The sequence below is a fragment of the Homo sapiens genome, chromosome 12 (genome assembly GCF_000001405.40).
Source record: "Homo sapiens chromosome 12, GRCh38.p14 Primary Assembly".
NCBI classification, from domain to species: Eukaryota; Metazoa; Chordata; class Mammalia; order Primates; family Hominidae; genus Homo; species Homo sapiens.
Genome location: NC_000012.12, coordinates 39,046,959 through 39,191,137, shown reverse-complemented (window position 1 = coordinate 39,191,137; position 144,179 = coordinate 39,046,959). Strand labels below are relative to the sequence as shown.

Here is a 144,179-nt window from a genome sequence, read left to right as displayed (position 1 = left end):
GGATGTCACACATGTTCCCTCATATGGGAGACTAGCTTATGTACATGTATGGGTGGACACTTTTTCTCACTTTGTCTGGGCTACACGCCAATCAGGAGAGTCTTCTGCCTGTGTTAAACATCACCTTTTGCAGTGTTTTGTGGTGATGGGCATTCCAGCTTCTATTAAAACAGATAATGCCCCAGGTTATACTAGCCAAGCTCTAACTACATTTTTCCCTATGTGGAATATTAAACACATTACTGGTATCCCATACAATTCTCAAGGACAAGCCATAGTAGAAAGAATGAATCTCTCCCTAAAACAGCAGTTGCAAAAGCAGAAAGGGGTGACAGAGAATATGGAACACCACAGATACAACTGAATCTAGCATTATTAACTTTAAATTTTTTGAGCCTGCCCAAAGGCCAGATGTTATCAGCAGCTGAACAGCATCTGCAGAAACCAGCTGCAAAGACAGAAGCAGAACAATTGGTTTGGTGGAGAGATCCAATAACAAAAAGTTGGGAAACAGGTAAAATAATAACTTGGGGTAGAGGTTATGCTTGTATTTCTCCAGGCCAAAATCATCAGCTGATTTGGATGCCATCAAGACACCTGAAACCTTATCATGAACCAGATGCCAAGGAAGGGACTCTGGGAGGATCCCAAGGACCCCCTGGTTGCAGCCATGTCGAGACTGACACTGAGGAGGACCCCAACTGTCAAGAGCAACACCCGTCGAACACAGCCACCCATCTGGGGACAGATCAAGAAGCTGTCACAGATGGTGGAAGAAAACCTGAGGAAAGTGGGACAACCAGTCACAACGAGTAATTTAATGGTAGCTATGATAGTGGTTATCACCACTGCCGTGAGTATTCCTTCAATATGGGCTGACACAGAGAACAATTATACTTATTGGGTATATTTATGAAACTTGGCTGACAATAATGCCTGGATGCAATCACTCTATGACACAGTTACACATGCTTTCTGATCTCAGTATTTACCATAATAATTCTGCTCATATAATTGAGGCACACCGCCCTCAGAAACCTATTTGTAAACAGGATTGGACTCAGTTAGAAAAAAATGAACCAACTTGTTTAGGAAGATTGCATTGCAGAACAGGCAGTGGTGCTGCACAATGATTCCTATGGAATCATTATTAATTGGTCCTCTAAGTGGATTTTTAGCTTGAATTGCACCTCTCAGTCTGCGTGCCACAGCCACACTATGTTCAGATGATCTGAACAAAATGGTCAGATGGTAGAAATGATAAGAAGTACGGCAAAAGTTCCTATTATCTGGACCCATGGTGGTATAGTGGCACCTCACCTCAAATGATATGGCCCACTCTAGGAGCTTAACATAACGATTTAAAATTAAAAGAACAAATATTTAAAGTACCCCAGGCATACCTGACCTTAATGCCAGGAACTGGAGTGCTTGAAGGAGTTACAGACAAATTAACAGCTAGTAACCCATTAAAATGGATAAAAACACTTGGAAGCTATGTGATTTTAATGATGATTGTGCTTTTAATCTGTGTTGTTTGTCTTTGTATAGTCTGCAGATGTGGATCCTGACTCCTGCAAGAAGTAGCCCACCCTGACAAAGCTGCCTTTGCGTTTATCGATTTGCAAATCAAAGAAGTGGGACATGTTGGGAGCAGGCCCCCCAAAATCTGGCCATAAACTGGCCCCAAAACTGGCCATAAACAAAATCTCTGTAACATGTAACATGTAACAAAAGCACTGTAACATGTTCGTAATGGCCCTAACGCCCACGCTGGAAGGTTGTGGGTTTATGGGAATGAGGGCAAGGAACACCTGGCCTGCCCAGGGCGGAAAACCACTTAAAGGCGTTCTTAAGCCACAAACAATAGCATGAGTGATCTGTGCCTTAAGGACATGCTCTTGCTGCAGTTAACTAGCCCAACCTATTCCTTTAATTCAGCCCATCCCTTCATTTCCCATAAGGCACACTTTTAGTTAATTTAATATCTGTAGAAACAATGCTAATGACTGGTTTGCTGTTAATAAATACGTGGGTAAATCTCTGTTCAGGGCTTTCAGCTCTGAAGGCTGTGAGACCCCAGATTTCCCACTTCGCACCTCTATATTTCTGTGTGTGTCTTTATTTCCTCTAGCGCTGCTGGGTTAGGGTCTCCCCGACTGAGCTGGTCTCGGCAAAAATCCCACAAAACATTACTACAGATGTTATGGTGATGAGTTGACAATTTAGAAATTATTGCTGATGAATTAAATTTTGGTATTTTATTAAAGATATGGATAATGTATTAAAAGAAAAGACAAAACCAATTTTTGCTGACTATAAACTATAAATGTGACATGCTTACAGTATTAGAATTAAATGCGTATAAATATTATAAAAATAATTGTGATCCTAATATGAACTTATAGGAAATTTGTGGCAATTAGGTCATTCAGTTATAATAAAGTTTTCATTACATGCTAAATTATAGGAAGGCATACACATTTATTAAATGGTTACGTGATACAACTTGATGTTGACTTTAATAAATACATAATGTAGATCTGAGCTGATATTTAGTGGTTAAATGCAGGTCTTATGAATATTGCTTTGGATTCATCTCATGAAATTTTATCCCCTAAAAAAACCCTTTGAAGTTATAAAAGATAATCATATTTTCTCCATAAAAGAATAATTATACACAGTCACAAACATACATAAACAAAACTATGCCTATATAAAAATAAAAATATAAAGAGTTAAAACCCAATGTGTTCTTTAATTCAGCTGGATTAAGCAAGTATTTAAATTTTTAATTTACTTATGACTTATTATCAGAGGCTGCAGAAAAAGGTGATAATAATGAAAACATCAGAGAAACAAGCTTCCTGAATTTGTATGAGGAGTTAGCCTGTAAACCAATATTTCAAAGTATATGGCAGCAACAGACAAGCCATATTATATATAATCATTCTAAACAAGCATTTCCCTGATCTGTTAGATGCTGAATTTGTATACTGCTAAGAGGCAGTTTATAGTATGGCTCAATAAGAAGTTACCTTTCTTCTTGGCTGAAAGAGATTTAACTGTGATTCAATGACATTACTCAGACTTTATGGCCTATCCCTCTTTGGGAAGGAAAAAAAATTATGGAATGATCTGCCATTTTGAAATAATCTGAAATATTTCTGTGATTCCTATGCGTACAGACTGCTGACTATTTCAAACACTTTAGGGATCTTATTTAAATGCAAAAGTAATTTCTAGTCTTGCAGTTATAAAAAAGAACTGTTAGTAACATTATTGTTGCCATCAAATATATATTTGCAATCATCCATTATTGTGTCAACAATTAAAATGCATGGAGAAAAAAATATTAAACAATTGTTTGTTCCGGGAAAAAAGAAGAAAAGAATTGACACTTGATAACTTTGCACTTCAAGCAACAAAGCCTTCCTGCCCTCCTTAATTTAATAAGAAGAAGGGAGAGTGTTGTGATTTCTCGTTCGATGTTAAAGATCAGACACTCATTGATACTTTGTTCTACCATTTTTATGATGGTTGAAATACAAGAGTTTATTCATGTCTGAGTGTTTTCTGTTTACTTTATTCTAGCCTCATCTGATTTTCTATAGAATAGATCCAGATGGCCTTAATTAATCTGTACAGTCACTTGAGGATGGCTTTGAAATGGGAAAGGTTCCCTTGTTGCCCCGCAGGGCGTGTGACAGGGGGAGTGGCTCGCTTCTTCAGTGCCCTGCTGTTCAAACCTCTAGGGGAGCATAGTGGGACTCCAACCCCATGACAGCGGCTACGGGTGGCTGTTTACAGCTCCTGTAGTTCCAGTGGGCATGTGTTACAGGGTGCTCTATTTTAGTTTTGCCGTCTATAGGAGGCTTGTGTTAACCAGCTCAATTAGACCCTCTACCTTTTCAGAAACCCCTCTGTTGCAAGGACAGAGGGCTTTCTGAATCCCAGGGTTCTTGCCTTGGTGTACTGGAAGAATCGGACCACACCTGGGCTTGGAGAATGAGTGCAAGGTTTTATTGAGTGGAAGTAGCTCTCAGCCTAGGGACCTAGCAGACTTCTCTGGGGACCCAGAAGGGAGATGGTTTTCCCCAGGAGTTGGGCCACTCAGCGGCCCGAGTGCTCCTTCAACTGTCCCAGCCAGACTCCACCTTATTCTGTCGGTCAGTGGCCTGCCGGCCGGCCGGTGCCTTTCTGTGCATTCCTCCCCAATGTGCTCCTTTCGACATCCAGCCGCTTTTGTCTCTGCTGCCTTGCTAGGGTCTCAGGGTTTTGTTTGTTTGTTTGTTTGTTTTGAGACGGAGTCTCCCTCTGTCGCCCAGGCTGGAGTGCCATGGTGCCATCTCAGCTCACTGCAAGCTCAGCCTCCCAGGTTCACGCCATTCTCCTGCGTCAGCCTCCCGAGTAGCTGGGACTACAGGTGCCCGCCACCATGTCCGGCTAATTTTTGTATTTTTAGTAGAGAGGGGGTTTCACATGTTAGCCAGGATGGTTTCCATCTCCTGACCTCGTGATCTGCCCGCCTTGGCCTCCCAAAGTGCTGGGATTACAGGCAAAAGCCATCGCGCCGGACCGGTTCTTGAGTTTTCATAGTCACAGGACGGGGGGCAGTGTGGCAAGCCAGGGTGGTCTTGGGAAATACAACATTTCGGCACGAAATGCCTGTCCTCACCAAGGTCTGTTGGGGTGGAGCACTAGCCTGGGACCCTCCCCTCCTCTACGGACACTTCCTTTCCCCTCTTCCATACCGTTTAAAGGCACCACTCTCTTTTCTTCCGAGCACTGCCTATCAGTACAAAACTCAATCAGAAGATATTTGTTTGTGAAAGTTACTAAATATAGTTTACAACCAATGATCACTTGAGTAATTATGCTACGGTTAACAATCTGATAAGTGGGGTATAGAATAAAATAGAAGTATATGTACTCAAATCAATGAAGTAGAGGAGTTAACTAACATGAAAGAATTGGAGAATGATATAGAACAATACTATTAAATTATAAACCATAACATAGATCACAAATAGTGTAGACATTTTCAGAAGAAAGAGATCAGTATAGGCTGAAATAAGGAGTATTTATGAAGGAGCGCAGAACTAGAACTGAATTCCAAAGGCTATTTAGAATTCAGTTTGGTAGAGGGAAAAAAAAATAGTCAGTTTAGGTATTTAACACTGTTTTGACCAGATGTAAAAATACAAATTTATATATTTTCAGGGAACATATATTCATAATAATTTTTATTGTAAAGTAAATTACTTATATATATCCAAATATAAGTGTTTTTTGGCATCAACACTCAGAAAATGCTTGTATTATATTTAATTCTTTATAAAGTTTCTTATTATAGGCACTGTTTTAAATGTTTTGAGAAGTAAAGTACTATGGGAGGAAAATATGGTATCCTAAAAATAACCTCAATCAATGCTTGCTCTCAGAGATTACCAGATAAAATCTACAGAAATAGAAGCAAAAATATTGGCATACAGTCAGCAATTATTCCTGGATGTAAGGCATCATAATTCTTTTTATTTATTTATTTATTTATTTTTTATTATTATACTTTAAGTTTTAGGGTACATGTGCACATTGTGCAGGTTAGTTACATATGTATACATGTGCCATGCTGGTGAAGGCATCATAATTCTAAACATTCCATGTCATTACACATAGTAACATTGTGGAAATTATAAATAATAGCCCATTAGACTAATTTTCATAACAAAGTCTTAAAGTTATGTAAAAGACAAACGTGGCTTAAGATAGAATTTCCAGGGATGAAATCGTATACCACTTCCCAAATGACTTTATCTCTAACAGCTTAGATGGAAATGAAGATATACATTCCGGGAAAATGTGTTGGGTATCTCAAAGTTTATTTGGTAATGACAAGAGGATTGATATAGATGCATGTTTGGATAAAATTATTTTCAAGGTAGAAAAAGTGATACTCACCAACTAATAGAATGTTAAATATTCTGTTTAAATTAATAAATGTTGTAAGTATATATTTGTTTATTTTATTTAATTCATGTGGCACATGTTACTTTTTTTTAACTGGCTCTTCTAATTGGGAAAATTTGGACTATCTTACACTCCATATCATTTTTTTGTGAGGGCCTACGTGGGATTCTACAGGTGACTCCAATAAATGTCACTAGACCACTTTGAGGATGGAACCAAGGCCTATGGAATGAGTTCTCATTTTTAATGCCAGTTTCTTTCTTTAGTGAGGGGATCATTATTACCAAAGCTTTATTGATCTAATTTAATTCCACCTTTTTGTCTAGTCCAATAACAAGTCACCGAGGTGGTCAAGATCACTTGGTCTTCTAGACCAGTGGTCTCCAATCCTTTTGGCACTAAGGAGCAGTTTTGTGGAAGACAATTTTTTCACGGATGGGGGGTGGTAGGTGGGGGGTGTTGAGGGGGATGGAGGATGGTTTGAGAATGGAAGTGTTCCACCTCAGATCATCAGGCATTAGAGTCTCATAAGGATCACACAAGCTAGATCCACCTCTTGCATGAGCAGTTCACAATAGGGTTCACAATAGGGTTCATGCTCCTCTGCTGCCGCTGGGGGCTGAAAGGAGGCGGAGCTCAGGTGGTAATGCTCACTTGCCGGTGCTCACCTCCTGCTGTGTGGCCCAGTTCCTAACAGGCCATGGACTGGTACCAGTCCACAGCCCAGGAACTGGGGACCCCTGTTCTAAATAGCACTCATCTAAATATCTCTACTATCCAGCATATCCTTTACAACTAGCTTATTCACTTCAGCACTTCTTTTAGGAAGAAATAAACCGTGGACACATTTCTGTCAAATTTACTGAGAATTGATTCTGGCACAAAAAAAGAAAGCAACATTATCTGTGAAACAGAATGATTTTAATTGAACATGCTGGTTAATTGCCCAACTCACAAAGCCAGAATATGAACAAAGTATGTTACTTGCAATTAATGTTACTATTTCACCAGTAGCAACAATGAAATTTAGAGGTAATTGTTTGGAAAGGACAGTCAGATTATCTAGTATCCAGAATAACAACTTGACTGATTATATCAATAATTTTCAAAATATATTTTACAATGATGCTTAAGGATTTCTGCAAATGCTGTAATAAAATTTAGTTTTTAGACTTAAAGCTGTGGTTAAAACAATAATATAAAGGAATGTGTGATGCACAAGTATGTAGCAAATATTAACATGTTAGAAGATGCTAAAGTATTAACATGCATTCTCATTTACTGAATTTAAAAATCAGGAAATATGATATAAATGGGAATTTATAAAATGATGTATACTGTGCTGGTTAAAGGCTACTCTTATCTGTTTAATATATTTGTGTTCCATGTATTATGTGTACTGAAGGTGAAAACCTAGAAAAGTATGTAGAGTCAGAAAGCTGGTTTTCACCTTGAAGTGTTTTCTAAAGCTGTGTGAACTTGAGTTTAATTTTTCCTGACGTGCTGGGCATAAAAGAAATGAAGCAAAGATGTAAGCCTACCTAGTGTGAAATATCAGTGTTCAAAACTCTTTTGTATAAATATAGGACTTCAAGTGGCTACACACTCAGTATAAAAGTGAACAAGAAAAGGCCTCTTAATGTCAAACTCCAGGAAACTTACAGCAAAATTACCTATCTTCAAACTTGGCACTGAATAAAGTGGGAAAATGTATATCTCTGAGGACGCAGAATTGCAAGTTCTCCATTGGATTTGCAGCTCACAATTCATACTACTTGGGTGATTAAAAAAACAGCCCAAAGTTAATATCTTTTAAAACTAGAATTTGTGATTGGTAGAGCCTGCAGTTGGCAGAAGGAAATACATGCCTTCTCTGAAGAAACCAACTTTAAACCAGGTCTCAACAAATTCTTAGAGGTAAAGAGATCCAAGAAACATAAAGTAACAGAAAAAAAAAATCACAGATTATTCAAGGAAATAAAACCCTGTGAGTTACAAAAAAGCAGAAAAAAGACTAAAGAATAATTGACCCAAACTGTAGATATTGGAATTATATTTAATATATTTGAAAGCATAAAAGAAGGGAATAAAAAATCTAAGAAAATTCAAAAAAAAAAAAAGAAAACTTCTAGAAAAGAGGATGCACTTAGTAGCATAGGAAACCCATTTGAAGACAGAATTAGAGTAGTGTAGATCTGTAGGAAGTATCCAGACTACACCCCAGAGACAGTGGAATGGAAATGTGAAAGAGAGGTTGGCAATAAGGAGGAGAGAGTGGAATGGTCTAACGTACATTATTAATGGTGCTTCAGAAAGGGAGGAGAGGAATCATAGGGAAGACACATTGAAAAGATAGTGAATGAGAATTTTTCAGAATTTATGAAAGACACCAAACCATAGATTAAGAAATTTTAGTTACCCCAAGCAGGATAAATGTAAGAAAAATCTACAAAATCTATACTTAGACACTTTTCAGTTAATCTGGAAAATCACAAAAAGTAAGAGAAAAGTTTAAAAGCAACCAGAAAGGAATATACATAGATAGATTATCTATCTATCTATCTATCTATCTATCTATCTATCTATCATCTATCTATCTATAGATTACCTTCAAAGGACTGTATCTACTATTAGACTTAAAACTGCTTTGCATTGACAACAATGGGAAACAGAATACTGTGAAGTAATCATTATAATGACTTAAGAGAAAAATAACTGTCATCTAGATTTCTATTCCCAATAACATATACTTCAAAAGTAAGGTAATATTTTAAAAACAAAAACCAAAGAGGGCTTGCCACAATAAGATCTTCACACACAAAGAAGTTTCTCCTTTAATTCAGGTTTATTTTGGGCAGAAGGAAAATATCCCATATGGAAGCTGTCAGTAACAAGAAGGGATGATAATCAAAGAAAATGTGAGTAATTCTAAACAATCATTGACTGCATAATAGGAATCATATATTTTTTAAAAATGTAAAACATACACATTAAAACCAAAATACATGAAAAAAGGATATATTTTAGGAGGAGTCATCAGAATTAAAGGTTATGTTTCAGAAGTCAGTAAAAACACTTAATAAAAAATGTTAAGTTATATTTGCCTGTGTAAACTTTTAGAGTGAGCACTCAAGGAAAGAAATGAAGTTACAATGACTACATTCTAAGTTCACGGTTCACTGCACTTGCCTAGACTACTAGATACTGGATTCTGTTTTTAAGACTTATTAAGATTTACATTTCCTAGCACAGAGTCCAATATTATACAAGAAACAATTTCCATTGTCAGATTTTGACTACCATTGATCAGAGGAAATTGAAGCGAGTCTATTACTAACTCTCTGACTATTTTCACAGGACAGTTCCTGTTACACTTGGTGGGAGAGCATAGGAATGGCATAGAAATACACACTGGTTTTTGGTTATCTCTGAATGACAAAAAGTGCTTTTTAATATTCTAATGACTAAAGTCTACAAGTTCTGAACTTTCTGTAGTGGATTCCTTAAATGCCTGTTTTAATCAACACTAGTCCTTTAGATAATTATTTATTCATACTTTTATATTTCTCTCTTAAATGGTCTGTTCCTCATTTAATGGAAAAGTGTGTGTGTGTGTGTGTGTGTGTATGCTACATAAGCATTTAATTATCACCAAATTATCAGCAAATATCATATCATTTGTTCCTGAAAAGAATTTCAGGAGGTAGAAAGGACAGATATTGAACTTATTTCAAAAGTTGGAACTTCAGCTTAGAAGGGTTAAGTGATGAACACAAATCCACACAGCTAGTGATTGACAGGATTAAATAATCCATCTGATTTCCAGCCAGGTGCCTTTCCAACAAGTTAATGCTCACTTATAAATGAAAAATGTTTGGTCATGTTAAGGACACAGAAGCTCTTTGGGAAATTTGCACTGAAAGGTTTGTACTTGCGTATATCTACAGCAGACTCTGAATAAGAAAAAAAAAAAAAGACTACTTGATACACCAGTGCAGGAAACAAAAATCTTTTTGCTAAAATTTAAAAAAAGAAATACATTTAAAGGGAAATTTCCAGATTTTCCAAACCTTAGTATTGTACTTACAGTGTTAGATTGTATGCATCATGTGACACATATGGACATGAATTTCCCATTTAATATTTGATGGTAGCATTATGGGTTAAATACAAATTTAAGATCCACTTTTATTCCTACCTGTGGATTTACTTTCTCTCTTTCCTTCTTTACCTGTCATAGAAATACTTTGGACCTCACAGTCATAGACTAGAATTTGTGTATACTTAAGCATCCATCTCAGTTTTGTTTCTTTGATGTAGTACTTGAATTTTCTGACACTGTCACTTTTTAAAGTTTTATTGGTAGTAGATTGGCCAAAATCTCACCCTATGAAGGAACTGATTTCTACTAAAGCAGGGGTCCTCCAAACCCCGGGCTGCAGAGCAGTACCAGTCTATGGCCTGTTAGGAACCGGGTGGCACAGCAGGAGGTGAGCAGCGAACAAGCAAATGAAGCTTCATCTGTATTTACAGCCACTCTCCATCACTCACATTACTGCCTGAGCTCCACTTCCTGTCAGATCAATGGCAGCATTAGATTCTCATAGGAAGGAGTGGGAACCCTATTGTGAACTGCGCATGTGAGGGATCTAGGTTGTGAGAATCTAACTAATGCCTGATGATCTGAAGTGGAACAGTTTTATCCCAAAACAATCCCCCACCCCTCCCCATCCATGGAAAAATTGTCTTCCACAAAACTGGTCCCGGGGACAAAATTGTTGGGAACCACTGCTTTAAAGAGCTCTAATGAAAAAAAAATGGACTGTGATGATGACTATTATTATGCCCTCTTGCCCGGCACGGTGGCTCATGCCTCTAATCTCTGCGAGTGTTTTGGGAGCTCAAGCACTTAAGATCAAATTAAGTTCTACCTCATGAGAAGCCATTTGAAACTAATCAATATGGAGTTGATCTCTGATAAAAAATATACCTTAAAAATCTATGTGTACATCAGAAATTTTTTTAAGTTAAAAACACATTTATGATTTTAACTCTATAGCCTTGAATTAAAAAATAAAGATATAGCTGGGCACAGTGGCTCACGCCTGTAATCCCAGCACTTTGGGAGGCCGAGGCAGGTGGATCACCTGAAGTCAGGAGTTCAAGACCAGCCTGGCCAACATGGTGAAACCCCCATCTCTACTAAAAACATAAAAATTAGCATGGTGTTGTAGTGGGTGCCTATAATCCCAGCTGCTGGGGAGGCTGAGGCAGGAGAATCACTTTAACCTGGGAGGTGGAGGTTGCAATGACTGAGATCATGTCTCTGCACTCCAACCTGGGTGACAAAGTGAGACTCCATCTACAAAAATATATAAAAGGTATATACATTGTGAAAATTGAATAGTTCAGAGTCCTTTTGGGAAGAAATTATAGTTTCCTGACCACTCTTCCTCTATCTCCATTTCCATCCCCACAGCCAACATTTTAAAATGGCATTTATTGTAAGTTTCTAGTAATAACATCCATAATTATAAATACTTTTTTAAATTTGTGTCACTGTTAGACCACATGGAGGTAAATTTTTGTAGAGACAAGATCTTGCTATGTTGCCCAGGCTGTTCTCAAACTCCCAGTCTCAAGGGATTCTCCTACCTCTGTTTCCCAAAGTCACCTGGCTGCTTTGTTAAGTAACGCACTTCTACTTCCTGCTCTGTTTACTGCAGTCTATACTTGATTCTCTGTTCTATGAGAGGATATAAATATAGTACACTTGTCCTTGTTTTTTTTCACTCCCTCCTCTGTTTCCTTCCAACTGCTTCTTTCTTACAGCTATAATTTTGGTATTTTGTTTGAAAAATTATTGACATTTACATTATGTTCTGATCCCATAATAGAAACTTTCATCTTTTATCCATTGGTTGACTTGAAAAGCTGACAACTTGTAAACACCATTTTCATTACAGTATTATGACTATGTAAATATTATCCACCAGCTTAAGTAGTACTATATTCCCTTGTCTATACTACCTTTGCTACTGGCTTAGTTCCTAAGTAAGGTCAAGTAGATTCTCCTTTCCTATACCCAAGCTTGAGTCATATTTTTGTTTGCCTTGTGTGTGAACTACAACTTTATTGCAAAGGCTTAGTCTGCTCCTGATGGAGGAATTTCTGTTTGCTCAAATTGTATATGTCATCAAATATTTCTACGCTGTAAATTATATTTTTTATTGCACTTTATATTTTTTATTGGAGAATAACTTCCCTGAGTTATTTAACATCCCAAACCAATCTGAATCAGTGGTGCTGCTGAGACAGGAGAGTTCCCTGACCCCCACTTGCAGGACATGCAACTGGGGCATGGTTTATGTGTTTGGCCACCAAGCACTCAAAACCCTTACTAGAAGGGAAGCATGCAAACAGGCAGGTGCAGGAGCTGGGGCAAGCGTTCTGGGGCTCTGGCGCCATGATAGGGTCTAGGGGTAGGTGCCTGCAACTCCCAAAACCCAAGTAGGTATGGCATGTGTTACAGTATGCTCTTTTAGCTTTGCCATCTGCGGACGGCTTAAGTGTTAACCAGCTCAGTGGACCCTCTGCCTTTTTGCCAGGGCAGAGGGCCAGTGTGACAGCTTTCTGTATTCCAAGCTCTTGTCCAGCATCCCAGAAGAATTGAGTCACACACAACCTTGAAAGATAAATGTGGGGATTTTATTGAGTGATGGAGGTGGCTCTCTGTGGGATGGATGGGGAGCTGGTAGGGGGATGGAGTGGAAAGATGATCTTTCCCTGGAGTTGGCTGTCCAGTGGCCAAACTCCTCTCCCACCACCCTCAGCCAAACTCTGCTCGTTCAGACGCTCCTCCTCTTCTCTCTTTCTCTGCAGGGTTGTTCTGCCGTTCATCTGCTTGTCTCCTTGTCTGCTTGTCTTCTCATCTCCTGGAGCCTGGGTATGGGGTTTATATGGGTACAGTATAAGAGGGGTGTGGCAGGCCAAAAGGCAACTTTTTGGGTGTGAAAACAGGAATGCCTCTTCCCATTTAGGGGCACAGGTATGTAGTCTTGAGGGTGGGGCCTTTGCCAGGAAACTGCCCTCTTCTACCCAGTATTTCCCTGGTTCCTGTCTGTATCACAGCTATGCCTGCTACACAGCTGTCTTCTTGGGATTTAGGACTGTTTTCTTCGATTGGATTCCTGGCTTCCTTTACATAGCTTTCTGTTAAAGATAGCTCACTTTTTTCTTTTGTAAGAATTGGGTTTTAATTTTTTTAATTGACAATATATCCTCATTTGAGTTTTGGAATAAGATACTTTTTTAAAAAAAGGAAACATAGTACTAAACATTGGTAATGTGTGATTCCTTCTCTGTGGATTTTGGAGAAATATCTTTGGCAGCCTTTGCCACTAATGTTGCCTGGGGGTGAGACATATTCATTTACTTTTCCTTCATTAGAAAATCCATTAGTTATTTCTCTCAGTTAGATAATTACCAAATGGAACATCAATAAGTAGTTAATGAAACTTTTCAATAGTGATCATGAACTATGCTTCTTCTGTTTGCTAGCCTTCATTATTTTGCTCAAGATATCTTACATATATTTTCTCTCTTTCCATAGTCCTGCAACATAGGATTCATTTATATTTCATACTTGAGGAAACAGACTCAGAAGGTATATATAACTTACACAAGGACAAGTGTTTACTAAGTGGCAAGCTCTGATTAAACCCACGTCTGACATGTTCTTTCTTATAGGCAAAACTGCTTCTCTCAGAGTAGCCTTTGTTGGATTTTGGTAACAAAGATGAAAAGTTGTTCCTTGGCCTGTTATAATGTATATAAATATTGAAGCATTTGGGTAATTTCCAACTATTTTAATTACTCTCCCAAAGTAATCATTTTTTTTATCAGTATGGATCACTAGAAATATTCAGTTAGAGACAAATAGATGTTGGTTTAACTTTAAAGGAATATATCTCAGTTGGGAGATTTTATCCTTGTTAAGAATCACAACAGAAACTTTAGATATAATTTCCAAATGAAATTGTCATGTTTTAGTTTTCAAGCTTAGAGTGATATTCACATTCATGTCCCCACATTAAGAAATCAGAAAAAAAATTAAAGGATAGTCAATTTCTTAAGTCATCAAGATTCCTTGAAAAGAACTCTGTGCTCAGTGCTCTGTGCTCTGTGCTCTGTGCTACGTGTAAGATGATTGTTTCAGTGGAGATTTTTGTTACAAATGAAAACTGTGGGTTTTTTCTAGATCAGGGACTATAAAGAAGAAAAGTAAAGATATGTATTGGCTCCACATTTAGAAGAAAACTAAGAATATTATTTTTGAAAGTACAGGAATTCAGTTTATGTTATTCATACACCAGCCTCGGAAGTATCATTCTTTAAGACAAAGTTGTAGGTAATGGAGTGAAGGAAAGGAATCTGTGTTCAGATATATTCAGTTTTAGCTTGAAAATATTAAGCCCCAAGTAAGCCTTCTCTATGGAATTTCTGAAGAATTATCACAACTCCTTGATCTTTGACATTGTTTTCCCAGGAGGAATTACTGCAGTCATTATTAGACTATGTCTTTATGTCATCACCAACTCAGTTTCCCATATATCATGACCTTCTCCAAAGTTGCTATGACAACAGCATGATACTTACAACAAAGTAGCTAGTTAAAGCCAAGCCTATAAGCAGTAGGAAGCACTTGTAGAAATATTATTGTCTATTGAATTTTGAGAGCTTCCAGCTGTTTCCACAATTCCACAATTCTAATAAAATGTATTAAAATCTAGATTGCTTCCAGTATTGAATTATTTGGGCCAAGGATATACATATCGTATAACTATGATGCACAGAAAGCACAACATTCAAAATATTTACTGTAACTTAGAATCTAGTACTTTCATAGAACAAGTTACGGCATATTCTCATGGTGTTAAATAAGTGAGAAAAGAGAAAATCAAATGCTGATACTTTAAACTTCTCAAAGAAAGTGATCTAAAGTGATTTTCCAAAGAGAAATTAACCCTATGTAGAGCTTTTTGACCAGAACTCATTCTATGATGTAAATTAGGAGCCTCTTTCTTTTCATCTGTATGGATCCTTTTTGAGTAGCATGGAGGTTAACACTTGGGGTCACCATTAGTGAATCACTAACACATTTATTTACTCAAGTAATATTAAAAGTATTCCTAATATATGAATTTACAATGGTAATCAAGTTATTCTATCCTCTGGGAGCCTTGGTTTCATTCTTTATTTTCTCCAGTTTATAAAAAAAGAGATAAAGAAGAGAGATAAAAATAGGGAAGAGAAGGATTTGTAGCAAAGACCAAGAATCTTATCATAAATTCTTAGACTTGGATCCTAATTCTGAGTGAAATTTTCAAGTGTCACAACAGTTAAACCATTCATCATCTATAGCAGTGGTCCCCAACCTTTTTGGCACCAGGGACCAGTTTCGTGGAAGACAATTTTTCCATGGACTGGAGTTGGGGCAGGGGGATGGTTTCAGGATGATTCAAACACATTACATTTATCATGCACTTTATTTATATTATTATTACATTATAATATATAATGAAATAATTACACAACTCACCATAATGTAGAATCAGTGGGAGACCTGAGCTTACTTTCCTGCAACTTGACAGTCCCATCTGGGGCTGATGGGAAACAGTGACAGATCATCAGGCATTAGATTCTCAACAGGAGCACAAAACTTAGATCCCTCGTGTGTGCAGTTCACAATAGGGTTTGTGCTCCTGTGAGAATCTAATGCCGCCGCTGATCTGAGGTGGAGCTCAGGTGGTAATGTGAGCGATGGGGAACATCTGTAAATACAGATGAAGCTTCACTCATTCACTCGCCGCTCACCTCTTGCTATGCGGTTCAATTCCTAACAGGCCACGGACCAGTACCGGTCCATCGCCTGGACACTGGGAACCCTGACCTATAGGGTATGGCTATATAATTGTTCCTTGAAACTTTACAGACCACTTTGTGCTGGAGATGGTTTAGAACTCATGCCAAGGAAAGAGTACATGTGGGAATGTATTCTGAGTTCCATAGGAGATAGAAGAAAAAATAAAAAATCTTTATAATGCTGATCCTGTTTGCTTACAAATTGCATGAACTATTTCTACCAACAGTGTGTAATTAAACACATTTTACTTCGAAGACCATTTAAACTGGTATCTATAAGAAGTGCAGCATTTGACAGAGTCTCTAAGGTAAAATCCTCCATAGATTATTTCTCACTTAAGGATTGTAGATGGTACCTTCATTATGTTTTGTTTCAACTTCAAAGTACCTGAGGATTGTCACTTCGTTTCTCCTTTTCAAAAATAAACAACACAATGCAAACAGTTCCAAAATTTGGGGTTTAAGATGGACGTGCCAAATTTCTTATAAGACCCATTGCAATCAATAATGCATTATGAAAAACAATTGTTATTTATAATTGAAAACAAATGTCATGAGGTCCACATAGAAAACCTCTGAATTGTTTTTGGTTTTGCTTTTATGATCTTGGTAACATTAAATCAAGGAATAATACTCTGTCACAGCCTGCAAAGCAAATCCAATTCCAGAAAGCATTAGTTAGCACGAAGTATGGATTTTACTAGAGGATGTTGTGGGTAGACTGAAGAAAAAAGGTGCAATGTGGTACCTTAACAATACTTGCTCAAAATTCCCATTAAACATTTCCAACCTCCTCCAGGAATTCTTCTTTAGCCAAAATCCACTTCAACCACATCTTTCCTACTGCTTCCCAGCCTCCTCCTTTCCTGCTTATAGCCATTTCTTGATTACAGATATGCTCTTGTGTTAGCTTTCTTTAGCTACTCTTCTTTTGTATTCTCCCACTTATCATCCAGTTCAGCAAGCAACGCTTCCTAGCCAGGATCAACTCACTTCAGAAGAAAGCAGGGGATTACATATTAAAACAAAAATATATAAGCATTTTGTTGTAGTTTGAAAGAGTAAACTATTCTCTTTTCTTAACACACCCAGAGAAATGCGAACAGCAATGAAAAATACATGAAGATGACATCAATTTGAGTTATTTCTAGTTCTGTTTCCTGTAATGCATGATAAATTTCAACTAATCTGCTCTATGGGAAAAACATTTCAAACCAATTTTCTTCATTTGACTGGCAAAACAAAGGATGATCTATTTTTCTTCTGTGCACTAATACAGAAAGCAACCATGCTTTCATTTTCAAGCCAATAAATACAAAATGACTCATTAATTCGAGGGTAAGTGGTACTATGAACCAGTTTTAGAGCCTTTGGGATTTGCACAGCTGTAGAAGTTCTGTGTGTACACTTTTTAGTAAGCGCTGTTATAAAATCCAACTCAAACTAGTTTCAGCAAAAATGGAGAATTTATTGGAATGATACTGAATGATGCTGGAACAGCTCATACAGTTGAAGGGAAAACTTCCAGAACATAGCAACCAAGGAAACTCATGACTTGATCATAGAAACTGACTTCCAAGATTCTCTACATTTTTGTCTTTCATTTATGCGATTTTATAAGATGGGAACATGACAGCCAGAAGCTCTGGTGTCACATTTATGTCTGAAGAAGAAAAAGGGCTCTACCTGGCTCTACCTTGCTCTACCTTAGGAAAAGGGCATGGATGACCTGATTTGTCCAACTTGTTTAGCAACCAAACCTGAAGAAAGTCATTGCAGGAAAAGATAAAGATGCAGTGCATAACCCAGGCACACATTCACCTCTTCAGTGAGGGGAGGAGGCTCTTGTTATAACCTAAGTTGCAGAGGCAATTGTACCCAGTACAGTTACTGGGCAGTCAAAACCATAATTGTCACAAGGGTCATACTTGTATTTAGGATAGCTATTCTTATGGTACATTTACTAATGGCTCAAAGAGCATTTTTAAAAATTTTACAATATGGTGCAAAACAAATTTTTGGTGGAAAATGTGGAGGTTTAACATTTTAATGTGCTACACATGGCTGTTTTAGTTTCCATCTCAAACTGGGAAATATTTTCATAAGTTCTTTATAATGTGTGTTGAGATGATCATTGCCGAATCACACTATTCTTATTTACCTTCTTGGCTCCATCTGTTTTTTCTTGCAAAGAGAATCCTGTTCATGTTGAAAATAGATTATTTTTTGAGGCCCTAATTATGTACAAGAGGAAACACAGCTGTGAATTTATCATTGTTTAAGAGGTTTTCATGTATGGTATTTCATTATAAGTACACATTTACATGGTGGTAGTTGCCATACAGAAAAAATAATGGTCAGTAATCCTACATTCTGTTATGGTTGCCACTGACAATGATAACTTTGTAGGTCACATAGAGATACGTATATATAGATAATTTTAGATTCATTTGAGAAGCTAATGAGAACTCTAGAAGCCTGTGCTTACACTACTGGCTAGAGGAGGCCATGGGGTATCTTAAATTAGGTGTAGTAATGATTTACCCCGAAGAGGGATTTTAGAGCTAATTCAAAGGATTAAAAGAAAATGCTAAAGAATTAAGCAGAAAAGAATATGTATCTGGAAATACTATATTTGGTCTTTCCTTAAATAAGTAAATAAATAAATATATTAAAATTTCTCACATAAGTTCATTTAACTGAGACAGAATTGGGAGAATTGTTCACTGCTCTCAGCAAAATACCATAAAAAAGGGTGGTCGTTATATTTTTAAAGTATAATAATATTGCTTTAAATATTTACAGTAGTTAAAGTAATGAATTGAGGGAGAAAAAAACAAACAAATCAGTTTTTATGTAATGTCTCCTATGTACCAGGCACCCTGCTAGTACTTAGATTGGTAATTTAAACCTTATATGTATCTGAGGGGTAGATTATTCTCCTTTCAAGGATATCGGAATGAAGGCTTCAGAGATTAAGCAGTTAATCAAAGGAGCACATCTATTAAGCACAAGGACCAATATTCAAACCATATTTGCAAGTTATCTATTCATTTATTCGGCCAATATTTATTGAACACCAATAAGAGCCCAGGTTCTAATCTAAGAGCTAGGAATATAGTAGGGGAAAAACAACATCAAAAGACCAGAACTCCTGCCCTAGTGTAGCTTAAATGAAAATGTCATGAATAGGGCCCTGATTGTAAGGTTTATCTACGTATGGACACACATCAACCAGTATGCCTGGTCCTTCATTGACTCAACCCCTATATTCTCACAGAATTCATATCAAATTGAGAAAGCCCGGACTTGTGTCTGTTCTTGAGCCATTAATTAGTGAAGTTCTTCCATCTCACTTTATTCTCTGACTTGATCTCTGCTTTGAACCCCAATAAGAAATCAAGAGTCAGAATCCTTGGACAACTATTTGGTCAGTCTAAATTATGTTTCTGCTTAATGTCTGATTCTTGCTTCTGATTTTGGGTCTTGCTTACAATTTCAGTAGAGAGAATTCTGTGATTCTAGTTTTAGCTGTGACTTAAATACATAAATCGTGTTTGATTCCATGGAATAAACCCAAGAGGCATTTTGTCTGTTTTCAGAAAATGCTGACATTTCCTAAAGTGAATTGCAAGAAGAGGCCTTTTAAATTCTAGTTTATACTTTTCCCCCAAATTTACTAGAATCATACGAATGTGACCAAAAACATGCTAAGGAATTGTGGATGTGGATCAAATGTAAAGTTGTTGACTAATTCTACCTTGGGGAGAAGGGATGGTTAACCAGATTTAGAGAGATGGAATTACTTGACAAGAGTCACATAGTCAGATAGTGGCAAAAAGATTTCTAAAACTCAGTTTGTTTGCTTGTGTTTTGTTTGTTTGTTTGTTTTTGAGATGGAGTCTCTCTTTGTCTCCCAGGCTGGAGTGCAGTGGGATGATCTCAGCTCACTGCAACCTCTGCCTCCCAGGTTCAAGCAATTCTCTTGCCTTAGCTTCCTGAGTAGCTGGGACTGCAGGTGCAAGCCACCACGCTGGGCTGATTTTTGTAGTTTTAGTAGAGACGGGGTTTCACTATGTTGACCAGGCTGGTCTTGATCTCCTGACCTCGTGATCCACCTGCCTCAGCCCCACAACGTATTGGGATTACAGGCATGAGCCACTGCGCCCGGCAAAACTCAGTTTTTGATTCAAAGTTAAGTGTTTTTTTTAAATTGCCAAACAATTTCTTTTTATTTTTTAAGGTTTCAAATGTACTTTACTTGTTCAATAATGTCATATTTTAATAAGAACACAGTGTTTTTATTTGGCATCAACCATGAGTTGGTTTTGAGACAATTCAGTATTATTACATCAGCTAATTATTGATTTTTCCATTCCATTGGAGTGGCTTTGCTAACAGGGGACAGTTTCCACTGTATTCCAATTTGTGTTGAAGTGTTTGTGCATAGATATACAGGAGTGGCTCCACTCGCTAATACAGCACTCCTGTATTTGTCATGAAAATCAGGTATAGGTTTCTGATGGCTCTGCCTTGTGATTGTTTTGATGGATGCTTTAAACTCAGAGGCAAAATAATTCATTTTTGGCTAAGGGAAACGTTGTGAAGGTGAAGATGAAACTACAGCAACTTTGGCTATTGATTTGGTGCAACTTTGTGTCAGGTTACCTTATTTTTTGTTGTGGTTTTTTTAGTGGTTTGTGTGTGTGTGTGTGTGTGTGTGTGTGTGTGTGTGTGGTGGTGGTTGTGGTCAAAAAGACATAACCTGAGATCTACCCCTTTAACAGATTTTTAAGTGTATCATATTGTTAATCATAAGCACAAAGTTGTATAGCAGAACTCCAGAAATGTCTCATCTTGTATGAATGATATTCTATAGTCATTGAACAACAACTCCCAATTTTCCTTTCCCCGATTCCCTGGTAATCACCATTTTACTATCTAATTCTATGAGTTTGACTACTTTAGATATCTCATAGAAGTGAAGTTATGGCCGGACTTGGTGGTTCACGCCTGTTATCTCAGCACTTTGGGAGTTCGACGCAGGTGGATCACTTGAGGCCAGGAGTTTAAGACCAGCCTGGCCAACATGGGGAAACTCCATCTCTACTAAAAATACAAAAATTAGTGGGGTTTGGTGGCACATGACTGTAATCCCAGCTACTCGAGAGGCCGAGGCAGGACAATTGCTTGAACCCAGGAGGCAGAGGTTGCAGTGAGCCAAGATGGTGCCACTGCACTCCAGCCTGGGTGATAACAGCGAGATATTGTGCCAAAAAAAAAAAAAAAAAAAAAAAGATGTGACTCCTTCAATTTCGTTCTTTCATTCTTTTCCAGAGTTATTTGGCTATTGTGAGTCCCTTGCATTTTATATAAGCTTTAGGAGGAGATTATCAATTTGGCAAGAAAGGCAACTGAGATTTTGAAAGAGATTGTACTGAATCTATAGATTAATTGAAAGAATATAGGTTCTCAACAATAAGTCTTTTCTGATTTATAAACGTGTTATACTTCTTTTTATTTAAATCTTCAATTTCTTCTAACAATGTTTTGAGACTCTCTGTATCAATCTTGTACTTCTTTTTTTTAAGTTATACCTAAGTATTTTATTCTTTTTGATTCTATTATAAAGAAATTGTTTCTTTAAGTACATTTTCAGAATTTCATTGCAAGTATGCTGGTTTTATATTGATCTTGTATCCTACAATGTCAACTATTTTTATAAGCCAAATTCTACAATACATGTTCTCTATTCATGAGTATTTTAATTCTGTTCTGAATAGAATATAAATTCAGTAAAAAGTGTGCTCTATCAAAGATTCTCCATATATATTAAAATATTCCAAAATATTATTATAGGATTTAAAATTAAATCTTGCACAGCATTCAAGTGTCATTGTATAATTTATTCAGTTCATCTTTTGTTTTTAGAAATAAATTTCAAACTCTATCTTTCTGCAAGCATTGTTTTCAAGACCTACAAATCACTAAAAACTTCAAAAGCTAAACTTTTTTCATGCTCTATCAATGAATAATTTCATGAAAGATTTAAAATTGATTGAAATGGCAACCAAAATTTAGAAGTTTACAAAAATGTTCAATATCATTGTAGGACAGATGATTTTTTTTCAAAGATTCCTGAAATCTGATTGAGAACAACAGACAATGAGAAAGTGAGTATTTTTATGCTGAAGTGATTTTGGTATTCAGTATTAACTTTGTCTTAGAAATACTGTAGTTCAGTTACTATGTATAAATAAAGATATTCTTATGTTTTGACATTTACAGCTTCTACTTCAATTATTAGAATAGCACAACCTGTTTGCATGCTGCATTAATTACGCACTAATTACCTTAAGTGTTTGATTGCTGAAAGGACTTACAGACCCTAAACATTATATTTATAGAATAGTTTTATTACAGGCTAAGATAGAGTATAGTAACCGCAGGCAAACAGTATTCCTTGAAAGGGATCTGAAACAATCTCAAGTTCAGTCTTTGTCCTCACACTGCTGGATCACACAGGATGCTTTTTGTTTTCCATTATTGAATGATCACCAGCAGATATGTGAAACTTTGATTACCAGGAAGCCCAATGTCTGCTTGTGGTGAGGATCTTTTATAGTGAGCTGGCTACCTAGGCACATTTCTGCTATGCAATCAGCTGCAGCCATCAAAACCCCTAGGTCCCAACAACACCAAAGGCAATTGCAGTTAGATAGACTGCTAAATCAAATCACTATACCTAAACAATGCTGACAGGCTGGTATGCCCTACCTTTGAAACAGCTCATGAACCGACGGTTACAGAACATTATTTGTCTAGTTAAAATATTTTATAGTGTTGGCCAATGGTCAATACCTTGCTCCAGGCAACTCTGGAGTAAAGCATGCAGTCAACCAAGACCACCTGAGATTCAATTGTGCAATGTAGTCCAATGTAGTGACACTCAGTCAAGGTCTTTTTATAATAAATTGTTCTTTATCTACACTAGTAGAGTTACATCTTTCACACTAGTGATATAGCAAGCAAGTCAACAAAGTACCAATGATTATTTTTATAATAACTCAGGTGTGGATGGCTGGGCACAGTGGCTCATGCCTGTAATCCCAGCACTTTGGGAGGCCAAGGTGATCCTGGCTAACAAGGTGAAACCCCGTCTCTACAAAAAGTACAAAAAAATTAGCCAGGCATGGTGGTGGGCGCCTATAGTCCCAGCTACTCGGGAGGCTGAGGCAGGAGAATGGCATGAACCTGGGAGGCAGAGTTTGCAGTGAGGCGAGATCACGCCACTGCACTCCAGCCTGGGCAACAGAGCGAGACTCCATGTCAAAAAATAATAACAAAAAAAAATAAAAACAAAACTCAGGTGTGGATATCTACATTAAAAGGCAGATCAACCATCCTATAATTCCTTCATGTTGCCTCATGTTTTTGTATCAGTTTAACATCTCTCTTGCTACTTTTTCCTATTGTAATTTTGACTCTGTGATCAGTGTGTGCTGATTGATTTAAAACCATGATTAACTGATTTGTTAATTAAATCTAACTCCTCTTCAGAATAATCATCTTCCACTGGGATCAGTTATTGAGGAGGTTTGAATTCCTCAAACATTTGGTCATTTATATCTGTATTATTGTAGGTCTTACTGACAACTATCAAATCGGCCTCACCAATAATTTACAGGATGATTATAGATATCAGACATATAGTTATAAAACAACTCACAAATTAAGACTGTATTATTCATTCACTGTCCCTTCCAAACAAATAGGACCCTTTCCATATAAAATATTATTTTGTACTAGGGTATAACTAAAAGCAATGTGTGATTGAGTTTGGGATTCCGTGTATTCTGTGCACATAATCAGACACATATTCAGATACCTTCTGTCGTCTTACAAGACTGAATTGAAATGAATTCCCAGTGGAAGGGGTCTTTTAAGATGGACCATCAACTTCCCATTAGGAGTGTGTGAGTAAAATTTATCTACTATCTGTACAAATTATACAGTCAAGTATGTCTTATTCTGGTTTATTCGTGGTGCCAAAGCAGTTAATGGACACTGATGCAAATTATAGTCTCCATTTAGAAACTCTCATAAATTAGAGGACCTAACTGTTTTCCATAAATGGAATCACTGTGACTTGACATTCAGTGTGCCAGGTAAATGGACATGGGCCACTTCTGCTTCCATTTGAAATCATATATCAAAAAGCCGTGCTTGGGTTAGAGCACAAGTTATTTCCCACCATTGTGTTCCAGCATGTTGTCTTAAAGTTTATTCCATTTGATAACCCCATTTTCACACCATGGAGCTTGCTATCATTTGCCTACTCACTGGTATGGGATACCCTGGAGACATCCTATTCCTGCATGAAGGGCTGAGTAACTGATTTCATTAACAACATATTCTGTATGTTCTAATATTCCTAGGGCTGATCCTATTTCTCCCAAAGCTCCTTTTGTTCTGGAAGGCCAAAGTTTTTAAATTCATTATATATGCTGTTACCACTATGTGCTAATTGCTTGGGTATAATTGTAAAATATATTTTGTAGCCCAAATCATTGTGTTTCTGGGGAAAAATTTATACAGATAGTGGTTACTCCCAAACGTCCCTTTGTTTGTGTGTACCAGAGGGTCTCCTATAGGCAACATCTCCAGAATCCAGGTATTTTAGAATCCAACATATGAACCCACCATGTAATCCCCATGGATTGATTGATCTCAATAACCCACATGTTTTTTTTCATCTTTTCTTTAATGCTTTTAATCCAAAAAAACAGGGTAAAAAACTCTTCTGGCAATAACACTGACATACCAGGCAAATGACAGATAGCTTTTCACATTTGTAACCTGGTACTTTCCCTAACACTTCACTATGAAATTTACAGTTACAAAATGATTCCCAGCCCCATTACAGACCAGGGTATTTAACGGTTGATCAGGAGGAAGAAATTTCTGTAAATTACATTCCTATATGGAAACCCCAATAGTAAATGTATCTTTTAAATGTGAGCCAAAACAGAGAGCCATGTTAGAGCTATTCAGTATAACCATCATTCGGGTTTGCTTTGTTTCATATTGCATTGAAGCATTTGTCTTAGTCACCCCCATAACCTTAGTACTCAGGTTGGCTGCCTCCCAGTTAAGATAATTTTGTTTTAGTAATGGCAGAGGCTTTGGAAAACAAAGTGCTTCACCCATATAGGCATTTGAATGTAAGCTAAGAGAGAAAGCTATTTGCTCTAAGCTTGTCTTGAGGAACCAAAGTTATGCTTGATTTTCTGTTTTGAAGACACCATTGGTTAGTTCCTTCAGACTCAGCCATTATTTCACCTTCTTTCCATTTGTGGCTAGTTTGACCCAAATTTTCTCTCTCTACATTGGCATATCGTGTTTATCCATGAAGCTGGTCCATATTTCTGGAATATAAAATACCTCAGGCTGGGCATGGTGGCTAATGCCTGTAATCCCAGCACTGTGGGAGGCCAAGGCAGGAAGATTGCTTGAGTCCAGGAGTTTGAGGTCAGCCTGGGAAATACAGTGAGATCCCATCTCTAAAAAACAAATTTAACAAAAAACATACCTCAACAATTTTATTTTTCTGAATTTAGCATCTGATCTTGGGAAGGGAACATTTTTACACTGGTCATTTGATGAAGTCCAGAACATAGGTGACTGAGAACAATGTATGACTGCAGCTTGGTTACTTATTAACCAGAGTACCAATGCAAGGATTTAAAATACATATAGCAAAGTCATATCATTATAAACAACTTTAGCTCTTTTGAGTAAATTTTCCTTCCTTTTTTCTTTGGCCTTTCCTCCCTTCTTTCCCTCCCTTCCTCTCCCACTTACTCAGAATTTAAGAACCCCAAGCTATTGAATTGCTTAAAGACATATAGACTCCTTCAAGTTCTTTACTTTACCTTTCCAAGCTTCTACAGACCTTCAAAGATTTCACAGCAGTGCCATAAACAAGATATTATTATACACAAACTTCCGGTCTCTATACTAAAAATGGGTGTCCAACCAAGTCTACTTAGCTCTCACCTGGAGATAAGAAAAATATCACAACTTCTAGCAACAACCTAAAGAGAGTATTTAGACTCAGCTCTGGAGGATAATAACCAGAATAGTGAGGCCTTAACTTATAATTTCCAAATAGTAATCTGACAAGACTTATAGAACTCAAGTTTTCAGTTTTTTTTTTTTTTTTTTTTTTTTTTGAGACGGAGTCTCGCTCTGTCGCCCAGGCCAGACTGCGGACTGCAGTGGCGCAATCTCGGCTCACTGCAAGCTCCGCTTCCCGGGTTCACGCCATTCTCCTGCCTCAGCCTCCCGAGTAACTGGGACTACAGGCGCCCGCCACCGCGCCAGGCTAATTTTTTGTATTTTTAGTAGAGACGGGGTTTCACCTTGTTAGCCAGGATGGTCTCGATCTCCTGACCTCATGATCCACCCGCCTCGGCCTCCCAAAGTGCTGGGATTACAGGCGTGAGCCACCGCGCCCAGCCCTTCAGTTTTTAATTTTTGAAATACAAAGACATATTAGGTAAATAGTTACATGCAAGTCTGAAAGAGTACAATCTGCTCTGTTCCCAGACAAAAACAAAAACTTCCAAACCCTACAGATCAGTCGTAGCAGCTCAGGAATCCAGAAAGTCAGGGAGACACAAGGACAGTTTTCAAAGGCATGTTTATCAGGATGTTCCTTAATCCACAGGCTGCCCTTCCATCCAGTGGATTCTCCTGATAGAAGCAGATTTTAGAAGACTTTCCAGAACTGCCAAAAATATAATCTTCAAAATGTTATAAATCATAATTCCCAAACCTAATGAGGAAGTATTAAAGTTCTATTTAACTTATAATGAAGGAACCAGCCCGTTCAAAAGAGCATAAGAGAGATCTACATATGAATGGTCAGTGAAAGAAAAAAGAAATAGAAAGGGAGATACAAAATTGGTTAAAGGCCTGCAGGGCATCAAAAGTATTACCTTAATTCCAGCACTTTTGGACACTGAGTCAGAAGGATTGTGAGAGTTCAGGAGTTCAAGACCAGCCTGGGCAACATGCTGTCCCTACCAAAGAAAAAAAACAAATTTTCCAGTCATGGTGGTGTGCAGCTGTAGTCTTAGCTACTCAGGAGGCTGAGTCAGCAGAGAGGATCACTTAAACCGAGGAGTTTGAGGTTGCAGTGAGCTGTGACTGAGCCACTGCATTTCAGCTGGGTGACAGAGCAAGATCCTAAATCTAAAATCAATCTGCCTATCTATCTATCTATCTATCTATCTATCTATCTATCTATCTATCCATCTATCTATAAAATCTTTGGGTTTATTTTCTCTATCAGACAAAAATAACATGTTTATAGCAAATAAAAATAATTTTTATCTTATCAGTTTTCTACAAATTAATATCTGAGATTACAGAATTATAGTATGTTCGGGTCCTCAATAGTAGTAAGTAGGAAGTCAAACAAATATTTGTTCCCTTAGAGTCAGATGATACTCAGGGTTACTAGAAAACCTTTATATTAACAATAAGGATTATACAGTCATGCTTTTGTCTTATGAATTTTGGATAATTTTTCTTAACATCTCACAAGGCCAGAATAGGCTGACCATTTCCCTGTCCTGGAGTTGAGGGAGATGTATACTGATGGTAAAGGAACTGGCTCGCCCTTGGATGGAATTGAGGATCTCCGATTTTATGTAAAATTGTTATTTTGAATTATTATTATTCAAGAGGTGGCTTCAATATTTTGCAAGTAAATGCTCCTTGGTCAAAATTATAGGCTTATTTTTGTTCCCTGAAAACAGTATACACCTTTTTAATGGTGAGATCTTATTTTTATTGTTGGTTAACTCCTGCATAACAAAACAGAGTACAAATTTTGAGACAGGAATAATACAGGGTGGTTGCAGGAGATTAGAAAATTCTGGAAGCAGTTTCATATGACTAGCAAAAGGAAACTTCTGAAATAGTTGCAAAAGCTATGAAATGATAAGACCCTGAAAAACCAGAGTGTGAACTAAGCTGGCTAAGACTGACTGGACCCAACATGGCACTGGATTTGACCTAAGTTTCACCTAGGACCGCATTATATGCTCATTAACATACTAAATCACACACGAATCAGTGCCATGACAGTTCAGAGAACACCCATATTTGTTTTAAAAATGGGTGACACCACAGTTCCAAGAAATCGCTACCTTTTTCCAGAAATGTTCACGAATATTCCACTTCATGGTTAAAGAAACCCATAAAGCTAGCAGCCCCTTGTATGTGACTCTCTCTTGAGTACGCCCACACTCCTTTTTCTTGAGTGTGTACTTTTCCCTTTGCAATAAATCTCTGTACTTTCATTACTTTCAGACTCATACTTGAATTCATTCTCCTGACAGTGTTAAGAGCTTAGACACTGGCTGGGATCAAGGTCTCACCTGCATCTGGGGTCCTCCCCCAGCCCACTAGAATCAGTTTTACTTGCCATTTCTACCATAGGGTTTTCTTACCCTTTTTACGAAATAACAGATTTTAGCATTGTTGCTTGACTTTTAAGGTAAAATTCTCCAAAATGTTTTAATAATTTTAAATAGAAAAAAGAATAAGATGTAATTGGTAATTCTACATCCCATGGTAAGTTACATTTTTTTTTTTTTTGAGACAGAGTCTCGCTCTATCACCCAGGCTGGAGTGCAGTGGTGCGATCTCGGCTCACTGCAAGCTCCATCTCCCAGGTTCACGCCATTTTCCTGCCTCAGCCTCCCGAGTAGCTGGGACTATAGGCGCCCGCCACAACGCCCGGCTAATTTTTTTTTTGTATTTTTAGTAGAGACGGGGTTTCACCATGTTAGCCAGGATGGTCTCGATCTCCTGACCTCGTGATTCACCCGCCTTGGCCTTCCAAAGTGCTGGGATTACAGGCATGAACCACTGCGCCCGGCTGTTAAGTTACATTTTGAGGTTACATCATTCTATGTTAATAAAACCTAGAACAATGCGATTTATTAAGATTATCTCCTCATGTTTGTAAATGTTAATAAGCTGCAGGAAAACAAAAACAAAAACAAAAAGAATACAACCTTTTTATTTTAAGGAAATTAAGTCTCAGCATTTTAGCCTTGTTCATAGAGGTCTCCTAAGAATGATTTGCCAAGTCACTATCTCACACTAAAGACAATGGGATGCTATCTTTTAATTCACAGCTACTTAGCAGAGTGTTTTACTAACTCCCTTATGTTACCCTGGAAACACATGTTCCTGTAAAGGATGTTTTTTGTTATACATTAAGCTTAGTTCAATCTGGCTATCATTCTGAAATCTCAATGAGTCAAGAGCGTGAAGTACTCAGAGGCATGTCATGGAATGTAGTTGTAAAATGAATGTATTTGCAGTTCACATTCTCTGTAGAAGTCCTTCTAAGCCAAACTATTACGCTTTTCAAAGTAGAGAGAAACACTTCTTTTAGAAAGAAAATATGTTATTAATCATTACTTGACAGCAATTATTTTAGGCACAATGACATTCTGTGTCTTGGAACAATTCAGATTTTTTCCCACTAGTAACACAGTTACAGTGCAATGTTTCTCCCTAGTAAGTATGCAAGAAATGGGATCGTTTCTTTGCAAGGCAAAATACCCATGTGCTTTCTCCATGAAACCTAAATTTCAGTAAGAAGTTAGGTATTTAAACATTAACATCGTAGATCACTGTTTTAAGACACTGCCACTCTTTTTCTTCCTGTTCTTTGTTTGCCTGTTTTTATTAGATATTTTAACTATCTAATTTTTAAGCAGCAAGCAGCTTGAAAACTGGAAAGGAGTCTGGTTATTTAAAAGTGCAGATTTCCTCACACTAATCAACTTGACTTTTTTCAATGATGAGGGTTTCTGTTATTATGTTTAATCTCTCTTCCATTCACTCGTTTAACAAAAAACTAATAAACATTTATTCTATGCCAGATATAGTAATAGATACTAATGATGGGAAAGGAACATTTTTATGAAGAAAATATGTCCTTGGTTTCTAGAAACTCATAGTCCAGTGGGAGCTAATACAGGATTCCTTGAATGTAAATGGTGTTCTTCCCAAAATAACTCTTCTACTTGTTTACTTGTTGTGCTGATCTTGTGAACAGGATTAAAGAAAGTCTAATCTTCCCTCAGTGGTCAGGAAAGGAGTTGCAGTGATAATACATGTATTGCTCTAGGAGAATTCAAATGTCAGACCAAGAATGGCTGCCTCATACTTTCCCCAGCCACCGTATCACAGACTGCAGCTTGAAGTGATTGCCCCTCCTCATTTAAAAGGCTAATCAAGACTGACCAATAACAGACAGAGAGCCAAATCATGAGTGAATTCCCATTCACAGTTGCTTCAAAGAGAATAAAATACCTAGGAATCCAACTTACAAGGGATGTGAAGGACCTCTTCAAGGAGAACTACAAACCACTGCTCAATGAAATACAAGAGGATACAAAGAATGGAAGAACATTCCATGCTCATGGGTAGGAAGAATCAATATCGTGAAAATGGCCATACTGCCCAAGGTAATTTATAGATTCAATGCCATTCCCATCAAGCTACCAATGACTTTCTTCACAGAATTGCAAAAAACTACTTTAAAGTTCATATGGAACCAAAAAAGAGCCCGCATCGCCAAGTCAATCCTAAGCCAAAAGAACAAAGCTGGAGGCATCACTCTACCTGACTTCAAACTACGCTACAAGGCTACAGTCACCAAAACAGCATGGTACTGGTACCAAAACAGAGATATAGATCAATGGAACAGAACAGAGCCCTCAGAAATAATGCCACATATCTACAACTATCTGATCTTTGACAAACCTGAGAAAAACAAGCAATGGGGAAAGGATTCCCTATTTAATAAATGGTGCTGGGAAAACTGGCTAGCCATATGTAGAAAGCTGAAACTGGATCCCTTCCTTACACCTTATACAAAAATTAATTCAAGATGGATTAAAGACTTAAACATTAGACCTAAAACCATAAAAACCCTAGAAGAAAACCTAGACATTACCATTCAGGACATAGGCATGGGCAAGGATTTCATGTCTAAAACACCAAAAGCAATGGCAACAAAAGCCAAAGTTGACAAATGTGATTTAATTAAACTAAAGAGCTTCTGCACAGCAAAAGAAACTACCAGCAGAGTGAACAGGCAACCTACAAAATGGGAGAAAATTTTCGCAACCTACCCATCTGACAAAGGGCTAATATCCAGAATCTACAATGAACTCCAACAAATTTACAAGAAAAAAACAAACAACCCCATCAAAAAGTGGGCGAAGGACATGAACAGACCCTTCTCAAAAGAAGACATTTACGCAGCCAAAAAACACATGAAAAAATGCTCATCATCACTGGCCATCAGAGAAATGCAAATGAAAACCACAATGAGATACCATCTCACACCAGTTAGAATGGCAATCATTAAAAAGTCAGGAAACAACAGGTGCTGAAGAGGATGTGGAGAAATAGGAACACTTTTACACTGTTGGTGGGACTCTAAACTAGTTCAACCATTGTGGAAGTCAGTGTGGCGATTCCTCAGGGATCTAGAACTAGAAATACCATTTGACCCAGCCATCTCATTACTGGGTATATACCCAAAGGACTATAAATCATGCTGCTATAAAGTCACATGTACACGTATGTTTATTGCGGCACTATTCACAATAGCAAAGACTTGGGACCAACCGAAATGTCCAACAATGATAGACTGGATTAAGAAAATGTGGCACGTATACACCATGGAATACTATGCAGCCATAAAAAATGATGAGTTCATGTCCTTTGTAGGGACATAGATGAAATTGGAAATCATCATTCTCAGTAAACTATCGCAAGGACAAAAAACCAAACACCGCATGTTCTCACTCATAGGTGGGAATTGAACAACGAGAACACATGGACACAGGAAGGGGAACATCACACTCTGGGGACTGTTGTGGGGTGGGGGGAGGGGGGAGGGATAGCATTAGGAGATTTACCTAATGCTAAATGACGAGTTAATGGGTGCAGCACACCAGCATGGCACATGTATACATATGTTACTAACCTGCACATTGTGCACATGTACCCTAAAACTTAAAGTATAATAATAATAAAATAAAATAAGAAAAGACTGACCCCCTCATGCCTTACACTTCAGTCTATCTTGATTATCTAGAGAAGCCCAAGGCTCCCAGGCCATCCACTTTCCCTAGGTCTCTAATTCCCAATATTTCTATGTACCCTCTATTGTAACTACCAATCCCTGAAAAACCCTTTCACTTACTTCTATGCTTTTTTTTTTTTTCTGAGAGAGGGTCTCACTCTGTCATCCAGGCTGGAGAGCAATGGTGCAATCACGGCTTGCTGCAACCTCTACTCGCTGGGCTCAAGCGATCCTCCAACCTCAGCCTCCCAAGTAGCTGGGACAATAGGCACACACCACCACACCTGGCAAATTTTTTGTATTTTTGGTAGATACGAGGTTTTGCCATGTTGGCCAGGCTGGTCTCCAACTCTTGAGCTCAGGCAATCTGCCTGCCTTGGCCTCCCAGCGTACCAGGATTACAGGCATGAGCCACTGCCCCAGCCATCACTGTGCCTTCCTAAACTTCAGAGTTTGTGATCAGCAAAGTCTCTTATTAGATCTTCATTCCTTTTCTGAAATTCCTCTGACTCCTTGCCTTCTGCAAGCTTTCTCTAATGGCTTTCAAATGCAGGCAGTTTTCTCTCTCACAAACTTAGGGTAATTTAGGGCCAGGAGGTGGGATAGGTATTCTACTGGCTAACCATTGTCTCTTCCTGATTCTTATTTTAAACAAAATAACTCTTGAAATTCATGTCATGTCATAGAACCAGCTGTAAATCCTCACTGATGCCATCCCCAAACCACCACATCCTTTACATTCTTATGTTGAAAATTTTCTTCCTCTCCACGCAACCCTATCATTTTCTGAATGACTTTATTATTTCACGAATGACTGATCTTGGACCCTGAAGATACTGGTCAAATCAGAAAATCCCTGTATGTCACTTAAGCATGTGAAAGATTTATTCCAGGGTAACAAATGACTTGAAGAACCATTGTGAAATCTGGAGGAAATGACCTACTAAATTAACAATGACTCCAGGATGGACCTCCAAAGGATCTGTTGCCCTTCTCTAATTAGGAAGCTATCACCTCCAGATCCACCCAATCACCATCACGATAAAGACGCTACCACTACAAGGAGATCTTCAATAATTCAACAGCTATGATTTGCACCAGAAAAAATGAGTGTACTGTTCTCTGCCTCTTGACACTACAAAGCTAGTGATTGGATGCTGGACCTTGGCCAACACTGCCTCCACAAACCTGCTGGCCAAGAGAAATAGAAACATCAAAAGCATGTTATCTGCCTCGGTTCTGCCTTCCAAAAATCAGACTAACAAAAAAACATCACAGTGAAATGTCCTCATGTTTCATTTCCAACACCAGACCCATAGACTACATGCAATTTTACAGATCTTCTCAGCCTTTCTTCCTGTAAGAATGCAATAAGGACCTCTTTTTTAAATAAAATCAAATTCCTATGCTTGAGCTCTGAACCCTACCTTTTCTTTATTTCTCAGAGGCTTCTCTCTTTGAAGTCATGTGTCTCCTCTATAGTGATTAATTCCCATCCTTTACATGAATGTCCTATAGAATCACCATATTAAAAAACAAAAATCTCACTTGACCCTCACAATGATATCCTTTCTGTTCCTCAAATATGGCAAACCCCTTCTGCCCTCCTATCATTTGCTCACGTATATCTATCTTACCTTGGAATATTTTCCTTAGTTCTTTGCATGCCTGGCCTATTTTTTTTTTTATGCAGCTAATGTCCCAGTTCAAATTAATCAGAGAGGCCTTCCCTGATCTCCCTGTCTCCCACATCCACCTTCTCCAATTACTATCCCATCATACTGTTTATTCTCTTTATAATTCTTATCAGATTCTAAAATTGACCTATTTGTGCATTTACTTACTTCTTCATTTATTTGTTTACTGCACTAGAATATAAGCTTATAGGGCAGGTATGTTTTTAGTCTTGTTCACTTTTTGTATTCACAACTGATAGCACATAGTTTGGCACACTGGACAAGTTTATGTTGTCCATTATTGTCCATTATATGTTCAATAAATGAGTGAGTGTTTTATATCAGGCAAAAGAAAATGATGGGGAGGCGCGTAAAAAGGGATGGAAAAAAAAAAATCTGCCATTCCCTATTTCCTTCCCTGGTCAAGGTTTTAAATTTCACAAAAGAAGGCCACACATTTCCCTCCCCTTTCTTGTTCTGGCCTCACCATAGTAAGTAGAGAGGATTCTTGACATAATCGTGCCCCACATCTATCTTTGAGCCACTGTAGCATTTCGGTCATTTCTCATTTCATGGAAGTTCTACTTTTTAATGATTTATTTGATTTAGGAGAAATATTTGTAACGTTATCTGGTTTATGGCATGAATTTTTAGGCATTTATTTTTTAGCTACCCCCCCTCAACCCTTTTTAAAAATAAAGCTTGTTTCCTTCTTTTTTTCTTGCAATAGCTTTTGGTGCAACCTATCTTGTTTCCTTCTGTTTAACTTATTACTTATCTTTCAATTGGAGTTATTTTTCTTGGACCAATTATTTGCTTACTCCCTATTGCATAGTCTTTCTGTCTGAATTGCATATTCTTTTCTTACTGAAGAGTAAAAATTTAATATCCTTGATTGCTTTGTCTCATTAAGTTCAGTATTATTGCCTCATTTTGTGGTTACATGTTAAATAATTAAGTGTTCCTGAAGGAAAGAAAAATATTTTGGTTTTAAAATCATTTTGGTTCATAGACTCATGTCTGATTTTACAGAACCATAAAATCTCAAAATTAAGTAAGACCTCAGACATCATTTACTACAGAACATTCCCCAACATATAAATCTCCTCTATTATCTACAATAGTATAAGAACCATGAGGGCAGAGTTCATGCCTATGTTTGCTGCTCTATCCCCCATACTAAGCATGATGTCTGACATATAGTGTGTTCTTATTTAACATTTTTTGGAATGACAAAAGTAAAATTTCCATTTGGGTAACATGATTTTTCCAAGTTCAGAAAACATGAACATATTTTATGACCATTAATTAGTCTTCAGAAAATACTTTAAGGATGTTTGTAAATATGTTTAAGAAAAAAGCACAAAGAGGTTCAGAGCAGCTATTTGTTGAAAAGCAAGATACTGTGGAAACATCTATCAGTAAGAAAATGAGTAAGCGAAGTGTTATATAGTCGTTAGACAGAAGCCTAAATACAGTGGTCAAATGAACTTCAGACATTTATCAACAGGATGAGTCATAAAAATATAATTTTAAGGAAGAAAAATCAAGTCATAGAAGAGTAAAAAGAAATTATTCCATTCCATGAAGTTTAAATATATGCAAACATGCAAAATATATGCTTCAGGAGTCCTTTTGGCTGCTGTAACAAAATGTCATAGACTGAGTGCCTTATAAACAAAACAAACACACACACACACACACATATATGTGTGTATATATATATATATATATATGTGTATATATATATATATCTCTACACACACACACACACATATATCTTACAATTTTGGATTCTGGGAAGCCCAAGATCAATGTGCCAGCAGATTCTGTGTCTAATGAGAGGATATTTTCTGGTTCATGGATTGTTGTCTTTTTGCTGGGTCCTCGCCGGGCAGAGGGAGAAGGAGTCTATCTCTGGGAGTCATTATTTCAACTCATAAATTTTGACAGGGGGCTTAAACACTCAGACCATAGCAGGAGACATACGTATGCATAGCAAAAATATAAATAAATGCTTGAATATGGCAAACAAGAAATTCAAAGTAAGGTTATCCTGCTGTGGATGGAAGTGAATGATAAGAGGGCACCTACGAAGACTACATAGGGGCTTCATGGTAACACTTTGTTTTCTTTCTTAAACTGGGTATTGGATACAGATACTCTATTTTTCCTATTTTTATGTGCTTGAAATATTTCACAATAAATGTCAAATCCCAATGGTCTGAAATAAAATTGAGCAAGGAAAAAAGATATTCCTCCTTAAAGAATATAAATATAGTCAGAGGTGGAGCAAGATGGCTGAATAGAAGCCCCCATTGGTCATCCTCCCAGCAGGAGCACCACATTTAACATTATCTACACAAAAAAGCACCATATCATGAGAACCAACAATCAGGTGAGTGATCATAGTAACTGGTTTTAACTTCAAATTACTGAAAGAGGCACTGGAGAGGGTAAGAGAGACAATCTTGAATTGCCCATACCACCCCTCCCTCATCCCATGGCAGTGATCATGTAATGCAAAGAGAATCTGTGCACTTGGGGGAGGGAGAGCACAGCAATTGTGGGACTTTGCATTGGAATCGAGTGCTATCAACACCAAGCAGAACTCAGCCACTGCCTATGGAGGAAGCATTTAGATAAGCCCTAGCCAGAAGGGAATTGCCCATCCCAGCAGTTGGAACTTGAGTTTCAGCAAGCCTTGCCACCACAGGCTAAAGTGCTCCGGGGTTCTAAATAAATTCAAAAGGCAGTTTAGGCCACAAGGACTGCGACTGCTAGCTAAGTCCTGGTGCTATGCTGGGTTCAGAGCCACTGGACTTGGGGTGCATGTGACCTAGTGATACACCAGCTGGGTGGCTAAAGGAGTGTTTGCATCACCCCTTCCCCAACCCCAGGCAATGCAGCTCACAGCTCTGAAAAAGACTCTTTTCTTCCTCTTGAGGAAAAGCAAAGGGAAAAGTAAAGAGGACTTTGTCTTGTAACTTGGATACCAGCTCAGCTACTGTGGGATAGGGCACCAGGCAGAGTCAAAAGGCCCCCCATTCCAGGCTCTAGCTCCTGGATAACATTTCTAGACACACCCTGGGCCAGAAGGAAACCTGCTGTCTTGGAGGGAAGGACCAGCCCTGGCAGGATCCATCACCTGCTGACTAAAGTGTCCTTGGTCCCTGAACCAGGTAGTACATGCTGAGGGACTTACTCTGAGACATACTGGCTTCAGGTGTGACCCAGCACATTCCCAACTGTGGTGGCTATGAGGAAAGACTCCTTCTGTTTGAGAAAAGGAGAGGAAAGAGTAAAGGGGACTTTGTCTTGCAGCCTGGGTAGCAGCTCAGCCACAATGGGGAAGAGCACCAAGCAGGGTCTTGATTTCAAGCCTTGGCTCTTAAATGGCATTTCTAGAACTACTCCAGGCCAGAGGGGACCCCAACTACCAGGCCTGGCAGCATTCACCACAAGTTGACTGAAAAGCCTTTGGGCCTTAAGTGAATATCAACAGTACTCTGGCAGCATTCCTGTGAGCCTGTGGTGGCAGTAGACATGAGGAGGGAGACAACGCTGCCTCAGGAAAGCGGAGGGAAGAGTGGGAAGGACTTTGTCCTGTGGTTTTGGTGTCAGCTCAGCCACAGTAGAATAAAGTATCAGGTAGATTTCTAAGGTTTCTGACTCTAGGCCCTGGCTCCTGGACAGCATCTCTGGACCTGCCTGGGGCCCAGGGGAACTCACTGCTTTGAACAGAAGGAGACAAGCCTAGCTCACTTTGCCACCTGCTGATTGTACAGCCCTAGGGTCTTGAGAGAACATAAGTGGTAGCTAGGGAGTGGTTACCGCAGGCCTTGGGCAAGACTCAGTGCTGTGCTGGCTTCAGGTCTGACCTAGGACAGTCCCAGTGGCCGTGGCCATAGAGGTGCTTGTGTCACCCTTCCCCCAGCTCCAGGGAGCTCATCAGAGAGAGAGAGAGAGAGAGCCTCCATAGTACTGGGAGAAAGTAAGGGAAGAGGACAGGAATCTCTGCCTGGTAATCCAGAGAATTCTCCTGGATCTTATCCATGATCACCAAGGTGGTACCTCTGTGAGTGTGCAAGAACCACAGTATTACTGGGCTGAGAGTGTCTCCTAATATAGATATGGCTGCAGTGACCAAAAACTGAGATCACAACACCCAAGTCCCTTCAGATACCTGAAAAGTGTTCCCAAGAAGGATGGGTACAAACAAACACAGACTGCAAAGACTCCAGTAAATATCTAACTGCCCAGACATCAACAATCATCCGCAAGTATCAAGACCATCCAGGAAAACATGATCTCACCAAACACTAAATGAAGTACCACAGACCAATCCCAGAGAGACAGAGATATGTGACCTTTTAGACAGATAATTGGAAATAGCTGTTTTGAAGAAACTCAAATAAATTCAAAATAACACGGAGAAGAAATTAGGAATCTTATCAGAAATTAAGAATCCTAAATTTAAAAATAAATTGAAATAATTTTAAAAATCAGCAGAAATTCTGGAGCTCAAAAATGCAATTGACATACTGAAGAATACATCAGAGTCTCTTAAGAGCATAGTGAGAAACTTAAGAAAGAATTAGTGAGCTTAGAGACAGGCCATTAGAAAATACACAGAGGAGACTAGAGAAAATAGAGTGAGAAAGAAAGAAGCATGCCCACACTATCTAGAAAATAGCCTCAAAAGGGCAAACCTAAGAGTTATCATCCTTAAAGAGGAGGTAGAGAGAGAGGTAGGGGTAGAAAATGTGTTCAAAGGCATAATAACAGAGAACTTCCCAAACCTAAAGAAAGGTATCAATATTCAAATACAAGAAGGTTAGAACACCACATAGATTTTACTCAAAGAAGATTACCTCAAGGCATTTAATATCACACTCCCAAAGCTCAAGGATAAAGAAAGGATTCTAAAAACAGGAAGAGAAAAAGAATCAATAACATACAATGGAGCTCCAACACATCTTGCAGCAGCCTTTTCTGTAGAAACCTTACAGGTCAGAGGAGAGTGGCATGACATATTAAAGTGTTGAAGAAAATTCTAAATTAAAGTGCTGAATGAAATTCTATTTCACTAGATATATTATTCTAGGATAATTTAATCCTGGAATAATATATCTGGTGAAATATCTGGTGAATAATTTATCTGGTAAAATATCTCCTTTATGTTTTCTTCATTGAAACATGCAGGAGAAATAAAGTTTCCCAGACAAACAAAAGCTCAGGGATTTCATCAACAGCAGACCTATCCAATATGAAATGGTAAAGAAATTTGTTCAATCTGAAAAAAGAAGGATATTAGTGAGCATAAGAAATTATTGAAGGTACAAAACTCACTGGTAATAGTAAGTACATATAAAACAAAGATATAAATAGAAACAGCAAAAATTTAAAATTCAGGGAGACAAAGTCAAAGTGTAGAGTTTTTATTAGTTTTCTTTTTGCTTCTTTGTTACTTTGTTTATGCAATCAGTGTTAAGTTGTCATCAGTTTTAAATAATGGGTTGTAAAATATTATTTGTAAGCCTCATGGTAACTTTAAATCCAAAAACATACAATGGATGAACAAAAAATAAAAAGCAAGAAATTAAAACATGCCACAAGAAAAATAACCTACACTAAAAAGAAGAAAGGAAGCAAGGAAAGAAGGAAGACAAGACCACAAAACCACCAGAAAACAAATAACAAAATGGCAGGAGTAATTCCTTACATATCAATAATAACATTGAATGCAAATGGAAAGCAAAACAGAGCAGGATTAGCTATACTTATATCAGAGAAAAGAGATTTCCAGACAAAAACAATATAAAGACAAACAGAAGGTCATTATGTAATGATAAAGGGGTCAATCTGCAGTATAGACCAAAATGACCTAATAGATATTTACAGAACATTTTACTCAACATTCTTCTCCTCAGCACATAGATCATTCTCAAGGATAGACCATATGTCAGTACACAAAACAAGTCTTAAAAATTTTTTTAATTAAAATTATATCAAGTATCATCTCTCACCACAAAAAAAAGGAACTAAAAATCAATAACAAGAGGAACTTTGGAAACTATACAAACACATGGAAATTAAATAATGTGCTCCTGAATGATCAGGGGATCAATGAAGAGATTAAGAAGGAAATTTAAAAATTTCTTGAAACAAATGATAATGGGGATACAACATACCAAAACCTATGGGATACAGTGAAACAATTGTAAGAGGGGAGTTTTTAAGTGCCTACATAAAAAAAGAAGACAAACTTCAAATAAACAATGTAATGGTGCATCTTAAAGAACTAGAAAATCAAAAGCAAACCAAACCCAAAATTAATAGAAGTAAAGAAATAATAAAGATCAGAGCAGAGATAAATGAAATTGAAAAAAGAAAACAATAGAAAAAATAAAAGGTGTTTTCTTGAAAAGATAAACACAATTGACAAACCATTAGCCAGATTAACTATGAAAAAATGATAGAACACCCAAATAAATAAAATCAGAGATGAAAAAGGAGACATTACACCCAGTATCACCAAAATTCAAAGGATCATTAGCGGATGCTAAGAGCAACTATATGCCAATACACTGGAAAACCTGGAAGAAATGGATAAATTCCTAGACATGTACAACCTACCAAGATTGGACCATGATAAAATCCAAAGCCTAAACTGACCTATAACAAATAACAAGATTGAAGTTGTAATAAAATGTCCCCCAGCAGCAGGGCACAGTGGCTCACATCTGTAATCCCAGCACTTTGGGAGGCTGAGCAGGTAGAGCACCTGAGGTCAAGTGTTTGAGGCCAGCCTGGCCAACATGGTGAAACCCCGTCTCTACTAAAAGTACAAAAAATTAGCCAGGCATGGTGGCGGACGCCTACAATACCAGCTACTTGGGATGCTAAGACAGGAGAATTGCTTGAACCCAGAGGTAGAGGCTATAGTGAGCTGAGATCGTGCCATTGCACTCCAGCCTGGGCGACAGAGTGAGACTCTGTCTCAAAAACAACAACAACAACAACAACAACAACAAAAAGTGTGCTAGCAAACAAAAGCCTGGGACCTGATGGCCTCACTGTTGAATTCCACTGAACATTTAAAGAAGAACTAATACCAATCCTACTCAAACTATTCCCAAAAAATAGAGGAGAAGGGAATACTTCCAAACTCATTCTATAACACCAATATTCCCTTGATGCCAATGGCAGATAAAGACACATCAGAGAAAGAAAACTATAGGATAATATCCCTGGTGAACATTAATGCAAAAATCCTCAACAGAATACTAAGCAAACTAAATTAATCAATACATTAAATAGATTATTCATCATGACCAAGTGGGATCTATCCCAGGAATGCAAGGATGGTTCAACATATGGAAGGCAATCAGTGTGATACTTCTTATCAACAGAATGAAGGACAAATCCATATGGTCATCTCAAATGATGCTGAAAAGGCATCTGATAAAATTCAACATCCCTTCATGATAAAAACCCTCAAAATCTGGGGAAAGAAGAAATATACCTCAACATCATAAAAGCCATATATGACAGACCCACAGTTAGTACCATACTAAATGAGGAAAAACTGAAAGCCTTTCTTCTAAGACCTGAAACATGGCAAAGATGCTCACTTTCACAACATTCAACATAACATTGGAAGTCCTAGCTGGAACACTCAGACAAGAGAAAGAAATAAAGGGCATCTGGCTGGGTGCAGTGGCTCATGCCTATAACCCCAGCACTTTGGGAGGCTGCCACTATACTCCAGTCTGGTGACAGAGTGAGACTCTGTCAAAAAATAAATAAATAAATAAATAAAAATAAAGTCATTCAAATTGGAAAGGAAAAAGTCATATTATCCTTGTTTTCAGATGATGTAATTTTATATTTGGAAAAACCAGAAGACTCCACCTAAAAACTATTTGAACTGATAAAATCAGTAAAGTTGCAGAATTCAAAATCAACATGCAAAAATCAGTAGCATTTCTATATGCCAACAGCAAAAAAAAAAAAAAAATTGAAAAAGAAATCGGGAACATAATCCCACTTACAATAGCTACTCATAAAGTAAAATACCTAGCAATTAACCAAAATAGTGAAAGATCTCTGCAGTTAAAAAGTACAAAACACTCATGAAAGAAACTGAAGAGAACACAAAAAGATGGAAAGATATTCCATGTTCATAGATTGGAAGAATCAATATTGTTAAAACGTCCATAACATGGAAAGCAACCTAGAGATGTAGTACAATCCCTATCAAAATACCAATGACGGCTGGGCACAGTGGCTCATGCCTATAATCCCAGCACTTTTGGAGGCTGAGGCAGGTGGATCACTTGAGGCCAGAAGTTTAAGACCAGCTTGGCCAACATGGAAAAACACCATCTTCACTAAAAATACAAAAATTAGCTGGGTGTGGTGGCACGTGCCTGTAGTCCCAGGTACTTGAGAGGTTGAGGCATGAAAATTGCTTGAACCTGGAAGGCAGATGTTGCAGTGAGCTACAATCACATGACTGCACTCCAACCTGGGTGACAGAACGAAACTATGTCTCAAACAAAACAAGACAAAACAAACAAAAATCACTGACATTCTTTACAGAAATAGAAAAAAAAATCCCCAAATTTACATGGAACTGCAAAAGACACAGAATAGCTAAAGATATCCTGAGCAAAAAGAACAAAATGGGAGGAATTATTATTCATTACCTGACTTTGAATTATACCGCAGAGATATAGTAACCAAAACACCATGGTACTGGCATAAAAACAGACATGTAGACCGATGGAATAGAATAGAGAATCTGGAAACAAATCTATATAGCTACAGTGAACTCATTTTGACCAATGTGCCAGGAACATACATTGGGAAAATGACAGTTTCTTCAATAAATAATACTGGGAAAACTGGATATCCATATGCAGAAGAATGAAAATAGACTCCTATCTCTTGTCATATATAAAAATCAAATCAAAATGGATTAAAGACTTAAATCTAAGTCCTCAACATATGAAATTATTAAAAGAAAACATTGGAGAAATTCTTCAGGACATTGGACTAGGCAAAGATTTCTTGAGTAATAGCCCAAAAACCCAGACAACTAAAGTGAAAACGAACAAATCAAGCTTAAAGTTTCTGCACAGCAAAGAAAACAATCAACAAAGGAAAGAGACAACCCCCAGATTGGGAGAAAATATTTGCAAACTACCTATCTGATAAGGGATTAATATAGGAATATATAAGGAGTTCAAACAACTCTATAGGAAAGAAATCTAATAATCCAATTTAAAAATTAGCAAAATAGCTGAATAGACTTTACTCAAAAGAAGACATACCAATAGCAAACAGGCATGTGAAAAGGTGCTCAACATCATTGATCATTAGAGAAACGCAAATCAAAACTACTTCACCCCAGTTAAAATGGCTTTTATCCAAAAGAAATGCAATAACAAATGCTGGAGAGGATGTGGAGAAAAGGAATGCTCATACACTGTTGACGGGAATGTAAACTGGTACAACCACTAGGGAGAACAGTTTGGAGGTTCCTCAAAACCTAAAAATAGAGCTACCACATGACCCAGCAGTCCCACTGCTGTGTATATACCCAAAACAAAGGAAATCAGGATATCAAAGAGATATCTATACTCCCATATTTATTGCAGCTGTATTCATAATAGCCAAGATTTGGAAGTAACCTAAGTGTCCATCACCAGATGAATGGATAAAGAAAATGTGGTACATATACACAATGGAGTACTATTCAGCCATTAAAAAGAATGAGATCCTGTCATTTGCATCAACATGTATGGAACTGGAGGTCATGTTATGTGAAATAAGCCAGGCATAGAAAGACAAACTTTGCATGTTCTTGTTTATTTGTGGGAGCTTAAAATTAAAACAATCGAACTCATGGAGACAGAGAGAAGGCCCAGAGGCTGGGGCTGGCAGTCGGGGGATTGGCGGGGAGTGGGTATGGTTAATGGGTACAAAAAGTAGTTAAAAAGAAAGAATAAGAACTTGTATTTGATAGCACAACAGGGTTACCATAGTCAACAATAATTTAATTGTACATTTAAAAATAACTAAAAGAGTATAATTGAACTGTTTGTAACACAAAGGATAAATGCTTGAGGGGATGGATACACCATTTACCCTGATGTAAGTATTACACATTGTATGCTGGTATCAAAATATCCCATATACCTCGTAAATCTTAAATATATACTCCTAATATATGCCCACAAAAATTAAAAATTAAAATTAAAAAAAGAATGTGAATATGAGGCTTAGGGAGACATTCACTGAATATTGAATTGATTCCTCAAAAGTATAAAATGTATATTTTATAAGTAATATTGGAAACAATAATTAACATTGTCACTAACATCTTATACCTCAACTAGTATAATTCGGTATTCAGTATTTTTCCCAAAATTATTACTTACAGTCATTGAAAATGTTAACTATCATGTTTAACTTGTAATTGCTTGTTGAAAGGAAAGAATATGAAAATGGTTAGAGTACATTGCAAATGTAGCTAGCAGTGTTTGTAATAAGGCTGAGATTCTGATGGATTTGCATAGAATTTGAATTACAAGTTACCTCCTTATAAAAGGTAAATTCTACATTTTATAAAGGCATATACATTTGATAGTAAATATTCTAAATTAATTGCAAATGTTAGCTTATTGAGTCCTCACTAACAAGAGCTATTATCTCATTTGACAGAGGATGTAATTGAGGTGCAGAAAGGTGAAGTGACTTGCCCAAGGTCACACATTTTGTAAGAGGTGAAGGTAGAACTGCAACCCAGGTTGCCCAGCCTGAAAGTCCGATCACTAACAGAAGTTTCCCACCCATCCCTAATCGACAAATTCGCAGTACAATAGAAAATCGTGGGTTTAGTTTAGTTTTTTTTTTTTCTTTTTTTCTTTTTTGAGACGGAGTTTCGCTCTTGTTGCCCAGGCTGGAGTGCAATGGCGCGATCTCGGCTCACCGCAACCTCCGCTTCCCGGGTTCAAGTGATTCTCCTGCCTCAGCCTTCCGAGTAGCTGGGATTACAGGCATGTGCCACCACGCCCAGCTAATTTTGTATTTTTAGTAGAGACGAATTTCTCCATGTTGGTCAGGCTGGTATCGAACTCCCGACCTCAGGTGATCCGCCCGCCTCGGCCTCCCAAAGTGCTGGGATTACAGGCCTGAGCCATTGCGCTCAGCCTCAGAAAATCGTGTTTTTAAAGCTCTTTCAGTTGTAATACATTACAGTTCTGTGAGGAGGAGAGCTCTGAGTGCTTACTCGGCATCAGGCAATTTGTGCTATATGCCCATATCTTCCAAATAACCTTATGAGATCAGTACTGTTATTATCCATGTTGTACATGTGAGGAAAATGAGGAACAGAGAATGGAAATAATTTTCTAAGCATCTCATAACCAACCGACGGTGGATTCAAGCCTATAAAATCGGATTGCAGTCTATATAGCTTGTCTCTTAAGCCTTGTGCGTCAGAACTATTATTATAAATCTTTTAATATGCAAAAGCAAAACAAACATGAAACTAAATGGAGGTATTATAGAATTGGGGAAATGGAGAGAGGTGGAAGAGGGCTTTCCGTGTGCAGTAGCAAGAGAAGTGGCAGCAGCTGGCAGTGAGTGGATTAAAATGTTACCACGGAACGCGCCTTTTTAACTCTGGCCTTGAAATCCTGTCAGCGCGCTTCCCAGAGCCTTGCACCAGGTTGGGTGGACCGGATGGACACCCTCGGTGTCGCCTGCTCTCCATCGCCCCTGGTGCCGGCGTCCGCCACTGTCGGGACTTTGGCGCCGGGACCGGCGGGGTTAAGGCGCCGGCGCTGGAGGCGGCGAGTTCGCGACCTTCCGGGGCGGCGGACCACCCCGCACACGCGTCCTCAGCGCCGGACCCTGAGCCGGCCGCGAACACGGATCCGACGTCAAGAACTGGGCACTTCCCGCTCCGTTTTGTCCGTGCCCCTCGGTGCTGGGTGAGGTCCTCCAGCACCAGGAGGCGGGAACGGGAGTGACTCGGGTGCTGAAGCGGGACGAATTGGGGGCGGTCGAATCCACCTGCTTCGCCGGCGCTGGCTCGGGGCACTCCGAGTGGGCGCGCGCTTTCGCGCCGGGGTCGTCTGAAGGTCGCGGACTCTGTCCCGCTCTGGAGTTTGTGGCGGGTTTGGGCGTGGGTGTGGGTAGGAGGTCCCTTCATGAAGCCCCGAAGAGCAAGAGGGACATAAGTTGGCGCCTTTCTCTTCCACTCTTGTTTTAAAAAAGAGAGTCGCGGCGTGCAAATGGGGGCAGGCGGGGAAACCACGCTCAAAACCGGGTTCTCTCCTGGGCTGTAGTGATAAGGGCCGCGGAACCCCACCCCCCTCCCCAGAATGTGCCCCAGGGCTCGGGGCCGGCTTCTGTGGCGGCCTCTCCGGGACCGGCTGGGCCGCCCAGGCCCGCCCCTCCCCAGTCCCGGCGCCCTGGGCCCTCTGTTTGCAGGCGTCGCGACTTGCAGCCAGGGCACGTGGGGCAGGTGCGGATTCTGTCGCTAGAGACCTAGTCGCCTCCCTCCTACTGCCTTTCCCGCGAGCGGGGCAGGTGGCGCAAGGTCCGCTCCCACTTGGACCCCCAGTTCGCGGCCAGGGGGCTGAGCCGGGGTAGCTCGGCGTTGAGTGGGGACCCGGTCGGCTGCCGCCGGGGTGAGCGGTCGGTCCTGGAACCTGCGAACGTTCGGGAGCACAACCCAGTCCCGGGAAACCGCTGCTTAACCTCCGTCTCCTGCGTTTTAGATCCTCTTTTGACTGTCCCACATCTGATACTCCTTACTGTATTGCACACTTCAGCATTTGTTGAGAGGGTAATCTCATATTAAGTGTTCTTACCACCATACAAGAAAATAGAAAGTCATGTTCACTGTTTCATCTCCAATTTTAGGGATCTATACCTGACATAATTTAAATATCCAAACTAAAACAGTATCTTGGTGACTATTCAGAGGGATGCACTGACTCGCTGAACGCTAGAATTTTTCTATGTTCCACAGTCTGTGGAAGATGCAACGATCCCTTTTCAGAAAACTAAATCTAAGAGGTATTAAACAGCCTATGTTATGACTAATTACACTGACAGCTTGCAATGATGGGGCGTGGGGGAAAGAAGACATTATAATGGACTGAGGTCCTTTGAGAACATGACAAAGAAGGGAGGGAGTTGAACACCTGGAAGTCCAGTTCGGGAAGGATGTGCCTGATAGAAGTTGATCCAAACCAGGGGGAGCAGGCTCCAGGGAAGATGAGGAGGGGTAAGGTGGCCACTGAAAGCGACTTTTTGGAGGTGTGTTTTAGACTCAGGTTCCTCCATAGCCTTTTTATTTTTAAAACATATTTACTCTGTTCATTTCTTTCTCTTAATAACTGTTACCTCTGTCCAAACAACAATAACTTTGCATCAAATAATATTTACGTGCACTTTACAGATTTTCTAAAAGTCATAATGGCTTATTGCTACAATCTGCATTAATTCTTCACAAAGGAGATAAATGTAACAATAGTTTATCAAAGCAAGAGTGTTTTGTTGTTGTTGTTGTTGTTGTTGTTGTTGTTTTAATACAATTGGCCCTCTGTATCCGTGGTTCTGCATTGTGGATTCAACTAACCAGGGCTGGAAAATATTCGGAGGAAAAAAAAATAATACAATTAAAAACAAAAAATACAGTATAACAACTATTTCCACAGCATTTACATTGTGTTAGGTATTTTAAGGAATCTAGAGATGATTTAAAGTGTATGGAAGGATGTGCAGTGTGCATAGGTTATATGCAAATACAAGGCCATTCTATGTAAGAGACTTGAGCATCCTTAATACCTAGTTGGTAAGGGTGGAGGTTTGGGGGCGGGGGGTCCTGTAATGAATCCTAGGTGATACCCTGGAACAACTGTATTCCCCTAGGAGCCTGGCTTTGTTCAGACATTTCTTCCTCAATATTTTTCCTCAGTATTACTTATAAAAATAAAGTAATGCTGTAAGGAGATACAAGACAGAGGAGATTCCTGATTTGGAGGAGCTTTTGATTAACTTGTGGAAATGTACAAACAAGAGAGAAACAGTAAAGCAAAGTATTGTACAATGGCACAGTATAGATTGAAACAAATGACAAGGGAATGTAGAATAAAAGAGTGATTACAGAGAGATACACTTCTGGATGCCAAACTAAGTTCTAATACATAGCTTTCTTTTCTATAACGTACCGTATTAGTCTGTTCTCACACTGCTGATAAAGACATACCCAAGACTCGGTAATTTATAAAGAAAAAGAGCTTTAATGGACTCAACAGTTCCACGTGGTGGGGGAAGGCAAAAGGCACATCTTACATGGCGGCAGATAAGAGAGAAAATGAGAATGAAGGGGGTTTCCCCCTATAAAACTATCAGATCTCCTGAGACTTATTCACTACCATGAGAACAGTATGGGGAAAACTGCCGCCATAATTCAGTTATCTCCCATCGGGTCCCTCCCACCACACGTGGGAATTATGGGAGCTACAATTCAAGATGAGACTTCAGTGGGGAACACAGCCAAGCCATATCACATGCTATAAACTTGAGACAAGCTATAGTACTTGAGACAAGTCTCGGTCAATTTAGAAAGTTTATTTTGCCAAGGTTATGGATGCACCCATGACACAGTCTCAGGAGGTCCTGATGACATGTGCCCAGGGTGGTCAGGATACAGCTTACTTTACACGTTTTAGGGAGACACAATACATCAATCAATACATGTAAGAATTACATTGGTTCAATCTGGAAAGGCTGGACAACTTAAAGATGGGGGCTTCCAGGTGATAGGTAGATTTTAAAATTTTCTGACTGGCAATTGGTTGAAAGAGTTATTATCAATAGAAAGGAATGTCTGGATTTGTGGAGACCTAGGTTTTATCTTGTAGATGAAGGCTCCAAGTACCAGGCTTCAGAGAGAATAGACTATAAATGCTTCTTATCAAATCTAAGGTCTGTGTTGATGTAAATTCTGGGGAGCTGTAATGAGGCTTGTCCAACCCTCTCTTCTATCAGGTTCTGAACTAGAATGGCAGAAAGGAGGGGTCCATTCAGATGGTTGGCGGCCTTGGGATTTTATTTTTGGCTTACGATACATATTGGGTTTAATAATTTGGCAAATTATAGGTAGTTTGTATCAACAAAGGTTTTAGAGTGAAGTTACCTCCCTGCATCAGATCAATAAAATCAATAGTAGATGAATTGCTCAGCTGTTTTTAGGCATGTGTTCAAACAGACCCGTATGCTTTATTTTGTCTTGTTTTGTTTTGGCATGGTTCTTGAGGTAGAAAACAGACCAGCTGAAGCAGAGTTTCAAGGATACCAATCAATTACTCACCTAACAGGTGCTGTAACCAGAACTTCCTGCAGGTTTAACCACTTTTTTTACGTGACACCTATCCCCATTTTGCTCCAACCAACCATCAAGATCAGTAAATCCACAAGCTGTAATGATGACCATGCTATTATGAGATATTCTATTTCAAATTAGAAGGCGCATTGTGCATTTTTTCTTTATTTGCTATGGGACTTTTTTTGAGGAAATAGTGAGGAATTCCATAAAATTGTAGGTTATTGCCATGTTAGAGAGACTTTTCTGTTGAATAGACTAGAGATTCTCAAAATGTGGTCTCTGAACCAGCTGCATCGATACCTTCTCAGAACTTGTTAGAATGCAAATTCTCAGGTACCATCCCGGCCCTACTGAATCAAAAATTCTGGGGTGGGACCCAGAAATCTGTTTTAACAAGCCCTCCCGGTGATTCTAATTCATACTGGAGTTTGAGAATTACTGTGATAGACCATAGTAGGAGGTTTTCAAGATGTGGTCTGTTGACCATTGCAACAAAAGCATCTGTGGTGTTTGTTTCAGAAAAAAAAAATGCATAGTTAGTACTATATCCTCTCTTCCTCAACCATACCGCCTCTGAGTCTGTGATTTGCAGGCTTGCCAACTGCACGTCTAAGTGGTTCATCAGTTAATTCATGCACATATTGAAGTTTTACAATCTTTATTGTAGGAGTCACTATGTACAATGTATGTGTGTGTGTATGTTTTAAAGTCATATTTATCGATCATTTATTAAAGGAAATGTACACTCAATAAATAACAGGCAGAAGGATAGAATGGAAATATTGGTTTCTTATGTACTGGGAAGAACTAAAGATTAGGCTCCTCCCCACCTTGGGGAGAAATTAATTTTTCAGTTGCAAATAAGTAATACACTATCAGTAATACTCAAGAACCCTGGTTCTATTACATACTAGCTCTGTGACATTGTCAAGTTACTTAACTTCTTTAAGGCTTAAGCTTTCTCATCTGTAACATGGAAATCCTCCTTGATGAATTTTGGGATTTAGTTTAAATGTCATCTCAAAGAGACCTATCCTGACATTCCAATCTGGAATAGTCACTGTGACACGCACAGTCTCTGCATGGGACTTAGGATCGGTTGGTTGTTCTTTCTTATTTATTTATTTATTGGTTGATTGGTTTTATTTGCTTCCACTGGAACATATGATGCATGAGGTCATAGACTTTTATTATTTTGTTCACTCTTGTATGATCAATAACTAGAACATAGTAGGTATTTCACAAATACTTGTTGAATGAAGAATTGACTAATATAAAGACTTGTTCAGGGCCTGGTCACGGTGATAGCTCTATAAGTGGTTGGAGTATGATAGCACAAGTACATGGGAAGTACTAGGGAGCATGATGGAGTTACCTGGCTAAGGCAAGTCAACAAATTAGAGGCTTGCCTTTGTTTTGTTGTATGATTTATTTTTAAAATATATTTCATTTTTTTATTTCTGAAGCTTTCTGGTTTTTAGCTGTGCACATTCTGTTTTCTTCTCTTGTGTGATTAACCCGTTGGTAAAATTTGATGTTTGTGTATATTTGATATTGATTTATTTTGTAGAACTAAATTTTCTACCTATGTGCAAATAAATATTTATTGTACAAATAAATGACGAAGTACATGTCACAAGTGATGATAATTTTTAAATTGCATTGGAATTACTTCTAATGGGCTTGGAATTTTTCCTCCCCCAAATGTTTGTTTTTCTTCTTTATGTAAGAAAAACTCTGAAAAACATAAACTGTAATATGTGCAGACTCTCATAATTCTTGCTAATAAACCAGCATAAATAACTGTATAATTTAGGTGCTAAATGAAATAATCTCATAGGAAGGGGAAAAATAATGATGAAGGATATAAAAAGGGAAGAATTGCGGGATGTATGTCCTTGCATAAGAAAGAGAGGAATGAATTAGTACAAAAGTGGAGGGATAGGCATTAGCTTGGAGTCAAGATAATTTATCTATACTATTAGGAAGGAAAGCAGTTACAATTGCTTTTTAAATTAGTTAAAAGAAGAAAAGAGAAGAAATATTTTTACTGTTCTTTATAATTACAAAATCACGTTTATTATCCCTCTTTGTTTTTTTAGTGTGGATTCAAGTTGCTGCCTGGAGTTACTTGCTTTTAACCTAAAGAGCTTCCTTTAGTATGTCTAGTAAGATGGGTTTGTTAGTAACAAATTCTCTTCATTTTTATATATTTGAGAATGTCTTTATTTTGCCATCATTTTAGAAAGATAGTTTTGTTAGAAATAAGGTCTTCAGTTGACAATTACTTTTTGATCTTTCAGCATTTTGAGTATGTCATTCTCCTACCTTCTGTCTTCATTGTTTCTGATGGAAAGTCAATTGTTAATTTGAATGAGGTTCTCTTGTATGGGATGAGTTATTTCTCACTTGCTGCTTTCAAGATTTTCCCTTTGTCTTTAACATTCAACATTTTTGCTATGGTGTTTCCTGGTGTAGATCCCCTTGCACTTATCCTAATTAGATTTTGTTGGGTTTTGTAGATGTATAAATAAATGTTTTTCATCACATTTGGGAATTTTTCAGCCATTATTCTTTGAATATTTTTTATGCTCCATCATTTCCCCTCTCTTCTTCTGTTATTCCCATTTCATGTATGTTGGTGAGCTTAATGGTGTCCCTGCATTTCTATGAGTTTCTGCTCATTTTTATTCATTACCTTTTCTCTCTGTTTTTTAGATTGCATAATCTCTATTGCTCTGTCATCAAATTTTCAGATTTCTTTCTTCTGTCATCTGAAATCTACTATTGGGTCCCTCTAGTGAATATTTCATTTCAGTTAATGTACATTTTTGCTGCACAATTTTCATTTGGTTCTTTGAAAACATAATTTCTGTCTTTTTATTGATATTCTCTTAATTGATGACACATTGTCATCATACCTTTCTTCTTTAAGTATTGTTTCTTTTAGTTTTTGAAATATATTTACAGTAGCTGCTTTAAAATCTTTATCTGCAAGTCCACCATCTGGTCCTCTTCAAAGGCAGTTTCTATTGCCTGTGTGTGTGTGTGTGTGTGTGTGTGTGTGTGTGTGTGTGTCACACTTCTTCCTTTTTGCATATCTTGTAACTTTTTTGTTAAAAAGAAAGTTAGACATTTTAAATAACACATTGTAGTAACTCTGGCTACTGAACTCTACTCTTTCAGGCTTGTTTTTGATGTTGTTTGCTTGTTTATTTGTTTGGTGACTTATCTGGACTATTTTTGAGAGGTCTATTTTACCTGCAGTGTGCAGCCACTGACATTGCTTCATGTAGTGCAGCCTTGGACATGTGCACAATCTTTCTATGACAATGGTGGTTTTAGAAGGGTTCTCTTTTTCTATTTCTTTGATTTCTTTAGTAAATTATTTGCTTCGCTTGGTATCAGGCTCAGCTGTAAGCCAACACTAATTGCCAACTGATTACACTATTGTTTTTGACAATGCCCTGGGGCGTAGATTGCTCTCCAGTTGCATACAATTAAATCCAGTCCTGTTCACAGGGGTAGTCTAGGAAACTAGTCTTTGAGATTTGTTCCAGCCTCGTGAATGCTCTTCTTAACTGTCTCTTTCCCTGATTCTCTCTGGTAAAATTCAGCTTGGTCGTCTCAAAAAAAAAAAAAAAAAAAAAAAAATTCTGCTTGGTCTATGATTTCACTTATTGCTTTCATACCCCTTCTTAGTTGCTTGCTACAACATCTCTGTTGTTTTCAAAAGCGTCCTTAGGTTTGAACGTTTCCGCACGCTATTCTATATAAAGTAAATTTCCTTAGGGAGCTTTTTGAAGCTTTTTGTTCTTATTGCCAGCCTTTCCCCCTGGGCATGACACCCTGTTTACAAATAAGGCATTGGTGGGGGCAGTAGCCTCTGATCATCTTGGGTTGCCTATACTGGCATGGAACCTCTGCCCTACTAGCAAGCTGAGGGTGAGGATGATCAGGGTCCCAGGATTCTCAGTATATTTTGCCTGGGATAGGGCTTCCTCTTTACAAATGGGGATTGTGTGGAAAAAGAGGATCCTGTATCTCTTATTGGCTCTTCCCTGGAATAGAGCTTCTGCAGTACAGAAGTAGAGGGATGAGAAATGCTCCTGAAGTGTCCTTCCTGGGGAAAGACTGTAGCCCTACATTGGGAGCTAGAGAGAAAGGGAATCCTGTGTTAGTGGCTCCACCTGCGTAGGGTAGGTCTTCCATCATACTAGGCTGCCAGGGTTGGGATGGGGATGGAGTAGCTCATGGTTCAAATGACAGACTCTTTCAATTTTGATAGAGATTTAGTAGATTTTACTGAATAAATGTTTTCTTTTTTCATTGGTCATATGCACTTAGGACAATTTCCAGAGACTTTAAAGAAGTTTTAACCACCATTCCAGAGGTTTTCCCATGAATGATTGAGGCAGGAGAATAGGGCCTGGATGCAGGGAACCTAAGGACTTCTAGAACTAAATCAAACAGAAACATTTCCGCTATGACAGTAAATATTCTCTTCATTTACATAGGGCATACACCAAGTAACCAATGAAAAACCTCTAGAGGGTATTGAAACCCCAGAAAATTCTGTAAATGGGACCCTTGAGCCGTTTGCTCAGGCCTGCTCCCGCCCTGTGGAGTGTGCTTTCATTTTCAATAAATCTCTGCTTTTGTTGCTTCATTCTTTCCTTGCTTTGTTTGTGCATTTTGTCCAATTCTCTGTTCAAAACACCGAGAACCTGGACACCCTCCACTGGTAATGATAATTTTATAAGAAAAAGCTGAGATGACAGCATGAGATAAAAAACATAATCATTCAATTTTTACACTACTAACTATTCATTGGCAAATCACAAAAATAATAGCTATGACAAACTGTACATCAACTAATGGCATAAGACCATAAAGGAAAACTCTGCTGATTAAGGCTTTGGGTAATATGTCATTCTAGACAGCCAAGGTTTACAAATAGCTTAAATCATTTCCATTTTCAAGCTTTAATCCTTGTGGATATGAAACTTTCTCAGATGTATTATATACTTCTCCAACCTTATTAAACAGATCATACTAAATTTAATTTCCTTTTGCTTTATGATCGGGAATTGTCATTGCAAATATTAAGTATTGTGAAATGCTATAACATGGTGATATTCTTAGACTTATTGAACAGGAGGTAGCTGGCCCCATGTTGAAACAATTTTGAGTTCATTGTGTGTTTAAATATGGGAGATTTCCTGTAAAATTTAAATTTAATTTATTTTGAAAGATCTGTGTAGCTTTCATTTCCATTTGGCTACAATATAATTCTCCAGCCTTATTAAACAGATCATACTAAATATAATTTCCTTTTGCTTTATGATCAGGAATTGTTGTTGCAAATATTAAGTATTGTGGAATGCTTGATATTCTTAGACTTATTGAAGGGATTAAGGTGCTTTGTCCTTAAGTTGCTGGAAAAGAGGATCTCCATCCATACTCCAAGAGTGGGTACTTGGATCTCATGCATGAAAGAATTTGAGTCAAGTCACAGAAAACAGTGAAAGAAGCAAGTTTATTGGAAACTGCTCGGTTACAGAGCAGGGCATCCTTAGAAAGCAAGAGGAGGAATGTGCAATCCTTTGTTAGTGTCTTTACTTATAAAAAACTATAAAGAGCTATACTTAAAATTGAAATGTGCAGATGTGCTCACTAAAGGTAGTGGCATTTATTGTTATCGATGACCATTAATCCTTCAACCTAAACTTGTTCATTGGTGCTGTCTTTAAGTAAAGTGGGCTGTATTCTTAGGGCATCTGGACATTCTGTGGGCTGGGTGGGAGATGCTCTATATGGCCATAAATGTTCTGTAATTATAATTGGTGGTCAGCTTAAAATGTGGCTATTTTCAGACTAGAAGTATTAACCTTATAGGTGCCTCGTGAGTGCCTAACTACTCACTTCAAGATGTCGCCACTGTAGTCAATGTTGTATTAAACCAGAGGCCTGGTAAGCAGGGGTTTCTCTAACACTTACATTGGAGAGCACAGAAGAGCCTGGTACTTTGTGGACTGACACATAGAGCCCGCAGAAACGTTACACAGATGTTCTGCTTGGCTGACCTCATGTTGGAAACAATTTGAGTTTATCGTGTGCCTAAATTTGGAAGATTTCCTGTAAAATTTACATTTAATTTATTTTGAAAAATCAGATCTGTGTAACTTTCATTTCCATTTGGCTACAATTGGCTAATGCTGAGCAGTGGCTGTTCCTTGTATTACGTTGGTGCAAAAGCAAGCAACCTAATAAAAGTTTTTGCATAGTGGCAAAAACTGCAATTACTTTTGCACCAACCTGATAGATGGGCATGTGTTCTCTACTTTGTCTCAGTCTTCACCCCTCCTTATTGTCATATACAGGGTTCCTTTACTCATTTGCCTGCTTTGCTTACCCTCTCCTGAAAGTATCAGAGTTTGGGCTTCCAACTTTTTATTTCAATTGGACATGGAATCCAGATAGTTGCAATTCTAAAAAAAAAAAAAAAAAGATGGGAAGGGGTCTGTAAAAGAGTTAGCAGGCTCTAAGTGAGACCACTAAGTGAACCTTGTGACACTTAATTTGGCCACTCAGAAGCCTTCTGAAAAATTACTTGTGGCAGGGCGCGGTGGCTCACGCCTATAATCCCAGCACTTTGGGAGGCCGAGGTGGGCGGATCACGAGGTCAGGCCATTGAGACCACGGTGAAACCCCGTCTCTACTAAAAATACAAAAAATTAGCCAGGCGTGGTGGCGCGCGCCGGCAGTCCCAGCTACTCGGGAGGCTGAGGCAGAAGAATGGCTTGCACCCGGGAGGCGGAGCTTGCAGTGAGCCGAGATCGTGCCACTGCACTCTAGCCTGGGCAACACAGCAAGACTCTGTCTCAAAAAAAAAAACAAAAACCAAAAAAACAAAAACTTGTAACTTAAAAATTACGAACTAGTTTCAGATCAATGAAGTTTCTAGATAGCTAAATCCTTTAAAAAGGAAGTGTCAATAGAGGATTTTGATGATTATCTTTGAAACAATGCTATTGAGAAGTTAGATGTAGTTTATTCACTACATTCAAACTTTTAATAAGATAATTCACAGTAGTTATTTCATATAGCAAATATCTGGTCCTTTCCTGAACCTCCATTTCATTCCCCATGATTTAGGCCTCAAAACTTCTTTCTACACTCGTGTAATAGCTTCCAGATTGTTCTTTTTACCTGTAGCTTTTTGTCTTCGGTCTTTTTTTTTTTTTTCTTTTTGAGATGGAGTCTTGCTCTGTCACCCAGGCTGGAGTGCACTGGCGTGATCTCGGCTCACTGCAACCTCCACCTCCCAGGTTCAAGCGATTCTCCCGCCTCAGCCTCCCGAGTAGCTGGGATTACAGATGCCTGCCACCATGCCCTGCTAATTTTTTTAGTTTTGGTAGAGACGGGGTTTTGCCATGTTGGCTAGGCTGGTCTCGAACTCCCGACCTCAGGTGATTCACCTGCCTCAGCCTGCCAAAGTGCTGGGACTACGCGCGGCTTCAATCTATTTTTCCTTTCTTTCTTTTTTTTTTTTTTTTTTTTTGAGACGGAGTCTTGCTCTGTCACCCAGGCTGGAGTGCAGTGGCGCGATCTCGGCTCACTGCAAGCTCCGCCTCCCGGGTTCACGCCATTCTCCTGCCTCAGCCTCCTGAGTAGCTGGGACTACAGGCGCGCGCCACCACGCCTGGCTAATTTTTTGTATTTTTTTAAGTAGAGATGGGGTTTCACTGTGTTAGCCAGGATGGTTTCGATCTGACCTCGTGATCTGCCCACCTCGGCCTTCCAAAGTGCTGGGATTGCAGGCGTAAGCCACTGCGCCCGGCCCTTCAATCTATTTTTCATACAGTTGCTGGAGTGCTACTTTGAAACCAAAAATCTGATAGACTATTTTGGCTTGCTTTGAGAAATATGTTAGCATGTTGTTCAATCAGAATCAGTGTAGTAGAGTTCACTCTGTAATGAAAACCAAACTATAAGATACTCTATGTGCTAAATACAAAGCAAACCAAGAGATGCAGGCTACAGATTTTGTTTCTGTAACTGCTTATGAGATATTAGATGTAATTAATCACTCTCTTTCTCTACTACTCCTTCTAACATTGCCTTGGACTTCAGCTAGGAGTTCAACTGGGCAGGGTTCCTTGATTGCAGAATTGCTATAGTCTTCCATTAATCTGTATCATCAAGCAAAGTCATAGAAGGAGAGCCCTTGGCTTTCACAGTACAGTCCCTGACTGTATATTTCTCAGGAGTCACAATTAAACTCTCTTCCATGAAGCAAGTACGTAAACACAGCTGACAGAGTAGGCAATATGGTAACTTGGAAAGGACCAGCTTTCAAGTCCTATCTAAGCTGGCACCACACGTGGCTATGAGGATCAAATAGAACCCAGTTATGAGTAGGTTATATAGCTGAAATATAAAATATGTTTGTGTATATATCTATATCTATATCTATATTTGTATGTGTGTGTATGTGTGCAAGAACATACTACAGCCTCTGGCAGGTAAAAGCAAACTTTTGTTATTTTGTTATTTAATATTTATTCAAAAGGAGAAGTATGCATTCTATAAAGTAGTAACTGCCTGTCAATTACCAGGTAATATGTTAATTTACAACAGTAATGAGACTACATTAGCAATTGGAGTCACCACTCAATGGTACTGAATTTCACTTATAACAATTTGGTGCCATTTTCACATACCCATGTATCTTCTGTGTGTGTTAAATTGGATAATTAATGGAGGGTATAATATAAATTGCAATGGGTGCATCTTTTAAGTATTTATAATGACATGATTATATGCAATTTCCCAAGTCATGTAGTTGTGGCTTTTTGTTTGCTCTTATGATTGTCAGGAGAATTGATAGTGGCTTCAGTATGGCTTTTCCTCTGAAAACAGGCTTTGCTACATGGTCAAAGAGTGAATGTAGAGGTACTGTTAATTGCTGAAGATATCACTCAAGCTTTACAATTAGGAACTAGGGCAATAATCAATGAATGGGATTAAGTTATTCCTTAAACTACTGTGAGGCAAACTCAGGACAGAGTAACATTTATCATATGGATTCCATAGCCTCCACTCTGTCCATTGGGATACAGTGGCAGTGTGGATTCCCAGACATTAGTGCTATTTTAATGCCTGTATTCAATCATTTAAAAAAAGAGTTTGGTATGTTTCCCTATTCCCAAGACACAGTTACCCAGATAAATAGCCATGTATATTTTTGGAGAAGGTTAGGAGTAAGATTCAAGAATACAAAATAATATTAATTTGGCATTTTCTCTCAATGGTACCCAGCCCCTTTCACTTAAAGGCTGCTGGGAGTGAACTGACTCAGGGTCTGGAACTGTTTGAGAGGCAATGTTTGAGCAGCGTAACTTTATCATGCTGGTGTTCACTAGATTTGGATTCTTTTTTTCTGTTTTACAAATCAGAGATTACCTTAGTGATTGCTTATTGGTTTCATTCCTGGAACTTCATATTTTAGCCAGAATCAGAGATCTTTTCATGTAGTAAGTTTTTCTGTACCTCATGTGTCCCAGTGCCTATTAATGTTGATGATGCCACCTGATTTCAGTCATTTTGGGCTCCAGTGAAAATTGCTGAAACTAGAAAGCCTTTTGCATTTCATACACTTGCTGAATAGATTGCTGATCTGGAGATCACAGTCAGTAATCAATATTTAAAAGACTGATGTTTTCTCCCAAGACTGGTGTTTTCTCCCAAGTGTCTTTATGCAGCAAGAATGGAGATTGATTTGAGTTCTAATGGGCAAAGAATGAGGAGAGAAGTGGGTGAGATGCACAATAAATCTAGCATTCCACTCTTCAAAGTAGGTGTATTACCCATGCCATGCTGAGTTATTATCCTGGGTACTAGAGCAACAGTGAGAGGAGGTCATAAATGAGTTGTATATGCAGTCATCCCTCAATATCTCTGAGGGATTGGTTCCAAGACCCCCATGGGTACCACAATCCACAGATGCTCAAGTCCCTTATATAAAATGGTGTAGTATTTATATATAGCCTATGTACATTCTACTGTATCCTTAATTTTTTAATTTTATTTATTCATTTTTTTGAGACAAGGTCTTGCTCTGTTGCCCAGGCTGGAGTGCAGTGGTGCAATCACAGCTCACTGCTGCCTCAACCTCCTGGGCTCAAGTAATCCTCCCACCTCAGCCTCTCAAGTAGCTGGGACCACAGGTGTGCACCACCACAACTGGCTAATTTTTAAATTTTTTGTAGAGACAGGGCCTTGCTATGTTGCCTATCAGGTTTTGAGCTCCTGGCCTCAAGTGATCCTCCCTCTTCAGCCTCCCAAATTGCTGGGATTACAGGAGTGAGCCACTGTGCCTTGCTGCCATATGCTTTAAAACATTTCTAGATTACTTATAATACCGAATACAGTGCTTATACATTACTTCATTTTCATGGATTCAACTTAGGTGCGGTGGAAAATTCTAACTTTGCTTCTTGGAACATTGTGGATTTTTTTTTTCTGAATATTTGCAATCCTTGGTTGGTTGAATCTACGGATTGAGAGCCCATGAATATGGGGGGCCAATTGTGTTTCTCCTGCAAGAGGGCCAAGATAACCTCAGGTAAAGAAAACTTAATGGTGTTTCTGAGAGATTTGTGTTTCTGTAATTCCCTGTTTCTTCCAATACATCTCAGATATCAATGTTAAACTTGTTAATATCTTACTGTTTTTTCTGACTAGTGTTTTAATGTTTACAAAAGTGGTCTGTTGAGATGGTGTCAGTTTATCTGGGTCAGTCTGGAAATCCACAGCATAAATTTTTGTGTTTGACTTTCTATAATCTCAGTCTTAAAGGACATCAATATGAGACTTGCATCAGGTTATTAAAAGGTCCTGAGTTTGATTCCATACCTTGAAGGGAGGGCTTTAAAATGGGAACTTTTAATTTTCTTTTCGTTAAGTTCCTTTACATTGTTCAGAGCCACTATTTTCCCCAACAGTCTAAAAATCTTCCTATCCACTTTATTTTGGTAAATGGCAGCAGCTAATTGTCCTGCCAGAGCTTCACCATCAGAGATGACTGCAGTTGAAAACTTGACTTGTTGTTTTGCAGTTTGTAGCAATCAATGGCTACCAGTTTCCCTTCCTGGAATTTGAAGTAGATTTTTATTTTCATTGGACTTACCTCAACTTAATAAGTAAATGCAAATACTGCAAATATGCTTAGGATTCCTTCGCCTGAATTCTACACTGGTACCAATTTCTCTAATTGTAGTATCCTTTAGTTGCAAATCACAGAAACCAATTCTGGCTAACTTAGGCAAAAAGCAATTTGTTTACTCATAGAATAAAAAGAAAATATGGTTACCTAGGGTAGGTCAGGGAATTACTGAACTATCGGTAGGGCATTCTCATCGGTTAACCCAACTCCAGTTGCTTTCTGTCCTGAGGTTCAAATTAGCCTTAACCAAGTCACATCCTCACCTACCCTATGGTGACAATGAGGCCGGGGGTTTGTGGCAGGAGATGGTCCTAGTCCTGTAATGAGTAGCCCCACCAGCCACTCATGGCATGGAGACACAGCAGGTCTCCCAAGAAGGTTGTGAGGCCCAGAAAGCAAAACAGAACAACCCAGATTACCCACTAACACATGATTTGACCTTTTTATTAATGGCTTTTTTTTTAAAGCAGATTATAGTGGTGTTTAAAATATATGTGCCATATAATGCTTAGAAGATAATTTTCTTGATACAAGTTTTGTTTATTTCCTAAAGAGAACTGTTGAAATGTGCAGAGTATCTGGAAAAAATAACATCTATATCTATGTAAAAATTACATTATTATTTAAGTGAAATTATATAATTACATAAAAGTGTGTGATTCAACAAGTTTCTTCAAACTTTAGATATGATGGAGCAAGGTAAATAAAAGTAGGAATAAAAACAAATGTTCTTTCACAACAGGGGAAAGATTATTGTTAAATATATAAAAAAGATAAATTCCTAAGGGTATTAATGGAGAAGAAATATCTGCTCAGCAGGCAGATATTGAAAACAATAACAATCTCAACATGAGTCTCAAAGGCATATAATTAGCATATGGAAAAAACAGTTTAGACCATTAGTTCTCAACTCTGGCTGTGTGTTAGAATCATGTTTTTAAAAGCATAAAAGCCCTATCACCATCTCCAGAAATTGTATAGTAGGGCCCAGCAGGACTGCTGTGTTGCACAGCTCCATGGGACTCCATTCACATCGAAAGTGTATGCAGTGTGTGGCCCTTGGAGTTGTGACCTGTACAGCTAGAAGCAGTGACCTGACAATCAACATTAAGCTATTTTTTTAAAATTTTTACTATTGTCTTTTTTTCCACCAGCATTTAAAAAAATCTCCCTGATGTTTTTTTTTTAAAGCTTAGCCAGATTTGCAACCACTGGAGTCAGAGAATCCTTTGTCTCTTATTCCCATGCCCAGCTTTAGAGTGCCTTTTTGTGATTACTCTTTAAAATTCTCTTTGTGTTAACTTTGGTCTCACCTAAAGTTCTCTTAATGTTAACCTTGATTTCACTTAAAGTTCTCTTAGTGTTAACCTTGATCTCACCTGTCTACAGATGTAGTGGGTAGAATTGGGGATATTGAACACACAGAATTATTAGCTCAAGCCTGTACCTCACATGGGTGACGCTGAGCACATCTTATTCCAGGACAAATGTTGGAAGAGCTGGTTATGGGGAATGTCTGGTAACACTGAAATACGCAAATGTGTTAATGGTAAATGACTAATTTTGATTTATCTGTAGTAACAGCCTATGGCAGAAGAAGTCTTCAGAGTAGCTAACCTCTGGGTGTCCTGTACTATCCCTATTACTTAATCATCTCCCTAATTTACTTTCTTTTCTTCTTCTTTTTTTTTTGATAAAGAAAGGACATGTACATTAATTTAGAAAAACAGGAAAATATCAAAAAATGTTTCAAATTTAATTAATTGTTGGTGCTGCCTCTGACTTTGTTATATGCTTATGTTATATCCTTAATATCTTGTTTTACAGAGGACTAATTATGTATAGGGAAAATTCACAATTTGTGAGATGTTTAAGCCTCCGTTATAAGAGGTACACATGAAGAGATTGATATTAATTAAACTCAAAAGAAAGTAACAAGTAAGAGCAAAGGACTCACAAGACTCAGAGTATATTCATGTGATGCTTTAATAAGGTAAAGGATATGGTTCAGCGGGGAAACAAGGCCCAAACAATGAGAAGTGTGCAAGGCTTCCAGGTGCAGCCCTCAGGGGCCATTTCTGGTTTTATAGGTGAACTGAAACTACCTTATACTTATTTCTTGGGCTGCTTAGAAGAATAGTACTGGTAGTTGGATAAGATATGAATGAGATTTACTACTGATTTATAGGGTTAGTAAGTATAGTAATTTTTATATGGTATATTTATAGGATAAATACACCAGTGATTTATTGGCTTAAATAAACGGCTTAAAATATGTCATTGTCACATCTCTGCCTTTGTTTTACTTCTGGTTGTAGGATCATGGCCAGAGATTTTAGAATCTATAAAACATTGTTTTACCTGTGCATGATCTAAAGAAAGGCCGATGCTCTTCTTTAGCAATTCACAGGTGGTCTTCCTTGTTTAATGTGTACAAAATAGTCCTCACAAGTTTGAATTAGCCAATGTACATTTTAAATACCCCAACAGAAACTCACTATTTAAAGAAATCATTTGTTAAATAATTTTGTAAACTTTAGACACTGTTTGCAATATAAATCTTCATCCCCCACTTCTTTTTTATGCATTGATTGGAATATAGCTATTCGCTTTTGAAGTCATTGCCCCTATTTTGATCTTAACCTATATTCCTCAAACTATAAAACCCTGTGAATCTTTACGGTGAATGGGAAAAGGACATATGTCTTATAGGGACTCTTTCTATAGAGCTGAAATTAAAAGGCACAGTGTGTTGGCAGACTGCAGAACGTAAACCTGAGAAAATGCTTCCTCTGCTGCTTCCTTAATAAATCCCTTCAGGAAAATATTTAATTGCTACTGTCAGAAATCCAAAATATACTAGCCTAAGCAGAAAATGGTATTTTTAAAAAAGAGGCACAATAGGCTGGCTCACAGCAAAAAAGGAAACTTACAGGGTTGAGGACAACGACCTGGATCTCAGCAACTCGAAATGAGAGCTGAAATGTTACTCTTGTTATCACTCTTATTTTCTTTGTTTGTAGGCTGTGTCTTCATGGGCCTCTCCGCATGTCAGAGATCATGGTCCAGAAGGACAGCCTTATGCCAGCCTGTAGCTGCCAGAGAATCCCAAGGAAGGCTGGTGACTAATCCAGCTGAGTCATAACATTGCATATCAGGATTGCTCTGTGCTGACAAATGGACCCATTTTATGACAAGGGGGTGGGAAAGGGCAGAATATTATTGGCCGTCTCCACTAGAATAACATGATTGGTGTAGGGAGGGGACATTATTACCAAAGAAAATGGTAGCAATTACCAGAAGGTGGTAAAAAATAGTCCTGGGAAGGGAAAACCATCACGTAGCAACTTTTACACTGGACTCAATATGGGTACAATGTGAAAAATAATTCCAAATTAACGTAATTTCTTTACTGATATGGGTAACCAACTCATAAAGTAGAGAATGGCTCAGGTAAATTTTTTTTCAGCAAATTGTTTAGCAAAGTCTAACAATTTCCTTGCCAATAAACTATGTGTAATGGATTGAATGACAACCATTTTTGATGAATTGCTAATTTGTTGGGAACAGGCCCCTAAAATCTAGCCATAAAGTGGCCCCAAAACTGGCCATAAACAAAATCTCTGCAGCACTGTGACATGTTTGTGATGGCCATGACGCCCACACTGGAAAGTTGTGAGTTTATTGGAATGAAGGCAAGGAACACCTGGAAAACCACTTAAAGTTGTTCTTAAACCACAAACAATAGCATGAAGGATCTGTGCCTTAAGGACATGCTCCTGCTGCAGATATCTAGCCAGAGCCCATCCCTTTACTTTGGCCCATCCCTTTATTTCCCATAAGGAATACTTTTAGTTAATCTTTAATCTACAGAAACAATGCTTATCACTGGCTTGCTGTCAATAAATATGTGGGTAAATCTCTGTTGGAGGCTCTCAGCTCTGAAGGCTGTGAGACCCCTGATTTCCCACTCCACACGTGATATTTTTGTGTGTGTGTGTGTCTTTAATTCCTATAGTGCTGCTGAGTTAGGGTGTCCATGACCGAGCTGGTCTTGGCACTAATTTCAATAATCCGATGTCAATCTAGAGTGAGGTATCTGGTAGCATTCCATAAAAAACAGGGTTTGCACTGTGAAACATTATTTTTGTGTCTTTAATGAACATAATAGTTCAATTGACTTTTACTAAGAGCATCTTATGGTCAGGCAGTATCCTAGACTCTGCTGATGCAAAGCATACTAGACAAATTACCTTCCTCAAGGAGCTCACTATTAGGGAACACAAATCCATAAACTAATAGTTATCTTAAAAGAATATTATTTTAAGGCAGATTAACCTAAGTTGAGGGGGTGTAATAAAAGAATTTCCAGAGACAATACCACTTGAGTCTTGAAGTAATCAGTTTAAAAGGGCAGGAGAAATATGTTTTAAGCAGAAGCATGTACATAGGAAATGATACAGGAAGATCATCACACATTCAGGCATCGGTAAGTGGTTCTATATTTAAATATATATTAAAATTAAAGTGGAATATAAATATATAAATTAAAATAAATTCTGTATGTCTGGAGCTAGCATCTGTTAGGGGGAGTAAAAATGTGGCTAAAGGATAATGATCAGACCTTGAAAAGGCTGTGTGAGACCTAGCGAGGCCCACTGCATATAAATAAGGATAGCAATGTGTTTGGAAAACTCCTTCACATTACTCCCAGTTAAAGTAGAGTAAAGGCAGCCGTGTGCTGCCCTAATAATTGAACTCAATTATAACCCATGAAAAAAAGTTTTCCAACACAGACAGACTGAGGCAGGTAGCTGAGAGTGGAAACTGTACCTTGTAAGATGCCCAAAAATGTTTGCATAACCTCAGGTAATATATCATAAACACTTCCTTTGAAACAGCCAGTTCCTGGAATGTGGGAAGGCTGTGAGAATACACGTGAACTCCATTTGGCATGCCACAGACTGGCTGACAGCTGAGGTGAATAAGAAAGTGGGTAGCTAGACCTTTTTCTTTCCCACAAATCAAACCATTGGAATGACAGATTGGAGCTGAAAACGTAGGAGGTGCAGCTAGTAATGCTGGCCAGCTGCTAAATTGAAACACACAGAACATACAACACACTTGCACACACACCCCACACATACACATGAGCACAAATGCACACATGTATATGTACACACGCATGCATGCAACACACATGTACACGCACACATAATACAAACACCACACACACATACACAGACCACACACACAAAAGACATACACAGACTCACGTGAGCATGTGTGCATGCCTTATAAGGAAGGGGCTTTGATTAGACCCAAAGAGACTGTTAGCTATGTGCTGAGTAATAAATAGTCCCCAGAGAAAATAATGAAGGAAAATGCCTGGGAACAATAAACAAAAATTCTTTTGCATAATCTTCAACCAAGAGCTGGCCTGAAAGACTAAGTACCATTGGAAGACTTGCTTCTCCCCAATAGAATATAGTGATAGGTTGTCACACTGTGATTTTGTTAATTGTGTTATATAAAACTCAGTCATGCTAGCTTTTTTAATAAATATCTAGAGGTTCTCTCTCTTTTTAAAATTTTGTTTATTTGTAAAAATTTGGGGGTACAAGTGCAATTTTTTTACATGAAGAGAATGTATACTGATCAAATCACGGCTTTAGGGCAAGAGTCCCCAACCCCTGGGCCACAGACAGATACTGGTCTGTGGCCTGTTAGGAACCAGGCTGCACAGCAGGAGGTGAGCACAAGCATTACTGCCTGAGCTCCGCTTCCTGTCAGATCAGCTGGGGCATTCGATTCTCATAGGAGAGCGAACCCTATAGCGAACTGCACATGCAAGGAATCCAGGTTGCACACTCCTTATGAGAATCTAACTAATGGCCTGATGACCTGAGGTGGAACAGTTTCATCCCAAAACCATCCCCTACCCCCAAGTCCGTGGAAAAATTGTCTTCCACAAAACAGGTCCCTGCTACCAAAAAGATTGGGAACTAGGGTATTCATCACCCAAATAATGTACATTGTACCCATTAAGTAATTTCTCATCATTCACCCCGTTCCCACCCCCTTACCCTTCTCTCCTTTGCTGGCTTTGTAGAAGCAATTTACCATGAATTCCATAGCGCAAGGAGATGAATTCTGTCAACAACCTGAGGGAGCTTAGAGGCAGAGCCTTTTCTAGTCAAGATGTTACCAGAAACGGGACGCAATCCACACCTCACGAAAGCATTCTTGGACCTTGCACAAGAAAGAATTTGGGTCAAGTCCACAGAGTAAAGTGAAAGCAAGTTTAAAGAAAGTAAAGCAATAAAAGGATGATTATTCCGAAGTCACTTATGGAAATGTTTAATATAAATTTTATAGTCATAATCATTGGAACTTGCATCCTGACTTTGTAAAGATAAATGTATATATTATGATGCATTAAATCACTGCATATAGATTGCTGTTTTATACGTAGTATAATTTTAATTCAATAAATGAGTCAAAATTTGAAAAAAAAAAAAAAAAAGAATGATTATTCCATAGACAGAGCAGCAGCATGGGCTGCACGACTAGGAATACTTACAGTTATTTCTTGATTATGTGCTAAACAAGGCATGGATTATGCATGAGTTTTCCAGGAAAGGGGTGGAGATTTCCTGAAAGTGAGAGTTTCTCCTCTTTTTAGACCATATAGGGTAACTTTCTAACATTGCCATGGCATTTGTAAACTGTCATGGTGCTGGTGGGAGTGACTTTTAGCATGCTAATGCATTATAATTAACATATAATGAGCAGTGAGGATGACTAGAAAACACTTTTTATCGCCATCTTGCCTTCAGTGGTTTCAGATGCCTTCTTTACCTCATCCTGTTTTATCAGCAGTCTTCCTGACCTGTATCTTTTGCTGATCTCCTATCTCATCCTGTGAGTAAGAATGCCTAACTTCCTGGGAATGCAGCCCAGCAGGTCTCAGCCTTATTTTACCCAGTCTCTATTCAAGATGGAGTTGCTCTGGTTCAAATGCCTCTGCATTTTCCATGATTCAAACCATCTGCTGCAAGCAGATACCTTGATTGCAGCCTCTGGACACCCTAAGCAGAGGATCCAATCAAGTCAAGCCTGGACTCCTGACACACAGCAACTAAGATAATAAATGTGTATTTTTTTTAAACTGGTAATGTGGGCAATCATTTGTTACACAACAATAGAAAAGTGATGCAAATATGAACACGATTACTGACTTCTGAAGTTTACAGTCTCATGGAAGACATAGACAAATAAAACAGTTATCTGCAATAGAATATGGTAAAAGTAACACTGAGGAATCAGGGCAGTGCTGGACTGTGCTGGACACAGGCAGAGGGAATAAAGATAGATATTCAGGAAGCAGAGGCAAGGGCAGAGGGCAGCTGATCAGTTGGGCGGGAGGCTTGAAGGCCTGGCTGCCTAACTCAGGGCCCAAGAGAACTGATGGGCAGAGAAATGTATATTAAAAAAAGATGGGGGGAAATGGTGGATAGGAGACAGGACTAACTTGCAGCTCCCACTCAGAGGGAAAGAGCAGTGTGTGGAGACCCACATCATGAACTTTTGCTCCAAGAAGTACTACAGGTACATACCAGGAAAGCCGAGAGAATCCACAGACCCTTTGAAGGAGGTGGATTGCCCCTGCGGGCTCCGTGGGACAGCTGAGGAACTGTGAGTCGGCTTGCTTTCTCAGCTGGAAGGCTTATAGCTTGGGGCAAGTTCTCAGCCCTGCTAACCAGCTGACTGGAAATAAACTCAGTGCTAGGGCACAGTGGGGCACGGTGGGAGTGAGACTGGCTTTTTGAGCTGCAAGATGTGTGGGAATGGGGTGAGGCCTCTGGCTGCTGGCATTCCCTCACTTCCCTGATAACCTGTGTGATGCAGCAGAGACAGCCATAATCCTCTTTGGGAAAATACTGTATTGGGCTGGGAACCACACCCCCTTCCCCCAACAGCAGCTGCAGCAAGCCCCGCCCAAGGAGAGTCTGAGCTCAGAAGCCTAACTCTGCCCTCACCTGGCTGTCTTTCTCTAGGAGCCCTGGTAGCTGAAGACAAAGGACATAATCTCCTGGGAGCTCTATGGCCCATCCCCCACCTCCTCTAGGGCAAGATTACATCCTCCCTATACAACCACAGCTGATGTGCACTTGAAAGCGCCACCTCCTGATTGGAGGCCAATCAAAACAAAATTAGTATATTTAACAAAAATACAACCAAAGACCCTCACAGAGTCCAATTTACTACCCTGCTACCGCTAACAGACTAGGCGCTGGTATCCATGGCTAAGAGGCCTAAAGATGGATCACATCACAGGACACTTTGCGGACACACCCCAGTACCAGGCTGGAGACTAGATTCAGAAGTGACTAGATTCGGAAGAGAAGTAACAATAACTGCAGTTCAGATTTCAGGAAGCCCCATCGCTAGGGGAAAGAGGAGTGCACCACATCAAGGGAGCCCCCTGTGGGACAAAAGAATCTGAACAGCAGCTCTTGACCCCAGATCTTTTCTCAAACATAGTCTACTCAAATGAGAAGGAATGAGAAAAACAATTCTGGTAACATGAAAAAACAAGGTTCTTTAACACCCCCAGAAGATCACACTAGCTCATAAGCAATGGATCCACACCAAGATGAAGTCTCTGAATTGCCAGAAAAGAATTCAGAAGGTCAATTATTAAGCCAGTCAAGGAGGCTCCAGAGAAAGTTGAAGTCCAATGTAAAGAATGTTTTTTAAAAAAGATAACAGGATATGAATGGAAAAATCTTCAGTGAAATAGATAGCATAAATAAAAAATAATCACAACTTCTGGAAATCAAGGACACACTTAGAGAAATGCAAAATCCACTGGAAAGTCTCAGCAATAGAATCAAACAAGTAGAAGAAAGAACTTCAGAAGTTGAAAACAAGGCTTTAGAATTAACTTAATCCAACAAAGACAAAGAAAAAAGAATTTTAAGAAAATGAACAAAGCCTCCAAGAAGTTTGGGATTATATTAAATGACCAAACCTAAGAATAATTGGTGTTCCCAAGGAAGAAGGGAAATCTAAAAGTTTGGAAAACATATTTGAAGGAATAATTGAGGAAGACTTCCCTGGCCTTGTTAGAGATCTAGACATTCAAATACAAGAAGCTCAAAGAACACCTAGGAAATTCATCACAAAAAGATCAGTGCCTAGGCACATAGTCATCAGGTTATCTGAAGTCAAGGTAAAGGAAAGAATCTTAAGAACTGTGAAGAAAAAGTATCAGGTAACCTATAAAAGAAAACCTGTCAGATTAACAGCAGATTTCTCAGCAGAAACCCTACAGCTAGAAGAAATTGGGGTCCTATCTTTAGGCTCCTTAAACAAAAGAATTATCAGCCAAGAATTGTGTATCCAGTGAAACTGAGCTTCATAAATGAAATATATAGTCTTTTTCATGCAAATGCTGGAGAATTTACTGCTACCAAGCCAGCACTACAAGAACTGCTAAACGGAGCTCCAAATCTTGAAACAAATCCTCAAAATATACCAAAATAGAATCTCCTTAAAGCATAAATCTCACAGGACTTATAAAAAATAACACAAACCAACAAACAAATTTTAAAAAAACAATAAAACTTAAGAATATAACTAACCAAAGAGGTGAAAGACCTCTATAAAGAAAACTATGAAACACTGCTGAAAGGAATCATAGATGACAGAAATGAATGGAAACATATCCCATGCCTACAGATGGGTAGCATCAATATTGTGAAAATCGTCATGCTGCCAAAAGCAATTTACAAATTCAATGCAATTCTCATCAAAATACCACCATCATTCTTCACAGAACTAGAGAAAACAATCCTAAAATTCACTATACTATAAGGCCACGCATAAGGCCACAGTCATCAAAACAGCATGGTACTGGTATAAAAATAGGTATATAGAACAATGAAACAGAATAGAGAACCCAGAAATAAAGCCAAATACTTAAAGTCAACTGATCTTCAACAAAGCAAACAAAAACATAAAGTAGTGAAAGGACACTTTATTCAGCAAATGGTGCAGGGATAATTGGCAACCCATATGTAGTAAAATAAAGCTGGATCCTTATCTCTCACTATACAAAAATCAACTCAAGATAGATCAAAGACTTAAATCTAAGACCTGAAACCATATAAGTTCTAGAAGATAACACCAGACATTTGCTTCTAGACATTTGCTTAGGCAAAGACTTCATGGCCAAGATCCCAAAAGCAAATGCCACAAAAACAAAGATATATAGATGGGATTTCATTAAACTAAAGAGGTTCTGCACAGCAAAAGAAACAATCAGCAGAGTAAACGGACAACCCAGAGTGGGAGAGAATCACAATCTATACATCTGACAAAGGACTAATTTCCAGAATCTACAAAGAACTCAAACAAATCCGCAAGAAAAAAAAAACAATCTCACCAAAGAAGTGGGCTAATGACATGAATAGACAATTCACAATAGAAGATATACAAATGACCGACAACATATGAAGAAATGCTTAACACCATTAATGATTGGGGAAATGCAAATCAAAACCATAATGGGATACCACCTTACTCCTGCAAGAATGGCCATAATCAAAAAATCAAAAAGTAATAGTTGTGGGTGGGGATGTTGTGAAAAGGGAACACTTTTACACTGTTAGTGGGAATGTAAACTAGTACAACCATTATGGACAACAATGTGGAGATTCCTTAAAGAACTAAAAGTAGAACTACTATTTGATCTAGCAATCCCTCTCCTGGGTATTTATACCGAGGAAAAGAAGCCATTATATAGAAAAGATACTTGCACATGCATGTTTATAGCAGCACAATTCACAGTTGCAAAAATATGGAACCAGCCCAAATGCCCATCAGTCAATGAGTGGATAAAAAAATTGTTGATATACACCTTATGGAGTATTACTCAGCCATACAAAGGAATGAAATAATGGCATTTGCAGCAATGTGGATTGAATCAGAGACCATTATTCTAAGTGAATTAACTCAGGAACGGAAAACCAAACATTGTGTATTCTCACTCATAAGTGTGAGCTTAGCTATGAAGATGCAAAGGCATAAGAACAATACAATGGAGTTTGGTGACGTGGGGGAAAGGGTGGGAGGCAGAATGAGGGATAAAGGACTACACATTGGGTACAGTGTACACTGCTCAGGTGTGATGGGTGCACCTAAATCTCAGAAATCACCACTAAAGAACTTATTCATGTGACCAAACACCACCTGTTCCCCAAAAACCTATTGAAATAAAAATAAATAATTAAAAATATAAATAAAGTCACACTGAAGGAAGTGTAGGGGTTTGTTTCCAGGGAAATGAAAATAATTCAGTCTTGCTGATCTCAGGAGAGACAAATCTCTGGAGGGAGAGAAAAATCTCTGGAGGGAGGCAGAAAGCTGATGAGGAAAAGCTTTTTGATCCTTTCCTGGGAACCTAACTTATCTTGGAAAAATGGGGAAACCATGACGTTTTAAGCAGAGGTGTAGCTGAATCTAATTTGCATATTAAATTGATCACCCCAATGGTTGTCAGAAATTTAATTAAAAATTAATTGACAAATAATCATCTGTATTTATGGGGTACCATAGGATGCTTTGGTCTAGAAATTTAGATTTTTAGGAGAAATATTGAATTTGGGAGATATACATAACTAAATCGAGAAAATAAATGCTAGAATTAACAAAATGGCATTGATTATGAGGAATAGAGAGGACACAAGGTGCTGTAAATGCAGAGTTGTTTGACTTTGGTGATTCACTGAATTTGGCTTGTTGAGGAATAGAAATACAGAGGTTGCTGACTTATGTGACAAAAGGTGAGTGATGAAGTTAAAATACAAAGATAAAATCATGATTATTTTACAGATACTAAGTACACACATGTCAAAAGTTTCACTTATTAGCTCCTTTAACTTACTAATTTGTTAGATAAACAGTAAGATGTTCAAAGGATAAACTGAAAATATTAAAGGTAATCAGGGATACTGAAATGCATTTGCTCATAGATGTAAAACTTATATCTTGGAGGAACAATAAAATGTGTTGTTTGGAATAATTGTTCATATAGGGTGGAAATCAAACTGGTGAAACTTCGTTTGCAATTCTATAAACAAGAAAAATTACCCTCTTCAATGTACAGAGTTGTAAAATAGCCAAAGACAAAAGGTATAAAGCAAGCATACAGACCCAGCATTCCATTGAAAGTGCATCTAGAAATCTTTAGCCCATCCTGGTTTTTCTTTTTTTTTTTTTTTCTGAGACAAAGTCTCACTCTGTCGCCCAGGCTGGAGTGCAACTTCTGCCGCCCGGGTTCAAGCAATTCTCCTGTCGCAGCCTCCCGAGTAGCTGGGATCACAGGTGCCTGCCACCGCGCCTGGCTAATTTTTGTAGTTTTAGTAGAGACAGGGTTTCACCATCTTGGCCAGGCTGGTCTTGAACTCCTGACCTCGTTATCCACCTGCCTCAGCCTCCCAAAGTGTTGGGATTACAGGCGTGAGCCACCGTGCCCGGCCCACCTTGGTTTTTCAAAATTCTCCCGAGCAATGGTGCTGTTAGTGTTGGAACATATCTGAAACAGGGCACCAAAGTATGTTAGTGGTGGTGAATACACAAGGGTTTACAGACACCTCAATTCTTGGCTCCTAAAATTCATTAGAGGAGGCAGAAGGCAGAAGGAGAGACTGAGGCAAGTTTTAGAGCAGGAGTGAAAGTTTATTAAAAATTTTTAGAGCAGGAACAAAAGAAATGAAAGTATACTTGGAAGAGGACCAAGCAGGTGACTTGAGAGATCAAGTGAACAGTTGGACCTATTGAGTTGGGGTTTTATATGCTGGCATACTTCCAGGGTCTTGCATCCCTTCTCCCCTGATTCTTCCCCCAAGGGAAGGGCTGTCCATAAGTGCAAGTGGGCCTGCCAGCACTTGGGAGGGGAGCATGCAAAGTGTGTTTACTAGAGTCGTATGCATGCTCACCTGAGGTGTTCTTCCCTTACCAGTCAAATATCCCTAAGGCATCATATACCACTTAACCTCTGCCATTTTTCCTCTTAGTGTGCCTGTGTGAGCCCACTCACCCAACTCCTCAGATCTTATCGGGAAGCTACTGATCACCAGTTTCAGGCTTTTCCTATGTATTGGGAGCCTGCCTTTCCCTGGTGCTGGCTGCTACCTATTATTCTTTTAGAGAAACAGTTAACAACCACCAGACCATCACCTGATGGTTTCCTGACATTCCTGGTTGGGGGTTGGGGGTTGCGGGGAGCCCTCTCCTGCCCTGTTTGTGTCTAACTAGCTGCCTACTGTAACAGTGCCGAAAATGAGTCTAGGAGAAAAGTAAGCTCAGAAAGAAACACAAAGAGAAAACTCAGTATATTCTTGTGAGACAGAAAAGCTTTTCTTTTCCATTAGAGGAGTGAGAGGGCAAGAGGACAGATCTCATGTCAGCATTTTCTCTTTCACAGGTCCAGCTTTGAATGAGTTTGATGTGGCAGAAACTTCAAATACATATCGGAAAATCAAGAATGCTGGAAATCATGCTACGCTTTCCTAGGCACAGCCTGAGGGAGGCTGCAGGCCTACAGGAGAATTGATGCACTTGGCTCAGTGCCACATCCAACATTAATGGAGGGAGAGTGTGGATTTGAGGAGGAGAGAGACTAAATATATGAGCCTGAGGCTATACTCTTGGCTCCCTATGGCCTGCAAATGAAATGCCTGGGATTGAGAAATGCCTTTTTATTCCAGTAGAATAGATGCAAAAGTGCTGAGAGGATGAGGAGAGCAGTGGAGGCCCCAGACCACAAGAAGTGGGAACTTCAAGGCCAAAGGCCAATGCCACACAACCTCATCATTTTATTTTCACACTAGAGTGTGTTGTGAGTAAAATTTGCATCTCCATTGCAAAACATGTTAAAGGAGAGTGCTGTTAGAAAATAGAGGCCGGAATATTTGCACATTCATTCTTCCTTTATTCCAAGTGTTTGTTGAGTACTTAACATATTGGACAATGGGCTGATAGCCTTATTTTCTATATCTCTTTTAAGAGGAGAAACCATAAAGATACATTTTAGGGAAAGATATGTGCATATCCCTCTGACTTCTCACTCTCTTGGTAGGAAGATATGTCTGTAGTGTTTCTATTCATAGAAATGTAATTCAAAAATTCAGCCAATAGTTATTGAGTGACTCCTATACACCAGGTGTTATGTTAGGTCTTGGGGAAGAACAATGATGAACACTATAGAACAGTGTTTGCTTTCCTTCCAGGCTAGGATGGAAAATAGTACTTAAACCATTGTGATACAGCCTCATAAGCATTGTGGTTGGATAAGTACAGTGTGCTAGAAGAGCATCTATGGCAGGCCCTGAATCCACATTTATACCCCATCTTCAGGAGTGGTTATGTTACTGTTAAGAGACTTGTACTTTACTTAGAAATTCTTTCATTTATGTAATAGGTATCATGTGTGGAATATGTAGGCTAAGGTACAACCCCACTCAGTCATATGACTCCACTCACATGTCAGAGGGCTGAAAAGAAAATGTAGTCTCTGGTCAGGAAGATGCCTTCAATAACTACCTTCGATAACCAATAACCATGTGGAAGGGCAGCACAAATATTTGCTGGGTAGTTAGCTCTCTCTGCTATATAACCTGATAATTGTTTATGACCAACTGCTTTAAGTAAGTTCCTCAAATTAGGCTTAGACAATGTCTTTGTCCATTGTAGTTTGCCAAATCACAAAATTTAGAAGAATCAATGTAATTCCTTTATATGACCATTAAAATATTAGTGTCAGAAGTCTAGGTATGCTATGGTTAATATAATTTAAATTAATTTGTAAACGTGACAACTCCATCAAAGGGAGGGCTGTATATTGAAAAAAAAATGTTTGTTAACCCCAAAAAGCCCATCCAAAAATAGTGAGATGATTCTTGTAAAAGGCTTCTGCTTTAGATTTGTAAAATTAGCTTTTTCCCATTGTGTATAAAAATGATATATCTTTCCATTCAAGGAGAAAAGCTATTTTTGAGCTCTGTGATGGATATCCTCTTTCAAATTCAAATAACTAATAACAGAATTGTGTCTATTGTATCAGCCTGGAAATAAGCAAGAAAGAGATGGCACCACCATGCTTACTATTGATGAACTTAATAGAAGGACTCTACAAAGCTTTGAGACAAAATTAGGAGCATCAACAAGGGATAGTGAAACACTTTGAGTTTAGTACAGTTAAGAAGATATTACTTCCATGCTTGCAGTAGCGATGGGAGGGAGCAGTGGGAGAACCCAAGACAGAGAGGGCTAGTAAGTGGAGACCACTATCTGGAGTGGCAACTGCAGATAACCAGCACAGCTGTTAATCAGATAAGCTAAATTTCACCTTTCATTACTTCATCTTAATGTTTCCTCTCAACCTCAGAGAAGGAATAATAAATGGCATAATGGTTAAAGGCACGAATTCTAGAGCCAGACTCCTGGATTCAAATCCTAGTTTTGCCACTTTACTTAATGTATTTGTGCCTTAATTTTCTCATCTGAAAAATGAAAATTTACCTCTTGTTGTTGGAAAGATTAAATGGGTTACTATAAGTAAACTCTTAGAATGCTATCTGACATATTGACAAATGCTATATAACTTTTACCTATTTTATTGGGTCTTTATTTTGATAATATACACAAACAGCAAGTTCTCATGATGAATCAGTCAGTTTTGAAGTCTATTAGCCTTGGGTAGACTCTATGAAGTGAGCAGGTTTCTGTCTGCCCACTCTCTTTGGAAAACCACCCCTCCCCCATTCTTAGGTCAGTCACATGGTTTAAGTTAGGCTGTCCTTTTGCCAGTGAGTGCTCACATACACCTTTCTAGGATGTTGACGAAAGACTTCAATTAAGCTAACTAGACATATTCTTTTGATTATACATAATCCATAATTACACTGGATCCTCTTCACTGGGATGGTTACCTGTCAGGATAATCTAAACTTGGAATTGTTTGTAACCATCTTTCCATTCTCCCTGAGAATGAAGACAGCAAAGAGGAAAGAAGGGGAGGAAATGGAGAATTTATAGTTGCATGAACCAAGAATTTCCTCATCTTCTTATCTTGTAGTCCAAGTTGTGTGTTGTATTAGTCCATTTTGTATTGCTAGAAAAAGGTACCTGAGGCTGAGTAATTTATAAATAAAAGAGATTTATTTTGCTCACAGTCCTGCAGGCTGTATGAGCGTGGCACCAGCATCTGCTCAGCTTCTGGTGAGGCCTCAAGAAGCTTTCAATCATGGTCAAAGGCAAATGAGGAGCAGTCATGTCACATGATGAGAGAGGGAGCAAGAGGGAGATGCCAGGCTCTTCTAAAAAACCAGCTTTCATGTGAATTAATACAGTGAGAACTCACTCATTACAGCAGAGAAGACACCAGGCTGTTCATGAAGGATCTGCCCCCATGACCTAAACACCTCCCACTAGGTCCCACCTCCAACACTAGAGATCACATTTCAACATGAGATTTGGAGGGGATAAACATCCAAACCATATCAGGTGTCTCTCATTTTAACCAAAGTTCTTAATTTCAATTACATTGTATTTTACAGTTAGTACCAGTGTCAATACTTTCTATTTTCTAACTATATTACTAGGCATGAGATTTGAAATATCCCATGTAGATATTGGTAGCTGGAATTTCAAATCTGTAAAAATAGAAATGGCAACAAAACAATGAATCTGGAAGACTACTGTGTTGTCATTAATTCCTTTAAAAAACTGCAGGCTAACAATTTTTTAGTGAAAAGTTTGGGGTGTAAATATTAGGAGCTTTCTATAAATCACCTAATATTTACCAAAAAAATAAAACCTATGAGATAGGTGCTACTACTGATCTGTTTCTTAGTAAGGATACTTAAAGAGGTTAAAACTGGCCAGGCATGGTGGCTCACACCTGTAATCTCAGCACTTTGGGAGGTTGAGGTGGGTGGATAATGAGGTCAGGAGTTCAAGACCACCCTGGCCAAGATGGTGAAACCCCATCTCTACTAAAAATACAAAAATTAGCCAGGCATGGTGGCGGGCACCTGTAATCCCAGCTACTCGGGAGGCTGAGACAGAGAATTGCTTGAATCTGGGAGGTGGAGATTGCAGTGAGCTGAAATCACGCAACTGTACTCCAGCCTGGGTGACAGAGTGAGACTCTGTCTCAAGAAAGAAAAGAAAAGAAAAAGGTTAAAACCAACTCCAGGTCCCTCAGAAATTCTGGGCAAGTAAATCTGTTGGGGTACAGAAAAAGCTTTAAAAGTTATGTTGCATAAATCATGTTACTGACTTGAAAATATACCAAGTACAGGCTGGGCACAGTGGCTCACGCCTGTAATCCCAGCACTTTGGGAAGCCGAGGCAGGTGGGTCACCTGAGGTTGAGAGTTTGAGACCAGCCTGACCAAGTTGGAGAAACCCCATCTCTACTAAAAATACAAAATTAGCCGGGCATGGTGGCACATGCCTATAATCCCAGCTACTAGGGAGGCAGGGGAATTGCTTGAACGTGGGAGGCAGAGGTTGCGGTGAGGCGAGATCACGCCATTGCACTTCAGCCTGGGCAACAAGAGTGAAACTCTGTCTCAAAAAAGAAAAAAAGAGAAAATATACTAAGTACATACTGTTGATTAAAAAAAATAAGTAACAAATATATAAAGTGAAAGAATCCCTTTAATGTAAAATATCATTTTTATATGTATATCTTTATATATTTCTAAGAAGAGATGTCTAGACAAAATTATATGTATTTATACAATTCATATTTTATGTTTGTATATTTTTATAAAGAGATATTTAGAAAAATGCTCACTAGTATGCTATATCTTAATAGACATATGTATAGATATACCTACTTATATATGTATGAAACATTTTATATACTTATGTGTTTCTATATGAAAATGTATACAAAAATGCTCATCAATAGTCCTGGTTTATGGGCTTTCAAGTTATTTTAAACTTTCTTCTATTTTTTGTTTTGTTTGACTTTTTAAAATGATAAATGCATATTATTTTTATTAAAACATACCAATAACTTAGTCTCAGTAACTCCTCACAGACTAATAAATCATGACCTCAGTATCAAAAAAGAAGGAATAAAATACAAAGAATTAGAATTCTGATATAGCAAGCAATGTATTCTCTTTTTATTCATTCATTCAACAAATCTTCATTGGGTAGTAGATATTGTGGTAGATACCTGGGGGAAAATGATAAACGAAGTCGTTTCAGTCTCTAATATTAATATACAAAATGCTTTTGACAGCCAGTTCCAGAGCCCTAATGGAATCTACTGCTTCCATCCATATGCCTGTTACGGCTGTAATTGTGTTTGTGTTTGTGTTGGGGGAGGCAAAGAGATGGGGTTAAGTGGAATGGTTAGGAAGCCCATCGCCCGAGCCATTCACTGTACTTTGCTGACAACCATGAGCAGACAGTTCCTGTAATCCCCTCATGGATAAAGCTAAATGAGATCAGGCACAAGGAAGTACTTTATTTAGGTCACTATCTCCTTTCTCAGAGGCCTGGCTCTGGAAATCTCTGAATACAGGATAATTTATGATTTACACTCAGAAGTAGTGTGTTATGTATGTCCTGGCCTCTATGGGTGCACAGACACCCACGTCCTCTCCCACACTATTCTTTTACACCTTCCATGAAAAGTGTTTATCAGACACATTGCATAATTCAAAGTAAAAAAAATGGGGAAACTTCATTTCGAAAAGGAGAAATTGACAGTGGCTAAGAAAGTTTGAAATGTAATTTTCAGCTCCCTTGACTGTAACCTGAAAAGCCTTGAGGTAAATTCCTTTCTTGTCTGAGGGCTTGGTCCAATTATTTTCTTTCTTTCCCTTCCTCCTCCATCACCCTATCCTCACCCAACAATTTGAAAATAAACTGCTGCTTGGACCTGACAGGCAGACCTATCAGAGCAGGAGCACAGTCTAAATACATATTCTTGATGCTGGGGTAGAAAGGAGATCTAGGAACTTGGAATGTTTCCAAGAACTCAGCAACATTCGAGGAGTTACGAGGTGTTCTGTGTGTCTGTGTGTATAAGTGCCCAGGTTTATTTCTAATGCAATTTTTTTTAGAAGGGGTGCTGCTTTATGACATGACCCTCCTAGGTGGCAAGAGGAAATTTCTCTAACTTGATTTTGATCTTGGCTTTTCTATCTAAGGCCAGTTTAAATGGTTACAAGATGAGAAAGCAGCGAACTCCAGGTATCTTATCATCTAGGGTAGTAGTCCTCAGCCTTTTTGGCACCAAGGACTGGTTTCGTGGAAGGCAATTTTTTTCCTAGACCCGGAGGTGGGAGTGGATGGATGGTTTCAGGATGAAACTATTCCACCTCAGATCATCAGGTATTAGTTAGATTCTCATAAGGAGTGTGCAATGCAACCTAGATCCCTCACATGCACAGTGCACAATAGGATTCACGTTCCTATGAGAATCTAATGCTACCATTGATTTGACAGGAGGTGAAGCTCAGGCAATAATGCTCACTCGCCCAATGCTCACCTCCTGCTGTGCAGCCCAGTTCCTAACAGGCCACAGACTGGTAGCAGTCCATGGCCCAGGCGTTGGGGACCCCTGTTCTAAGGTTAAAATTTTTGTTATTAAATAGGATCATTCAGAAAATGGAGAATTGTTTTCCTTTGCCCAAGAAAATATGACTTTTAGGAGTTTTAAAGTTTTATTAGTAATTGCTCAACTTTCAAGTAACATAATATTTATTTCTAGGTTTATAATTTTCTTCCTTTAAAAGAGTATTAAGGAAGGAAAGTTAATTGGATTTAAGGACTTAGATTAGATGGTCTCTAAGGTCACTCCAGATGGTCTCTTAATCACATTCTGTGATTAAGTGGGTAGGTTTGAGATTTTACTTTATAATCTGTGGAATTAGGCTGGTAATAGTGCTATATTAAAGGGGTGTCTGGGATGATAAAAGGCACTTGCCTCTCTCATGTTAATGGGTAAGATAGTAGGAAAACACCAAATTGTATTTGATAGTTCATTCATATCCCTACTTTGTCTTTCCCTCATTTTTATCACATGACAAAATAAGGGTTAAAAATTAGAGTTATCATATAGCTATTACATATCATCCACAAATCTGGATTCATAGTTAGTATAAATGTCCAAGATCTAAGAATCAGAATTCTGTTACATGGAGTCACATGGATATGATATAGAACAAAGGGCTGTAAAAAGGAGAAGGCATTTCAAGCAGAGGCAAATCTATTCATGACGGCAAAGAGTTGTGCATCGATGTGATATTTAGGTACCTGTAGGTAGTTCATCATGGCTGGACCAAGGGGGATATATTATGTTGGGGAGGAGGCAGGAGGGAATGAGTAAAGGCCAGGGCTAGAGTGGTAGTCAGGGGTCAGATGTGAAGGGCCTTGAGGGCCCAGCTAAGGAATTATGATTTTGTTCTTAAGGCTATGCTGATCCATGAAAAATTATTGACAGACTCTGAGTTGGGAATGACATGTCTGGTAGATAACTGGGTATGCTGATTTGTACGCCAGCTAGTCAGGGGCAGGAGAATTAAATGCCACAGTCATCAGTACATGAATGATCATCTCTGGGTCCTGGGAGAAAAGCGACAGGAATACAATGGTTATACTATGATACACTCGCCTTCTCTTCACCCACCCCAACTCCCACTGAGAAAAATCAAAAGAAGGATGGGACTGAGGAGTTCAGCTCCACCTCTTGCCCCGTGTTAGGAAGGCAGAGAGCGCTCCTTCCCTCCTGGCTTCCCAGGTTGGACCGTGGTATAGCTGTGAAGAGCTCCATGCTTTTCCAAAGCTGCTTTGGTTTTTCGCTTTACCAGACATTATCCACTTAAGAACAGGGTTGAAGGGAGCAGGAGTGGCTAATATTTTGATTTTTTGGAGTCAGAGTCTCACTATGTTACCCAGGCTAGTCTCAAATTCCTGGGCCCAAGCGATCATCCTGCCTAGGCCTCCCAAAGTGCTGGGTTTACAGACATGAGCCACTGTGCCTGGCCTGTTTGTTGTTATTATTTTGTTTTGTTTTCTTGTTTGTTTGTTTTAACGCCATTAAGAAAGCCCAGCAAAGAATAGGGGATATGTTGGTTATAGTCCAAGGACAGATCACCAGACTTTCTTGGAAAGGAAGTGCTGGTAGATTAGCTTAGAATATTTTTGTATCCCAGAAAATCTAGTGCACAGGTCTATGCCAGTGCACATCTGTTGCTACGGCTGGACCTAAGCAATTTTGTCAAGTACAGCTCTTTGATAAATACCAGTATTGAGAGGTGATCACCTTCCAACCTCCCTATCAAGTTAAAGAAAGCAAACCTGAGACCAAATGTTGACCATGCATACGAGATCCATTAAACAAACATTAAGAAGCAGATGTAAAACAATTCATACAGTCCATTCTGTATGCTTAGTGAATTCCTGGCTCTCTGTTCTATTCTGTGTTCTAACAAGACCTAGCATGAAATATTTACTCAAGGCAAATGTGACAATATTCTAAAGGCAGAAAAAAGTTAGATTCATAATCAGTATCAGGCATCCTAAATCCTTTAACTAAGTGGCTGGACGTAGCTTTGTTACAGAATAAATCTTTGGGAGACTTTCCAAAAAGCAAAGGGCTTACTAGAATCTCATATTCATTTGAGGATTGAAGTAGATGTAATATATTTTAGTCAATTCATATATTTTGATTTTCATCATTGAGAATTCTATTTTGAACATCTGTTGTCTAATTAACAGTCCACAAATTTTCACCAACATTTTTCCTAGCATTCATTATGCTAATTTAAGTCTTTGGTATTGATTGGAAATAATGACAGCAGAAAGGCTTGCAGTAGCAACCTCTGGAGTGTGAATGTTTCTGATTAAATGCTAGCTGATCAGGCCTGGAGTGTGACTTCCAGATTACGGCAACAAACTACTCCTATAGTGTCACTTAAACTAATACATGAAGATTATCACATTGTCTGTGCTGAAGTGTTTTAAGTTATAGAGCTCATGACACTTACCTTGGTTAACATCCTAGCCTACTTGCTAGTAGGAGCTTCCCTAAAATCCTCCCATATTCCTGGTCAACTGGGTGGCAAGGACACATAAAAAAAAGTATTAAAACTGGTATGTTACTGGTGCTCCTTTAAAGCAAAGAGAGCACTTTACATTAAACCATATCAAAATGGCCTTGTTACTTTGCATTCACACTGATTAACTGATTTATATTCTACAGGAGTACAGCTTTGGTTGGTAAAATGGTCCAAAATTCAATATGTCAAAGCACAGCATATATTTAATTAAATAATTTGATTAATAGTGCTTTAGAGAGCACACTTGACATTTACTTAGGAAATCTGATTCCTTTGGGAATTGTTTACTGCTAAGACATAAGTATAAATTTATATTAATGTTGCCTTCCAAAAGCAAAATTGCCTTTCCTTCAATAAACAGATCATGTCAATTTTGGTCATTTTTAAAAATCGAGAATTGATGAGTGTTTTCGTGTTGTTTTTCAACAAGGCCAGGTAAAATACAGTATGCCCATTTCACTATGGCGGGATAAAATGACATCTTTTAGTATAGGACAACATTGCAACTAAATGTTTTGGAAACTCTTATTGATATTTTTGTTTAAAAGATTACTTTTTAAAGTAAGAGTAGCTTAGGCTACCTACCAAATCTTTATTTCTTTATTTTCTGATGAGTAATAGCTTTATTTGATTACACTTGTAGTGAAATGTGACAGAATATGTAAATTCAACTTAAAATACCACAGAAATGGTTTTTCTCCTTACTTGAGTTTATTAATAAAGTACAGGACTTCCCACCTCTCTCTATGGATTAGTTCTGCTGTGTAAGGCAACTGATAGACTGTAATTGTATTTGTAAATATTCTTCAGATTGTCCCCTTTGCTACTGATGAGGAAAGGACAAAGAATCATTAGGTAAGACATTACTGAATGAGACCCTAATTACATGTGAACAGTTCTACTGAGCAATTGGGTGTGAAGCTGGAGACAGGCAATGGGTAGAGTAGAAGTAAGGTTCCCAGATAAAATATATAGTTAGTTTGAATTTTGGATAAACAACACATGATTTTTTAGTATGAGTATATATGTATGTGTGGGACATATTTACACCAAAAAATTTTATACCTTATTTACGTGAAATTCAAATTTAACTAGGCATTCTATACTTTTTGTTTGTAAAACGTGGCAACTTTAGGTAAGAAGTGGGGGGTGTTGGAAGTTTATATTTTAATTTCTATTTTTGTCTGCATCTTGAACATTGTTTTTCTAAAAAGTGATCTTAAATGAAAACTTCTTTAGGAAATAATTCTGGACTGAGATTTGGAGGATTTTTTTGTTTTCTACCTAGGACCTTGTGAATTTTTCTTTCTGAAGCCTGTAATTCAAAATGATGAGAAAAAGCAAGCACACTTCAGTTGTTTGGAAATGAGTAACTCAGGGAAACTGGAGAGGAAATGGATGGACTCTAATGCTGGATCATTGGTAAAATCTGTAGATTGTCACACCACTTGAGCTCTGGGAGGCTCTACATTAATTATTTAAAAAAATGAGATTTAAAATCAAATATACTTGGGTCCAACTACAAAACTTATGATGTGACTTTGAACATTATTGTCTTCCCCAATATAATGAAATGAATATAACAGTAGTAATCCTGTCATGTGTATTGAGTCAAATAACAATTATAAAATTCTTGGCATAATACTTGATACACACAAAATACTACAAAAAATGGCAGCTTTGTTCTCATGCCTTTTCAAGTCAAGTGTGTTTTGCAAATAAGTTGGGTATTTATTTTCTTAAAAATAAATAAACAAGAAAAAAATGTAATAATACCAGTTCAGGGAAAATATTTTATTTAATGTATAAATTAGGCTAAGAAATAGGGACAGCCTGTAGCCCCCAGCTGCTCAGGAAGCCGAGGCAGGAGAATGGCCTGAACCCAGGGGGCGGAGCTTGCAGTGAGCCAAGATGCCGCCACTGCACTCCAGCCTGGGCGACAGAGCAAGACTCCATCTCAAAAATAAATAAATAAAATAAAATAAAATAAAATAAAAAGAAATCTATTTTTCATAAAAGAAGAAAGAACATGAACAATTTTGCTTGTGATGTATTTTTTCCCTGTTAAAATTTTCCCCTTCATTGTATTTCTAAAGCTCTATGAATTTTCATCTAAACTCCTCTTTTAAAATATTTCAGTATGTGTCACTGATACGGTTTGGATTTGTTTCCCTGCCCAAATCTCATGTGGAATTGTAACTCCCAGTTGGAAGAGGGGCCTGGTGGGAGGTGATTGGATCATGGGGCAGATTTCCCCCTTGCTGTTTTCTTGATAGTGAGTGAGTTCTCACAAGATCTGGTTGTTTGAAAGTGTGTAGCACCTCCCCCTTCACTCTCTCTTTCTCCTTTTCTGGTCATATAAGACATGCTGCTTCCTCTTTGTCTTCTGCCATGATTGTAAGTTTCCTGAGGCCTCCCCAGCTGTGTATGCTTCCTGTACAGCCTGTGGAACTGCGAGTCAATTAAACCTCTTTTCTTTATAAATCACCTAGTCTCAGGTAGTTCTTTATAGCAATGAGAGAAGGGACTAATACAGTCACCAATAATATTCATTTTCCTTGTTACTAAAAAGCTAAATTTATGTCATCAATAATAATGTCAGATCTAGAAGTCTATGGAATTTCAATGCAGAAATATTATATTCCCAAGTAATCAGAAACCTGTGAGAATTTTATTCTTATTGTTACTATAATAGGATACTTTATTTATTTTTATTTCATTTTAATAATTATTTAAAGTATTGCACTCATCCTAAAACTGATGATACATTGTAAAAAAATATGCTATGATGTGTGATTATTGTAGCTAACCATAACAATAGTAACCTTGTGATAGAATTGATATGATGTACCTATGCTTTTTTTCTCAACTAAATCAAAATATAATAATCTGGTAAGGCAAAGTCTCAGAATCTCAGTGGATGGAATTGCTGTTCCAAGGTAGTGCTCTTTGGGTTTTGTATGAATTAACATCTGTTTATGTTGACTAAACCATCATTCCGATTTTGTGGATGAGATCACCCAATTCATAAGTCCTCCTTTTGTGAACTGAGGAGGCTCAGTGACTTAGAAGAAACCCAATTCTCTTCAACTCCATATCTGAATCTTTCTGGGATTTTTGCCATCTAACTGACAAGGTTTAGGGAAGTATTTTCACTTAATAGGAAACTACATTTATCAGTCATGTCCTAGGTGCTGAGAGTAGATGGACAAAATACTCACACTTAAACAATTTTCAGTTACAGGAAGATGGACCACTGGTATGTATGGTGTGGGTGGAAGCAAGTGTGGTGTAGAAAGGCAAGGAGATAAAGGAGGCAAGGGAAGTCTTCTGAGCTGAGGCTTGTAAGTGAGAATAGACATGAGCCCCAATGACTTGGCAACACCAGCCACTTCCTGAAGGTAAAAGAATTGGAGCAGATTAAGTTAAAGATCTCCATAGAAAATGATTCATCTAGAAGATCGTAAGAGGAAAATAAATAGGCAAATATTGCTTAGACTAACAGCGTTAGAATTTTTAGACATTTAAAGCAAATTCTTCCTCATTAACACTTGACTAAAAATAACAATAGAAATAATATTGGGTACAGTCAGCTGTCCATATCCATGGGTTCCACATCTGTGGATTCAACCAAGCACAGATCAAAACTATTGGGGAAAAAAACCTATCTGTACTGAACATGTACATGTACTTTTTCCTTGCCATTATTCCCTTAACAATACAGTATAATGACTATTTACATAGCATTTACATTGTACTAGGTATTATAAGTAATCTAGAAATGATTTAAAATATACTATATTTTAAATGCTATGTATTTAATATGAATATGCTATAGTATAAAATACTATTGCCATTTTATATCAGGGACTCGAGATTTTGGTACCCACAGGAAGTCCTGGAACAAATTCTCCATGGAAACTGAGGTCAACCGTAATTTATCTGCATTTAATATGTACCAGGTACTGTGCCTAAGCTCTGTGTACGTTATCTGATTTCATACTCACTACAGCTCCTTAAAGGATCATTGTCCCCATTTGGCAGATGAAGAAGTTGAGGCTAAGGGAAGTTAAGGACTAGAGCTCAGGCTAAAACCTAAGTTTCGCTCCTTAGCCTGTAGTATCATTTTTATAAACTGCTCCTCTTTAATTCAAGGGACAGCTTGCTTGGTATTCTTCTTCTCGTCACACGAAGAAGGCAGAATAGACTGAAGAAATCAACAGAAGTTCTTAAAATTGAATTATTAGCATTATCTTCTATGCTCTTTCACCCACACATGAAGAAAATATATGCACTCAGCCACTTACTCAGACAAAGAAGGCTAATAAATGATTTGTTTCTTATATTAATGGAATTAAAAAAAGCAACAGTAAGTCAATTATTTGCCTATTGGCATAGCCCCAGAAAACCGAATCCGTTTGGACGGCTAAAGTGGAAATAGTTGTCTATTTACAACACATTTTTAATGCTCTACTGTTTCAAGTGTTTTTTTTTTGTTTGTTTGTTTTCTTTTTTCCTCCGTCTGAAAAGGAGGTTGGAAGCTTTATTGTAAATACATTGGGTGATGAGATCCATGTCTTAGTGGATCAGTGTTTTAAAGATTTGTAGGTGGCTAAACCTGTTTGGGATAGGGATAACAGAGCAGGGAAGAAGATGGAAATTAGGCAAATACAGAGCCAATCAAATGTCAAGAACCGGAAATGAGGATAATTTTTCTGGCTGTATTTATTTACAACTCAAGCTGCAACATGAACCCATCTGTGAAAATTCCATTCCTTGGGAGACACTCTTAGAGTAGTCTTCAATGTTTCCACCAGAGGGCAGTAATGTCCTCTGCTATATCTTGAGTGGCGGTGACTATTCATCAGTCGGATGGAACAGTGGGAGAGTGATCTACCCAGTCTACATTTAGACTGCAGGGTGAATTTGGTACCAAAACCCAAACAGAAGACAAAGCAGTGATATTACAGCAATAAACATGAGCTGTAAAGGCTTTTAAATCAAAACTACGAACAATAATACATTCGTCAAAGTTGATTGAATCGGGATGGTATTCAAAATTCGGAGTATGGTTAATCCTGGAAGATGCCATCAGCAGTGTTCAGTGAGCATGATGGCAAAATCCTGGTATCTCATGAAACCACAGGAAGATCATCTTTCAGAACAAACAAGAAATAAAGATAGGGCATTTCTTCTAAGACGCTCAAATATCCAAATCACCTTGCCTTGTGCCGTGGGGTAGGTCTCTTGTGTCTAATTACACCTGTCTCTCATTCCACTATTGCAGATTGGTTTAACTGGAATTAGACACTAAGATGGAATCTGAGGTGCAAAATGCTCACAATGGTCCAACACCTGGGAAAGGAGGTGGGAGAAAGCAAAACTGTCGAGTGTATGAAATTGAAATGTGATCCAGGCCTGGCAAAGCCTTGACCAATATGCCTAAGAGTCCTGGTGCAAGGATTGCCCACCAGTGTTCTGTATTACATGAACCTGACTAGGTCTTTATAACCCTGCTTCAGTCTCTCCTGGATGTGAGCTGCCCCAAGAAGGGCTAAGGAAGTCTCTGTAGGAGCTGTGAGATGAAGGCTATGTGAATACCTGAAATGGAACTTTTCTTATTTGTGACAGATGAATTTAGTCTTTGGATGTAAGATAAAGTGGGCCAAAGGGCTCCTGCTTTGTCATTCCAAAAGAGTCCTTCTTCAATGCAGTCATACTGCAATTTTTCTAAGAAATAGTTTTGTCCTGTGATTGTGATGGATTTCCTTTTCCATAAAATTACGTAGCTGAAAGAATGACAAAGGCTTACTCAGCTCAACCTACTCAGTTTACAAATGTGGAATGTGAAGTCTATAAGAGTTAAGTAACTTATTGGCAATTACACAAGTAAGTTAGTAGCAGAGTCAGAATTCAGATCTCATTAGATTACTCAATCCAGTACTCATTCTAATTTGCCAACATGTACCAATCTAGCCACACACTACTGCCAAGATTTTTTTTTTTTTTTGTAATCAGCGACATCAATAATATACTAGCTTCTCTCAGCAGTGGATGACTCAATCTGGAAATCTATTCTGCCCCCATTTTTAGCTGTTGACATCTTTATTTCAAGGCCAAGTTCAAATGCTATCTCCATTCTGTTTGGTTGAATTTTCCTTTACTTGGTAAGGAAGGAGGTATCGGTTGATTCAAGTTTTTTCCTGGTTGGAAGCCAATGGAGAGCAGATTTAATGAAACTCTTCATGCATACCATTAGTGGTGGGGGAAAAAATTAGAAAACTAGGAGCAAGAGGGGAGGAAAATAAAGTATTTAGCTAAAGAGAATTCGAGTTATGACTCAAGCCCATTTTTAAAAATTATTATTTCAGTAATACTATGAAGAGAGCACAGATTCTTTTTTATTTTATCATTATTTTTTAAATTTCAATAGTTTTTGGTGAACAGGTGGTATTTGGTCACATAAATAAGTTCTTTAGTAGTGATTTCTGAGATTCTGATGCACCCATTACCTGAGCAGTGTATATTGTACCCAATGTGTCGTCTTTTATCCCTCACCCCTTTCCCTCCCATTCCCTCAAGTCTCCGATGTCCGTTGTATCATTCCTATGCCTTTGTGTCCGCATAGTTTAGCTCCCACTTACGAGTTGCTGCAGATGCCATCATTTTATTCCTTTTTATGGTTAAGTAGTATTCCATGGTATGCATATACCACATTTTCTTTACCCACTTGTTGATTGATGAGCATTTGGACTGGTTCCATATTTTTGCAGCTGTGAATTGTGCTGCTATAAACATGCATGTGCAAGTATCTTTTTTGTATAATGACTTCATTTCCTCTGCGTAGGTACCCTGTAGTGGGATTGCTGGATCAAATGGTAGCTCTACTTTTAGTTCTTTAAGGAATCTCCACACTGTTTTCCATAGTGATTGTACTGGTTTACCTTCCCACAAATGTGTAAAAGTGGTCCCTTTTCACCACATCCACACCAACATCTATTATTTTTTATTTTTTGATTATGGCCATTCTTGCGGGAGTAAAGTGGTATCACATTACAGTTTTGATATGCATTTCCCTGATAATTAGTGATATTAAGCATTTTTTAATATGTTTGTTGGCCATTTGTATATCTTCTTTTGAGAATTGTCTATTCATGTCCTTTGCCCAGTTTTTTTGATGGGATTGTTTGTTTTGTTCTTGCTGATTTGTTTGACTTCCTGGTAGATTCTGCATATTAGTCCTTTTTTGGGTGTTATAGATTGCAAAGATTTTTGTCCTACTCTGTGGGTTCTCTGCTTACTCTGCTGATTGTTTCTTTTGCTGTGCAAAAGTTTTTTTTTTTTTTTTTTTTTTTTTGGAGACAGAGTCTTGCTCTGCCTCCTAGGCTGGAATGCAGTGATGTGATCTTGACTCACTGCAACCTCCACCTCCTGGGTTCAAGCGATTCTCTTGCCTCAGCCTCCTGAGTAACTGGGACTACAGGTGCGCACCACCACGCCCAGTTAATTTTTGTATTTTTAATAGGGACGGATTTCACCACGTTGGCCAGGATGATCTCGATCTCAAGACCTCGTGATCCACCTGCCTCAGCCTCTCAAAGTGCTGAGATTACAGGTGTGAGCCACTGTGCCCAGCCAGAAGCTTTTTACTTTAATGAAATCCCATCTATTTATGTTTGTTTTTGTTGCATTTGCTTTTGGGTTCTTGGTCATGAAGTCTTTGCCTAAGCCATGTCTAGAAGGGTTTTTTTAATGTTATCTTCCACAATTTTTATGGTTTCAGGTCTTAGATTTAAGTCTTTGATTCATATTGAGTTGATTTTTGCATAGGGTGAGATGAGGATCCAGCTTCATTCTTCTACCTGTGACTTGCCAATTATCCTAATACCATTTGTTAAATAGGGTGGCCTTTCCACACTTTGGTTTTGTTTGCTTTGTCAAAGATCAGATGATTGTAAGTATTTGGCTTTATTTCTGGGTTCTCTATTCTGTTCCATTTGTCTATATGCCTATTTTTATGCCAGTACCATGCTATTTTGGTGAATATGGCCTTATAGTATAGTTTGAAGTTGGGTGTTGTAATGCCTCCAGATTTGTTCTTTTTGCTTAGCCTTGCTTTGACTATGCAGGCTCTTTTTTTGTTCCACATGAATTTTAGGATTGTTTTTTCTAATTCTGTGAAGAATGATGGTGGTATTTTGATGGAAATTTTATTGAATTTGTAGATTGCTTTTGGCAGTATGGTCATTTTCACAATATTGATTCTGCCCATCCATGAGCATAGGGTGTGTTTCCATTTGTTTGTGTTGTGTATCATTTCTTTCAGCAGTGTTTTGTAGTTTTCCTTGTAGAAGTCTTTCACCGCCTTGGTTAAGCATATTCCTAAGTATTTTATTTCTTGCAGCTATTGTAAAAGAGATTGAGTTCTTGATTTGATTCTCAGCTTGGTACATGTTGGTATATAGCAGAGCAACTGATTTGTGTATATTAATTTTGTAACCTGAAACTTTGCTGAATTCATTTACCAGTTCCAGGGTCTTTTTGGATGAGTCTTTAGGGTTTTCTAGGTATACAATCATATCACTAGCAACCAGCGACAGTTTGACTTCCTCATTACCGATTTGGATGCCCTTTCTTTCTCTTGTCTGATTGCTCTGGCTAGGACTTGCAGTACTACGTTGAATAGAAGTGGTGAAAGTGGGCATTCTTCTTTTGTTCCAGTTCTCAGAAGGAATGCTTTCAGCTTTTCTCTGTTCAGTATAATGTTGGCTGTGGGTTTGTCATAGATGGCTTTTATTACCTTAAGGTATGTTCCCTCTATGCCGATTCTGCTGAGAGTTTTAATCATTAAGGGATGCTGGATTTTTTCAAATGCTTTTTCTGCATCTATTGAGATAATCATGTGATTTTTGTTTTTAATTCTGTTTATGTGGTGTATCACATTTATTGACTTGCTGATGTTAAACCATCCCTGCATCCCTAGTATGAAACCCACTTGATCATGGTGGATTTTCTGTTTGATCTGCTGTTTTATTCTGTTAGCTAATATTTTTTTGAATATTTTTGCATCTATGTTCATCAGAGATATTGGTCTGTAGTTTTCTTTTTTTGTTATATTCTTTCCTGGTTTTGGTAGGAGGGTGATATTGGCTTCATAGAATGATTTGGAGAGGATTCTCTCTTTCTCTATCTTTTGGAATAGTGTCAATAGGATTGTTACTAACTCTTTTTTTGCATGTCTGACAGAATTCAATTGTGAATCCATCTGGTATTGGCCTTTTTTTTGTTGGTAACTTTTTAACTATCATTTCAGTCTAGCTTCTTGTTATTGGTTTGTTCACAGTTTCTATTTCTTCCTGGTTTAATCTATGAGGGTTGTATATTTCCAGGAATTTATTCATCTCCTCTAGATTTTCTAGTTTATGCATGTAAAGGTGTTCATAGTAGCCTTTAATGATCTTTTGTATTTCTGTGGTATCAGTTGTAATATCTCCCATTTTGTTTCTAGTTGAGCTTATTTGGATCTTCTCTCTTCTTTTCCTGGTTAATCTCACTAATGAGCTATCAATTTTATTTATCCTTTCAAAGAACCAACTTTTATTTTGTTTGTCTTTGGTATTTTTTGTTTCAATTTCATGTAGTTCTCTTCTAATCTTGGTTATTTCTTTTCATCTGCTGGGTTTGGGTTTCATTTGTTCTTGCTTCTTTAATTCCTTGAAGTGTGACCTCAGATTGTTTATTTGTGATCTTTCAGACTTTTTGATGTAGGCATTTAATGCTATGAACTTTCCTTTTAGTATTGCTTTGCTGTATTCCAGAGGTTTTGATAGATTGTGTCACTGTTATTGCTCAGTTCAAATAATTTTTAAGTTTTCATCTTGATTTCATTGTTAATCTAACAATCATTCAGGAGCAGACATTTAGTTTCCATGTATTTGCATGGTTTCGAGGGTTCTTTTTGAAGTTGATTTCCAATTTTATTCCACTGTGGTCTGAGAGAGTTCTTGATATAATTTCAATTTTTCTTAAATTTGTTGAAACTTGTTTTGTGGCCTATTATATGGTCTATCTTGGAGAATGTTCATGTGCTGATGAATAGAATGTATATTCTGCAGTTGTTGGGTAGAGTGTTCTGTAAATATCTGTTAAGTCCATTTGTTCTAGGATATAGTTTAAGTCCATTGTTCCTTTGTTGAATTTCTGTCTTGATGATCTGCCTAGTGCTGTCAGTGGAGTATTGAAATCTCCCACTATTATTGTGTTGCCATCTATCTCATTCCTTAGGTCTAGTAGTAATTGTTTTATAAATTTGGGAGCTCCAGTATTAGGTGCATATATATTTAGGACTGTGATATTTTGCTGTTAGACGAGTCCTTTTGTCATCACATAATGTCCCTCTTTGTCTTTTTTAACTGCTGTTGCTTTAAAGTTTGTTTTGTCTGATCTAAGAATGGTTACTCCTGCTTGCTTTTGGTGTCCATTGGCATGGAATATCTTTTTTCACCCTTTACCTTAAGTTTATGTGAGTCCTTATGTGTCAGGTAAGTCTCCCAAAGACAGCAGATACTTGGTTGGTGACTTCTAATCCATTCTGCCATTCTGTATCTTTTTTTTTTTTTTTTTTGAGATGGAGTCTTGCTCTGTTGCCCAGGCTGGAGTGCAGGGGCACAATCTTGGCTTACTGCAATCTCTGCCTCCCAGGTTTAAGCGATTCTCCTACCTCACCCTCCCGAGTAGCTGGGACTACAGGTGCGTGCCACCATGCCTGGCTAATTTTGTATTTCTAGAAGAGATGGGGTTTCACTGTGTTAGCCAGGATGGTCTCAATCTCCTGACCTCATGACCTACTTGACTCAGCCTCCAAAAGTGTTGAGATAACAGGGGTGAGCCACCGCACCCAGCCTTTGTATCTTTTAAGTGGAGTATTTAGGCCATTTACATTCAATATCTGTATTGAGATGTGAGGTACTATTCTATTCACTGTGATTGTTGCCTGAATACTTTGGATTTTTTTTATTGTGTGATTGTTTTATAGGTCCCTTGAGATGTATACTTTAAGGAAATTCTATTTTGATGTATTTCTAGGATTTGTTTCAAGATTTAGAACTCCTTTTAGCAGTTCTTGTAGTGCTGGCTTGGTAGTGGTGAATTTTCTCAGCATTTGTTTGTCTACAAAAGACTGTATCTTTCCTTCATTTATGAAGCTTAGTTTCACTGGATACAAAATTCTTGTCTTATAATTGTTTTGTTTAAGGAGGCTAAAAGATAGGACCCCAGTCCCTTCTAGCTTGTAGGGTTTCTGCTGAAAAATCTGCTGTTAATCTGACAAATTTTTCTTTATAGGTTACTGATGCCTTTGCCTCACAGTTCTTAAGATTCTTTCCTTCGTTTTGACTTTAGATAACCTGATGACAACGTGCCTAGGCGATGATCTTTTTGCAATACATTTCCAAGGTGTTCTTTGAGCTTCTTGTGTTTGAATGTCTAGATCTCTAGCAAGACTGGGAAAGTTTTCCTCAATTATTCCCTCAAATGTGTTTTCCAAACTTTCAGATTTCTCGTTCTCCTCAGGAACACCAATTATTCTTAGGTTTGCTCGTTTAACATAATCCCACACTTCTTGGAGGCTTTGTTCATTTTTTTAAAATTATTTTTTGTTTGTTTTTGTTGGATTGGGTTAATTCAAAAGCCTTATCTTTGAACTCTGAAGTTCTTTCTTCTACTTGTTTGATTCTGTTGCTGACTTTCCAGTGCATTTTGCATTTCTCAAAGTGTGTCTTTGATTTCCAGAAGTTGTGATTTTTTTTTTACTTATGCTATCTATTTTACTAGAGATTTTTCCATTCATATCTTATATATATATATATTTTTTTAAGTTATACTCTACCTTTCTCTGATGCCTCCTTGATTGCCTTAATAATCAACCTTTTGAGTGTTTTTTTTCTGGCAATTCAGAGATTTCTACTTGGTTTGGATCCATTGCTGGTGAGCTAGTATGATTTTCTGGGGGTGTTAAAGAACCTTGTTTGTCACATTACCAGAATTATTTTTCTAGTTCTTTCTCATTTGTGTAGACTATTTCAGAGGGAAGATCTGGGACTCAAGGGCTGCTGCTCAGATTCTTTTGTCCCACGGGGGTGTTCCCTTGATGTGGTGCACTCCTCTTTCCCCTAGGCATGGGGCTTCTTGAGAGCTGAACTGCAGTTACTGTTATTTCTCCTCTGGATCTAGCTACCCAGCGGAGGTATCAGGCTCCAGGCTGGTATTGGGGAGTGTCTGCAAAGAGCCCTGTGATGTGACCTGTTATCAGGTCTGTCAGCCATGGATCCCAACAACTACTCTGGTGGAAGTAGAAGGGGAGTAAGGTGGACTCTGTGAGAGTCCTTAGTTGTATTTTTGTTAAGTGTGCTGGTTTTGTGTTGGCTGGCCTCCAGCCAGGAGGTGGTGCTTCAAGACTGCATCAGCTGCAGTTGTATAAGAAGGATACAAGCTTGCTCTAGAGTCATCTTTGGATAAATATTCCAGTTTCTCAGGTGGGGGGCAAGGCCATAGAGCTCCCTAGAGATTATGACCTTTGTCTTTGGCTTCCAGGGTGGGTAGAGAAAGACCATCAGCTGGGGGCAGGGTTAGGCGTGTCTGAACTCAGACTCTCCTTGGGTGGGGCTTGCTACAGCTGCTGTGGGGAGTGGGGGTGTGAGTCCCAGGCCAATGTAGTTATGCTCCCAAGGGGATTATGGCTGTCTCTGTTGCATCACACAGATCACCAGGGAAGTGAAGGAAAGCCAGCAGCCACAGGCCTCACCCAGCTCCCACACAGCCTGCATCCTGAAAGGCTGGTCTCACTCCTACTGTGCTCCTGCAACAGCACCAAGTATATTTCCAGGCAACTGGTGAGCAGGGCTGAGAACTTGCCCCAGACCACAAGTCTCCCAGCTGAGAAAGCACAGCTCCTCAGTTGTCCCACAGAGCCTGCAGTGGCAATCCACCTCCTTCAAAAGTTCTGTGAATTCTCTCAGCTTTCCTGGTATGTTCCTGCGGTAGTTCTTGGAGCAAAAGTTCATGATGTGGGTCTCCACTTGCTGCTCTGTCCCTCCACGTGGCAGCTGCAAGTTAGTGCTTCCTCCTATCAGCCATTTTTCTGATAACCAATCCTCAAGCCCATTTTGAGGCTTATTATGTTATACACTTAATGATGATCATGATGATTACCCTTAATCATAGCACTATTGGCCAGGCGCAGTGGCTCACACCTATAATCCCAGCACTTTGGGAGGGTGAGGCGGGAGGATCACGAGGTGAAGTGATGGAGACCATCCTGGCCAACATGGTGAAACCTTGTCTCTACTAAAAATACAAAAATTAACTGGACATGGTGGTACATGCCTGTAGTCCCAGCTACTTGGGAGGCTGAGGCAGGAGAATTGCTTGAACCTGGGAGGCAAAGGTTGCAGTGAGCTGAGCTCATGCCACTGCATTCCAGCCTAGTGACAGAGCATGAATCCATCTAAAAACAAACAAACAAACAAAACTCCACAACAACAACAACAAAAAACCCATAGCACTATTATCCTATGTTATAGATATGAAAATTGGGGCTGGGATGGTTTATACAGTTTGAGCAAATTTAGGTAGGACTTCCTTTCCTTCCTTCCTTTCTTTTCCTTCTATTTATTCATTCAATCTTTTATTACATATTCATTGCCTATACTGTGTCTAACACTCCAGTGTATATGTGCCTTACATTGGACTGCATTGTATAAGAAGGAAATAACCTTTTATTTCTTAAGCCACTGAGATTTGTTACTTGTTTGTTTTTGGTTTTTGTTTTTTATAACAACCCACAACTGACTAATGCAAAAGTATTGGTCAAATCTGTCCTTGTGACTTCAAATGTTGAAAAAATTAATATATGGAATTATTTCCTTCTAATGTGAATAAAACATTTGAGATGGTGTGGTTACGATGATGGGACTGTATGACAGCTTATTGCAGTACTCACAGTTCTAACACATTTGCTATGTGATATGTTTACTTGGAGATTAAACCACATGCCCTGTGTATTATTCAGGGTGTGTGTATTCATTTATTTTGACCTGGTACTTTTATTCTATTTGTACTATGTACAGAGCTTTGGTCTTCTCATTTCTAATCAGTTTTCTCTTTCTATCTCTCTGTACTCTCAATTGTTTTAGTGTTTAGTCTAGTAGTAGTTTCTAGTCTAGTAGTCTATTTGGTCTTTCCTGAAATGTTTCTTTAATCTTCATGATTTTTTCACAGTTTTATCTTCCTTACATCTTTAAGATTTTCATTGCGTAAATGTTCAATGATGCACACAATTTTTTACTGAATACACAACACTCTGAAAGTCACATTTTAAAAAGCCCTTTAATGCATTGTATTAAGTTCAAAATCAGTGATGCATGTTTAATATTATATGCTTAGCATGTTCCAAAATTAATTTAAAATATTAAGCCAACATGTCCTTAGAAATGCATTCAATTTTTTTTTACCTGACAGTGTCAATTTTTCATATTATCACTGAGAACTTGTCTTTTCATTGGTAGATGTGATTATCTGAAAACTCACTGAGCTGAATCTTGGAAAAAGATAAGAATTTGGATTTTAATTGGTTCTTTAACAGCCCTGTGAAATTAATATATAAAGAAGAAATAAAAAACAGCAAAAAAACTGAAAAACATTGGAAACTATAATTTCACTTACTTTTATTCTTAATAAGGCAGGAAAATAAAGGAATTATAGATTTTTTGGAAGAATAATTATCAGAAGAGAAAGTTTCCAGAGTAAACTCCACTGACTTAGTTCATTTCACGCAGTCATTGAGTAAACTGCCACTCTGTGCTAGGCACTGGCAATACAAAGATCTGTAATATGTGTTGATCAAGGTATGTATGGATGGAGTCAGTGAGAGGTAGATATGCAGACAGGCAATTACAATACAATACTTCATTTCCCTAATAAAGCAAGCCTTGTACAAAGAACAAACATTTGACCTCCTTGTGAAAACAGGAACACTTCATACAGGATGGGCCAATAATGCAAGGACTAATGGGACTTGGTAGAGAGACAACGGCATCCAATACTGGTAAGGTAGTATGAACAGCTCTGGATAAAGACAGGGAAAGCAGTGAGTGCTTGGGAAATTGCAAACGATTTGGTGTGCTTGGAGAACAAAGTGAGAAGTGGATAGGATGCTGGGTGGGAAGGGTGAAGGTGGAGATGACAAGAAAAGACTGTAGGCAATACTACTGGAATATAAGTTTATCCTTAGGAAATGATATGTTATTGTGTGATTTTAAATCAGGGAGTCATAGGATCAGATTTGTGTTTTAGGAAGATCATCTGTCAGTGGTGTGCAGGATGCAAGAAGTTGCCGAGGATGATGGCCGGAGGGTAGCTTAGGAGCCTACTAGCATAGTCCGTGTACAAAATGAGGGACTGACTAGGGGAAGGCTGTAGAGAAACACAGAAACGGAGGAAGATATGAAATATTTAGGAGATAGAATTGAGTGGATTTGGTACCTCATTAGATATAATCAACGGGGAAGGAAAAGGTATCGAGGATAAATGTCAGGTTTCTGGCTTGGTTAATTGCATTCTCAGTGTTTTCACTCATAACAATAAGAAATGCAGGATCTTGTAGACTGAATTTTGACCATCCCCATTCATGTGTTGGAGCCCTAACCCTCAACATCCCTGGGTTTGGAGATGGGGCCTTTAAGGAGGTAAGTAAGGTTAAACGAGATCGTAAGTGTGGGCTCCTAATCTGAGAGGACATATAAGAGGAAGAGACACCACATTTTTCTCTTTCCCTCTTTCTCTTCCTCGTTCTCCCCCCAATATCCCCTCTCTTTCTCTCTCCTCACAGGACAGGCTAGATGCTGACAGCTTGATCTTGGACCTCAAGTTTTCCGAATTGTGATAAATAGATGTTTATAATAAAGCCACCCAGTCTGTGGTATCTTGTTGTGATAGCTGGACCTGACTAATACACAGGGCATGTGGCAAGTTTAAGGGGAAGATGTCTTTCTGAAACATTTGAATCAATCAGAAGTTCTTTTGGAACAACTAAGGAAAGATGTCAGGTAAGTGGATGAATATATCTCTTTGAGTCAGGAGAGTTCTGGGTTGAAGATATAATTTTGGAAGTTACTGGGAAATATGCATAGTAGTGGAAGCCTTTAAAATGGTTATGATGGCTGCCAGTGAACAGGCTGATTCCTTCATCTATTTAGCAAATAACTAACAAATATTTACCATATTCCAGAAATTCTATGCACTTAGAGAGTGAATAAAACACTAATCCCTGAGCTTCTAGAACTTGGAGAAAGACAGTATATGATAACTGTGATATGAAAGCATATTATACAGAATGTTAGAATAGAATAAATGATGTAGAATAAGATAAAGTTAGCTAAGGTAAGAGGAATTGGGAGTGCTGGACTGGGGCAAGGTGAAGATTGCACTGTTTACAAGATAGTCAGATAAAAATGATTTGAAGGAGGGTGGGAGACCGCAAGGATTTATCTCGGTGAAGAGCATTCCAAACAGAGGTAACAGGCGCTGCAAGGGTTTATGGCTGGGATGTGTTGACCAGGTGGTCAGTGTGGCTTGAGCGGAGTGAGTGAGAAGAGTGATGGTAGATGAAATCGGAGAATTCACAGTAGGGTAGGTGTTCAGATCAGGGCTCCATATAGGCTAAGGACTTTGACTTTGAGTCAAATGTGATGTAATTGGGGATTTTAAGTAGAGAGTGATGATAGGCTCTGCCTTATGTTTAAACACATCACTCTGGCTGCTTTATGAGAACATAAACTGCAATAGGGCAAGTGCTGAAGCAGAAAGACTGGCTAGAAGGCTATTCTATAGTTCCAGAAGAAAGATAGATGGTGGTAACTTGGATCCACTTGCTGACTGCAGTGAGGGAGAGAAGTGATAGAATTCTGCATATATTTTGAAGGTAGAGCTAGAAGGATTTGTTTCTGGATTGGTAGAGTTTAAGAGAAAGAGTCAAGCATGAGACCAAGCTTTCCAGCCTTAGCATCGAGAAGTATGGAGTTAGCTTGAAATGGAGCAGATTTCTCTTTTTTTCTTTTTGGTTTCAGTGGAGGGTGGTGGGTGGGGGTGGGGGGGCTCTGGGGGGCAGGGAGTGCAGTGCAGAGAGAGGGAGGTAAGGGAAACTTTTTTGATATGTTAAATTTGCTTGTCTAGTGCATATTGAAGTGCAAATGTGGTGAAGGTAGTTGGATTGTTTGAGTTTGAATTCAGGGAAGAAGTCTGTTCTCAATTTACAAATTTGAAAATTACCAATACATAGATGTTATTTAAAGCCATGAGACTGAATGAAACCCCTTAAGAAGATATTACAGACTGAGAAAAGAAGAGAGCTCAGGCATGAGTCCTGGGCACTCTAATATTAAGAGATTGAAAAGAGAAGTGGAAAACAGAAAAAAAGATTGAGAAAGTATGACCAGTGAGATAGAAAGAAAACCAAGAACGTGTGGTTCCTGGAAGCTGCGTGGAGGAAGCAGAAAAGGGATGAGGGATCAACTATGTCAAATGCGCCTGACAGTCACTTATACAATAACGACTAGGCCGGGTGTGGTGGCTCACGCTTGTAATCTCAGCACTTTGGGAGGCTGAGGCGGGCGGATCACAAGGTCAGGAGATCGAGACCATCCTGGCTAACATGGTGAAACCCAGTCTCTACTAAAAAAATACAACAAATTAGCCCGGCATGGTGGCTGGCGCCTATAGTCCCAGCTACTTGGAAGGCTGAGGCAGGAGAAAGGCGTGAACCCAGGAAGCGGAGCTTGCAGTGAACACAGATGCGCCACTGCACTCCAGCCCGGGTGACAGAATGAGACTCCATCTCAAAAAAAAAAAAAAAAAAAAGTAGTAAAACAGAGGTTCCCAGCCTTTCTTAGTTTATGTCACCCTGGCTGTCTCGGTAGTTTTGTATGGGTCTCCTAGGCCAAAAGAAATACATAACAATTTTGTTTATTAAGTGGCCTTACCCCAAACATTTCATAAGTATTTTTGTCCTATCAACTTAGTAGCCATTTGGAAACCTAAAACATACAAATTTAAAGAAAAAAAATTAATATTTAATTTTATTCTAAAATAACCATAATTACTTTCTAATGAGATGCGTGTACCCGTTGGATATTGTTAGGAATAACACTAAACCTTGGAACCTGTTTGAGAACTGCCAAATTCATTTCCTATTCCACACTGGTTTTTGTACAGTCCTTAACTTTTTATTACAAACACCAGAAACTCAGATCTGCAAAAATACGATATCATTGAAAGGAATGCAGTGCAATCTAACATTGTAATTGTGAGCTAACTTGAGCTAGTAGCTTGGGCAGAATTTGAGAGATATGTTTTCCTTGAAATTTTAAAATATCCCGAGGGGTTCAGTGAGTTTGCTGGCTACTTAGGGAGCCTTGGAACCTAGAAGGAGAACTGAGGTGCTGAGAATTGACCACTGGGTTTTGCAGCCGGATTCATAGATAGGTAGACCATATATTTTATCATCCAAATAGAGATAACACAGGTAAAAATGAAAGGGTGCATTAGCATTATTAAGTGTGATATCTGGAGTAACAGATTGTTGGGGAAAACTGGAACTATTGACTACCTAGTAACTTAGGTGGAAAGGTGGGGTGAGAACCTGATTTGAGTGGCGTTAAGAACGAATGAGAAAAGAGATGTTGAAGGCAATGAGTACTGAAGAAAACTGAGAGTTGAGAACACAGCCTAGTATTTATGGAGCTGACGGAGGAAAAAAGAGCAAAATGATAGGAAAGAAGCAAGAGACAAACCAAAGGAGGGGAAAATTGAAAGGCGGTTGTGTTTGATGGCATCAAATGCAAAAAGCAAACAAAATAAAACAATTGAAATGTATCCATAGGACTTGCAAGAAAGATAAGAACAGTCTTTGTTGACCTATGGGGATTATTAAGCTAACATTTAGTTAGTTGAGGCATGTAGAGAAGAAATAGAGGCAGCTTGTTCCTTGTAAAATAGATGAGTGGGGCAAATGCTAGAAAATGTTGCATGTAAGCAGGCTGAATTATTTGAAAATGTATCCCACACTTGAGAAGCACCTTTTTTTTAAGCATTTGATGTGATGTTATTGTTCATCTTTGTAACTGCTTTGTAATTTTATATGCATTTATGATCATTGAATTTATTCCCGTGGGAAGAAAACCTGAAAAACATTTCAAGGACCATTTAAACTCTCATCTCTTCCTCAGTTCTTTCAGAAATCCTCTGAGATTTACACTTTCTTTCATTTCTTTTTGAGAATTTGTCATTTTGTTTTTGCATTTAGTCTTTTACTGATCTCTTATTTTCAAAGTGTAAGCCTCCTTTTCCCAGTAGCTGTAAACATTCTGAACTGTGACCCTCCTGGCATGCATCAGGGATGCTCTAACCTTGCACGGGCTGCTTATAAAGACCCCCTTCTTCTTTGCTTCAGATCTGTGTTCAAATGTCCCCTTCATAAAGAGGCATGTCCTAGGCATACCTATTTAAATTGCAACCTGTCTGATATGCTTTTGATGTCCCCTCCAAATCTCATGTCAAAATATAATCACCAGTGTTGAAGGTGGGGCCTAGTGGGAGGTGTTTGGATTATGGGGGCAAAACCCTCATAAAAGGCTTAGTGCCATCCCCTTGGTGATGAGAGAGTTCTCTGGAGATCTAGTTGTTTGAAAGTGAGTGGCATCTCCCCCTTCTGTCTCTCTTGTTCCCATTCTCATAATGTGATGTGCCTGCTTCCACGTCACCTTCTGCCACTAGTAAAAGCTCCCTGAGGCCTCCCCAGAAGCTGAGCAATGCCAGCACCATGCTTGCATGGCCTACAGAACCAGGAGCCAATCAAACTATTTTAAATTACCCAGTCTCAAGTATGCCTTTATAGAAATGCAAGAAGATCCTGACACACCTTCCTTCTCTCACCCCATTACCTGTATCTCAATCACTATTATCCTGCTCCATTTTTTCCTAAAACATTTTCAAATTCTGACATATAATTACTTTTATGTTTAGTGTTCATCTTCTGTGTTCCATGAAATAGAACATAACTTCCACCATGGCAGAGATTTAGGAGGAAGAGGGTGGTCTCTTTTGTTCACTGATGATCCTAACAGCCCAGTGTATAAAATATGCTCAATAAGTTACTTCTTAAGTGAATAAATTTGATTTTTATGAATCTCCTTCATCAAGTCTCCCCTGTGGCCTCAATGTCTCCTTTTTTAATTTCAAAGAACTGACTTGAATTGGTTCAGAAATCTGAAAAGTTTCCTAAATTCCCAAAGCCATGACAATTGCTTCCTTTATCTCTCAGTGGGCCGAAGCACATTTCTGTCTAGAGTGGCCAGTCAAGAGCTTTTCTTTCTTTCTTTTTTTTTTTTCTAAGCCTTGAATGAAATGCTTTTTGAAAATTACATGGACTACTTTCATGTTCCACATTTTTATTTAGAATTTCTTTAATTGACTTTTATCTTTTTTATTTGTCCCTTTTGTGTTCCCTTATACTTTTCATACAGCTTGCTGCCTCAAAATGCTGTTTGATGACACTGGTTTAGAAAATAGAAAACAGATTTTTCTTTTCTCCGAAGAAATAGAAAACTTTCCTCTGTACTCCAAGGGATATACAGGAAGAATAGAAATATGAATTTGAACTGTGACTAAGAGTCAGCATGTACTTTCCCTTCTCTGGAAAAAGAAAAGAAAAAAGCTGGAGAAGTAAAGCTCAGAAGCACGGTTGGGTATGGCTGAGTTAAGTAGACTACATGAAAAATAAACAGTCAACAATCTTACAGAGAAAATGAATTTTGCTCTTTGATGTAAGAAAAAGCCCACTCACCTTTATTTTTAAAATGTCCTGAGTTGAGGTAAACAATATCTATTTTTGCTATTAAAAAATTCTATTTCTGTCTGATATTTTTCCCAATTGATAGAAATCAGAAGAACACTCCTAGAGAAATTAACACTAAAATGCAAAAGCACTGTAATAGCTCCTCTTTGATATTATGAATTGACTTTAACCTGATTTGCTCTCTAAATTTCTTAGGTTATTTCTGAATTTTGTTTATAGTTTATTAGCATGTTAAATATTTTTTGTGGTTTTGATTTGCATACATATACAATATTTTGGTTATATTAAAAATAAAATAACTGGTATGTGTTTCCTACCTCCTGATTTGCTTTCTGTTACTGGTATAAGCCTATTTTTACATTGCTGTCAGGCCTGTTTAGTTAATAGGATGTGTTAGCCAGTGTTTTCTGTATATACTTCAGAGGCTTTAGAGTTTTGCAGTTCAGCCCATTGCCTTTTTAAATTACTAGGTTAGAGTGGTTTTAGGTTTACAGTGAAATTAAGCAAAAAGTGTGGAGTTTCCACATACTGCAACTTCTCCCCCTTCCCCTACCCCATCCCTATAATACACAGTCTGCCTCACCATTGAGATGCCCTACCATGAACAACTATAAGCCAATAAATTGGAAAAACTAGAAGAAATGGATAAATTCCTGGATACATACAATCTACCAAAATTGAATAATTAAGAAACAGAAAATCTGAACAGATCAATATCAAGTAACAAAATTGAATCAGTAGTGAAATGTCTCCCATCAAAGAAAACCCCAGGACCCGATGCCTTCACTGCTGAATTCTGTCAAACATTTAAAGAAGAACAATCTGAACAGATCAATATCTAGTAAGAAAATTGAATAAGTAATAAAATGCCTCCCGTCAAAGAAAAGCCCAGGACCTGATGCCTTCACTGCCACATTCTCTCAAACATTTAAAGAACTAACACCAATACTCTGTAAACTATTCCAAAAATTGAAGAGAAGGGAATACTTCCAAACTCAATCTATGAGGACAGTATTACCCTAATACAAAATCAGACAAGGACACAACCAAAGAAGAAAACTACAGGCCAATATCCCTGATGCACATAGATGCAAAAATCTCAACAAAATATTAGCAAGCCAAATTCAACAGCACATTAAAAATACCATTAACCATGATCAAGTAGGATTCATCCCAGGTATGCAAGAATGATTCAAGAATATGGAAACCCAGCTGGGTGCGGTGGCTCATGCCTGTAATCCCAGCACTCTGGGAGGCCGAAGTGGGCAGATCACCTGAGGTCGGGAGTTCGAGACCAGCCTGACCAACATGGAGAAACCCCATCTCTACTAAAAATACAAAATTAGCCGGGAGTGGTGGCGCACTCCAGCCTGGACATCAAGAGTGAAACTCTTTCTCAAAAAAAAAAAAAAATGGAAACCAGTAAACTTGATATATCACATTAACAAAATCAAGCACAAAACCCATGTGGTTATTTCAAAAATCAGTAGCATTTTATACACCAATAGTAAACTATATGAAAAAGAAAGAAAGAAGGCAATCCCATTTATAACACCTAAAAAAATACATAGGAGTAAATTCAACCAAGGAGGTGAAAGATCTCTACAATTAAAAGTATAAAACATTGATGGAAGAAATTGAATGAAAAGATATTTTATGTACAAGAATTGAAAGAATTAATATTGCTAAAATGTCCATATCACTCAAATAATCTTCAGATTTAACACAATATCTATCAAAATACCAATGACATTCTTCATGGAAATAGAAAAAACAATACTAAAATTTATATGAAAACACAAAAGACTCCAAATTGCCAAAGTAATGTTGGGCAAAAGGAAAAAAACTGGAGGCATCACACTACCTGATGTCAAAATGCACTACAAAGCTATAGTAACAAAACGCCCTGCTATAAACATAAAAGTAGACATATGGACCAATGGAACAGGAAAGAAAAGTCAGAAATAAATGCACTCACTTAGAGCCAACTGATTTTTGACAAGGCACCAAGAACATACATTGAGGAAAAGACAGTCTTTTCAATAAGTGTTGCTAAAAAAACTAAATATCCACCTGTAAAAGAAGGAAGCTAGATCCCTGTAGCTCACAATCTATAAAAATCAACCCAAAATGGATTAAAGACATAAATGTATGACCCAGAACTATAAAACTACTAGAAGAAAACATAAAACATAGAGTAATGCTTCATGACATTGATCTGGGTAAGGATTTTTTGGATAAGATTTCAAAAGCACAGGCAACGAAAGAAAACATAGACAAATGGCATTACATTAAATGAAAAAGTTTCTGTGCAACAAAGGAAACAATCAAGAGAGTGAAGAGAAAACTTAAAAATGGGAGAAAATATTTGCAAACTATGCATTTGCCTAGGAGTTAATATCCAGAATATAAAAGGAATTCAAACAATGCAATAGAAAATAGCAAATAATTTGATTTTAGGCGGGGCGTGGTGGCTCACGCCTATAATCCCAGCATTTTGGGAGGCCAAGGTGGGTGGATCAGGAGGTCAGGAGTTTGAGACCAGCCTGGCCAATGTGGTGAAACCCCATCAATACTAAAAATACAAAAATTAGCCGGGTTCAGTGGCGGGTGCCTGTAATCCCAGCTACTCGGGAGGCTGAGGTAGGAGAATCGCTTGAACCCGGGAGGTGGAGGTTGCAGGGAGCCAAGATTGCACCACTGCACTCTAGCCTGAGTGACAGAGCAATACTCTCTTAAAAAAAAATTGATTTTGAAAATGAGAAAAAGGCGTGAATAGATATTTCTTATAAAAAGACATGCAAATTGCTAAGAGGTATAGAAAAAAATTCTTAATATCAATAACCTGTTGCTGTTGCTCCACATCCTCGACATTTTGTGGTGTTAGGATTTTCAGAAAATGATGAGGCATCAAACGCTAGAGATCAATTAGTTAATTTTTAATTTCTTTTTAGGGGAGACAGAGAGAGAGAGAGACAGGAAGGGAGAGATGGGGGGGGAGGGATGGGATAAGGAGTGGAGAAAAGAGAAAGAAGGAGAGGAGAGGAGACAGATGAGAGAGTTCTTCTTTTCTTTATAGAATTTCTTAGTTCTGAGGTTTCCTTGGTATCTTGTTGATATGATTTAGCTCTGGGTCCCCACCCAAACCCTATCTTGAATTGTAATTCCCGTGTGTTGAGGGAGGGACCTGGTGGGAGGTGATTGAATTATGGGGGCAGTTTCCCCCATGCTGTTCTCGTAGAAGTGAGTGGATCTCATGGGATCTGATGGCTTTTTAGTGTTTGGTAGTTTCTCAACTCACGCTTCTCTCTCCTGCCACCTTGTGAAGAAGGTGCCTGCTTCCCCTTCATCTTCCATCTTATGTAAGTTTCCTGAGGCCTCCCCAGCCATGCAGAACTCTGAGTCCATTAAACCTCTGTCCTTTGTAAATTACCCAGTCTCCAGTATTGCTTTATAGCAGTGTGAAAATGTACTAATACACTTGCAGGCCATTCCTGGAAGAGAAAATGTACTTACAAGATTAATAACCATGAAGAATAGCTTGAAAAGGATGGGCAATAAGTAAATCCCTAGATTTTTAGCTCTGTGTAAGCAAGGTTTATTAATAGCATTTACTTAGCAATATTCAATTAGAACTATACACTTCATGGTACATTTACTTCTTCTATTGGCTATTTTTTACCTTCTATTTTTGTAGCACTCAAATTAGGTAAGAGCCTTTCACCATATCTAATACCACCAATATTCAAGATTGATCTAGATATTCTATATATATATATATATATATGTATATATATATATATAGACTCCATTACCTCCCTGTGCATTCATGACTTCTTGAAAAGTTACTATTGTTAACATAATTAATAATAATAAACACATCTTTTATCATCTCACAAACCAAATAATATAAAGGTTTCATTTTGCAATCTCCTTGCAATGTGAATGCATCACTTTTATAGTGCCCAAATTCCAAATTTTACTAATTGAAGGGATTTTGCTAATTGAATTACAAATACTGAGTTTGGAAAATCCACCATAGTCAAGGCACCTATTTCCCACCTGAGGCCCAAACCTAAGTACTGTCTTTAGCAGACTCAAAGGCCCTAACATGCAGAGTGATGTCTGTGAACATCAGGAAGCCTTAGAGTTTTCATTTGGTGATTCATAAATCCACAAGGATGTAAAAAGGGGTTCCCATTGGTTCACGAATTAAAGGTGACAATAGCATCTACTTAATTTCTGGTAATAAAAATAAATAAACAAGTTGCTAATAATTTTGTACCATTTTAAATTGGAACAATGCAGAAGTCTCTGTACTGACTGAATGTACACCATGAGTTGGAAGGAAGTCAAGATCAGAGGAGAGGGGGTGGTATGCTGAGGACTTGGATGTTCCAAGTTACCACTCAGCTAAAGAGTAGCATTAGTATTTTAAAGTTTTTAATATTTAAATTCTCACATATTGTTTATAGTCACTAATGGTTACTAGTTCAAGTCAGAAGCAAAAGGAATACAGATGCTAAAATGGAAAAAAAAAATCGACGAAGACTGAAAAAGTGATAATTCTTTAAATTCACCTAAAGAGGATATTTCCCAGATCTGTGTCTTGCATCCATTAGATCAAATTATTCAAACTTCAAGAAATCTCTTACACTTCAAAAAAACAGTGCTAAAAAGAGAAAGTTAATAGATGATTTTTTTGGGGGGGGGTTATATGGGAATAAATATTTTCCGTAACTGCATTGCATTACTTGAACATAAATGTTATTTTTAAAAAGCCTACAATCCTCTCTTTAGAAATATTTTTCAAAATGTGTTTTAAAAATGTCATAAAATTTAACTTTATGTAAGTATAATCTTAATAAGACCATAATGTATACAGGCACTAAGTTAACTAAAAATACACAAATACTTTAGGCATGCAAATTTGAAAGTCTAATCAAAGACATGGAAAACAATCTGGAAAAATGGAGTGACATCCCATGTACTTAGATGGAATGACAATATTATAAAAATGTCACTTCTCCCCAAATTAATCTATAAGTTAAGTGCAATTATAAACTTTTCTATTGGATTTTTGAAGAACTTAATGAAGACCTTCTCAAGTTTATTTGGAAGGATACAGATCCATGAACTAAGTCGTCTTTAAGAAGGAATGTACAAGCTTGCCCTTCCAAGTTGCCCTTTCTTTTTTTCTGCTATATATATATATATATATATACACACACATATCCACATACATATATAAATAATAAAAATATAATAATATGGTTTTGTCTGAAAGAAGAACCTAAAGATTTTAGGAGTATTTTAAGAAAACCAATTCACTAGAAGCTTTTGGATATGATATATTAAACATCATGGAAAAGAGATAACTTAACATGCACCTCAACTTACAGTCATAGCATGAGCACTGAGGAACTTTCAGCTGTTCTAATTAGGCAAATACTGTTTTGGTCACAAGAATCAGCTTGTATGGTGCCTGTATTTGCTTAGCTAAACTAATAAAGTATCTTTGGTTTGGACTGAGGTCTACTTAGTTTACTGTAACTCTGTTTTCACCTCATTAAACAGTGGCAAGCTTGACTTTCACATTTAGGCGTGAATTGCCAGTTTTGATTTGCTAACAATGGCCTACCCTAAGTGAGAAATTTCACTGAGTGATGTCCCCTGAAGTATCAAGTTCTCACTTAAACTAATGAAGTGCTTAATTAATGAAGCTGCCAATGGCAGTTTCTTTTTGTAAAACATTGTATGCTGTTAGACCATTAACCAGGCTAGAAAATAATCTTACTTTTTTTACACTGGAACCCATTCTTCTTAACAAATAAGTCCACAATTTAAAAGTCTTTGCCTTCATAGTTCCTGGCTGAAGATCATTGAAATAATAGCCTTTGTGGAGTCCTTTTCTTTTAACCAGGGATTATTTTGTGATTCAAATTGTACTTTAAATACAGTGACAGTTAATACTGCTTCTAGGATTTCTAACTAAAGATTGTGGAAGAAATATAAAATGAAGTAACTTTCTTTCAATAGAAAGCCTTCCTTTCTATTTTTTCTGATTAGAAATCAGAAATATATACTCACTAATATATTTTTAGAATGGGCATTCAGGTTGGGCACAGTGACTCACACCTGTAATCCCAATATTTTGGAAGGTCGAGGCAGGAGGATTGCTTGAGGCCAGAACTTTGAGAAGCTGGGGCAGCACAGTGAGACAACGTCTCTAAAAAATAAAAATAAAATAAAGTGGACATGGCAGTGTGCACCTGTAGTCCTAGCTGCTAGGGAGGCTAAGGTGGGAAAATCACTTGAGCTCAGGAATTGGGTTATAACGAGCTATAACTGTGCCACTGCAATCCAGCCTGGGTGACAAAGTGGAAAAAAAGGAAAAAAAAAGTGCATTCAGTGAAAATCACACACAAATTTATGAATTTGAGATGTTGTAAAGTATTTCACAATGTATTATAAATACTTTTCCATGTTATTAAAAGTGTTCAGGCCAGGTGCCGTGGTTCACACCTGTAATCCCTTTGGGAGGCCGAGGCAAGAGAATCATGTGAGCTCAGGAGTTCCAGGCCAGCCTAGGCAACATAGTGAGACCTAGTCACTACTAAAAAATAAAAATAAATAAATAAATAAAAATAAAAATAAAAAAAGCTAGGCTTGGTGGTGTTTGGAGGTGGGAGCTACTTGGAGGTGGGAGCTACTCAGGAGGCTGAGATAGGAGGATCACCTGAGACTGGAAACTATGTAGCTATTTTTTTTTACTCTTGTAATTAATGTTGCAACAAACAATGAAAATGTTTCTTTATGGCCTCTTTACTGAGGTGAACAAAAGAACAACCTGCAGGCTGGGAGTGGTGGCTTACACCTGTAATCCCAGAACTTTGGGAGGCTGAGGCGGGCAGATCATAAGGTCAGGAGTTCGAGGCCAGCCTGGCCAATATGGTGAAACCCTGTCTCTATTAAAATTACAAAAATTAGCCGGGCACGGTGGTGGGAGCCTGTAGTCCCAGCTACTCGGGAGGCTGAGGCAGGAGAACCACTTGAACCCAGGAGGCAGAGATTGCTGTGAGCGGAGATCGCACCACTGCACTCCAGCCTGGGCAACAGAGTGAGACTCTGTCTCAAAAAAAGCAAAAAAAGCAAAAAAAAACACAAAACAACATCAACAACAAAAAACAAAGAACAACCTGCAATGTGCACTATTTGTGGGAATGGGAGAGAGTGTTTCTAATTGTAATTGTAGTTACAATATGTAACTACAATATGTAATAGTTACAAGGAAGCTAGTACTTCATTGGTTTAAGGTGAAACATTATTGAGACACATAATACATATACTCATTCAGACTCATTTGTGATTTTGCAAGAAATCATTAATCAATCTATCTCTTATTACTTACTAGCAAGAATGAGGCAGCAGGACATGGAACTGGTAATTATGACTGGAAGAAAGTTCTGGAACATTAGTTGCCCCAAGTTAGATAGGTCAATTAAGTCCTCAAGTTGGGACTTTAGAAGACACAGGAGAAGTAAATGACTGAAATGGAGGATTAGAGGAGCACTTTTGGAAAATAAATGTACATCATAAATCACATGTATGAATAAATCACATCATAATAAAAACTATGATATGAATGATTGGAAAATCAAGCAGGCTTTCAACTTAAACATTAGTAACTTTCAATATTGTAAGTTGGTAATATTATGGCCCTGATTAATTTTAAGATTAAGTCACCTTGCCAGAGGTAATAAATATTTGTTTGGTTTGTCAGGTGTTAGCTATGGTCTGAATGTTGTTGTCTTCTCAAAATTCATACTTTGGAGCCTAAATCCAGTGTGATAGTGGGGCTTTGGGGAAGTCATTAAGTCATAAGGGCTCCACCTTCTAGTCAAGAGAGTGGGATTGTGCCCTTATAAAAGAGGCCCCACAGAGCTCTCCAGATCCTTCCACCATGTGAGGATACGCACCAGGGCACCATCTATGAAGCCCTTACCAGACATCAAATCTGCGGGAACCTTGATCTTGGTTTTCTAACCTCCAGAACTGAGCAGTAAATCTGTTTTTAATAAATTATGTAGTCTAAGTTATTTTGTTATAACAGCCTAAATGGACCAAGACCCCTTCCCACTCAAACAAATAAACATATATATAAATATAATATATATAAAATAATATATGTCATATATTATTTTACATTTATATAATTTACAAATATATAAATTATATATAAATATATATAATTACATATATATTTAAGAAATTACGTATATATACTCAGTTTGCAACCATATAGATTATGAGTAAGGTGCAAGGTGGCTTTGATAGGAGGAATACTGTCAAATAGGTGTCCTTAGCTTATTGGTCCTGGCATCACTGAATAAATTTTGACTCAAAAAAAGATTTGACTTCTCGTTATATAGAGTATTATTTGGGAAATGACTCCCAATGAGTTCTATGAATAACTTGACTTGGAAAAGGGGAATACTAGAGTTGTTGGTTAAAGTTTGGCTTGAAGTTTAGTAAAGTTTATTATTTATATCTGTGACTGGGGAGTAGAATAAAAGATCCATTAAGAAAAATTTGCCTTTGTGGGCCAGCCTGGCTTATTTCACTTAGCATAATGTCCTCCATGTTCAACTATGATATCACAAATGACAAGATTTCCCCTGTTTTTAAGGCTGAACAGTATTCCATTGTGGTTATATCCCTGAATTTCTTTATCTATTCATCAAATGACAGAAACATAGGTTGCTTTCCTATCTTAGCTATTGTGACTAATGCTGCAGTGAACATAGGAGTGCAAATATCTCTTTGGTATTCTGATTTCAATGCATTTTAATATATACCCAGAAGGGGAATTACTGGATCACATAGTAATTCTATTTTTAGTTTTCTGAGGAAACTCCATATTGTTTTCTATACAGGCTGTATTAATTTACGTTTCACACTTTCCCAGGGGAAATGCACCAGCAGTGCATAAGGGTTCCCTTTTCTCCACATCCTCACCAACATTTGTTATCTTTTATCTTTTTGGTAATGGACATTCAAACAGCTGTGATGTGATATCTCATTGTTGATTGCATTGTTCCCCATAAATATATACAGTTATTTGTCAGTTAAAAATCAATTAAAACAAATTTAGGGGCCAGAGAGGAGTAGACAGTATATTGAAAGATAAGTCTGGAAAGAACATTGCTAAATTTGGAGAAGTGAAGTAAAACACATTTACTGAGATCCTGCAGGACAATTTTCAAAAGAAGCCTTAAGCCTGGGTGGTGATTGAAGCAGTTTGAGGTCCCTCCTTTTCTCCCTCCTTCCTTTCTCCCTTCCTTCCTTTGTCAATACTCCCATATATCGAGGTGTGGGTATGGGTCAGTGGATAGTTAAGTCATTTTTCCAGTTTGATTATTTCTTTAGGTAAAATATTTAAGTTCAATAAAGTGTTAAGTTGATACCTTTATCTTTCTGCTGCCCTCAGAGGGTGGAATTTATGAGAGACACAGGTTTTCTCAATCTCAGCATAAAGAGCTGCTCATCAGTCATCACAAAGTAGCAATGGGGATTGGGGGGTGGGGGTGGGAGGATATAAGACTGAGGCTAGGCTGCTGTTGAATTTGCTATACTTACTGAAGACTCTCAGATCTATGGGCTTCTGTTTATGCTCCCCCCTGGGAAAGTGTGAGAGTGACTGACTTAGATTATATTTCAGAAAAAGTGTTAAAATAAAAAAAACAGCAAATATTGCAGTGGATTCTTCGTTGGAAGTTAGATTTTGTGGATTGTCCCTTCTGTTCAGTAGGATATGCATTTACACATGCTTCTAAGCATGTTCTGCTATATCTATTCCTCTATTTTTCCCCCCCACACTGGAAATTTGTAATGGAAATTGTAATTTATGTTAAAATATAGTCCCTTATTTCGTTAGGAGTTGGCAAATGATGACAGCTTACTTTCAGTTACTGTCATTTCTTATTTGCTAAAATATTGACCTTTTTTTTGAAAAAAAATTCAACCAATATTTAAAAAATACCAGCAGCTTTAGCCTACTATTAGATGTAGAGGTAATAGGAGAATCCTGGGCATGAAATGGAATTTGAGTCTGACTAGAAATGCATTGATTTCATGTTACTATAACCCAATTAAACTCCCTGTGGCTTGGCACAGCTGTACCTTGTTGGCGTGGATCTCCTTTGTCCTCCCACTGCTCCTGGGGATTTCTGTTCATGACGCTTATCACCCTGCTTTGTCTGGGAGGACAGGATTTGTGTCTGTCCTGTTCATGTTATGTCACCAATATCTAGGCAGCATCTAGTCCATAGTAGTGCTCAGTACAAATTTATTCAATGAATAGATTTATTAACTTTTAAAAATATATTTCCTGAGCAGAAATTATAACTAAGAAATATCTATAATGGAAGTATATATAAATGTGATGAAAAAGGTTTTTGAATTATGTAAGGATCTGGAAAAAGAGAAACTTATGTGTACATATGTGTGTGTGTGTGTGTGTGTGTGTGTGTGTGTGCGCGCGCCCATATATATCCCTCCCAGATTTATTATATTGTTCAAATGCACATGATAAATAAAAAATACCTGTCACCTCTCTCCCTCCCCATTTCTCCATCAACCAACCACTGGAATATTAAGGATGACATTGAAGCAATTACTAATTTAGCTCTGACTTTCTTTCCCTATATCTGTTGTATTATGAGATCCAGCCATTTTCCTTATTAAACTGCCTCCTGAATATTCCATTTCAATATCTTTCTTATTTAGATTTAATATCCAGAATGCTCTCACAAGCAGTTTTTCTACTTAAATACGCTGAACCCTAGAAATTGATGGATGTTTGTGATCTATATGTCAATGTGAAAAATGAGAGACAGAGCATGTTAGGATTTCTGTTTATATAAGCTTAAAATAGCAGTACACTGTTAACATGTTTGAAAAATATGGTGCCTTCTATAATCAGCATAATCTGTTAATGAGATTGTCAAAAGGGTGATTATAATCAAGTTAGTAAATCTGTACCACAGTAAATATTTAAGAAATTGCATTTTTATTGTAATTGGAGTTTTAAGATAAATTATTTTAATAAACTTTTGAGGAGGAATCTGATTTGTCCTTAGGGTTTCATATGATCAACAGTGATATAACACAGTCTACAAAGATTGCAAAACCATATAATTCTTTATCCTAAGGAATTAGAGAGGGTATTGCAACTAATTAACTTGGATCACAGCATAAATTTCTTTTTACGCATCTGTTCCTTTCTTTGAGTGTATTGAGTAAATAAAAAATAAATAATTAAAATATACAAATACAGCTGGGAATGTTAAGCATACATCTAGGATATAGATAAATTAGTATAAGTGTACATATGTAAATTTTTCTTATCCAGTGGGAAATAGCACGGGAGCTAGACATTTATGAAAATGTTAAGTTTATGACAGGATATTTGAACAAACTCTTATTGCAAGTCATCTCTTATTTTAACTTAAAAAACAATTATTATTACATATGTAATATCATATATAAGAGCACATTCCTAGGAATATTCCTAACTTTCAGCAAATAATTAAGATTTTCAAAAATTATTTTTTGAAAACACACTGAATTTGACTCTAACACATATTTAAAATTTTAATAAAATATACGCTGTGAATAATTGTGTAGTTAATGTTCTTGACCATTTCCTACTTTGTCACACTACATATAAATCATCTAAGATTTTCTTGTATCTAAGGTTTTCCCATTCTGTCTGAATCTTAAATATTCTATCTCATTTTCCCCATAAAAGAAAATTAATTTGTTATATGTTTGTCTCAATTTTTAATTTAAAAATATGGGTACCAAAGATATATGAGCTTGACAAATTTTTAAATATGTAGAACATTTTTTAATGTAAATATTTTATTGCATTTCCAAAATATCTAATTGAAAAGTGGCTAAAAATCAAGTTTCTTTATTTCATTTATACTATTTACATGAACATTTCACATTATCCACTTGAAAAGTAGTGTTGTAAAGTGGCAGTATATGATAGACATGTGGGCCGTGGTTTTCAAGAGCCCTGGTTGGGTCATTCAGATGATAAATCCAGGATGATTGGTTTGCCAACAATAATATTCAACAGGATGATAAATGTAGTGCTCTACTTACTGAATTTTAAAATATCTCTACCCTATTGGATGTATATTTCCTTTACAGAAGCTCTCTTGTATGTCTTCATGTTATAGAGGGGGAGGGATTAGGTGATACACTAATGTCTCTGTAACCAAGGACTCAGTGTTCTCAAGGCATTTTCCTACCAAAATCATTGTAACTTGAACTAGAAACAGAGACAGTACTACAACACAGCAAACATGCATTTATCTTTCTACCCACATTTCAACAACCCCATTGAAATCATAGACGTGTGGTTCAGCTATGGTTCAGACACCAGCCCTGCTATTTGTGCTGGGATTCTGAACTTCTCTATTCCATTCTGAATTCTGCTGTGTCCAGGCAGAATTTGCTACAAGGAACCAAGTTCTCAGGAAGCTACCAGTGGAAGTATCAATATATTTGCCAACAGACTCAGTTTCCCCCTTAAGGTGATTAAGAGATTTTTATGTAAAATTCTGAGAAACAACAAGTTTGTCTTTGAAAAACTTCTCTTGTACTTTTCACTAATGTTTGATGTTAACTGCCCCCCTTCCTTCCCTCATGACTGGACTCCAGGTTTCCTGTACAGATTATTAACAAAGCCAATCAGCTGGTGTGAATGAACTAGTGGAGGGTCCTTTTACATCTCCCAGGATCCTTCCTTTCCACTTAGGAAAAACTTTAAACTTTTCCTTTTCCCTTTCTTAATTTAAAAATTACTTCCAGTAAAATACAACTCCTAGTCCTTGTAATCCTGAAGCTGAGTCTTCCTGGTTGGGAGAAAACATTTTTTGCTATGGCTTGTTAGTGTGAGGGAAGGACACTGGAAGACAAAAACAAACAAACAAAAATAAACAACAAAAAAAAGCTTATCATCTTATGACTCTGGTTAGCTTGAGTGGTCCTCTAAGTAAACTCTCTCAACCCTAACTATATTGCTCCCACATTCCAAGCCAAAGTACAGTGACTGAATTGTCAATAAGAAATAGCTTAAAATACCCTAAGAATTGAAATTTTCAAAGTTTTGAAAGAAAAAAAATTATAATCCATTTGAAATTTCTTTTGTCTAGTTCTTAATTCCCTTAGTAGCTCAAGGGACCTAGATCATGTCAAATGAAAAACTGTCTGATTATTCATTGATGTTTGCATTCTTAGGCTATTGTTATAACAATGATCCTCATCTCACTCCCCGGAAATAGACAGGGCAGGTATTATATCCGTTTTACAGATGAACAATCCTTCACTTATAGAGATTAAATGACACACCCAGACTGCCACTGCCAAGGGAGAGCTAGATTAAACCCCAGGCCACCTGTATGCTAATCTCATGTCTTTCCATTAAATGGTAGTGCCAGCCACTGGTAATCTTGTGAGAAAACCTTCAAGGAGTCCCTCTTGGCCTGGGTTATACTTCATTGCTCTGTAGAAAAAATTCAAGGCCAAAACAATTTATTCAAATAGTTCTGTATAAATACATCACATTCCATGAACAAATATCACTTTCCTGGGACAGTGAAGGCCATAAGACTCCTCCATTTTTGTTCCATGGTTCTGGCAGGTGAGTAATTTAACTTTTGATAATTTTTAACACTTTTAAAATCAAAATTAGTACAAACTTTAAAAGAACTAGTAGGCTGGGCACTGTGGCTCACGCCTGTAATCCCACCACTTTGGGAGTCTGAGGCGGGAGGATCACGAGGTCAGGAATTCATGATCAGCTTGACCAATATGGTGAAACCCCGTCTCTACTAAAAATACAAAAATTATCTGGGCGTGTTGGCATCCACCTGTAATCCCAGCTACTCAGGAGGCTGAAGCAGGAGAATTGCTTGAACCTGGGAGGCGAAGGTTGCAGTCAGCCAAGACCACGCCACTGCACTCCAGCCTGGGAGACAGAGCAAGACTCCATCTCAAAAAAAAAAAAAAAAAAGAACTGGTAAATCACCTATCTAACACTTAGTCTTTAATATACTCCTATATGCTCTACCTTAGCTTAGACAATAATCAAACTTATAAGCTAAGCTTTACCATTGCTGTTTTAAATATGATCAAACTAAAACTTAGAAAGTTTGAGTGGCTTATCTAAAGTCATACAGCTTGAAAGTCCCAGAGCCATGTTGACCCCAGGAACACATCCCTGCAGTTGGTGCAGAATAAGGAAGGAGAACTGGAAAAGGGCAGTGAGGCAGTGAGGAGACTTTTGGTAACACATAGGAGAAATTGAATGAGAAGCTCATGTAGACAAAGGATAGAAAGCATAATAACCTGAGTACAGACTGAAATGATTGCAACAATAAGGGTAAGTTAGGATGAGGGCTAGATGTTTATGCATGAAGCTATTCATTTAATGATAGTATTTGGTTGGTTTGAATTTTGAGAAACAGAAGTGAGGGAATGAAGTTTTCTATTAGTTGAAGTTGGCATTTTGTTTTTGGAGTATTGTAAGAATAAGCATTTCCAATTCAATCATGTAATATGGAGCAGTGATCCTTTTACTCCAATTTTCATACCCCTGGGGATGTGTGATGTTTTTCCTAGGGGTAGATGGCTACAGACAGCTTTGGAGAGCACGTACACATTTATGGGCATGTTGTTATGTGTAGTTTGATAGATACTGTTAAATTCCCCTTACTAGGGATTGTGCAATATTTTATCTCCATCAGCAATGTACATATGACGGTGCCTATTTCCCAAAAAGGTATATGGATCAATTTGATAGCCAATTCTGAGGCAGGTGTTTCATGAACCTTACTTGCAGAAAACACAGTTTAGAAATCATTTATAACAGAACCAAAAAGAGATCAAATGTTGCTTGTGACTGCTATTAAAATATTAATTAAATCATGACTATGTTCAATTTTGTGATTTTGGAGCATAAGTGAATTGCATCTGTATTCCAATGTATTCAATTTATGGAGGACAAAGATTAGTAATCCATGAAGTTGATTACATTAGTAGAATAAAATCCCCCAAATATCAACACTGATATTTGCTGAAAATAATCAGTACTGGCAGCATAAACCTAGGATTTTTAAAAAATGAAAGCCACAGAAGAAAGGGGATGAACAAATATATCAGTATTATGGCTTTTTTGAAGGTCTGGTATCTGTTAGCTTTGAGAAAGCATGTATAGACATTTTGGCAGTATTATTATTGGAAGCCTGATAACTGGTATCCACTCCGTAAATGAAGGAAGGCATAGCAAATAGGAAAGAAATAATTATGTTGACTTTTGTGAAATCCATTTGGTAATATTTAGAAGATGATAATGAGTAGACAACTAAGATTGAGGAACCATAAAATATGTGCATGCTGAGAATATTACAAGTGACTAAATAATAAATGTTAGTGCTGCATTTTTAAGGGACAGGTTTTTGTTTTACTCAGGCTGACAAATTTATAGTACTTGTTTTGTATCCACCAGCTATTCCACTTGCAATCTAAGTATTTTGAGAGATACTTTTTTTTTTTTAAGTTCTACAAGTGTCTTGATTGTAATACGTTTTCAGGTTATCTTTTCATTTACCCTGCCCTGCTTTCCTTCTTGGTTCAATTTTAGTCCAGCCAGTTAGTTCAAGTTCATGCTCAGCATCTGTAGCTGCCCAATTACGTAAGGACTGTCACCCTGATCCTGGAGTTTCCCAAGACAGATGTTTGGCCAGGAATTGCCGCTGGTCTCCATCTAAAATGCCAGGCATCCCATGGTGTTTTGAGAAAATTGACTCATGCTCTGTGGCAGCGTCCTCTGAACAAACTGAATGTTATCCAGAGTCAGGAGCAAATGAAGTTTCCTGTACCAACTGTGGATGTCACTGGTGTGTTGCTGACAGTAAGGTTCCATGTTGCTTCTTTTTCTTTTTTTCTTTTTTTTATTTTTATTTATTTATTTATTTTTTATTTTTTTTAAATTTTATTATTATTATACTTTAAGTTTTAAGGTACATGTGCACAACGTGCAGGTTTGTTACATATGTATACATGTGCCATGTTGGTGTGCTGCACCCATTAACTCGTCATTTAGCATTAGGAAACAAGAGGCTGCTTGTGCCATGCGGTTTCCCATTCAGAAACGCATTGATTGCCACCCTCAACCAGGAACCTCTCAAGAAAGCTGTGAAGCTAGAGGCTGCTTCCAGTGTTCCACAACCACTACCGACATTCCTTGGTGGTTTTACCCAGCAGATGGTTCATATGGCTACACCATAAATGATCAACCTGAAAAGACAGATCCAGGATGGAGGTATATATTTTCAAGAACTTTTAATAAGCATTTCTCTCATCTAAAATTTCTGATCTATGCTCGTGGGTTTATTTGGTTCAGGATGACCTGTCATCCTCAGACATTACATTCTAGTTATGTTTGCCATAGCCTGGGAACGCAGAGCCTTCATGGTGAATGAAAAAGCCAAAAATGCATGGCTTTTTGCTTCCTAATCATTGTCAACTCAATTGTTGAAGAGGAGGTTACACTTTTTCTTCTTTCTCAATCAGTTGTGTGGGCCCTGCCAAATAGCCAGAAAGACTCATTATTTTGTGTAGAGAGATGACTCATTGCATACAAGTTGGGCTAAGGTAAACTTCTTGTCGTTTATGGTATCATGTAAACCTTTTGAAAAAAAGCTTTCTCTTTTTGCATATTTTTGTGAAGCATCAGACAGCATTTAATTTTCAGTGAAATGACATAAAAACCTAAGAATGGAAAAGTACCCTTAACAGCAACTATTTTATAACATCTGAAATCATACTCTAAAGTAACCAGAGTACTTATTCTAATCAATAAGTACAAAAATAACTCAATTACAAATATTGTGTTTAACTTCTATAAGAAAAAAGATACTCATTTTTTGTTAAGATTCTCAAGAGAAAAGCCAGATTTAATGTCGAATGCCACTTAAAACATTTGTCCAAGCACTGATATTTGGAGACTAGATTCTCGATTTTGATATGTTGGATATTTTTCTGGGAAATGTATGGAATGTATAAAATTGTGGCATTTACTTAGTTGGAGCTGAGCAGAGTGTTCTGAAAGCTAACTTCAATTTCTGTTTGGAATCTATGAGCTATTTTCTCTTTACATTGCATGACCAGGGCTTGAGAAATGTGTCAAAATCTGTTTATAATTACATTTCTTACTGGGCAGTAACGTAAAATTGAATGATGATGCTTAGGAGAAGGGATTTGGAGGACCATCCTCTTTAAGGACAAAGGCAAAAAATGACTATAGAGACACAAGCAAGAAGCAGAAGAGTAAAATCTGGGCTGAGAGGAGCTGATTTATAATAGGAAAGAACAGGGTAGTCTCAGAAATACAATGAATTCCAAATTGAAAGAAGAAAAGAAAAATATCATTACATTTCATTTTTATTGCTCCTGGACCTTGAAAGTCCTCTGCTTTGAGGAAACCAGCCTATTTTACAGACTTGAAAATAGAACTTGATTGAGCTAACTTATATTATATGCTATTTTCTGTTATTCTAAATTTGCCATTGGTTTGAGTTTTTACAGATTTTAGCAGAGATCATTATGGGAAACATTTTGAATACTGATTAAAATTTGAAGTTAAAAGAAAGATTTCAGGAAAAGTAAGAGCAGTGAACCATAAAACTGAATAAAATAAATAAATATCAGATAAATTAAATCATTAACAAATTAAATTCTGACTGGGAACAGAGGTTAAATGGAACAGAATTGCCTAAGAGGTAGAAGGACTTCGAGCAATTCACAAAGACAGATTGTTAGCGTCTTCCTAGTCTGGGCTGCCTCTGGCTTATTTGTAATGCATACCTAGACTGGCACTTAATTCTGGGCCTGGGAGAGCTCATTATGTCCCAATTTTACCATTGGATCATTTTGCTTACTGATTTTAGACAGCTCCCAAATCGTAATGGATTCTTTGTGAATCAGGTCTTTGGAAAGAATCTTCCAGAGCAAAACAATATGAGGAGCTTTGCCACACTAGACTAAAACTTGTGGCCCTCACTAAGAATTTACCTGAGGAAATGGGCCTCTGTCCTTGAACCTGAAATTGGAAAGCTAGTTGGAATGGGTGAGTGGGTGGTGGTGATGGAGGTGACAGTGGTGACGGTGGTGTTGATTGGAGGTTCCAGCAGCTGAGATGTGAGTGACCATTTCACACACAATTGTGCAGGGTGAGGAAGGAGGATAGCGCTAGGAGGAGAGAGGCTGTGCCTGGAGCTTCAGCGATTACCCGTGGCTGCCCATTGATGCTTTCCAGGGCAAGTTTTTAGAAGTCGTTGACGACTGACCGAATATGACTAGAAGAAAGACTGCCGTTCATTATTTCATTCTACTACAGAAAAGATTGTATTGTAATCAATTAAATCAGAGTTAGATGACCAATTTTTTAATCGTTGCAGTTTTTCCTATTCTTGGAGATACACTGTGAAGGGAATTAGATTTTTCTTATTACCATTTCAATATCTAACATCTACATTTGCTTTTACTTAAACATTTTAATTTTAATTTTCCTTTCCTCATTAGAATAAATTGTTTATTTCTCTGTTTATCAATATTCTTTTAACCTAAAGAACTACATTCATTTGTAAAAAATAAATATGTTTTGAGCTAATAAAATTGGTTTAATCTATAGGATAATATTAAGCAAACGTGACACTATATCTCTGTTTCAAAATGATATTTCCCCAGTTGCAATGGATATAGAATTTCATACTTCAGATTGGCTCCAATTTAAGAAGGGTAGAACTGATGGTCTGTATTTTTCATGAATACACTGTTTCTTAATGGAAAGTTTCAAATATCATAACATCATTTGATTAAGTACTTCATGGTATCTCATCTGGCAGTAACTACAAATTTCCCATTTTACTTATTGATAACATTAAAACTGAACATAACATTAGAATTAGATCATTTTAAAAAAATTAATACAATTTTTGCTCTTCTAATATATTTTAGCTTTATCATTCTGGTAGCAAATGATTTGAATTTCCACTCAATATTGATTTTCCCTTAAATGAGGCTGCTGATACAAAATATAACATGAAATTGGTAAATTAAAGGTTATCTCAATTCTGAGTTATAAAAAAAAAGACGGCCAGGCATGATGGCTCACGCCTGTAATTCCAGCACTTTGGGAGGCCGAGGTGGGTGGATCATGAGGTCAGGAGATCGAGAACATCCTGGCCAACATGGTGAAACCCTGTCTCTACTAAAAATCCAAAAATTAGCTGGGTGTGGTGGTGCATGACTATGGTCCCAGCTACTCAGGAGGCTGAGGCAGGAGAATCACTTGAACCCGGGGGATGGAGGTTGCAGTGAGCTGAGATCGCGCCACTGCACTCCAGCCTGGTGACAGAATGAGACTCCGTCTCAAAAAAAAAAAAAAAAGAAAGGAAGAAAGAAAAATGACAAAGACAGTATTTAAGTACAATGTGTGCTAATATTATCTTAGTTTTGTCCTTAGAAACAGCACATGCCTGGGGAAGTTATGGAGGTTATGCAATCAGCAAACTTAGAAACGTGTTGCTTAACTTCAAAATTGCGTGGTGAGTAGGAAAACTTTTGCATGTAACTTCTTGTTAAATTGTGTACTCAGAAGAATTGAATTGTAAGGATGGTTGACATTCTGTTTTAAAATTATGTGTTCCTTTTCAAAATTCTAATTGAACTGGTACATGGTACATGTTCAGTAAGTATCAACTGTTATTATTTTCACTGTTATTGTTATTAATCAGTGATGATATTCTTGACCATTGTGGCAATCAAAAACATATACTTAATAGTTCAAAGTTATAATGACTATTTGAATTATAATAGGACATATTATATATATATATATATATATATATATATAGGACATAATTACAATAGTAGGACATATTGTTATTATTATACAAAAGAATATCACGCCAATTTTTGCTTTGGATTTCTAAGTTGATCTACATAATTATGACTACCCACTTCCTTTCAGTATGTCTTTGATATGGCTATGGCTACACAGAAAGTAATGCTATGCTTCGGGTTCTAATAGTGCCACACAGCTTTCAATGTTTAGACAGCTCACTTAGACATCTTTATTCCATGGGGATACACTGAGTTTCTAACTGTGATAGATTAAAAATGGCCACAAATACTTTACAGGTCCTCCCATCAAAAGGTGGGGTCTACTTCCTCACCCCTTGAATTTGGGTGGTCCTGCATAATGCTTTGACTAATAAAATGCAAGGTACACAACCTGTGGCTTGCAAAGCTGGCCTCAAGAGGCCTTGCAGCTTCCTCTTTTATCCTCTTAGACCACTTTGGCCATCATGTAAAGAAGCCTGAGATGAAGTCTACACAGAAAGAGAGATCTAGTCATTTCACTGGTTCCAGCCATCCTAGGTAAGTTTCCAGACATAGAGTGAGGCCTGTTGTACCATCCAGCCACAGCATACTGACAGCTGGTTCCTTTCTGACTATAAGATGCGTCAATCCTAATTTATGCTCTTATTAGTGGTAAGACCAACAAGAATCATTGCCCAGTCAGCTCATAGAATCATAAGAAATAATGAGTCATAAGAAATAAGAAATAATACTTTTTAAAGCCACTAAATTTTTGAGTGGTTTTTAGTATGCAGAAACTAATAACTAATACATAAAATGTGTTACAATGGCACGTTAGAAATGCAATGCCATTGGTGACATAAATATAAATCATTTATCATTGGCTTTAAGACCCAGTAATGGGCAGAGGCTGTAAAAATAGTAAAAAGTTAGTAAAAGCTTGTGGGATGGTGAACAAATTGTTAATGGAAGCTGAAAATATGGCCACACGTGTTTTGTACAATTGCCTCCAATAATTTGGAAGGTAGAAAATGTACCTAATGAACTTGTGTATCTGACAAAGAAGATTTCTGGGCAGAATACTGAATATATTGACCTCTTTAAATTGTGTATAATGTTATAGGAGAAGAGAAATAAACTAAACAAAGAAAAGTACAGTTGAAAAAAAGAATTTAGAAAGAAGATAGAAGTTCTTGGACTGACTGAGTTGGAATATCAAACTGTTTCTCATCCTCAGTCTCTCCAGCCAGTAAAATATTCCCAAAGAAAGAAATGACTGTAGGTAAAGATCAATAAGTGTGTGGCTATGAAAGCCTTTGTTGAGACCACAGAATAATTTAGCTTGATGTCTGATAGGCCTTCTAAACCAGACAAAAGGGCTTTAAAAAATCTTAAAGATATTTTCTCACAGCATGCTGAACACAAGGAAGAGACCTCTGTCTCTGCTATTTCTGGGGCCTGTCCTATACTTTTCCTCCTTTCTACATTTATTCAAACTGTTTCCTCTTTCTTCCATTTATTGAATGCCTTTCTCTGCTGTCTCTGTACATCCAAATTCTTCCAATGCTTCATCTACCTTCTTCATGAAGGCTGCCTGAAAACCTCACATAGAAATAATCTCTCTTTCTTCTGAACTCCAGGAGCACCAAATATATACTTTTCTTTAAAGTCTTATTTATACATATTTATAACATGTATTTAAAAATTATAAAATAATATTTATATTTACAATATAAATATTTACTGTTATATTAAGAAAATTACATTTTCTATCTTGCATCATATTCATTCACTTCACTGTCTTATTTCTCCCTCCGTATTTTAACCTCCTTATGGCAAAACTAATGTCTGGCTCAATTTTGCATGTTTCACATCTTCAAGCACAATAAATATTCAATAAGTAAATACCAGTGAGTACTTGTCCATTGCTCTGTAAATACCTTTTTGGGATGCAAAGAAATAGCAAGACACAATTGGACTGAAATTATAGAAATATGGAGTTTCTTCACTCATACTGAAAAGAATGCAGAAAGTGTCTCAGAAAAGAGGATGTGAAATAATTCCATCAACTGTGCTGATGAGGACTCAGAATTGAACGTGGGTTATAGCAACATGCAGTTCTTTGTTCATCTTGATAAGAGCAGTTCCAGTAGGGTTTTGGGGAGGTTAAGGCCTGAGATGAGTATCTTCAAGAGAGAGCAGAGAGAGAAAGGGAAAAGACTGACAGTAAACGATTCTTTTGAAAAAGTTAATTTTAAGGAAGAGAGAAATGGAGTGAAATGAGGTCAAAAAAGGGAATGTAAGTTATTTTTTGAAGATGAGATAAAAATGTGTGTTGTATGATGATATGAAAGATGGTATAAGAAAAAGGGGAGAAAGGCTGGAGTCCAGTGAATTGCTGGAAGAGTTCGTCTCAGGAGCACAGGCAGTTCATCCACCATAACAGAAGAGAAGGTCAAGTTGGAGCACATGTGCACAGAAACAGTCGATTTGGCGGCTGAGCTAGGTTTATAATCAACTTCTTTCGAATGGCTTAGCAACACATGGAGGGATAATACATTAAGAATGAAGGGCTAAAAAAGGCCATCAGGTTCTATCCTCTTCAGTCTGTCTTTTTAGAGAAACAAGTCACAGAAACCTGAAGAAACTGGTCTTTATCATTTAATAGTAGAAATGAGACTAGAACTCAGATTTGCTCAGAAGGCATTTCCCCTGTATTGCATTGTCTAAGACGACTAAGAAAAATATTCCAGCTGCCTGCAGGTCTGGTTGTTAAGGCTGAGGTATGAGTGTTGCCTTGACATCCTCTCTGACTGAGTGCGAGCCTGTGGAGTCGTGTTTGCTCTGACATCCAATGCTCCTGTGTGTGCTGCAGATCAGGAATCTTGGTAAATACATCCTCTATCTCCTCACCCCGCTCCGGTTAAGCAGATTTGTAGGGCTTTCTCCGATGATTTGTGAATTATCATGTACCGAAAGTAGAGAGTGGAAGGACTCAGTTTTCTATTACTATGTATAAAAGCATTCTTATAATAGATATTTAACAAATTCTGTTGCACCTTGTGTTTTCTCCAAGTATATAGAAAAATTACATTTTCTCAATATTCACTTGATGGTTATTATTGGGAATAAGATGGAATAAAAGACATACTACCTGTTCTCAAAAGGGCTAAGTAGGACAACTAAGAGAATGAAGAGAAAAAAAAAAAGCCAAATGGAGGTGTGAGGAATGCAAAAGGAGATTTTAATTCTGACAAGAATTAGATAAGAGTTCAGGGAGGAGATAGTTGCACTGAGGGCTTATTTTGTTTAAAAGAACTACATAAGAAAGGCACAAAAGAAGAAAAAGATTCTAGATATTTTCTAGTTATAAAAAGAATAGTATGACAGGAAGTAAAAGGAGGAAATATAAAATGGTTTTATAATTCCTGTCAGTACATAGCTCATATAATAAATGTTGGAATGCATGTGTTAGAATTCCATCATCTATTCATACATACAAAATATATAGTTTGCCTAGACCAACCCTTTCCCCTCACATTCTAAAAAGATAATATTTATTTATATAAGCCACAGTATGTGTACCTCTGCTTAGTTGAAAAGAGAGGTTAAATATAAAGAATGGATAAATATGGGGAATTCCTTATAATAATAAATGGATATAGAGGGCTATCTTTTTTGAAACAATAAGTAAAATACTAAGGCAGTTTTATTTCACTTTTAATAAATAAATTTCATCTGATCTAGTCAGTTTTATTTCATTTATAAAATACTTAAGAGAAAGGTAATGTGAAATTATTTTATTTTTGTGGTATTATTTTAATTGCACTCAAATTATTTTAGTTTCACTTGAACAATGAGAATGCTTTATTTCAATATCATTTTAAAACTCAGCATTGTTGACATCATACTATTGTTTTCCTCCTCTTTTTTTTGACTTATTAGTGTCCAGTTTGTAGACTGATAAAGCCCTCATTTTTTAATGTCAAACGTAGGTAATTTCAAAATAAACAATGAAATCTGGTTTCTTATTCAAGCATGTTTTTCCTTCCCTTTATATGATTTTCTTTTCTTTGTATACAACCAGTGTTCATGAAAGGAAAGGAGAAATAGAAAAGAATATTTGTCAATATGGCTTAGGAAAATCTCAAGAGACTGGACTCTCTGTAATGGTGCTAACCATTTTAGAACATTGGAAGTTATAAAAAGAAGCAAGAGAGAGAGAGCGAGGACTGACACAGCTTATGCCTCTTATATCAATTATTCCCTAGTGAACTGGCAATAACAACTCACAATATGCCACAAACTATGGCAACCCAGCTGTTTCAGAACAACTAATGTGAATTTTATGGATAATGATTAGATTCATTTTCTGCTAAGGAAAGTAGAGTCCAAAAGTGTGTACTTAACAAAATATATCTAGGAGGATGCATTTCAAGTTTGTGGTTGAAACTAATGAGACACATAGCATGTTGTCGTTGGTTCTGCTTGCTTTCTATAAGTAAATAACACTTTAGATAATTCCAAGGAAACCAGTTCTTCTATAAACAGTAGCATAAATTGCCTTATGAAGGATCATTCATTGATAGTATACTACTAAAGCTTAATTGATACTATTCTTTACATGGAAAAGTCAAGGCCAAAGATTTTCTCTTAAATGACATTTTCTGTGAGCTAAAGTTATCTTTAAGCTTTAGAGATAAATTGAATTAGAAAATAATTCCTCAGAGGCATGCTGACTGTTCTTAGAGACAGACACCAGCATGGTCATAGCTGTTGTTAACATGTTAAAGTACTTCCATAATAGTGAGTAGCTGCTGCCCTAGGCTAGTCTCACGTCTCCACCCTCCTCTGTTGTCCTGCAGCCCCTCAGCCACTTTACAGCTTCCCGAATTCCAGCAAAGGGCCAATACATGTAATCTCATTCTAGCACAGGGCCAATGCCTGTCATCTCCTGGGGCATTCAGGTTCCTGCTTCAGGCTGTAGCCCATATGGATTCTGATTGGTCAGCATGTGCTGAGCTCATTTCCAATATTTTGAATATAACCCTTTTGTACACCTTTTATGAATGATTTCTTTGGAACTCAAACTCAAGGTAATTTCTTAAGTACTGTTGATATTCTTATACAATCTTTGAGACAGATGCTTAACTAAGAGAACGTCTTTCTCTCATTAATATTCATGACCCAGCATGGAAGCTCATACCTATAATTCCAGGGCTTTGGGAAGCTGGAGGCAGAAGGATTGCTTGAGGCCAGGAATTTGACACCAGCCTAGGCAACATAGTGAGACCCTGTCTCTACACATTTTTTTAAAAAAATTAGCCAGGCATGGTGGTACACACCTGTAGTCCCAGCTACTAGAGAGGCTGAGGTGGGAGGATTGCCTGAACCTGGGAGGTTGAGGCTGCAGTGAGCAATAATCATGTCACTGCTCTCCAACCTGGGCCACAGAGTGAGATTCTATGTCAAATATATATATATATTCTTATACAATCTTTGATGCAAATGATTACTATTAATATTATTAATTAATCAGAAAGGACTCCAGTAGCATTTTGGTGTTTGTTTCAGGTCTTTTTGGCTAAGTGACTTTTTAATGAACTATTAGAAAGTTATACATAGAGGCTTGGATACTTGTCAGAGAGAAAAATGAAAGATAAATCTTGTTCAGAGGCTCCTGATGACTTGAAAGATTAAATGAGTTTTCTTGTTTATTAGGGTCTGAGAAACCTGTATCCAACTAAGAACACGAGAAAAAGTTAATAAAAGCTTTTTTCCTATGGGAAACAGAGTGGATACAGACTCTTCCTCTTCGTATACAGAACCTGACCTGCTCATAATAGCTTCCCCTGATCTTTTACCTTCTCAGGCTATGGTATGTGCATGCCTTTGTTCTGCGCCCTTATTAACAAGCGCTTGTTTATCTCCACATAGCCCATTGTGTTGTAACGATCTGCTGTTCCTGCTTCATATTCCTCTGTCTATTTCTTCAGTGCTCAGGAGAGTTCGTGGCACTCGGAAAACTTTCCTTGAATGAGGAGAGAGAGACTAAAAGCAATGATTTCTACCAAACATATTAAGTAACAGCACTGGCCATACCATGCTGTTACTTAGTAGCAGTCTCCTCAAGTGTGTGAGCAACTCCTCTCACAGTGGACTTAGGTGCACCCGTTGGTCTTGTGGACTAGGACCAGGCATTGAACCACAATAGAGGTGTGCGAGGTATGAGTTGGGCAGCAGCATGGGGGCTACCATTACTGCGACTGCTGTAATGTCACCAACACCACGGCTGCTCTCTCCCTTTCCCTGAAGTGATTGAAGATAGGCTTCCACAATCTCCACAGGCATTCTATATAGGTTTCTATAATCTATTATCTTTGAAAAATGTCATATGTGAGAGTCACCTCTTGGAGAATCATTATGCTTGCAACAATCAAGCATTCTTGGAGAATCATAATGTTCCTCATTAAGAATTCTGAAAAAGGAGGCCAGGTGCGGTGGCTCACGCCTGTAATCCCAGCACTTTGGGTGGCTCAGGCGGGCGGATCATGAGGTCAGGAGATCGAGACCATACTGACTAACACAGTGAAACCCCACCTCTACTAAAAATACAAAAAAATTAGCCGGGCGTTGTGGCGGGTGCCTGTAGTCCCAGCCACTTGGGAACTTGGGAGGCTGAGGCAGGAGAATGGCGTGAACCCGGGAGGCGGAGCTTGCAGTGAGCCAAGACGAGAGGGCGCCACTGCATTCCAGCCTGGGCGACAGAGCAAGGCTCTGTCTCCAAAAAAAAAAAAAAAAAAAGAATTCTGAAAAAGGAATCTATCCAGGTTTGGGTAACCCAGTATTTTCCAACTTTTATATGAACACAGACTATTTTTATTTCAAGAAAGACCTACTTCCATCTCCACAGATAAAATGCTTTGCTAAAATTTGAGCAGGCAAAACTCACTGAATTTTGGCACTATTATTTGTAAAATTTTAGGCAAGTTATGGGACTTTATGTTACACACGTCCGTGTGAAGAGATCACCAAACAGGCTTTGTGTGAGCAATAAAGCTTTTTAATCACCTGGGTGCAGGAGGACTGAGTCCAAAAAAGGAGTCAGCAAAGGGATGTAGGGGTGGGGCAGTTTTATGATTTGGGTAGGTAGTGGAAAATTACAATTAAAGGGGGTTGTCCTCTTGTTGGCAGGGGCGGGAGTCACAAGGTGCTTGTTGGGGGAGCTCCTGAGATTCATTGTCCAGGAGAACGAATGTCACAAGGTCAATTGATCAGTTAGGGCAGGGCAGGAACAAATCACAATGGTGGAATGTCATCAGTTAAGGCAGGAACTAGCTATTTTCACTTCCTTTGTGGTTCTTCAGTTGCTTCAGGCCATCTGGATGTATAGGTGCAGGTCACAGGGGATCTGATGGCTTAGTTTGGGCTCAGAAGCCTGACATTTTACTCTTTCTGAGTCTCATTTTCTTCCTTTATAAAATTGAATAATAATGCTTTTCCACAGGGCCATTATAAGGATTGAATGAACACCATATAATTTATAATCAGTGTATGGGCTAGCATTTAGTAAATACTCAATGGACATGAATTTCCTACCATTCCCTCAGATTCCCTCATACCTGTTTTTGTTCTGTCATCCTCTTTTTGAGCTAACTTTACAGGATTTATTAAAACCAGAATCTAATGGAAAAAAGACTTTCTCAGTAAGAGCTGCCTAGTTACTGTCTTCTTGCTTCTTGTCTGGCACAGGTGGGAAACATTTCTTGGAGGCCTGATTTTTTCTAACCAGTTTATACAAATGACAACTGCGGTCCCATCCACTCCAATCTGTGGATTTGGTGAACATGAACATCTATCCTTTAAGCATGACATGAATTTTGTTAAATATGGAATGTTTTCCAGAGCTCACTCACCAACGGTAATATGTGAGTATAGATTGTTAATACTAGAAGTTTGTTTATGGAAAGAAGCAGGTACCATGAATTATAATGAATTTCTATAAGAGCCTATAAATATAAATAAGATTTACTCTATTAATAGAGTATGCATGTTATTTACTCTGTAACTATAAATATGACTTACTCTCAGAAATCATATCAGTTTATACTTAGTCATAAAGACAAGTTCAAAATTTTACATCCACTCAAGTTTTCACTAGTTGCCTTTAACTTCAGAAGAGAAATTATACATTTTTGGCGGGTCATTAATTGCTACAGTGTCTCTTTTAGTAAAATAATAAAATGATACTAAACTATCAGAAAACATAGTATTTCTTTTTGCTGTTGCAGCCATTTAGCAATCTCTATGGAGTTCATCCTTTATATAATTGCATAGAGAATGATTTTAATGCTCATGGTGTTCTTCTCCTGAATTCCAATGCCCAAGGTAATGTGATTGTCTGGTTAAATTATAAAGAAGCAAATGCACAATTTAAATGCTAATTTTGTCTTTTCTCCTTTAAAAATGCTTATTAATTAGAAGCAAATCGAGTGAGCGATTGTCTACAATTTAACATTTTGGTTTCAAAATGAAAATTTTTTTAATGAAAGATATACATTCATTCTAATATATTGCAAAATACCATTAAGACACATAACACTAAAGACATGTAACTGGAGAAATCAGAAGCCACTTGAACAATCAGTGTTAGAAATTTCATGGTAATGTAATGTCTACGGCTCTGCCTTATCATCTCAACAAGATAAACATTGCCAAGGCCACATTTCTGCATTAAATTAGGCTAGAAATATTTGAAATGCCTTGCTTCTGCAGTGGCTTTCCTTAATTGTGTGCTTGGGTTTAAACTAACTCCCTTTCTCGCTGGCGCGCGCGTGCGTGTGTGTGTGTGTGTGTGTGTGTGTGTGTGTGTAGTAGGGGTGGAAAAATTCCACCTCCATTCTCTTAATGCTCCCAGCTTGGTTTGATAATTAGATTGGCCTAAGATAGAGTAATGAGAGAAAAGTATACAGATTTATTTGACACATGTTTTATGTAGCATGGAAACCCTCATAAATAAATAAAGACCTGAAGAAGCAGTTAGAGTCAGATACTTAAATACTGAATTGGACAAAGAATAGCAAATTGTGAAGAAAGCAATTAAATTATTTGGGGAGGCTTAAAGGACAAGAGTTATTTTAACAAAGTCTGCACAGTATTTTCTTAGTCTCAACATTCTGTCCTTGGTGATGAGAATGTTGCATCTTTCTAGCATAGGGTGGGTATCTTTCACATGGGGATTCCAACCTTTTAAGAAACAGGAAAAAGGTCAGAGTGATCTTTTTGCACCTGCTCTTTTTCAAGTGCCCTTAACTTAAATTGTCAATACACCAGAATGGCATATTTTAACCCCTTCAGTGCATAAGTGCAGTAAGTAACTGACTTGATGAACTCTTTGAAAAGTAAAATTGTGAACACGTGGAACCGGGAAATCCAGGCACACACTTACAGGTTATTACAGCTATGAATAGGGCCTGATATAATTAGGCAGCCAGCCTAGGTAGCATACCAATGTTAGAAACATTAATAGTAATCTTTGCACTTATTTTATTGGTGCTTATTTTGTACTTTGCTTTATTCTCCTCAGAAACCACTCTTAGCCCATATCCTTCTTTAACATTCCGGACTATTGGAGGAATTCTTGACTTCAACATGTTTCTGGACCCCACTCCTGAAAATGTCCAGCAATACACAGAGATGAGTACAGTACTGTAAGTAATGCTCACGTTCCCATTGCCCTTGTTCTCATGAGGGAGAAGCAATTCGTGAGTCTATAAATTAACCATCCTTCAGCCCTCTAATCTCAAGGTTAATTGTGCCTACATTAAGGCCAAAACTCCTGACTTGATTGTAACTTTATTAAATAAGGGTTTTAAATCCTGTTGGAATAATTTAGCCAGAATTTACCTGAAATAAAATTATACCTTCAAAAAGTATTCTAGACTTCTAGACTGAAGTATTTTTTCCCCTCTAGTCACAGCCACAAATCTCAGTTTTATTACTTCTGGTCTGTCATGTTCTGTGGCACTTGACAATTCTCCCAAAAGGATTCAAATCCCAGCCAGTCAGTTCAGTGAGGCCCATCAGAACTGGGTTTTGAAGAGTCAATGTTTGGAGGAAAACCTTCTGATAGGAAGGAATTCATGGAAAATGCAGTGGTGACCGTGGTTTATTCTCTGCGCTCTTCTCTTTTCCTACCCAATTCCTAGGTGTTTCCTTAGGGAGCCTCCCCTACCCTGTACCCCTCCTGTTCATCTATCAAGCATTCTATACACAGATAGTACCCAAAATATGCTGCTAGTGTAGTGTTCATCCCCCATCAAATCATCATTCCATAAATGATCTCTTGTTTCTGGGGTGAGTTAGTCAAATACCAAAATTCACAGGGATTTTTGCTGTTCAAAATAAGACACTTGGAGACTCAAATGAAAAACTCTCTAACAAAAATTATTACAGGCTTTATTCTAGGTGGGTGAGAAAGGAGAAGAAATGTTTTGGGCCAGTGGCAGGCCTCGGCAGAGCTATTAAATAATAATTACTAGAATGACTTTTGTTAGATTCTCACTGAATCTGACTTGTCAGAATTTTGTCATCAAAACATAATGCCAAGGCCTGGTGCGGTGGTGCACCCCAGCTCTTTGGGAGGCCAAGGCTGGTGGATAACCTGAGGCCAGGAGTTCAAGACCAGGCTGGACAACATGGTGAAACCCCATCTCTACTAAAAATACAAAATTAGCCAGGTGTGATGGTGCACACCTGTAATTCCATCTACTCAGAGGCTGAGGCAGGAGAATCGCTTGAACCCCAGGAGGTGGAGGTTGCAGCGAGCCGAGATCGCACCATTGCACTCCAGCCTGGGCAACACGGGTGAAACTTTGTCTCAAAAAACCAAAACCAAAAACAAAACAAAAACATAATGCCAAAAGCCTCTGTTATGATAATCATGGGAAGAGGAAAACAACATTTCCTAATGGGAGATTTCTTAGTTCTCTTAGACACTAGAGAATGATGACTGATGAAGATTACTGAGCTGAGCTAGAAACAAGGCCTACATCAAATCCTGTGGCTTCCAGGGGTTCTATAATGGGTGTATTGTCTCACCTCCCCAAAGTCTACAGAAGCTTCTACACAGGATTTAGAAAAGATAGAACTGAGAGCGGGGACATGAGGAGGTTGCAGAGAGGGCTAGAAAAAGGAGTGACCGCCGTCCTCCTGAATCTTGTTGCTTTCTGGGTCAATCCTTCCTGTTCCTTGTCTACTGCTGACATCTACTGCAGGGGAATAGGGGACTGGGTGTCCCCACCCTTCCAGCACCTCTGCCTAGGACAGGCTTGTTTGATTCTAAAATCCTTTAGAATAGCCAGCAAGAGTGGTGACAGAGGTCAAGCAAAAGTTACTCCCATTTACCTTGTCCTTCAGGTAATCTTCACTGTCCTGAAGAACTGATCCAAAGCTGGCAACTTAAAAGAAATAAATTGTTTCTTATTTTCATCTTGTTGTTGATAATACAAACTTCTCTTAGCTCCTTTAGTATTTCAGGGGAGATGATGAGCTGGTTCTATACATCTGAATAATTGGGATTTCAAGTAAGAATATGGGTACTAGGTGACCTGGGTTTCACTCCTGTCTCTTCCCCTCATCTGTTGTGTGATCTCAGACAAGTTACTTAACTTTCTGGTACCTCTCATTTTCTCATTTGTAAAATGGGAATAATTATAGCACTTATCTCATAAGGTTGCTGTGATAATTAAATGAGATAATAAACTTAAAATGCATTTAAATCACCCTTTAAGCTGCAATGAATTCTGTGCTATGGGCACTTTTCTTATCTCAATGGACCTTTATTTTTATTTATTTATTTATTTTTAGACGGAGTTACAGTCTTGGTGCCCAGGCTGGAGTGCAATGGTGCAATCTCGGCTCACTGCAACCTTGGCCTCCCTGGTTCAAGGAATTCTCCTCCCTCAGCCTCCCAAGTAGCTGGGATTACAGGCATGTGCCAACATGCCTGGCTAATTTTGTATTTTAAGTAGAGGTGGGGTTTATCCATGTTGGTCAGGCTGGTCTCGAACTCCAGACCTCAGGTGATCCACCCATCTTGGCCTCCCAAATGCTAGGATTATAGGCATGAGCCACCGTGTCTGGCCTCTCAATGGACCTTTCTATGGCTTGGTGACTACCCTGTCCTTGAATACTTCTTGCTAGGCTTTTGGAACAGTATTTCCTTGTTCTCTTCCAGTCCCTCTGGCTTCTTTTTCCTAATCTCCCAACAGATGTTTTACTCTCCCCATAAATGTTGGTATTCCTCAGAGTTCTGTATTCTTTTCAAAAAGGGCAGCTATCGGGGAACCTACCCCGACAGTCATGTAGGTTCTTTTCTGTTTTCCCTAAGCATCAGCCAGTTTGAGAAATAAAGGGACAGAGTACAAAAGAGAGAAATTTTAAAGCTTGGTGTCCAGGGGAGACATCACATGTCGGTAGGTTCCGTGATGCCCCACAAGCTGCAAAACCAGCAAGTTTTTATTAGGGATTTTCAAAAGTGGAGGGAGTGTACGAATAGGGTGTAGGTCACAAAGATTACGTACTTCACAAGGTAATAGAATATCACAAGGCAAATGGAAGCAGGGCAAGATCACAGGACCACAGGACCGGGGCAAAATTAAAATTGCTAATGAAGTTTCGGGCACCACTGTCATTGATAACATCTTATCAGGAGACAGGGTTTTGAGAGCAACCAGTCTGACCAAAATTTATTAGGCAGGAATTTCCTCTTCCTAATAAGCCTGGGAGTGCTATGGGAGACTGGGGTTTATTTCACCCCTACAGCCTCGACCATGGAAGACGGCCACACCCAAGGGGACCATCTATAGACCCACCCTCAGGGGCTTATTCTCTTTCCCAGGGATGTTCCTTGCTGAGAAAAAGAATTCAGTGATATTTCTCCCATTTGCTTTTTAAAGAAGAGAAATATGGCTCTGTTCCACCCGGCTCACCGGTGGTCAGAGTTTAAGGTTATCTCTCTTGTTCCCTAAACATTGCTGTTATCCTGTTTTTTTCAAGGTGCCCAGATTTCATATTGTTCAAACACACATGCTCTACAATTCATGCAGTTAACACAATTATCACAGGGTCCTGAGGCAACATACATCCTCCTCAGCTGATGGGATTAAGAGATTAAAGTAAAGACAGGCATAGGAAATCACAAGGGTATTGATTGGGGAAGTGATAAGTGTCCATGAAATCTTCACAATTTATGTTTAGAGATTGCAATAAAGACAGGCATAAGAAATTATAAAAGTATTAATTTGGGGAACTAATAAATGTCCATGAAATTGTCACAATCCACGTTCTTCTGCCATGGCTTCAGCCAGTCCCTCCATTTGGGGTCCCTGACTCCCTGCAATAGGCAGCTACCCAGCAATGTTATCTATACTTATGACATCTGCTACTATGCATGCACTGATGAATCACATGTCTCTCCATCCAACCAAAACTTTTATTGGAATGCCTGCATTTTTTTAATGTCTATTGAAAAGTGTATATTTTGGGTACCACAAGCACCACAACATATTCTGTAAAAATATAATCATCTTTACCTAAACTCCATAGCAACTAGATCTTCCTGTTGTCATTATCTTCTAATTGAATAAAATCATCAGGAACCCAGATATCCAAGCTAGAAGGATAAAATATCTTCTTTTCAACCCTTCATTCACTATAGCCCAGAGATAGAATCCATTTCTTTATTTCATTTCCAGCACTCTTGAGAAGGTTTCATCGTATCTCCTTGGACTGTTTTAATAGCTGGGAACTGTCTTTCCTGCCCCCTATTTGGTTTCCCTACAAACTGTCCTTCACATTTTTGCCAGAAGGATAGTTGTAAAATGCAAATCCCACATTTTCACTACTCTGTTAAAACATATAACTCTAAAGCAGCATTGTCAAGTAGAAATATAATTCTAGCCACATATGTAATTTTAAATTTTTCAGTAATCAGTTAAAAAAAGTAAAGACAGGTGAAATTCATGTTAATAATACAGTATATTTTACTTAGCTCAATATATCTAAAACGTTATCATTTCAACACGCAATCAGTAAAAAAAAAAAGAGGTATTTTACAATTTTTTTTGTAGTAAGCTTTTGAAATCTGGTGTGTATTACTTTACATTTATAGCACATCTTAATTTGGTTTAGCCACATTTTAAGTACTCATTGCCACATGTGGATCGTACCTCCCATACTGGTCTGCACAGGACTAATACATAAAAGGTCCAAATTCGTTTGTCTGGTTTATGAGGGTCCTTGATTATCTGCTTCCATTCCTCATTTTCAGCACCATCTCCAATCAACTTCTCAACAAACTCTAAGTCCTAGCTCTGCTGAAATTTTTCAAGATCTACTAAGTTCTTAGCATCTATGCTTTCGCCAATATTATCCTCCCCTTTACTTGGAAGAGTGCCCCATCTTCTCTACTTGGTGACTTGATTGTTCTTTACACCACTTTCTCTGCAAAGTTTTTCCAAGTCCCTACTACTGAAGACCCAGATGCCCACTCTTCTTGTACATGTCCCAGTTCATATATGGTGTGAATGGAAGTTTTGTTTTGTCCCATGCATTCCTGGTTCTACTTTCCAACTTGTCACAGGTGAATATGAGTCCTGCCTCTGATTCTACAAAATCAGATATTGTGAAATGTATCATCGGTTGGCATAAGGTGACATATTTGAATCATTTTTTATTTCCTTACCTTAACCCACAGGCTGAGCAATTTATTTTTATTATTTTGACTATAATTTACAAGCCTACTTTAAAAATGTAAACATTCAAAGCCTCTTGAAATTATATTATACATAGTTGTTTTTTATTTCTTTTGTAACACTAAACAGTCAACAGAATTAACCTTGGGAAAAGTATGAATAATTTTAATAATTAACTTGCTGATCATTCTTTAGTTTTTTTTTTATTTTTCAGCCATACTCAAATGACTTATAATCAAGTTCTTAGCATAACAGGACTTTAAAAAAATCTTCATTTATTATTATTTAAAAGAACATCTACATTTCTAAATAAGCATGCCCTTTGTGAATATTCTGGCTTGTTTATAATGAGGTTAGAAAATAGTTTTCTAAATATGTTTATGTTTAATTTCATACGTACTATGGGAATTTGTTCTCCAGTAACAGTGTCAAATGATATAAAAACACATCCCCAAAGTCCCCTGCATTTAGCAGAAACAACCACTTTTTTTTTTTTTTGAGATGGAGTCTCACCCTGTCGCCCAGGCTGGAGTGCAGTGGCGCGACCCCGGCTCACTGCAAGCTCCGCCTCCCGGGTTCACACCATTCTCCTGCCTCAGCCTCCCAAGTAGCTGAGACTACAGGCACCTGGCACCACGCCTGGCTAGTTTTTTGTATTTTTAGTAGAGAAGGGGTTTCACCGAGTTAGCCAGGATGGTCTTGATCTCCCGACCTCGTGATCCGCCCGCCTTGGCCTCCCAAAGTGCTGGGATTACTGGCGTGAGCCACTGTGCCCGGCTGGAAACAAGCACTTTTAACAGCTTTGCAAATATTCCTTCAGACATTTACTATGAATTTACACACATGTATTTGTATTTTTCCCTTCTGTATAAATGGAATCATGCTAGAACTACTTTTGCGTGATGAATTTTTAATTTATTTCTGTGTGGGAGATCTTTCCAACATCAGTATGTACAGATCTATGTCATTCTTTTAAAAAGCAAGTGACATTTAAGTTGATTTCAATGTTTCACTGTCATAAAGAATGTCGTAACAAACATCCTTATTCAAATGTCTTTGGGCATGTGTGTGTTTTTGTAGGATACATTGTTATAGGTGAAATGAATGAGTCAATAAATGAGTTAAGAATAGTCCTGTTTGAAATTTTGATAGATATTCCTAATGCTGTCTTTCAGAAAAAACAAAAAGACTACTAATTCTATTAATTTCCACTAGAGTAGAAAGGATGAGAACTAGACCTGAAGGTAGTGTAATTTGTTGGTGGCAAGGGTGCTGGGTCAGGCATCTGCAGAACTGGTTCCTATTCTCCTTTCTGATGGTCTGCTTAGCTCTGTGACATGGCACTTAACCTTTCTGTCTTCCTGGGTCCTCTAACATGCTACCTCTAAAAAATGCTAACGTAATAGAAGCATTTTGTAGCCTTGGTTTTCAAGCATGTAGCAGAATTTAACACGCTTAATATGCAGTTTATGAAGGCTGCATTTCTAAATCAATCTGATAAATCTTCTGCTTGCTGAAATTCCTTTAGAATGGAACCAAACTCAAAAAAGCTAAGACCTTCAAGACCCACTCACATTCTCGGGAGCCAGCACTGCATTTGGTGCTTTGTTGCCCGAATGCTACTTTGACTCAGAGACCAGCTTTTGACTGGGTGTCTAAGGCCAGTAGGGATTCCAGGCAGGCAGCAGACAATCAGTTAGAAAGCCAGAAGAGGTGAGGTAGAAGGCCAAGGCATGGCAGAAATCCACTTGACAAGTATTCTGGTGAAAATGCTATGTTGCCAGACTTACCTGTTTCTCAGTATTCACAGGTAAAGAGTTCCCGATAAAAGAGTTTTATTTCCCAAGCCTGTGCCAGAATAGCCGTCAACCTGTGACTTAACTTTTTTTTTTTTTAACCAACATTACTGTTATCACTGTAAGTGTTTAGCTTAAATACAAGTATACTATGAGGTGGTGGAGGTAAAATCAACTGCAAGGCAAAACCTGATTCCAGGTTTTGCTGAACAGTGAGAAAGTGATTAGAGGGACAACTATATATACCAATTTTCTTTCTCCCTTTCAAATACTCATTTCAAAGTGGAAAAAAAAATGAAAGGATGTTCAAACCAGAATTCTGAAACTGAGAGGAAAATTACCAAGCAGTGGCAGTCTAGGCTATTTGACTCTTCAGTGTTGCTGCACATTGTGTTTTCCTGGTTTTGAAAGCAATTGGGGGGATGGAGGCTGGGTGGAAGTGGGATAGGGGAGGGCAGTATAGTTAGAGAACCAGTATTCCAAGTTCTGTGCCATCCAATATGGCAGCCCCTAGCCCCATGTGGCCATTGAACACTTAAAATGTGCCCAGATTGCTTTGAGACATGCTCAAAGACTTAGCACAAAAACAAAAAGTAATATCAATAATTAATATATTATTATCATATTTTATGTTATATATTATACCTTAATTCAATATTACATTAATGATACTATTATTAATGTTATATTAAAGACACTGATAGCAATTAAATACTATTTTATCTGGATTACATGTGAGAATGATAATATTTTTGGATCTGTTGAGTTAAAATATATTACTAACAAATAAATGATTTCTTTTTACTTTTTAAAATGTGATACTAGAAAATTTTAAATTATATATGTGTTTCGTATTTATGGCTTGCATTGTGTTTCTGTTGGACAGTACTATATATTATCAGCTTAGGCTGATTCCTGATGATGCTTGTGCATTCACACACTAGGAAGAATTAGGATACTGATTAGAAGGGAGGAAGATCTGCCTCAGGTTTAAAGTTTCTGTGGGGGCAATTTTTATTTTTTATGACCATAGAAAATTTTGCCCATAAGATGTTGTGAACCCATAAAATCTAAGACAGGTCTCAGTTAATTTAGAAAGTTTATTTTGCCAAGGATGAGGACACGTGTGTGACACAGCCTCAGGAAGTCCTGACGACATGTGCCCAAGGTGGTCCGGGCACATCTTTGGTTTTACACATTTTAGGGAGACCATGAGACATCAATCAATATATGTAAGAGGTACATTGGTTTGGTCTGAAAAGGCGGAACAACTTGAAGCAAAGGCAGGAAGACTCCAAGTCGGGAGGGAGTTTCCAGGTCACAGATAGGTGAGACACAGACAGTTACATTTTTTGAGTTTCCGATTAGCCTCTCCAAGGGAGGCAATCAGATATGCACTTATGTCAGTGAGCAGAGGGATAACTTTGAATAGAATGGGAGGCAGGTTTGCCCTAAGCAGTTTCCAGCTTGAGTTTTCCTTAGTGATATATATGCAAATAACTACACCATTTTATATCAAGGATTTGAGCATCTTGTGGATTTTGGTATCCACAGGGAGGACCAATCCACAGCGAGGAACAAATTCCCCTTGAATACTAAGGAACAATTGTATACACAACCTACACGGATTATACTTTGAGAATATTTTAATTAAGTTTTAGTTCTTCAGACATGTAGCATTGAATCTTGACTAACTTAGGAGCAGTTTCCTTGGTTGAAGTTTTTATAAGCAAAGCTCTTGGAAATATACATTTAAAAAACCTTCAGATAACTGGGATGCTAATGTATTCTAGGAGCTTCTAAAATCTAAATTGCAAAAGTTATTCTTTATTCTAAAGCTACATTGGCCTCAAGTAAAATGACATTTTTCTTTTGTACAACACCAACCAGTGGCTTAATTTTTTAACCTTTAGTTAAGAATTTGTGTAGTTAGGCCGGGCGCAGTGGCTTATGCCTGTAATCCCAGCACTTTGGGAGGCCGAGGCGAGTGGATCACCTGAGGTCAGGAGTTCTAGACCAGCCTGGCCAACATGGTAAAACCCCGTCTCTACTAAAAATACAAAAATCAGCCAGGCATGGTGGCGCATGCCTGTAATCCCAGCTACTTGGGGGGCTGAGGCAGGAGAATCACTTGAACCCAGGAGGCAGAGGCTGCAGTGAGCTGAGATCGCGCCACCGCACTCCAGCCTGGGGGACAAGAAAGAGACTACGTCTCCAAAAAAAAATTTGCATAGTTATTTGCACCATATTAGTATTCTTTTCACCTTTGTGGACAAAGCCATTAAACAATTTTAAGGAAAGAATTCCCTCTTCTGTAAGTTTTGAGATCTTTATGTTAGGTTTACACTCTTTAAGTGTATATAATAACTCAAACATCAGATATTTAGTGTATTGCCTGTGTAGTGTTCTAATTTGGGCATAATTTCAGAATATTATTTCATTTATTTGATTAACTTTGAGTCTGTCTAGTTATCAGTCTCTAGATCACAAGATATTTGGTTACTGTAGTTTTAACTCTCAACATTGGTTCTGTACAGCCAGATGGCAGGGGCTTCCTGATATTTTGTTACAATTTGAATTTGAAATAAGGTTTTATCTCTTATAAACACAACCATTTATAATAATTTGTTGAAAGAGAGCACTTCAGTTGATAAGTCATTGCTCAGAAACCACATAAGCACAGAAACAAAGGGGACTTAGATAGGAGGGCTTTTTTTTTTTTTCTTTTTCTTCTTTTTTTTTTGAGATGGAGTTTCACTCTTGTTGTCCAGACTGGAGTGCAGTGGCACGATCTCAGCTCACTGCAACCTCTGCCTCCTGGGTTCAAGCGATTCTCTTGCCTCAGCTTTCTGAGTAGCTGGGATTACAGGCATGCGCCACCGCACCCGGCTAATTTTTTGTATTTTTAGTAGAGATGGGGTTTCACCATATTGGCCAGGCTGGTCTTAAATTCCTGACTTCAGATGATCCGCCCTTCTCGGCCTCCCAAAGTGCTGGGATTACAGGCATAAGCCACCTTGCCAGGCCAACAGGCTTTTAAAAATAACCCAGATCTTATTTCCTACAATGTAAAGTCCTTTCAGTTTAATAGCATATTTTGTTCGCCCCTACAAGCTCCTTCAGGAGATGGATCAACCCATCTTTGCAGAGGCTCTGAAAATCCTCCTACGTAATTCTTTCTGTTTCTTGCTAGATGGTTCACACAGTTATTTTTGGACTCAGCAAATCAAATTATTGGTTTAGTAAAGCCCTACAGCTAAGGCCAGTTATTTTATCAAATGGGGCTTTTTGCAGTTCAGCCTGTCACCTGATCAACACAAACACATGTGATGTTTTTGTTAGAGCCCATTTTAATTCACTGCTCCTTTCAAGACTATACAAAGAATGGCCAGTAGTTTTCTGGGCACAACTCAAATGCCTATGGGACTGGAGTGCTAAAATAAACAAATAGAGTGGGTAGTAGAGACTGTGGCAAATTGGAGAGTAAATATTCCTCCCAAGAATGAGAGGATGGAATGGGGCCGCGAAGAAAGTGTTCCTGAATGGGATTCTCTGTTCGTTATTTTTACTATCCTTTGAGGCATGTAGGTTCCTCATTCCTTCTGAATGTCCCCGGTCACCTGAAACTGGACATACTTCTTCTGCCTATGTTCCCAGCCGGGAACAATAGGCTCTGTTTTTGTTGGTGAGGGACAGAGATGTGGAAAAGTCAATCTACCAGCTGCTCTCGCTAAAGTATCCACCTAGTTAGTTCCTTTGTTGCAGGTGCCAGAGCCCAATATCTGACTATCCATACTCGGGATGTGCTCAGAGCCACTTCCACTTTTTGCAGGAGGCTTCTGCTATGCGTTTGTCTTCTTCTTGAATCTAATTCCTCTGCTTTCTCTCTTTCCAGGATTTCTCTTTGATTATTGTTTACCAGGGGCACCCCTTGTAATTTTTCAACTCATAAATTTAATTTATAAAAAATATATTTAATTTTTAGAGTTGGAGTATGAAATAGTGACTTCGGGAAGTCCATCATGTCAGAACTCACCTATTTCTATTTTATAGAAGATAATCAAATTATTGAAGAATAGAAATATACTGAGTATGAGGCTAGCATTTTTTGAAAATAATATCTTATTCATTTTCTTAGCTAATGCCTATAGACTATTTTGTTTTTGCATAACACAAGAAAACCATTTG

The 144,179-nt window shown here is 38.0% G+C and overlaps 2 long non-coding RNA genes across 3 annotated transcripts, besides 3 other annotated features; both read left to right on the top strand.

Annotated features, from left to right (window-relative positions):
- Window positions 676-875: a silencer, noted in NCBI's record as "fragment chr12:39584065-39584264 (GRCh37/hg19 assembly coordinates)". NCBI's record gives its function as "represses an EF-1alpha promoter that drives an FKBP-Casp9 reporter gene in an ReSE screen in K562 erythroleukemia cells {active_cell/tissue: K562}" and the evidence as "EXISTENCE:reporter gene assay evidence [ECO:0000049][PMID:32094911]".
- On the top strand, window positions 45,668-103,427 carry LINC02406 (long intergenic non-protein coding RNA 2406). 2 transcript variants are annotated; one of them, NR_183477.1, is made up of 3 exons: window positions 45,668-45,770; window positions 98,456-98,672; window positions 103,146-103,427. It is a non-coding gene; the product is annotated as a long intergenic non-protein coding RNA 2406 (long non-coding RNA). The 2 variants fall into 2 exon arrangements; NR_183478.1 differs by lacking the exon at window positions 45,668-45,770 and adding an exon at window positions 95,374-95,593.
- Window positions 61,033-61,534: an enhancer, noted in NCBI's record as "NANOG hESC enhancer chr12:39523406-39523907 (GRCh37/hg19 assembly coordinates)". NCBI's record gives its function as "activates a minimal SCP1, AML or CMV promoter by ChIP-STARR-seq in naive H9 embryonic stem cells {active_cell/tissue: H9 hESC(naive)}" and the evidence as "EXISTENCE:reporter gene assay evidence [ECO:0000049][PMID:30033119]".
- Window positions 127,987-128,924: an enhancer, noted in NCBI's record as "OCT4-NANOG hESC enhancer chr12:39456016-39456953 (GRCh37/hg19 assembly coordinates)". NCBI's record gives its function as "activates a minimal SCP1, AML or CMV promoter by ChIP-STARR-seq in naive H9 embryonic stem cells {active_cell/tissue: H9 hESC(naive)}" and the evidence as "EXISTENCE:reporter gene assay evidence [ECO:0000049][PMID:30033119]".
- LOC107984484 (uncharacterized) lies at window positions 131,210-133,137 on the top strand. Its single transcript, XR_001749078.1, has 3 exons — window positions 131,210-131,367; window positions 131,731-131,827; window positions 133,026-133,137. It is a non-coding gene; the product is annotated as an uncharacterized LOC107984484 (long non-coding RNA).
- Window positions 133,138-144,179: the final 11,042 nt, after the last annotated feature.